General features: G+C 40.3%; 1 protein-coding gene, 1 long non-coding RNA gene and 1 pseudogene across 7 annotated transcripts; 2 read left to right on the top strand and 1 right to left on the bottom strand.

The window, feature by feature from the left end:
* Positions 1-34,598: 34,598 nt before the first annotated feature.
* Positions 34,599-37,106, top strand: LOC129508186 (uncharacterized). The gene is made up of 2 exons (XR_008664149.1): positions 34,599-34,807; positions 36,721-37,106. It is a non-coding gene; the product is annotated as an uncharacterized LOC129508186 (long non-coding RNA).
* A 5,118-nt stretch (positions 37,107-42,224) lies between these two features.
* On the top strand, positions 42,225-105,196 carry RNF182 (ring finger protein 182). 6 transcript variants are annotated; one of them, XM_055321836.1, is made up of 3 exons: positions 42,225-42,309; positions 43,107-43,273; positions 103,704-105,196. In XM_055321836.1, exon 3 carries the CDS (start codon positions 103,912-103,914, stop codon positions 104,653-104,655), a length of 744 nt encoding a protein of 247 aa, XP_055177811.1. In that variant the 5' UTR covers positions 42,225-42,309; positions 43,107-43,273; positions 103,704-103,911; the 3' UTR covers positions 104,656-105,196. The 6 variants fall into 6 exon arrangements, with proteins under 6 accessions (XP_055177811.1, XP_055177810.1, XP_055177812.1 ...); XM_055321835.1 differs by having other exon boundaries at positions 42,225-42,349; XM_055321837.1 differs by lacking the exon at positions 42,225-42,309 and adding an exon at positions 42,462-42,845 and having other exon boundaries at positions 43,107-43,182.
* Positions 86,250-86,838, bottom strand: LOC129507880 (rRNA-processing protein FCF1 homolog; annotated as a pseudogene).
* Positions 105,197-144,179: the final 38,983 nt, after the last annotated feature.

Here is a 144,179-nt window from a genome sequence, read left to right as displayed (position 1 = left end):
GGCTAGCTAATGGCTAGAGATAGCAAAGAAGCCCCCTGTAAGCTCCCCTTTGATATACAAGACAACCAATCCCACACTCTGACCATCTCTTTCATCAAATTCTCAAAAACCAAGTCAATATTCCCCTGCCCTAAATCACCCCAGGGCTGGAGATGAGACACCTGGGTACCACTCCTAAAAGCTAGAGCCTGCTGAAATTATTCAAACTATCCAGTCCCAAATGTCCTCAGCATATGTACCCAGTGAAAACCCCAGTAAGGGCCTGAAGCACTGCTCTTTCTTCTCATCCCTCTTTGGTCACCTGTCTGTCCCTATGTGACATGCCTGTTCTTTCTAGGTCTCTATGTGTATAAATTTCTTTCTTCACCACAATAATTTCTAGGCATGCCTTACCATATCTGATTGAAACAAATGAGAGTAGATTTCAATGCACCCTGTCAGGGTTTCACTATATTTATTTTAATTAATTATTTAATTAATTTATTTATTCATGAGAGACACACAGAGAGAGGAAGAGATATAGGCAGAGGGAGGAGGAGGCTCCCTCTGTTGGGAGCCTGATGCAGGACTTAATCCCAGGACCCCAGGATCATGCCCTGAGCCAAAGGCAAATGCTCAACCAATGAGCCACCCAGGTGCACCCCAATGTCAGGGGGCAGGCAGTGAGGCTCCCTCCTAGCTGCAGGAATCTCAGGGAAGGATGGTCATCATAGAGATGATGTCAGCTCTAATTATGCTCTTCCCTCCTGAGGCAAGCCTCTTCAGAATCCAAGTCCACACCCACTCTCCGAGGGTTCAGAACCTCCACAAACCAGGCGTTCCTTCTGACGAGAAACTAACTTTTTCCTGGAACTGTCTTTCTAATTGGCTCCCAAGGGGAATAGTGGGCTCTGACTTCATGGAAGTGTAGGGGTGTGATGGAGGAGAGGGGCATGAAGCAGCTCCCAGAAGAGTTTCTCAAAAGAGGCTATGACAAGGTCTTTAGGCAAGGTAGGGCCAGCCTCATTAGGCAGAGGAGGATGGTTGGCTTCTTTTGGAAAGGGAGACTCAGAATTTTTGAAGGTTTAAATATTCAGAATTTGAAACATTCAGAATCCAAATGTTCAACATCCATATTTTAAATTTGTTTTGTTTTTGTTTTGGTAAATCTGATTTTTGGGGGAGGGCCTTTTTTTTTTTTTTGGTCAGATCTGATTATTATTTTTATCTTGAATTTTAAGTAATAAAGAACTCATAAGGGGAAAACAGCAACTCTGTCATTTTCTTGGTCTGTGCCCTGAAGTTTATTCACAGACAGGTGTTTTAGTTTGCTAAAGCTTTTCTAACAAAATACTACAGGCTAAGTAGCTTAAGTAACCGTGGTCTCACTGTCTGGAGGCTAATAGGATCAAGATGTCAATAGGGTTGATTCCTTCTTTTTTAAAAAATTTTTTTAAAAGATTTTATTTATTTATTCATGAGAGACACACAGAAAGAGGCAGAGACATAGGCAGAGGGAGAAGCAGGCTCCCCACGGGGATCCTGATGTAGGATTCAATCCCAGGACCTCAGGATCAGGAACTGAGCCAAAGGCAGATGCTAAACCACCAAACCACTCAGGTGTTCCTGAAAAATATTGCTTTTGATTAATTTTACATGAAGCCATAATTATATTGGTAATAACTTTATGTTGCAATATTTTTTTAAAATATTACTCTATATTCCTTATATTGGACTTTCCACCTGTTTTTTTGGAGTAAAAGATATATATGTCATCATTACTATCTTGAGTATGGTTTAGGGAATTATGGACAGTATTAACTATAATATACATTTCTGCACTGCTAGCTTGTCAAAAGAGGATTTACAATTGTTCCTTGTTTATTTAAAAACTACATTTTATGCCCCATTTCAGTGCAGAAGTTGTTGCTTCCTTAATAGGTATTTTAAAATTTATTTCTCATTTTAAAAACATGATTATATGATCTATATCTACCTATATCTACCTATATCTCTAGGGAACATAAAGTCTATTAAGTATCAGTTACAATTTCTAAAAAAGATTTGTTTATTTAAGAAAGAGACAGAGACAGAGATAGTGAGAGTGGGAAGGAGAAGCAGACTCCCCAATGAGCAGGGAGCCTGTGAAGGGCTCCATCCCAGGATCCTGGGATCATGACCTAAGCTGAAGGCAGACGCTTAACTGACTGAGCCACCCAGGTGCCCATCAGTTACAATTTCTGAGGTAAAATCATTGCTATTGCATTAATGCTTAGTAAGATTTTTCCATTAATACTGTAAATAATAAAAGAATTTTTTTGAGAATTGGTGTTAATCCAAACCGAGACAACTCCAAATTCATAGATTTTTTTATAATGATTTTAAAGCAATTATAGGTGTAACAGGACCACTGATTTGTTCAGCATTTAATTAATTTATTTTTTTAATATTTTATGTATTTGAGACAGAGTGAGAGAGACCAAGCACGAGTTGGGAGGGGGGCAAAGGAAGAGGGAGAAGTAGACTCCTCACAGAGTAGGAAGCCACACGAGGGGCTTGATCTCAGGACCTCAGGATCAAGACCTGAACCAGAGGCAGACACTTAACTGACTGAGCCACTCAGGTGCCCCCAGCATTTAATTTTTTAAAAATATTTTATTTATTTGAGAGACAGAGGGCAGAAATGGGGGAGACTCAGAGGGAGAAGCAGAGTCCCTGCTGAGTGGGGAGCCCAATACAGGGCTCAATCCTAGGACCCTGAGTTCATGACCTGAGCTGAAGTTAGATGTTTAACTGGCTGAGTCACCCACAAAACCCTTAATTTTTTAAATAGAGAGGAAAATCTCAGAATTGCTCAGAATTTGAGGCAAGTCTCAAAAATCGACAACGTAGGAAAAAATATATATTTTTTGAAAATGCCAAAATAATTAGATACTTCTGATACTTGCCTACGGCCTTGTTAGCAAAGAAATTGAGATTCTAGACCAGCTAGTGTGTGCTGTCATTCTCGTATGTCTGCTTCTATGCCTGAATATACTCCATTTATTTTATTTATTCTACCAGAGTCCTACCTATGACATTTTGAAAGCTTCAGATCGTTAAAGTCAGCAGTATCTGAAATTAATGTAATTCCAACAAGTCAAACCATCCTCCATAGCAACAAAATCAAGAATAGTTCCTTACTATCAGTTAATTTTCTTCTTCTTCAAAAAAAATGGAACTTTTGCAATTTGGATATATTTTACACACTAAACTTAGTTGAACTATTTGGAAATATTTTGAGTTGTATAAGCAATACAAGGAAAATATAGAGTTTCTTTAATCGATCTAGTTAGTAATTTTCCTAATTGGCTTTAGGATTTAATATCAGTTTTGCATCTTAATACTATGTCATTAATCCAAACCTGTTTAATGTGCACTTATATTCCATAAAAAGCCTTGTGTTCAATAAACAATTTTCCTTTTTTTAAAAAATTATTTTTATTTTTTATTATATTTTTTATTGGAGTTCAATTTGCCAACATATAGCATCTCACCCAATAAACAATATTCCACATTAAAACTTTGAAGTCTCGGGGCAACTGGATGGCTCAGTGGTTGAGCCTCTTCCTTCTCCCTCTGCTTATGTCTCTACCTCTCTCTCTATGTCTCTCATGAATAATTAAATAAAATCTTTTAAAAAATGACTTTGAAGACTTATTGGTTAAATAAAATTATGGCAACATTAACTTATTTCAACATTGATTATTTCAGTGAGGTAAGCAATATAGAGATATTTTTTTTTTTGGTATAGAGATTTTTAACACAAGTTTGAGATTTCCTACTTTAGTTCTACCCTTTTGAATTTATGTTCTCTATAGCCAAAAAGAATATATTTATATACTGTAGTAATCGAAACTTTCCAAAAATGATGTGATGCTGGCCTCATTACTTTGTGATGAGGCATTATACTGTGGACGGACCTTCGGATTAATATATATTGTTCTAATTCATTATTTTTCATTATGATGTATTTTATTATTCCATATTTATAGCCAATCAATTTTTGGACAAGTTTAGAATGAGTTTAATGAGTTTTCAGAGATTTTTCTCCAAAAATTGTATTTTAGGGATCCCTGGGTGGTGCAGCGGTTTGGCGCCTGCCTTTGGCCCAGGGCGCGATCCTGGAGACCCGGGATCGAATCCCACGTCGGGCTCCCGGTGCATGGAGCCTGCTTCTCTCTCTGCCTGTGTCTCTGCCTCTCTCTCTTTCTCTGTGTGACTATCATAAATAAATAAATAATTTAAAAAAATTGTATTTTACTAATCATGACATATTTCCCTAGTTACATACACCTCCCCTTTTATTGGTTTAGAGTAGTTTTTAATTTTTCTTTGTGTTATTCGGAAAATATGCCATTTATCCATTCATCCATTTGTCCATTCTTTCAACAACTAAGTATTGATCAGTCAGAAAGTGTTCTAGGCCTTAATGATTCATCATTGAACAGAATAGATAACGCGCCTGTCTTCATTGATCTTACATTTAATTGAGAGAGAGGCAATAGACAAATAAATATGAAAGGCGATGACTGATGTTGTGCAGACTAATAACGAAGAACAAAAGGAACAGTCAATGCCAGGAGGTGTAGAGGAGGTTTCCTGTTTTATATAAAGCAATCAAAGAAGGCCACATGGAAAGGTAATTTTTTTACAACATATTATTTATTTATTTGAGAGAGAGAGAGAGAGAGTACGCATGCACGAGTGGGGGGAAGGGCAGAGAGAGGAGAAGTAGATTCCCTGCTGAGCAGGGAGCCCAACACAGAACTGGATCCCAGGACCTTGGGATCAGGACTTGAGCTGAACGTGGACATTTAACTGAGCCATCCACGCACCCCCGGATGAGGTAACTTTTAAGCAAGTCAGTGTTGAAAAGAATCTAGCAAATATCTGAAGAGAATTTCAAAGTTGTAAGAGCAGCAAGTGCAAAGGCCCCGAAGTAGGAGTGTGTTTGGTTTATGTGAGGAACAATAAGGAGGCCAGTGTGAATGGAATAGAGTAAGGGAGAGAGTTAGCAGAAGATGAGATTTAGAGAGGCCTTTGTGGGATCTTAATCCCACATCTGAGTGAGAGGGGACATCTCTGGATGGCTTTGAGCAGAATGCCATGATCTGACTCACCTTTATTTATTTATTTTAAAAAGATTTTATTTATTTATTAATGAGAGACACAGAGAGTGAGAGGCAGAGACACAGACAGAGGGAGAAGCAGGCTCCATGCAGGGAGCCCAAAGTGGGACTTGATCTCTGAACTCCAGGATCATGCCCTGAGCCAAAGGCAGGCGCTCAACTGCAGAGCCACCCAGGCATCCCCTGACTCACCTTTAAAAGTAGCTTCTTGGGATGCCTGGGTGGCTTAGTGGTTGAGCACCTGCCTTTGGCCCAGGGCGTGATCCCGGGATCCAGGATCCAGTCCCACGTCGGGCTCCCTGCATGGAGCCTGCTTCTCCCTCTGCCAGTGTCTCTGCCTCTCTGCCTCTCTGTGTCTCTCATGAATAAATAAATAAAATCTTAAGAAAAAATAAAAGTAGCTTCTTATCTGGTGTGTGGTAGACTGAAGGGAGAAGCAGGGAGACCAGCTTGAGGCTGCGTCTGAAGTTAGACAAACCAGGATGGAGTTACTTTTTATCGAGGCAGGGCTGATGGTGAGAGGAGCAGGTTTGGAGGAGGGTAGGGGTAGCAGCCTGTTTCTGGATATGCTGGGTTGGTGATGAATTCAGTGGGGATGCTGAGTAACCAGGTGGATGGAATTCTGGTTTTCAAGGGAAAGTCCTGGACTGTTGGCCTCTGTCTATTACAGCTGTGAACTGTAGGGGGAGGGAGTGAATGCAGACAGAGAGTAGAAGAGGTTCAAGGGGCACCCGGATGACTCAGTGGTTGAGCGTCTGCCTTTGGCTTAGGTCGTGATCCCAGGGTCGAGTCCTGCATCGGGCTCCCCACAGGAAGCCTGCTTCTCCCTCTGCCTGTGTCTTTGCCTCTCTCATGAATGAATACATGAACAATCAGAAGAAGAAGAAGAAGAAGAAGAAGAAGAAGAAGAAGAAGAAGAAGGAGAAGAAGAAGAAGAAGAAGAAGAATTTTGAGGTCTGAGCTCTGAAACACTCCAGTGAGCAAAGGACACCGAGAAGGAGCAGCCCCTGAGCACACAGAGAGCCCAGCGGGAGTGACACACACAGTGCCAAGGAGGGAGAGGTCAGCTGGGTCAAATGATTCTGGCCCATCGGCCAGGATGAAGACTGAGCACAATATTGACTTCAGCGGCATGAATGTCACTAGTGGGATTGACAAGGACTCTTCCTGGCAGAGTGGCAGACGAAAGCTAGATTGGCGCAGGTTTCAGCAGAACGGGAGAAGAGAAATTGGAGACAGCAATTATAGTAACACTTTCTGAGTCTTACTCTAAAGAGCATGGAGAAATGAGATGGAAGCTGAAGGGTAAGTGAGATCAAGAGAGGCTTAAAAAAAATTTTTTTTTTTTTAATGTGAATAGGGACACCTGGGTGGCTCAGCGGTTGAGGATCTGCCTTTGGCTCAGAGTGTGATCTTGGAGTCCTGGGATCAAGTCCCACATCAGGCTCCTCGCATGGAGCCTGCTTCTCCCTCTGCCTATGTCTCTGCCTCTCTCTCTCTCTCTCTCTGTGTGTGTGTCTGTATTTCTCATGAATAAATAAATAAAATCTTAAAAGATAAAAATTAAAATTAAAAAATGTGAATAATCACAGTAGGTTTGAATGTTCTAGCATGTTGCAGGTGCAGGAGTGAGATGGGAGAAATGATGGACCGATGCTCTCAAGGGAGGGCTGGGATCTCACTCTCACTTTCAAATGTGACTATGTTTTGTCCTGATAAAAATGTCATTTTTGGCAGTGGCTCATCAGAGGAGACCTCTGTGAAACAGCCGTTGCGGGCATCAGACAGTCTGTATTGAATGAAGCATCTCTTCTAGTGAACTTGAGGAATTTTGGAGTTTGCGGGAAGAAGAAGGAAGAAAGAGCACCAGCCCTATCCCCAGATGGAGGGTGTGACTTTGGGCAGAATCACCGGGCTGGCGGTAAGAAAAGGCACCATCTGTCCTGGCAGTTCAGCTCTGGCCTTTCCCCAAGAAAGTGGCATTGGTACCATGGTCCCCTGTGCAGCCAGAAAAGATAATTAGACTTTAAAACTCCTTTCTAAAACAAAAACAAAAGCAAAAAAAACTCCTTTCTGGGGGTGCCTGGGTGGCTCAGTCGGTGACTCCGGGGTCCTGGGATCAAGCCCCACTTCGGGCTCCCTGCTTCCCCCTCTCCCTCTGTCTGCCACTCTACCTACTTGTGTTCTCTTTTTCTCTCCGTCAAATAAATAAAGTCTAAAAAAAACAAAACAAAACAAAACTCCTTTCTGCTTTCTCCAAGGCGATGACTTTGATTCTATACAAAAAAATGAACATTCTAAAAACTGAAATCAGGGTGAAGAAAGATATGATGAGTTTTCGCTTGAGCATAAGGGTTAAAAGTCCGAATTCTAGAGCCAGGCTGCCTGAGTTTGAGGCCTGTTTCTATCACTTACTAACCTTAGGTAGGTTGCCCTAATCCTTCTGTGTCTTGGTTTTCCCATCTGCAAACTGGGGAAGACAACAGTTCATATCTCAGGCTGTACAAACCAAATGAAATTGTGTAGGTAAAGCATGTAAAGTGAACAGTAAGCATACAGTAAATGCTATTACTGTCGTTGTTGTTTATAAAACGGGCTCTTTTTTGTAATGTTTGACATGTTTTATAATGGGGAATAAATGAAGGATCGTTGGACTTGGATTCAGAATCAGTGGGTTTTGATCCCAGTTTACCACGATTCCTTCGGGAGGCCCTGCACAAGATGCTGAACCTTTCTGAGACTGAGCTTCTTCACCTATACAATGGGATAAGATGACATCTAAGTGCTTTTATTTTATTTTTTTTAGATTTTATTTATTAATTTGAGAGTGCACCAGCAGAGAGAGGGGCAGAGGGAGAGGAAGAAGCAGACTCCCTGCCGAATGGGGCTGGATCCCAGGACCCTGGGATCATGACCTGAGTTCTAGGATGACCATTAACGGATTGAACCACTGAGGTGCCCCTTCAGTGCTCTTTCAATACAAATATTATTTGTCTCTTTTTATGACTTTTGCTAAAGTAGCTTAGAGCTACCTTGAAATTGTATGGCCTCTTTTTTCAGATCACAGTGATACTGCCCTGCAGAAAATAACTTGGGCTGCATGGCTTAAAACACAGACAGAACAAACAATTTGGATGCAATTATTGAGGTGTGTGGGTAAGGGAATGAGAAAGACTCAGAGACAGGTGAGGCTCAGGGTTGGTTGACAGATTTTGCTTACAATTTTACTAAGTAATGAAAATCATGTTTTTGGGAAATGTTTTGACCCAATTGACAAATGGCCAAACATTTTCCCCTCACTATGTTACAATGGCCTGTTCTGATCCACAGTGTATGCACCTACCATCTAGCACGGTGAATAAGAACTGGAATGTAAGTGGATTTGGATAAGGTAAGATTTATGTTAATGGGTATTCTAAAAAGGCAAAGATATGAGGAGGGGCAAATTTGGGTGATGGATGTTCTTGCCCTAGTACTATGAAAGGGTCAATTGATATTTTGATATTCCCATTTAAAAAAATGTATTTTTAAAATTTTATTTTAAGTAGGCTCCATCCCCAATGTGGGGGTTGCATTCACAACCTTGAGATTAGAGTTGCATGTTCTACTGACTGAGCCAGCCAGGTGCCTCTTGATAAAACCACTTTGACGATGACAATTTGTGACATGCTAATATTCCATTATAGGTATATATCACATTTTGCTAATCAATTCTGTTGCTGGACAATTGGTTTTCTTTCATCTTGGTTATAGTGAATAACACTGCTATGAACATGGGCACACAACTGTCTCTTTGAGACCCTGCTTTCAGTTCTTTTGGGTATATACCTAGAAGTAGAATTGCTGGATCATCTTGTAATTCCTTTTTAAATTTTTTTAATTTATTTTTATTCTTTATTTTTTATATATATTTTTATTTTTTATTTTATTTTATTTTATTTTTTACCATTTTTTAATTTTTTGAGGAGCTGCCATATTGTTTTCCATTGTGGTTGTGCCATTTTGCATTCCCACCAACAATGTACGTGAGTTCCACTTTCTCCACATCCTTACCAACACTGGTTCTTTCCCGTGTTTTTGGAGTAGCCATCCTAATAGGTGTGAAGCATCCCTTCCCTTTTCACTGGCACAAAGATGTGAGGATTCCAATAACCTGGGATCTGTTGCCTGGGAGAGCTTCTGGGTAAAAGAAGCCAGTGGCTCTTGGCAGTGGTTAAAGAAACAGAGCACAAAATAGATGGAGCTTGAAAATGCGTCACCATGCAGAAGTAAACTGGCATCGAGGCCATTTTCTTGCTTTAAGAAACTCAATTAAGATAAAGGGGAAAAAAACCCTATTCAGCTATGGTGTTGTGATGGGTGTGAAGAGAAGTTGATACCTTTGTTTTGCTCCAGAAGTTCAGCAAGAAGTAAAAAGTAGTTTTATTTTGGTGAAATGCTTCCTGAAACAAATCCACCTCTAGCTCTCATTAATGCTTATCAGGGAGACTTGGACAGTGAAGGAAAAATGTGCAGTGGGCTGGTGTAGTCCAAGGTGAGGTTTTTGGGGCCCAGCCAGCTCCAGCACCTCGGCTTCTGCTTTCATTTTCTCCCCTTCACTTCCCCTGACGATGATACCAGGGACTTTAAGTCTCCTGTCTATACTTGTAGCTCACTCTCTTTGCACCAGAGGAGTTATCCTGATGTCAGAGAAGGGTTTGGCTCCCCCTCCCCAACTCCCACATTTGGTTTTACCGGAGCTGGATCACTGGAAATGAGTTTATGGATCCCATCTGAAGTGGCTGAGAAGGAGCTTCACACTAATATTTGTGAATGAGGGCGCTTAGATATGGGCCACACGGGCAGGCGAGGTGTTTAGTGCGACAACAGCCTAAGGGGGTGGACCTTGAGAGAACCCAAGGAGCAGGCAGCCATCTGTGGGCCAAGGAGAGAGGCCTCAAAGGAACCAAACCTGCTGACACCTTGATCTGGGACTTTCAGCCTCCAGAACAGTGGGGACATGCGTTGTTGGCGTGTATGTCTCCTGGGTCTGTGCGCTGCGCTGGGAAGCCAGAGCCCGCCTCTAGAGAGACTTTGTCCTAATGGGACAAAGTCGAGAAAAGGAGGAAAACTGGTTTGTCTTCTTTCTCCTGTGTGTGTGTGTGTGTGTGTGTGTGTGTGTGTGTGTGTGAGAGAGAGAGAGAGAGAGAGAGAGAGAGAGAGAGAGAGAGAAAGAGACGGGGGCAGCCTGGGTGGCCCAGTGGTTTAGCTCCTGCCTTCAGCCCAGGGCCTAATCCTGGAGTCCCAGGATCCGAGTCCCACGTCGGGCTCCCTGCATGGAGCCTGCTTCTCCCTCTGCCTGTGTCTCTGCCTCTCTCTGTCTCTCATGAATAAATAAATCTTTAAAAAAAAATTAAAAAGAGAGAGAGAGAGACGGGTGGGGGAGAGAGAAAAGAAGGAAGGGATGGAGGAGAGAGGAAGAGGTGGGGGAGAGAGCAGGGGCCTTTTCTTTTGGAGACAGAGTCGATTGACGGGGTGGTGACAATTCCCTCCCCTGCCCTTCCAGTGAAGAGGGGAGCGGTCGCCTGTCTCCCCATCTCCTGCAAGCGTTCCTGATCGCCCCCCTTCGGGCTCCGGGGCCCGAGGGAGGCTCTGTGCCCAGCTGCCTGGGCGGGAAGCCCGGCCCCGGGGTGTGGAGGGACTTGGACACCGGCCGCGGAGCTCGAGGGCCGGGCGGACCGAGGACTGTGGCGGAGAAGCGGCCACCCCACAGCCGGGGGGGGGGGGATTCCCGCACGGCGCGTGGAGCAGGAGCTCTGTGGGACCGCGGTGCTGGGGTCCCCGCACCGTCCTGTGGGGCCCACCGCTTGTCGTCGGCGGAGCACCTGCCCCCGGGCACCTGCAGGCCACCCAGGGCTCCCAGGACCAGGCCAGCAGAGCTCCCCCGGGCGGGGACCTGCAGGGATGGGGACCATGGGGCCGGGTGAGGACCGGCGCAGGTGCCGCACAGGTGCAGCGCAGGTGCATGGCAGGTGCAGCACAGGCGGGGCCGGAGAGACCAAGCAGGCCCCTGAGGCCCAAGTGGCACCTGTTCAGGGCTGGCTGGAAAACGATTTATTGGAATCCCCTGAAGAGTCCAAAACACTGTCAGCGACCTTTCCGTTGTCTTTCCCTCCCGCCCCCAGGGCACCGAGGGGGACAGCCGGTGGGCTCCTCCAAGCGAAGTCATCATCAGTTACCGAGGAGAATAAAACCGCCTCCACCTTGGTGCAGTGAGCTGAGAGCGCCGGATCCCGAGTTCCTCGAAGAGCTGCTTCCAGGCCCGCGGTTGGACAGTACCTATTGTGTGGCGGCATCCAGAGGCTGGACCCCAGGACTAACAACAGGAGAGCGACTGTAGCTACACGGACACCAGGAAAACTAGACCTTAAGGTAGAAAGAATTACTAGGTGTAATGAAGATCTCTCTGTCATGACACAACGTTGGATTTACCAGAAAGAAATAACAATGCTTGTGGGCATCTAGTTTCCTTTAGGACACAAAGGAAGCAACCGTTAGGACAAGTAGACACACTCACCTTCATGATGAGATATGTTCACATACACTTTTCACTTTTTTTTTTTAAGATTTTATTTATTTATGAGAGAGAGAGAGAGGCAGAGACACAGGTAGAGAGAGAAGCAGGCCCCATGCAGGGAGCCCGACATGGGACTTGATCCCGGGTCTCCAGGATCAGGCCCTGCGCTGAGGGCGGTGCTAAACCACTGAGCCACCAGGGCTGCCCTCACTCTTTTCACTTCTTGAAGACCAAAAGATATTTAAACAATAAGGACATGAAAAAAAAAAAAACAAAAACAATAAGGACATGGAAGATTAAAAAACAATACTACTAACAACCTTATGATATGTTATAAACTCCTGCATCCACAAACTGGAGGATACATATTTTTTATAAGAACACATGTATAGAAATTGACTATGAATGGATTATAAAGGTCATCTTGACAATTTTCAGAGATCACGTTTTCTGAGTATTGTGAAATTAAGTTAGAAATCAACTAGAAAGGGGCACCTGGGTGGTTCAGTGGTTGAGCATCTACCTTTGGCTCAGGTTGCGATCCTGGGGTCCTGGGATGGAGTCCTGCATCAGGCTCCCCATGCAGGAGCCTGCTTCTCCCTCTGCCTCTGTCTCAGCCTATCTCTCTGTGTCTCTCATGAATAAATACATGAAATCTTTTTAAAAAATGAAGAAGCAATAAAATAATATATTAACCAAGTTGAAAAGTGTTTCATTGAAAAGACAAAATTTTGGGCACCTGTGTGGCTCAGTTAAGTGCTTGACTCTTGATTTTGACTTCAGTCATGATCTTGGGTGGTGAGTTGGGTTCCATGCTCAGGTCTGAGTCTGCTTGAGATTCTCTCTCACACTCCTTCTGCTACTCCTCCTCCCCTCCTCTCTCTCTCTTTAAAATAAATAAATAGGGCACTTGGATGGCTCAGTTGGTTAAGTATCTGCCTTCAACTCAGGTTGTGATCCCAGGGTTCTGGGATTAAGCCCCACATCAGGATCCCTGCTCAGTGGGGAGCCTATTTTTCCCTCTCCCACTCTCCCTGCTTGTGCTCCCTCTCTCTCTCTGTCAAATAAATAAATAAATAAAATCTTTGAAAAAAAGAAAAGACAAATTTCTGGGAATGGTAACTTTAAGAAGTCTGCAATTAGTCATATAGTAATATAATCACAAAACATCAAAGACAACACAAAATTCTTAAAGCAGAGGGGAAACCCAGATTATACAACAAAGAGTCCGTTTAGACTGGTAGAGGAGGCACTAAGAGCAAAACAGAAACTAGAAGAGAAGGAAACTATATAAAGTACTGAAGGAAAATAATTACTAACCTAGAAGTAAATATTCAGCAAAACTGTTGTTTAATAGGAAGGCTGAAATATAGACAATTCTGATAAACACTAGGAGTTTATCAACAACAGATCCTCACTAAAGGAATTTCTATTTTAAAAAAAAATAGAAGAGAGCAGGTGTAGAAGGAGAGGGAGAAGCAGGCTCTTCACTGAGAGGGGAGCCCACTGTGGGCTCCTTCCCAGGAACCCTGAGATCATGACCTGAGCCGAAGGCAGACATTTACCTGATTGAGCCACCCAGGTGCCCCACTAAAGGAATTTCTAAAAGACATACCTCAAGAAGATGGAAAAACACCTTAGAAGAAAGACCTGAGATGCTTATCTGTATCCTTTCTTCTAACTTAGTTATCATCCTTAACCACCATCTGACAAATTGTATATTTTTCATGTTCATTTGGTTTTTGTCTCCCTCCTGCTCCAAAGGAATATAAGCTCAAGAATGGTAGAGAGTCCCAGGCAGTAATACATAGAGTCCCTTGATAATATTTCTGGGGGTGACAGTGTTATTTACATCATAAAAAGGATTTTAACTTCAAAGAAGAAATTATAGTGATAAAAATACATTGTTTTAAAAGCTTTTCTTATTATCCAAAGTTACTATAGGATCAGCTCCCTAATGGGCAGACCCTGTTGGATTCCCAGGGCAATTCCTGTCCTGGCACACTGCTCCTTTAACCACAGCCCCAGAAGGACCCCCCCCTCCCCCCCCCCCCGGGACAAATAGCCCTGCCATATACTCTCTGTCTTTGGTTTGGCTTGTTGTGCGAGAGACTTTTAAAGACAAAGGTTCAGGACCTTTGCAAGTTGGAGATGAAAATTGAGATGATGCATTCTGATTGGGTCACTAATTTTTCCTCCTTCCCTTACTATAGTTTATATTGTAACAGGTGTTTCCTTAGCTTCCTACTTGCATAATCATGGTAGGTACAGAAAATACTGATAAACAATGATTTTGAGGCTCTGAGCAGTCCAGCTACTTCTTCTGGCTAACAACCCCTTGAAAGTCCTCCTTCTGGATAAGTGTGTATGTGAGAGTACATGTGTGTATGTATGAGCATGTCTGTATGAGTGTGTATGTATAAGCATGTGTGTATGTGCATGGAAGGTGTGTGTGAGAGTGGGTGTGTGTGCATGGGAGGTGTCTGTGTGCACCTATGGGGTGTTTGTATGAGTTTGTGTGGAGGGTGTGTGTGTGTGTGTGTGTGTGTGTGTGTGGTGTGCGTGTGGGGAGAGACTTTGGGATGCCTTATGATGCCTCTCCTTCCCATCCCCTCCTGGCCCCAGATTGTCTCTGCTCTGCCCCCCTCTGTAGCCAGGGCTGCCAAGTGTCACACAACACTGCTCTGGAGGGTCTGCTTGCCGATCAGAGGCAGGAAGCACTGTGTTTCCCTAACTCTGGGTTGCCCACCTTCTGCCTCCTCCTCCTTCTGTCGTTCCCTTTAGTTTTTGCCTCTTGAGAAAGATGTTCTGTGCCATTGCTACTGGTCTCTTCCTATTTTGGAGTTTGATATAATCACATCTTTCCAAAAACACATCTAATCCACAGAATAATGTACAAGTAGTCTCCTTAACACAATAGTTATACTTCCATTTTACGGATTATATTTTCATGACTGACATAAATATTTCCCTCTTTTGTGACTTCAAACTTAAGCTAATTAAAACAAGAAGAAGCTTATACTTGGTGATGGAAACACTTTTCTCCCCCAGAACATTTCTTTTTGGCTTTTATAACTCCCCCTTTGGACATTTCATTTTTCTCCCTATCATTATGGAATAGAGTATGTTCAGCTTTTGGAAATAATACTTACTGATTTTATAATTTTGCTAGCTCTTTTCTCTTCTTAATTGCTCTTTGAATCTTCTCCAAAATGTTAACATTTATCTCCAATTAAATGGTGCCAAAAGCATGGCCGTATTTCTTCCCCTAGCTTGGAGCTCCGCTAACTTGCTTCATTACTGCGTCCTCATCTCACTCTGAATCCAGCCACTCTGTGCTTTCCTCCTTTCTCTCTGGGGAGGGTGCCCCCCTCACCTGGTTTCTCAAATGACTCTTCCTTTGACTTCACCACTGGCTGCCAGTCAATCACAAAGCCTTCTTGATTTCTACTCTGGTATGGCTCAGATTGGGAGGGCTTGCTATGTCCTCACAGCAGTTTCCCTCTGAGAAGCTACCATGCTTTCTCACCTGATTTCCCAAAAGTGCCCAGAGATTGGTCTCACTTCCTCATACTACCCCTAATCGATGCTCATCTGCAGCCCATCTTCCATCAAATCCACTCTATAGCCCGGCAGTTCTCTGCAAAACCAATTTTATTTCATCCTTTCACTTTAGATCTTGCAAATGCCTCCCCATCACTCTTTGTATAAGGTCAAAACTCCTTGGATGGTCCAGTCACGCTACTCCTCAGCTTCCTCTCTTACCCATGTGTCCCTTCCCACCCTTCTGTTGCATTATACGTCATCAATTCTCACTTCCTGGCCTTTATTCCTGGATTATTCCATCCCCCACTCAGCCTAAAATCTCTTCTTCCAAAGCCCTTTTGACCACCCAGGTCTAATTAAGCACCCCCCCAGCTGCACTTCCATGATCATGTTCATCCTATATCATTGCACCTACCACGTTATTATACTTATCTTTTGGTCTATATCCTTCAAGAGGGCAGGAACTGGGTGGCATGCTTCTCATTGTATTGCTAGTGTATAGCATTGTGCCTGACAGAGACAATGTGATTAATAGTATGATTATTATTACTATTTTCGGTGAATGAATGAAATAAGTTGCTAGTGATACAATTGATCTTAGCCAAAAGGCCGAAAAGTGATAGTTGCTGGTGATATAAAGGAATTATGATGATGGAATTTCAGGCAGAATGATTCTGTTTGATAGAAAGAAGCCTGGCTCTCTGTATTAGTTAGCTCAGGCTGCCATAACAAAATACCATAGACTGGTGTCTCAAACTACAGAATTTTGTTTTTTCACAGTTCTGAAAGCTCAAAGTCCAAGATCAAGGTGTTAGAAGGTTTGGTTTCTTGTGAGGTATCTCTTCTGGGCTTGCAGATGACTGCCTGCCTTCTCACTGTATCCTCAGATGGCCTTTCTTCTGTGTGTATATCTCTGATATCTCTCCCTCTTCTGATAAGGACACCAGTCTTACTGGATTAAGATCCACTCATATGACTTCATTTAACAGTAATTACCTCTTTAAAGCTCCTAGCTCCAATTTCAGTCAGAATCTAAGGTACTGAGGGTTAGGACTTTAACATGTGGACGTGGGGAGTGGGGAGCACAGGTTAGTCTATAACACTGTCTTGCCTCAATTTGGGCAATCTGAAGGGTAACCCAAACTCCAGAGCTCCTCGAAGGGTGGGCTGAGGCCTCTTTCACAATTGCATTGCATTGCAAAGCAGCTTCTCCCTCCCTTCATTGCCTGTCTTCCCCATCTGTATCCCCTGAGAGCATCTGCAAATGAACCTACTTCATGCCCCTCTGCTTGAGAGTCTGTTTCCGGAGAGCCTTCCTCAGACCCTCAAATTACAGGGCATGTACCTATTTATTTCATCTGCATGTACTGCAAATTCATGCCTCTGCTTTGGCATTGATCAAACTAAGTGTGATGGCAGAGTTCATCCTCCGATGATAAGCACCGCTGATAAAGAAAGAGGTGGTAATATTACCAACATGAAGAATAATATTTGTATAATTTTTAGTAGTTGAAAACCTGCAGAACAAAGAGTATCAGACAAAGTTTCAACCATGGTCAACCACGGTGACCTATTTTATAAACCCATTTTCTATTTCTTTAGGTTCATTTTGGAGTTATGACATTGCTAACAACATGTGGGAGCCATTTTAACTTTTGAGCTTCCTTTCCAACATGTTGACTCTTTGACTATAGACCATTTACCCAATGAAAACACAAATACTTACCATTGTGCATGTATGGTTCTGTTGGTATGTTTTTATATCTCAGATTTTGAAATCTCAGGTTATTTGGTAACGCTTTCACGAAAAGAGGGATTATGTCTGACTAGCACTTGCATTGTAGATGATAAAATAGCTCAGAGTACCTAGGAAGTGATTTAATGGATTCAAAACCCACATTTTTGCCTCTCTTTGAGGATTTTCCTGAAAAATATTCCTGGGATAATGTAGCAATCAGTAAGTTTGAAAACATTAAAATTCTTACTATGTTCCCAGGGGGTCTATGGATCCAGTGTTTGTTTGGGTAGTCATGGAAGCCCCTAGCATCTCTAGCACCTGCCCTCCTGCTTTCTTTCCAGGTGATTATTTGGTTTTTGGAGGGCTGTTAGCTATCTTGTGACGAAGTGTTAGCTATTCACAGCTGGTCCTATATGCATTGTGCCAGGAATTTGTGTAGCCCTGTAGACATTTAAATTATGAATTCAGTTTTGGATTGACAAACCATGCTAAATAGGACTTTGGCCAAACTATACTTATGGAAGTAAAAACTGCGAAACGTAGGAATTGCTAAAGTAGTCTGAATCATATAATCACCTAGCATCTAAATAATAGAGCTGTCCTTCTCCCAGTGAAAAATAGCTTAGGACCAGCTGGTTTCATTGGTGAATTCTACCAAACATTTAAGGAAAAATTAACCTCAATCCTTCTCAAACTTCCAAAATATGGAAGAGGAGGAAATACTCTCAAAGTCATTTTATGGGGCCAGCATTATGCTGATAACAAAGCCAGATAAGGATACTATAGGAAACAAAAACTAGAGGCCATATATCCCTGAAGAATATAGATTCTCAACAAAGTCCAACTAGCAAACTAACTCTAGTAGTAAAGGATCATGTACCATTATCAAGTGGGACTCATCCCTACAATTCAAGGATGGCTTAAAATATGCAAATCAATATATAAGATTCATTAAATTAAGAGTACAAATGATACACAACATATAATTATCTCAATAGCTATAGAAAAAGCCTTTGACAAAATTCAATATTCTTTCACAAATAAAAAACTCAACAGATTGGGTGTAGAAGTAATATACCTCAACATAATAAAGTTCACATATGACAAGCTCATAGCTAACATTATGCTCAATGATGAAAGGTTGAGAACTCTTACTCAAAGAATAGGACAAGGATGCCCACTCTTACCTCCTACTCAACATAGTCCTGGAAAGTCCTAGCCAGGGCAATCAGCAAGAAAAAATAAAAGTTATCCAAATCAGGAAGGAAGAAGTAAAATTGTCTCTGTTTGAAGATGACGTGATTTTATATATAGAATATCCAAAAGATTCCAACAAAAGACTGTGGTCTCTGTTTTTCTGACTGCCACAGTCTAGCCTTTGAGGCCAGCCGAGTGGCAGCATCCAAATGCTGGCTTCGCTTAGGTTACGTGAATTCTTAAATATTTTTTGTTTGTTTTTGAGAGCTTGGGGATCTCTCCACTGAACTATTCTCTGATACTGGAGAGTTAGCTCCAGTTGATTGACTGTACCCCTGTTTAGCTCCTGCCACTACCTGAACACTCAGGCTTTTGCTGTTGGGGTTCTTTGCTTTAGTGGATCATGATAGAAAATGGCGCACAGATGACTTCCTTGCAGAAAAGGGCATTCCTGTGTTCTTGTGCCAAATCGGGGGAGACAGGCTGGCCCTCAGCTGCTCTTTCTGCTTTACCTTCTCACTCTTGTCATTATTATAGTTATTTTAACAATATGCAATTAGAGCTTTATTTAGAATACTCAAGAATTGGAAATGGATCAAATTTCAATGATAAGGAAAAGGTTAAATGAAATGCAATTAAATTTTAGAGTGAAATACTTTACAATCATTAAATACAAGAGTCATATTTTTAAGGAATAGTTATGTGCATGGGAAGATGTTAACAATATAATAATAAAAGGAAAAAATAGTTAACAGTTTATAGTAAATCCCAATTTTACTTAATACACACATGTGCCTGCATATACAAACACACCAACAGTCACACTAAAAAATCCTATAAGAAAAAAAATCCTATAGGAAAAATAAGACAACGTTAATAATGGTTTCACCTGGTGGGATTTAAGTGATGTAATATAATTTATTACAGCTTCTTATTTGTTTTTCTTTCCTTCAATTTTCTGTAATCAATATATATACTTTTATAAACAAGGGAAAGAATTTTTTAAAAAGATTTTATTTATTTATTTGACAGAGAGAGAGCACAAACAGGGGTGCAGCAGAGGGAGAGGGAGAAGCTGAGCAGGGAGCCCGACACGGTGCTTGATCCCATTACTGATCTGAACTGAAAGAAGGTGCCCAACCAACTGAGCCACCTGGGGGCCCCTAAGCAAGGGAAAAATTTTTAATCCTGTCTGAGTTTTTAGCAATTTTATCATGAGGTGGATAATTTTCTGCCACTTATAATAAGGGCCATGATCTAAGAGACTTTCCCATTGGAGATAGTGAGAAATCAGTGTGCCAATAAAAAAGGATGAGGATGAGCAAAGAATTGTCTTCCTATGCATTTTATCAAATGCTAAAAGGAGGGATCTGTGGTTAAGATCGGGCACTGCTCTGTTATTTATACCTGTGATATATACTAGTGATTAAATTAACTATAGTAAACTGAATACAGTTCTCACTCTATAGTGTACAGTTATTCTCACTGAATAACTGTCTTAAAAAGGTTTGGTGTTAAAAAATCTTTCTGTGGTCACTATGGGTTCCAGTTATTATTTTTCTTTAAGATTTTATTTATTTATTTATTTGAGAGAGAGAGAGTGTATGTGGGAGCACAAGTGGTGGGCAGAGGCAGGGGGAGAGAGAGAAGCAGGCTTCCCACTGAGCAGGGAGCCTGATGTGGGACTTGATCCCAGGACCCCGGGATCATGACCTGAGCTGAAGGCAGACGCTTAACTGACCTAGCCACCCAAGCACCCCTCCAGTTATTTTTTTAACCAATGAATTTGTTCTCTATGCAGATGTTGGGCTCTCCAGTGAGATAGTCTTTCCTACCCTTTCTAGAAGGCACCGTCAATCCCAGTGAGAGAGTCTCTTGTGGAACCTCCCACTTTGCTTCAGGGCGATGGCGAAGAAGAAAGCTTTTTTCCCCTGACACTACTTTCACCAGTACTCTAAAGATTCCTTCTCCCTGTCCTCTTGGGGTGTAGTGGAGAGTGGCGGGGGCCAGTTCTGCATCCTTAGTAGACTAGAAAGACATCTAATTGTTGGCAGGTCTCTTAGAAAGTGGAGGTCTTCTGGGTGTTATACTGTATGTTGGCAAACTGAATTTAAATTTTTTAAAAAAGTGAAAGTCTTAACTCTTGCCTGTCCTACCTTTGGATCCTGATTGTCAATGTAGGGTCAACAGGGAAAAGACCTGAACACACTGTTGCACTCTTAGTCACTATCCTTCATAGACTATTTTCCTCTCCTCACATCATATTTTACCAGAGTCACTATTACCAGAGTCACTATTAAAATATATTGCTTCCCAGAGCAACTTTCTTCTCACTAAGCTTTTGTAGTTCTCTGAGTCAGATGCTCTTCAGTGTTGTGAAGCAAGCCACCAAAAGAAATTGTAGGTAGGTAATGCACATGAAGGGTCTGGCACAGTGCCTGGCTTGTTGACCATCTAAAAACCCTGATCATGAATCTCTTTATATTTTGAAGACAAAAGGATTGAAGTACAGTTCATGCCTATTGAACTCCTTTTATCAGTTTACAGAGATTCAGAATTATTCCTTTTGATAATGACAGCTCCCTTTTAGGGGGCACGTGTTAGGCATAGTTTTGGCCACAAGTAAAATAACACTGATGAATAGTTGCTCAAGCTATGATGCATCTAATTATCTTACTTCACAAGAAGTTTGGAGGGCAAGCATTTCCAAATTTGGTGAAGCAGCTCAACGGTGCCTTTAAGGACACTTTAAGAAGACTTCCTAATAGGGATGCCTGGGTGGCTCAGTGGTTGAGCATCTGCATTCAGCTCAAGTCATGATCCTGGGGTCCTTGGATCAAGTCCCACATTGGGCTCTCTGTGAGGAGCCTGCTTCTCCCTCTGCTTATGTCTCTGCTTCTTTCTCTGTGTCGCTCTTGAATAAATAAATAAATAATCTTTTTTAAAAAAAAGACTTCTTACTATCATTCTGCTCTGCCTTCCCTATCATGTTGCTTTTTCTTGCTAAGCTGCGCTGCTTGCCAGGTAATACAACAGGTCCAGATGTGGTGACTGCATCTGAAGGCAGGAAACAAGTGGAAGAATGGGGAGGGCATTCTTAGGAGTGGTCAGTTATCAGGTTTATAATCCCTGCTCCCCCAGGGAGATCTCTCTTACAAACATTTGGCCAAAACTGGCTTGTTAAGCCACACTGGCTTCAAGGTAGATTGGCAAAGCAAATTTCTGAGGTTTTAATTCCCTATCATTTGAAATACATAAGGGACCAATAAGCAGGGGGTGAGTTTGAACTAGGCAACCAGTAGCATCTGTTACAGTGGGGATTTGGGCAGAAGAAAGAAAAAAGTAATTTGACCTTTCCATTTTTCCAATTACGTGTTGTGATTCAATTACATGGTTGGAGAAACCAGACTTTCTTTTAAACTGTAGTTTAGGTGATACTTTTGGGACTGGAGTGCTTATATTGATTTTATTTTAGGCATATGTCATAAGCAAATCATACATACCTTCCCTGATAACAAAAATTGCTGACAGCAATACGTCATTTGTTTGCTTCCTGGTGTCTAATTATATTCATAAAACTCAACTTCCAGGCAGGGTGCAAACTAGGAAATCAACTCACCTCATGATTATCGTGTCTGACCTCCTGTCCCATTCTCCTAAACTGTTCAAATTTGAACAACAGCTTGAGAAAAGGTTGGGGGGAGGGGCACTGAGTTTAGGCTTCCTCTAAGAATGTTAAAATCCACTTAGGTGTGGCTACATTCATTGGAGCTGCACATTTTAGGAGAAGTGGTTCCCTCTTCACATTGCATTTGTATAGGAATTGGAAATAATTGAATAGATCAAGAATTCCAAATAGATAAAGAGGCCCAAAGAGATAAGAGAATGCCTATGACATGATGCAAGGACAAGACTGTACATAGGAGAATATTTAAGTCAAGTTATCATATTTTTCATGCTCACTCTGTGCCAGTACTATGTACCCTTATTGCAAGATGGGAAAAAAAGGAAGTCCAGAGTTCTCTGGAAAAGCTCACTATCTTAGAGATCTTATCAATTTCAGGAGGCATTAGAAATGCTGCAGTAGAAATGCCTTGGACTCTGGAGCCTGATAAAACAGGGACCTAGGACAGGCCTCTGCTCCCTCCCCGAACCCAGCCTATCTCTGAAGGTGCCAGAGAAATGAAAGCAGTATGTGAATCTGAGAAACAAAGAGCAGGAAACCCCTAGGGAGAGAAAGAGGTTGTGAGAGCTGCTGGGGAAGAAATGGAATAGGGGCAGAGGACAAAAGTTTGGGACAAATTGAGCACACCTTCCCCGTGGATCCCCCCCAACCCCTATCTGTTGGCCTTGGAAAATCACAGCCTAGGGATCCCTGGGTGGCGCAGCGGTTTGGCGCCTGCCTGTGGCTCAGGGCGCGATCCTGGAGACCCGGGATCGAATCTCATATCGGGCTCCCGGTGCATGGAGCCTGCTTCTCTCTCTGCCTCTCTCTCTCTCTCTGTGACTATCATAAATAAATAAATTTAAAAAAAATTAAAAAAAAAATCACAGCCTGCCTCTTTGTGTGGATAAACATCAGCTTCTGTCCTGTGCTGCAGACATGGGGCAGAGACAATGTCAGGGAGGCAGTGGAGCCAGCCTACCTGTCCACTACTGAGGATCCTTCCTTTCTTTCCCTCCAGACCTTGAATAGTAGGTGAGTACACTCAGGAAAACACCTTGAAGAACAATGCCTGGGGCAGAGAATTAAAAGCATACTTGAGGGACAAGATCATGGTGAGAGAGGGTAGTTGCCTGTGAGTGAGAAACAAAGCTTTGAGTTAGCCACTGAACTCTCCAGGAATACTTGTTAACTGCAGTATATCCTATCCTGTCTTGACTATTGCATTACTATAGGAATTGGAAATAATTGAATAGATCAAGAGTTCCAAATAGATAAAGATCCTCAAAGAGATAAGAGAATGCCTGTGACATGATGTAAGGACAAGACAGTACATAGAAGGATATACTGATTATAGATTAAAATATGGTTGCAATATCAAACTCAAGAGATAGGGTACAGAGCAGAAAGCATGTAGTTGAGCCATTAATTAGTGAACTGAAATATCAGGTCCACAAACACTCCCAGGAGGCAAATTAGTGAAGAGAGGAAATGAAAGGGAAACCTAAAATAAAACGAGAAGGGAAAATACTGATAACTGATGATAATGAACTTGTAAAAATATAGAAAGAGGAAAAATGTGAAGTGAATGTATGAGTGGTGTCAAGAGATCTGGGTCAGCCTCCTGCTAACTGGCAGTGTACCTTGGACAAATAATTCATCCCTCTGAAACCTCACTTCTCAGCCCTACAAAATCTTAGTGGGATTCACACACCCCGGACTGAACCCCAGCTTAGTCATGACCTTGGGCAACTCTCTCAGCCCCTTTGTATGTTCGTTTCTTTGTATGTCAAACAAGGTAACAATAGCTATCTAATAGGCACATAGCCTATTAGCCTATTTCTAGTCCCTTTATTTTAGGAAAATTCTAAGACTAAAATTTAGATTCTAGCTCAACATAGTAATTCACAATGTCTAAATTGTGATGTCTGAATTGTGATGAACCCAACTCTTCTGATGTTGGCCTATGGATCTCTGTGATAACCCCTGGGCGCTTAGCCATTAGAAAAATAGGGCTCCTTTTGTGGGAACTCCATTTTTCATAAATTGTTTGATTTCTCACTTAGCCTAATGAAATAGTCTAATTTTACAGCTATTGAGTGGAGAATTTGGTGGTGCACTCCAAAGCACTGGGAAAGTTAGGGGCAGCCGTAGGATTAGAAATCATTTTTTAGAAAAAATGAACCCAACGGTAGAGTGAAAGAAAAATGTGAATAAATTTGTATGGCATGCCAGTAAGAAGAATGTTGCTACTTACTATATCCCATCAATAGGAGTGATTGCATTATTTTCCATTACAAATGTAGTAAGTAGTTACTTAGAAAATTGGAAAACATGGAAAGGTATAAGGAAGGAAAGTAATCAAGGGGACCACCATCTAAACAATGTTATTCTTAGCTCTGGAAAAATTTCTTTTTGTTATAGTTTCCATTCAGAGATCCTACTGCACGCATTTGAATAGACACTTCTGTGTCTTGCCATTTACTCTTCACATTATGATCATTATCATTACCGTCACCCTTAACGTGGGCATTTCATAGTGTTTCATAGTCTTCTTAATCTTCTTATTAAATGGCTGCATAACAGTTTATTGGGAGTGGCCGTTTATTTAACTATTCCTCTGTCAAGCACTTGGGCTTTTCTAGTTTTATGCTGTCACAATAGAATTATGAATAAAGGCTCTCTATGTTAACCATCAGTGGACTGAAGAATATAAACAATGCAGTGTTCATAGCACACAGTAACTGTTTGAAAGGAGCATATTCCATTTTCGTGTAAACTCATTTGAAATTTTCAATTTATTAGTGCGAAATGTATTTATTACACCTCATATTTAAAAGGAGATAGAAGTCTTTTTCAATTAAGGAAGCAATATGTGATGATTTTGAATAAGGTTGAAAATGAAATTGCCCCCTCATGTTGTTTCCTAGAGAAATTACTGTCTTTATTTTGTATACACTTCCAGATTTTTTGATATGCACATACTGACATTTATTGCTGTAACTACCAACATTAGAAACATGCATAGTGTTTTGCATCTTGCTTTTTTTTTCCCACTTATTTATAGATGTTAAATATCTTGTCACTGGCACATGTAGGCCTCCTTCTTTCTTTTTAATAGCTGCACGGTATGAACACAGCACAATTTCTTTGTGTCATCTCCTTTGATAGACATTTGGGTTGGTTTCAAGTCTTCTCCTCTTACAAATACTGCTGCAGTGAGCGCTCTTGTATATATGGTTTATTTTTAATGAGCATTTACTGCTGTGAAAATGGGACTTTGAAAATAATTGCTGGCAAGATCATTCTCTCAGTGCACTGAGACATGCAATATTTAAACATCATTTAAATTTAAAGGTTTGGATTGAGTCATTTCCATTAAAACCAGGTTAAAATCACAATGATCTTTTTTCTCTTATATAGGAATGAATCCTCTTGCTCCAGATGGGACATAAAGCTCCTTAAATTGAAATTCATTGCACGGGGGCTCTGATGGCCCTTAACAGATGGAAGAACAATCTCATTTGGATGGTTATGTAATTCAGTGATGATCATGGAACCCTTCAGATAGTCTCAGACAGAAGGTGGACAGTAAGGAAGGCAGGTGAAGAAGCTGTGGATTCATTATATTTGCTGCTTTGTGTGTATTTATTTGCTGGTGTCAAGAAGACTGGAATCCGAGATCTGAGCACACGGTCTGGTCTGATGACATACATACCCTGGGATCTCAGAAATCAAGCATTTGGATACCAGTTGGAATTCCAAAAGTCTCTTGTTAAATAACCTTGGGAGGATCATTCCATCTCTCTGAAGGCCTCATTTTCACAACTGTGCCGTATAAAGCCTCTAATGGGAAAGTATAATAATAATGTTCATTCTTAGATATTTATTGAGCCCTGTGTCCTGAGAACTGTTCCAAGTGCCAAAGATACAGCTGTAAACAAAATAGATGAGAACTGATTCCACCCCCCACCCCCACCACCAAAGGTGAAGTTGTTACCCTTTCTCAGCTGGAAGTAATCACCTGCTGTACTCCGACATAGTTGACATATCCCACCAAAATTTAGCTTTTCTGCATTACATCTTAGTAATGCAGGCTACACCATGGCCAACTTATTAGTCACATTAAGTGACCTATCTGAACTTATTCATTCAACAAGCTACTGTTTCTCCTGCCTTATATTATGCCTGCATGGCTGAAGTTAACACTCAGTTTTTAACACACACTAAAATCCATCCATCTTTCTTTCCTTTTACCTATGATGATACCTGGAATAAGTATCTAGAAAATACATTTTTGTTGACTAAATACTCACAAATATTTATTGTTAAAACTTCAGGCACTAGGAATAGCTTCAGAATATACAAGGACAATATACAATATATAATACCACTGCTGCTTTCAAAGACCTCACATCTACTTAGGAGAGAAGACTATCAACCAGGAATATGATGAATGCTTTAAGAATTGTGTGCACAGTTTGTCTGCCTCTATCTCTCCAAATGAAGTTGCCATTTCCTATTTTCCTGTTCTATTCACCTACCTCGGGTTTTCTAATTTGCCTAAAATTAGCAGACCAGATAAGTCAAAACAAGTTTTTTTTTTTTCTTCTGTTTTTTTTGGTGAATCAGAGATAACAGTTTCCATCTTTTTCAAGGATGTGTTTGGAGGCAGAACTGGTAAATGTTTTATACCTAATTGCAAAGCTGGTATAAATATTTCAGGACACATTGAGTTTTTCTCATTAAAACTGGTTCTCCTGTCTCCGTATGCAGAAGTTTCTAGCTGTGGAGAGAAAGTACTATTTTAAAATAATGGCAAAGATTCTAATTCCATGGTAACCATGACAAATAGACCTCTGTTATAATAGGTTTTGATGGGCTTATTTTTAGTTAGAACAAAGACAATTTTGGTTATTAAAAAATACCCTAACCTAACTTGATCTCTGTTTTTTAACTTGCTCCTACTTAAAGGCTATGGTGGGCCAGACAAATCAAGAAATGATTAGTTTTTCAAGCCAATAGCATTATCTGTGAATCACTCGTCTCAGGCAGATTTGAAGGTATTTGTTGTAGGGTTGCTAGAAATCCTAAATCTTTTTTTCTCATATTTCCACATTTAGGAAAATCAGTGCAAAAGCAAATGACGCTCTTTGGTACTCTCCATAGAGTTACATTTGAACGTGCACTAATGGATAGGAGAAATTTTCATTTTCCCTTTGGTCACTTTTCATGTCTTACCCATAGATGGCAGCAAGTGATCACTCTGCTAACCCACCTGGCCCAGCCAGTCCGGGTCAGCCTGTGTTGTAAAACCATGGTAAAAGGGAGGAAAGTGGAAGACAGCATACCACATCGAGGATGCTTCGTTTAGTTGTCTGAGATATGGCTCTTCTCTTCAGAGCTGGAGAACTTTGCTCTCTTTAGACTCTTCTTCTGAGGCTTGAAAGAACCCTAGCAACATAGAAGGAGCAGTCAAGGCCGGGCAGGGAGGGCAAGTGGCCTGGGGCTTCCTGGATAGCTCAGTGTCTTCTGTGGTCTCATTCAACTCAACTCATTCAACTCAAGGGTTGTAAAATGGAAGTTCTTCTGGAAATTCAGTCTTGTCCCTTTGGTCTCTATGGGTCTGCAGTCTCTGTCTCTCTCTTATTTACCAATCTCCCAGCAAATTGTATTTTGGGGTGCCCCCCCGGCCCATCCTGATGTATACCAGCAACCCCACGAGGCTGGAGAGTCAACCTGCAGGTGATTTTCGACAGAATAATTTAAAATATGCATAAACTGATTGACGGGTATACATATACTTTTCCTTTTATTTTGTATTTATTATGTGTCTAGCACAAATGCCTATATACATCTCATTTAATACTCACAAGTACTCCATAAATTAGAGATTATGAATCTCATTTGACCAGTGAGGAAATTAAGTTGTTCACATTTATAAATTCAGTTTAAACTGCTTTGGCTTGTGTAAGGAGGCTCCTTCTTGAGAAGTGGTAAGACTTTGACCTTCTTAGTCAATATGTATAGATTACTTCCGTGTGTATTATGAAAGATATAAATGTTCCATACTTTTTAATCGTTGGGCTCACACACAGGAAAAAGATGTCAAGGGAGCAGAATTTATAATTATGGTAATTGGAGCCTTTGGAAGACACTGAAATAAGAATTTTTCATAGAAATAAAAGAGGCCTGGGTGGAAAAATAGAAGCTAAACAGGAGCCTGGTGAACTTAGGAGGTACTATCCTATTTTTCTAGTTTTCCTTGATTGGTATAACATTAAGAACATGGCCAGTACCCTCATCTTGCAAGGGCCAAGTTGTATGAAGAGGATCTTTTCAAACTCTCATGGGAACCTAGGATTTATATCTGCTCTCAAGGTATTTCTGGTGGTATAAGGTCTCCTGAGGCATCGACACAAGGTATTTTATAAGAATCCATAGCTTACAAATAGGTGCTAAGCACATGCAAAGATGTTTAACATCATTAGATACTAGGAAGATACAAATCAAACCCACAATGAGATACTACTTTATACCCATAAGGATGGCTTGAATCAAAAAGTCAGAAAATCACAAACATTGGTGAGGATATGTAGAAATTCCCTACTACCTGGGAATGAAAAATATGCAGCTGCTTTGGAAAACAGTTTGGTGGTTCCTTGAATAATTAAACATAGAGTCACCATAGATCCTAGCAGTCCTACTCCTAGATTTATCCTCAAGGGAAATGCCAATGTTTGTTCACATAACAACTTGTATATGGATGTTTATAGCAGCATTGTTCATAATAGCTCTAATGTGGAAACAACCCAAATGTCCATCAACTGATGAACAGATATACTCATACCATGAGTGATATTCAGCAATAATAAGGAGTGAAGTACTGATACATGTCACAACATAGGTACCTCTTGAAAACACTATGCCAAGTGAGAGAAACTAGTCACGAATAAACCACTTATTTTATGATTCCATTTATTGAGATGTCTATAACAGACAAATCTATAGACACAGAAAGTAGATTAGGGGTTGCCTAGGGCTGGAGGTGGAATGAGGGAGGTTGGGAGGCTGATAGCTAAAGAATATGGGGTTTCTTTTGGAGGTCATAAGAATGTTCTAAAACTGATTCTAGTAAAGGTTGCACAACTCTGTAAATATATGGAATTATATGTTTGAAATGGGTGAATTATATCTCAACAAAGCTGTTAAAGAAAAGAATCCAAGGGCACCTGGGTGGCTCAGTGGGTTAAGCATCTGCCTTTGGCTCAGGTCATGATTACAGGGTTCTGCCATAGAGCTTCGGAGTTAGGTTCCCTGCTCAGTGGGGAACCTGTTTCTCCCTCTCCATCTGCCCCTCTCCCTTACTTATGCCTGGCTCATGCTCTTTCTCTCTCTCTCAAATGAATAAATACAAAATCGTTAAAAAAAAAAAAAAAAGGAATCCATAATCTGCTACAGTTAGTTTTGTAGAATTTATTTGCCAGGTACTTTTCTAAGCACTTTGCATATGTTAATTCTTGTCATCTTCACCACAATCTCATGAAGTAGGTATTTTAATCTTTTCTATTTTACAGTTAGGGGGATTTAACTGTAGACATACAGGGGATGAAGGATCTTGGCCAAGGTCGCCCAGCTTGTGAGAGGCTGCATTAGAATCTCTTGGGTAGAACTAGGAGGGTCCCAAATCTACTCTGAGTCATAGGAATTCTGCTTCTGAGAGAGAAATCTGTGTGTGTGATCACCTAGCTAATCTTTTCCTCATTTTATATAGAGGAAAAAAAGGCACGCTTACAGGGAACTGGCACAGAAGCTCTGTCTACTGCTCCCTATCTGGGACTCTCCATTGCATCATATCAACCAGGTGCAGCAGGGTTAGCAAGGACACTATCCAAGCCATCGCCGTACACGGGAAGACAGTTTTTTCTAACCTTTATTATTTTTGAATCTGGAAGGAGAGGTAGGTCAGAACGCAGAGTTGGTGGAAGAATGTTACAGAGAAGAAAATGAAGGCGCAGGCAATGAAATTGGTTGGGGATTTGGGAATTTGTGAGAAGTAAAGTGAAATAATATGCAACCGTGCCCACGAAATAGGGCCTATTTCATTTTTCATTATGTATTACAAGAAGATTTCAAGGGGACTAAATTTGCAGAAAGCTTTTGCCTGAAGTTAGAATGATTCTCATATGAGAAACGATTAGGTACTCCATATTCCATTCCTGCTTCACTGTCACATCTAGAGAGGCAGTGGGTGGACGGTGGCAGGCAGTGGGGAATAAGGAGAAACCAGAAGGAAACTGCCATTCTATTAAAGTGACTTAAAGTCATTGAGTATCAAAGAAAGCCTTTGGTAGTAGTGGATGATCAAATTGCCCATCATCGCTCCTCCTCAGAGCCATCTCGCAGGCATCATCCCCTTGTTTACCTAAGTCAGCCTTCTGGAACAGACTTCCGACAGCTTCTGCGCTCCTCCTGTCTCTTTACGATGTTGGCAGCCACTTTGGCCCACGGTCTTCAGAGTTTTCCTTGAGCCTGGCACTTCAGTCATCCTTTGGAAATTGCTCAATTGCTCTGTTCATTCCCGCTGCTGTCTCTTGAATGGCTCCAAGTAGAGCCCTGCTTCAAAGAGCACTCTGATATTTGTAGTCTTGCACTGGATTGGTAATCTTGCAGGTTCCCCTCAGGGGAATTCATATGTCTGTGGGCAAGTGTAGATGGCAATGACATTCACAAGGACATTGACAGCAAACGTGTGAATGCCAGACGCAAGGGGAAGAGCAACCCCTGAAAAAGTAGATAGAGTGAATTTGGGGTGAGAAAGAACAACAATACAAAGGAGGAATGCAAGAGAAGTGTCCTTGTGAAGCAGTGATAAAAGGTGAATGACAGCTGTCCTCTGGCTAGCAGGAAGTGACAAAGGTTGGTGACTCAGTTTGAGTGACAGCTCTGGGTTATGGACAGATTGGTAGGAATTTCCCCAGAAGGCAGGATAAGCCTCTAGGCCCAGCCACTATACATAAGCCACTATTCACTTAGCGATCCACACGAAAAGAATGAATAGTGAGAGCCTTTCAGCTTAATGGAAGTAAACATAAGATAAACACTTTCAGTAACAGTATGTGAAAATATTCAGGACCATAAAACAATAAATCAGGCAGACTGTCTTGCTTTTTATTTTTTTTGACTGTCTAGCTTTTATAGATTCAGCTCTTCTTCATCATCCTTTTCATGATGATGATGGAAATAATAGCAATAACAGTTATTACCATTATTTGATTGTGTTTGGGTGGGTCTCTGTGGAAAGTCCTTCATTCACTCCAATCAGTACTGATTTCCTGCCTATAAAGCACCTTATGCATATTGAACCAGTCGGAGAGTACGACGCAGCCCTTGGCAGGTGCAGTAGGTTGCCGGCCCAAGAACCTGCTCGCTGGTCTCATCTAGCCATGTGCCCGCCTCCGGGGCATGACGTCATTGGCCTACACCAAGCATGGCTTTAGAACTTCTCTCCAGCTGTGATTGGCCTGGGCATGAACCTATGACCACTAAGACTCAAGCTGTTGAGAAATTCTGGCAAAGGTGTTCTTCCCTGATCAAAGGGAGCATGAGAAAGTCCTTCTGCGCCATCCCGCTTCTTCCTGTTTGGAGGCACTTGAGTGGAGATGTGAAGTTTGCAGCCACGATGACCATTCTGTGACTATAAGAGCTGCCGCTGCCAGCTTCCTAGGAGAGGAGAGCAGAGAGATGACAAGAGCTCATCCTTTGTTGGTGTTATGAGGCTTCTCTTCTTGCGGAATTGTCTTCCTCTAGATGTCTTGTTTTATGAAATAAACACCTGTTATCTGAACTACTTTTACTTGGTTATTTCCTTCCTTGCCATGGAAAGCATCCTACCATATACGAGGTGCTATGGTCTGAATGTGTCCCCCTAACATTCATATGTTGGAGCCTCATCCCCAGGATGACGGTATTAGGAGGCGGGGCCTTTGGGAGGTGCTGAGGTCATGACAGTGGAACCTTCATGAATGGGATTGATGCTCTTATGAAAGAGACCAAGGAGAGATCCCTTCCCCATCTGCCATCTGAGGCTGTAGCAAAAAGACCACTGTCTGTGCACTAGCAAGTGAGCCCTCACCAAGATGCATTTGCCAACCCCTCCACCGTGGACTTCCTAGCCTCTAGAACTGTGAGGAAGGGATGTTTGTTGTTGGAACCACCCAGTATAAGGTCTTTTTGTTATAGCAGCCCAAATGGATGAAGACACAGGTATTAGAATAATTTAACGGTCTGCTGCCACAAATGTGAAAACAGTCAAGACAACCATCTGGGGTATATGCCATTATTTTGTACCCGTGTCCCCTGAGGCTGAGCTATCTTTCTGCTCCCTGGCATTTCAATCACTTTAATCATCCGATTCTGTGCGCGCACATCCCAGTTTTACAAATAAAGTCCCTGAAGAGAAAACAAAACCAAATTAAAAGTTTGCTTAAACAAATTGATCCTATAAAGTCCTTTCGGAGTAAAAGCTGATGGAACAAATGTGTTTCTAGCGCTAGGGTGTTCAGGGCTGTTAAACAGGGCAAAAGTCCAAGAAAGGAAGAAAACCTCCAACAAAAGAAGCCCATGTGAGTAATTAGGGACACAGGAAAGGAAGCTCAGATTGCAACTCCAAAGCTGTGCTTTTGTGCCAGTAAGAGCGCTGTCAGAGCAACGGGATGAGTTAATTTCCAGGCCACATTTTACAAACTGGCACCTCTTCAGGTTGCCTTCACCCAAAACCCAGAACAATCAAGCACCACCTCCCGTACAGGGCAGAATGACAAAACAAACTCTTCACTGGCATTTGATGGCTAAGCACAATGCCACGGCAATGACCCAAATGCAAGTTCTACCTGGGATGAAATGCTTAACTAGTTAATTCAACAAACTCCCAGTGGAGGGCACGATACCATGTCCGGAGGAAAGATGCCGTGCTGCAGATGGCATGGGATTCAAAGATAAGACACCCAGCTTATGTGGCTTGGGAGTTTTTATTTCTGACACATGCAAATACCACTCTAGCACAAAATGTAAGGTAGTAAGTTTTACAGGAGAGATATTAGGTCATGTGCTATGGGAGGTACCAGGTGGGAGAGATTCTATCCCACCAAGAGGGTGGGAGATTGGGGTGCCTGGGTGGCTCAGTCAGTTAATCATCCAATTCTAGGTTTTGCCTCAGGTCACGATCTCAGGGTCCTGGGATCGATTCCCATGTTGGGCTCTCTGCTCGGAGGGGAGTCTGCTTGAAGATTCTCTCCCTCTGACCCTCCCCTCACTCCTGTGCTCTCCCTCTCTCTCAAATAAATAAATAAATAAATAAATCTTAAAAAGAAAAAAAAAAGGGGGTAGGAGATTGCTTCATGGAGATGGGGGCTGGCATTTCACGTGAACTTTGAAAGGTGGGTAATATTTGAACCTGAGCAGAGTCAGAGAAAAGGGCAATCCAAGCAGAATAAACCTGCCATTCCAGAAAAGAAGCTCTATTTTAGTTTAGCTGTGGCAATGAAGGCAATGTAGCAGGCATTACCATGAGAAAAATAAGTTAGTGCCAGCTTACGGAGAGCAAAAGACTTGGAAAGGCTGTTATTCTATAGGCAATGGGGAGTTACGGAGTGTTGAAGAAGCTCAAGCCAGCAACAATGGGAGAATGAGTAAAGGTTGGGGAGCCTGGGGTCACATGACCCGTTAAGAAGCTATCATGACATTTCACATACAATATAGTAAAGCCCTTACTAGGGTTATGGAAATGAAAGTGAGGAGGAGGGGGGGCAGTTTGAAACTTAAGTATTTTAAAAATTGAGTTGATAGAATGTGGCAAATGGCCAGTACAAACGGCAGAGGAAAAAGTTCACCCAAGCTTTCCCCTATAAAGTGAGTTTCTGAAAGGACCGAGTACCCTGCCAGCGCACAGGTTTTGTTTTTATTAAAGTCAAACTGTTCTCATGAATGTCTTTCCTGTTAGATGAGTTAACCGAAGCCCCCTGTGATTCCACAGTCTCCAGCAGCCTACACAACAGGCCGCCTTGGAGGATTCCTGGCTCCCTGCCTCTCTCAGGCAAGCTGTCATTGATGAGGCTAACAATCGCGCTGGTCTTGGCGACACTAGATATCCATCCATGGGAACCTGGCCTGGGACCAGCCGGCCTCTCAACTTCCAATACACTTCATTATTAATCCTGGTCAGCTGTAAGGTCCTTTGAAGGCAATCTCATAGAGGACATAAGAGAGCATTTAAAGAAGGGTGTGTGTGTGTGTTTGTGGTCACCTAGGGGATGAAGTCTCAGCTTCTCGGCTGGAAGGACAAGGGATCTCTAGGACTGTTAATAATATTGAGTTAATACTGCGGGGGGTGGGCAGGAAAATCCAGGAGGGGACAGAGTTAGGCTCTGTGAGGTCCTATTCACCAGGAAAGTATTTTTCCAGAGCTTATAGATTTTACTATCCTGGGTTTTAATTTTACTAAAGAGAATGACTTTTCCTTACACAATTCCATCCAATCTGCTCTTTGCTACTACTGTCCCAATATCATTTCCTGCCACGAGCCCATAAACACCCTGAATTCTGGCCACACCGAATCAAGGTCTCCGAACTTGATATGCTAGCTCAGCACCTTAGAGCCTCGCATCTGTTGTTACCTCTACCTGGAATGACCTCCCTTCCTTTGTTGCTTTGTGAGCCAGTAGGAAAATTGCCTCCTTGGTGGCCTGAAGCATGATCTGTGGATTGCCACAGAGTGCTTACCACCTGTGCTGCCACCGACACCTTCACCCTTCTCTGCCCGCTTCAGACTGCTCTTCCCGATGGCTAGGCTGCCCCCTGCGTTATCTCTAGGTCTCTGGCCCAGCCCAGAGATTGTACATGGAAGGGAGGCAGCACAAAAGAATAAAATCTTTGAATCGGCTGATGTTCATCAACAGGTAGTACATTAATATCTTAGTGGGTTCTTTTTCTCTTGACATATCTGTTCCAATTTTTTTAAATCTGTGGCTTTTCTCCTTATTAGAGGTTGACATATCTGGCTCATTCCCCAGCCTTCCTCCAGCCCCTCTGCTGATTTAGATTTCTGCGTGTGTCCTGGTATAGCCCCTTTGTTGGTGAGGAAAAGAAGCCAGTCGAAGAAGATGAAGGAAAAGAAAAGGTTATTATAAGGAGCTGGCTAGGAAACAAACTATGGCCGGCTCCCTGTCAACCAGAACTTGGAACTAGGAAGCCATCTGCTGAGAAACCCTTTACCAGGTGTTTACTGGGTTCCCACCATCAGGTGGAAGGCAAGTCCTGCAGTCTGGGAGCTTGCATTCTAGAGAGTGGGGTGGTGGCCAGTACATAACGTTAACCGGTAACAATTTAGAAGACGGCGTTTGGAAAGCAATAAAAGAGGGCCATGTGATAATGAGAAAGTCGGTGCTGTTTTAGATTGGGTGGTCGGGAAAGTTCTCTTTGGGTGACATTGAGTGAGTAGCTGAAAGACACAAGGGAGGTAGATCCGCGGGAAGAGCATTCCAAGTTAGGGAAGAGCAGGGCTGGGGACTCAGATGGGAATGTACTTGTTTTCATCTTGGTCATGGCAAATCCATTCTCCCTAAACTAGAATCATCTTCCAAAAACTGCTGATTGCTAATTGCTCATTTGTGGTGGCAGTGCCTGTGTGAGGCTTTGGGGTGGGTTTTTCAGACTCTCTCCTTGTTGGGCAATTTGATACACCTCTGGGAAATCTGAAGTATGCCCAGTTGGAGGATTTGGTTTTGTGAATGGTCTGGAGGCAGGAGCATTGAGACCCACACCTGTGGCCCAATGATTTGGGAGTCAGCACCAGCTTTGCTCTTCGTGTGGTCTTGATCTTGTGCCCAGTTCTAATAACTGTGCTCTTCCTCTCCCCAGCCTCCCTACATCTATCCTCATTTCCTCAGCCAAGCACTTAGCTGCACTGCCATTATTATGACTATGATCGTGTTGACTAGAGCTGTTGTTCTGCCCCCTAGAAGAGGAGCTGCATCTGCCTCTGTTGAAATCTTCCCTGTGCTCTGCCTCAGGTTGCCTGACTTTGCCAATGAAAACGCAGGGTGTCTAGTTAAATTTGGATTTCAGAAATGCACAAAGAACACATTTTAGTATCCGTATGTCCCAAATATTGCTCATCTGTATTTTATCTGGCAACTCTAACCTGCTCTTTGCCTAGAGTCCTCTCTAACCCGCTAAAGAGCTTGTTCAAGATCTCTCTGCCACATCTGGCTACAGTTAACAAGCCTGCATCTGGTTATTTTCGGTGATCTCTGCCAATTTAGCAAAGCAAGGTATGCTCTCAAAGTGATGGTGAGGCGTCCGTGGAAATGGCGCCACGTGTCCTTCCTTTGACATGTTGCGTAGCTCAGCCACAAGGAGTCTGTCTGGTCATAACACCCTTGGCTTGCCTTTGATGGGGTCAAATTCCTCATTTATAATGTTCAAAAGATCTAGTCACAAAGAGGGCCTTTAAAATAATTTTACTATTAGAATGATGTGTACGATGCATAGTTTCCCTTTGATACCTCTTCTAGGCTCTCGCTCCAATGGTATTATGGCATTAGAGTCACAGAGAACCTTTGATCAATGAGCTTTACTAAATGATCTAATTCAAACTTATGAAATCCATTACTGGGGACAAGGGCAGGCTTCAATACCCTCATTTTATAGATGAGGAAACTAGAAACAAATCATTTCCATTTTGCTAAGAGCTAATTTGCAGCTGTGTCAGGGATCAATAAGTAAATGAACTATGAATTCAAAACAGATAATATTGGATCTGATTGATATGCTGACACATTTTTTTTTTTTTTTTTGGCACCGAAACAAGACAAGCTGAGTGTGGAGAAGGTCTGATGCCAGAGACTCCTGAAAAGACATGTGAGCCTCTACTTCAGGACTCAAGAAAAGGAAGCAACATCTGTACACCATCTCCATGAATACAGAATTTTTGAACAAAGCTGGGAGTTCACTTATTTCAAACAAAATTTATTTAAACCAGATCAAAAAGGACAGCAAAAGTTTAATGTGATTTGATCAATATCAAGTTATACTTTTGGCAGAGATATTATGTTGGATCTCTCCATAGGGAGCTCTTGGCAAAGAACTGTGATGTATTCGTGTCTCTAATTTTGTTTACCTGCCATTTTCCCCATTGGCAAATAATCTGTATATATTTTTCAATGAACTTGCACAATAAACGCGAGGGGATAATAACTGATGTCTAAGACAGTGCTTCTCAATCCCATCTCCTTTTGGCTGTGTTCTTTGGAATTCTTAGCGGATGTTTCTTTAATTAGCAACAACTTTCTCATGCTGGTATTATGTCCGTGAGCCCAGTGGTTGAATATATCGCCACTACCAACATTGACAATATTTTTCACAATACCTGGTTAAGTAGCAATGAATTTCAAAATTCATCTTATCTCTGTGGAATGAATTGCAGGGAGAAGTTAGTCTCCTTCAGTTCTATAAGCAGTTATGGAAGTGTTTGGCACTGATAAGAAGGCTGGATGTCTTTTTATTTCTTTACTTTCTGAAGCCATTAGGGTAGTCTAAAATCTTTGGCAACCAACACGTACAAGGGCCTCATTTCAAGTTAGGTGAAATGCTTGCGATTTGGCTGCATCTTTTATTTCTCTAAGAGATTCACTATGATGGAGGAATTGACAATGTAAATTGGGCATCTCCTGGAGCCTTTGAAACAAATATGACTTAATGGCTCCTGTATGGCCACAGGTGTTTTTTTAATTCAAGGCACCAATACACCTTCTTTGAGCAAGGATATTCATACTGCTCAGGAGCAGTGTATAAAGGAGTGCAAATATGTCAATATTTGCCTTTTAGAGCAGATTTGTCTGCTGTCCTGGTGGGGCTATTGGAAGAAAGGAATTTGTGAGTTCTGGATTTTTCAGCTTCTATAGACTTGACAGGGTGTTTGTTTTTCTTTCTTTCTTTCTTTTTTTAACTCTCTGAATGGTTAGAGCCAATCAAATTTTAAAACTATTCAAGAAGAAGACTAATTTTAAGGCATAGACAACAGAAGCATTTTTTTCTACGTGTTTTGAATGCATTCATATCACCTCATTAAACAATGTCAGAACAGGCCCAGAAGGCAGGGGCTGAAGAGTAGTGGCTTAATGAGGTTGTAATGAGGACACATTGAAATTTGCTTTTTCTCTCTGCCTATTCCAAAACCCATGGCTTAATGTAATAAAACATGTTTGAGCTCAAGCTCTCAAATAATTTAAAGATATTTCTTAGTGTGTGGTTAAAGAGTCTAGTCATTCTCCTACTAAACACCTACATGACCTTGTACCCAGTGTGTAATGAATATTACTCTTATTATGACTTATAACTGAGAAAGAAGGACTTGGGAAGACAGATTCCAAATTATTAGAACAGGAATATTGTTATACAAATGTTTCATGAGTGATATCTTATTTATTTTACACATCAGGAATTTGATGATCATAAACAGAATATAAACCACTTGAGGATATTTGTTATATTTTGTTAAACCTGGAATTTTTAATATTTATTAAAATGATCATGGAATGCTGATCTGGTCATTGAAACTTCTTACTTATTTTGCTAACTTAAAATAGATTAAAATATCTCTTTGATTTTGATAGTAATTTTATAACCAGTTCTGGGTTGAGGAGAATTAAATTTTGATGGCTCAGCCACAGTTCCAATCAGCTTATTTAAAGGAAGATGAAAGATTTGTTATAAATATAGACTAACCTGAATTGAAGGTTAATAGAATAGGTATAACAGAGCTATAGCATCAGAAAACAGCGTAGAGGCAAAGTATAAGGAAAAAAACTAAAATTTACTCAGCATTTATATGATCAGGCATTATAATTAAAGTCTTTCATGCACTTATTTATTGCATTCTTATAACAACTCAGTGAGGTAAGTACCATTATTACCTCCATGTTACAGATATGGAAACCGAAGACTGGATGTATCAAACTGCTTGCTCATGTCACGTAGCTGATAAGCAGCAGAGCTAGGATTCAGGCCCGGGTCATCTAGCTTTACTGTCTGCGGTAAAGTTTTTATAAAATATAAACAAATGAGCTAATGTCAGTATATAACTTTTTTTTTCTAATAAGTTGACATTATATAACATAAAATGTTATATTACGGCATATCTATGGGTTGGGAAGCACTAGTGAGGTAATTATGTTTTGTTTTAACTGAAAATTAAGAAGAACAGTTAACTTTGGCCTTTTTTTTTTTTTTAAGATTTTATCTATTTATTTATGAGAGACACAGAGAGAGAGGCAGAGACATAGGCAGAGGGAGAAGCAGGCTTACTGCGGGGAGCCTGATGCGGGACTCAAACCCAGGGCCCTGGGATCATGACCTGAGCCAAAGGCAGGTGCTCAACCACTGAGCCACTCAGGTGCCCCAACTTTGGACTTTTTGATGCTATTTTAGCAGAAACACTCATTCTAAAACAGAACTAGCCAATATGCCACATACTTAATCTTTAACCTTCTAGGAACCATGTTATAGTGAAAAGAAACAAATGTAATAATTTGAATAATAGATTTTATTTAAACCAACATATTAAAACCATTATAATACATACTATAAATACTCTTAATGAGATATTTTGGGGTTATTGTTCCAACTCTGTGAAATCTGGTGTGTATTTTGTGCCTACTGAATATGTCAACTTGGACTCGCCCCATTTTAAGCGCTCAACAGCCTCATGTGGCTTCTAGTGGCCCCTGAATTGGATCATGCAGCTCTGGAAAATCTTTTTAGGAAAGTAAGTTTATCATTTAACAGATTTCAGAAAGGCTGAGAATTAGAAAGGCTAGTCAGGCATCCACAGAAACGTTTTTCAGCTTGAGTACCTTCATTTCTTACTTAACTACATTGGATTAATGGCTGCCACAGAACCTGTTCAAATGATATATATCTGCTGGCAGGTAAGGTGACAAATTTTAGAAGGATGGTTTCCTGACAATTTTGTCATTTTGTCTAAAAGCTAGAATAGAGCAGACCTTAAGATAAAACTAAATCTCCTTGAGGAAAGTGAATGTCTGTCTGTAAGAATAACTCATAGAATAAGGCATAACCAGGTCACTAAGGAATTCACACATTGGAGGCCCAATATGGGCTTTTTCAAGCTTTTGGCATCTGAGGGCAGGGCTGGCCAACTTAGTAGGCCTTCACTGTTCTGTATTCTGTTCCCAGCCAAGCAGTAATGTATCCGTCAACAAGCATTTAGCAGGGCTCTTTTTTTAAATCTTCATTGAAAAATTGCTAATACCTGTTCATCAAGAAAAAAAAGAATAAAAACCAAACAGACCAAATAATTCTGAGCTGTATGTAGTAACAAGTAAGAGTTACTTCAGTTCTTACCCCAGTTTCAGGGCTAACCACTGTTAATAATTAGGTATGTATTCTTCTAGATCTTTATCCATATGACCAAGTTTATGTGTCTACCTATTTATCTATCTAGAAAATCTCTTGTGCAGAAATGGATCACCCCATATACATTGTTTTGCAGCCCCTCTTTCTAAAATAAGAAACCAGTATCTTTCTATGTATCATATATATATATATATATATATATATTTAAAGATTTTGTTTATTTATTCATGAGACACACACACATACACACACAGAGCCAGAGACAGAGGCAGAGGGAGAAGCAGGCTCCTTGCGGGGACCTTGATGTGGGACTCGATCCCAGGACCCTGAGATCACGACCTGAGCCAAAGGCAGTTGCTCAACTACTGAGCCACCCAGGCGCCCCTATATTTTATTATTTGTAATGGCTGTGTAGTATTATATGGTATAAATGTGCCAAAGTTATTTAGCAATGTGACTATTGATGGATATCAATAGCTGTTTCAAATTTCTATTACAAAACTGCTGCATGGCACATCCCTGTCCATCTGTAATTACACACTTGTGTATTTGTGCACAACAGCTTTCCAAGAATTGAGATCACAAGGTGAAAGGTATGTACATCTTAAATTTTTTTTTCTTAAGGAATTTATTTTTCAGTGAGAGAGAGAGAGGGAGAGGAGGGCTGTGGGGTGGGGAGGGACAAGCCGACTCCACATTGAGCTCAGAGCCTGTCTTGGGGCTTGATCTTACGACCCTGAGATCATGACCCTAAGATCACAACCTGAGTGGAAACCAAGAGTCCCACGTGCAACCGACTGAGCCACCCTGGCACCCCTGTGCATTAAATTTTGACAAATACTGCCAAACTGCTTAACAGTCTGTCGGGAAGACCTTGTCTCTTGACTTCATCTGGAAGTACCAATGTTCCTGTTACAGGAAACTGGCCAGCCTTCCTGAGGAGCAAGCTGTTTCTATTCTCCATCATAAAATGGATGTTATATTTTCCTTGATTAATATGTAGGGCTTCTGTTGGTAATAACAGTGTTCTGCTTTATGGCTTACAGGTAGCGAACCCAGAAAATGTCAGTTCCCGGGGCTTTTTTTTTTTTTTTTTTTTAAGTTATTGACATTCCTTTGGTGATTCACAAATGCCAGAAAATAAATGCCATGCTCCCCAGGGTCTACACGAAGACACTGTGGGTTCTGGATTCTGTAGCTCATCTTTCAAGAAGACCTAGGATGGGGTGATGACTCACTCACCCCACGGTAGCTGTCCTGTAGCTCTGTCCTTTAGAGGCAGCTTGACGGTGGGTCTGCTAGTATTTTTCCTCCCTCTCCAAGAATTTCCTTAAGAAGGGACGCCTAGCCGTGTGCCAAGGTCAGCCTCACCACTCTCTTCTGGGAAGGGCCGTGCACGGTCTGTAGCGCCTGGCAGGCTGCTGGCACAGAGTAGGCTCGCTCACGGGAGATGCAGAGCAGCGGCAGCCGCGGGGATTCACAGCGCAGCCTGAAAGTTGAGTTTTACCTTGTAGGGCTACAAGTGCATCCTGTTGTTTATCATATAAACACAAAGCCCCCCTCCTCCACCCCCCCACCCAGTCTCTCCTACTGGTGCCCCTCGTGGGACCGTGGGGCCGGGGCGTGGTTTGGCCGGAGGGAAAGCAGACCCAGGTGGAGCGACGACGCTGGGGAGAGGAGGAGGAGGAGGAGGAGGAGCAGGAGGAGGGGAGGAGGAGGAGGGCCAGGAGGAAGAGGAGGAGGGCCAGGAGGAGGAGGGGGAGGGGGAGCAGGAGGAGGAGGAGGAGGAGGAGGAGGGGAGGAGGAGGAGGAGGAGGAGCAGGAGGAGGAGGGGAGGAGGAGGAGGGCCAGGAGAAGGAGGAGGAGGAGGAGGAGGGGGAGGGCCCGAAGGAGGAGGAGGTATGGTGTCCCTTGGCAGTCCCTTGGCAGCCCCTTGGTGCGCGCTGCGGCAGTGGCAACGGGAGCATGGGGTACCAGTTGCTCAACACTTTATCAGTTTGCACCGCTCTTTCTTCTCTCTCCGGTGAATTTCCATTTTGAGGGAACAGCTCCGTAGAGGAAAGGTGTGGTGGGGTGGGGGTGGGGTGGGGGGTGCTGGAAGGTCCAGGGCGGGAAATCCAGGGCGGGGCGGGGGGTGCCTGCCGGGGTGGAAATAAGAACTGGCTCCGGCTCGCGGCCCGGCCGCTACCCCCTGCTGGGGCGAGCCCGACGCGCGGGTGCGGAGCCGGCGAGGGGGCGTGTGTGCGGCCGCTCCTCCGGGGGGGGGGCTGGTCCCCTCGGAGCCCCGGACTGCCGTGGCCGCCCCGCGCGCCCGCGCCCCTGCGCACCGGAGAGTGGGGGTCCCCGCCCCGCCCCCCGCCCGCCGGGCCCCCTGCGGTTGCCATGGTGACGCAGGGCCGGCGGCTCCGCGCAGTGGAAACAAAGCGGCCCGCCCGCTCCCGGGCCGCGCTCCTCCTCCGCGGCGCCTCCCTCCTCCCTCGCTCCCTCCCTCGCTCCGTCCCTCCGGGTCCCGCCGCCGCCGCCGCCGCCGCCGCCGCCGCCGCCGCCGCCCCGGGCCAGGTAAGGCGAGCGCGCCTGCGGCCGGGGAGGGCTGGGGGCCGCGCCCCCGACGCCCCGGGGCCTCCCCCGCGCCTCCCGCGCCTCCCGCTCCCCGACGGCCGCCGAGCATCCCGGGCGCTGCGCGGGATTGCGCCCCCGGGGACCGCGGCGTTTGCTGCCCTTGGGACGCGCCTGCCTCCCAGCCGGTCCTGTTTGAGGACGGGGCGGGGTGGGGAGGCTCGCAGGGGCAAGAAGCCACACATTTCTTTTTCTTTTTTGCAGTTTCTGGAAAGTGAGCCCAGACTTCGGGTGCCCCCGAAGTTCATTTGGATTTCGAGCACAGCCGCCTTTGTGGAAGGTGCGGTTACACCTGTAAGGGGACGGGGAGGGGAGCCCGCGTTTCCCCTCCAAGCAGCGACCCGAGTCGGTGCAGCAGCAGGACCGTGGGGGTAGGTGCTCGGCGCGGGCGTCCTTGCTGCCGCTTCTGGGAGGTGTGTTCGTGCGTGAAGGGGCTGCAGCGCGCCCGGCGTTGTCTGTGTGAGGACGTGGTCCGGAGCCCCCCTGGAGGCAGGTAGCCCGGCGGTGTTTGCACCTGCGTTCGGAGGGCAGGGAGAGGGTTAAGATGCTGTTGCCAAGGGCGTGTGGGCCCGGGGGGCGGGGGGGGGGGGGATGTGCCCAAGTTAGGGTCCATCGCTGCTGTTCTCAACGGGCCCCACGCCTTGCTGATCCTTTCGTGATACTTAGTTTGCTGCAGACACAAAGAATGAATTAAAGATAACGATTGTCGAGACTGTCTGGTGGCTACTTAGATATACCATCTTGGGTGTGATAATGTGAAAGACGGCAGTATTCACTTTCAGAAGCAGAGGTTTAGCAATCCGGAAGGAAGTAGTACATCAGTGTCACTTACTTTAATTGGGGAGAGAGGTCGGCTGGCAACTGGAAAATGATTCCACTGATTGTATTCACAATTTAGCAAAATAATACACAAGTTGGAATAGGTCAGCCAGACAACATTACATGGAATGCAAGAAATGATGCTTGCTAAAAGGTAGTTCGTGGGAAAAAAAAACAACAACAAACAAACCAATGGCATGGATCATTTTGAATTGGAGTTAAGTTGATTAGAATTATGGCTATTAAAGCTACTTAAGGTGCCAGGCATGAAGTGATTATCTAATATACCTCTTCTCTCTCTCTCTCTTTTTTTTTTTTTTTTTTTTTTACCTCTTCTCTCTTTTGGGATTTCAACACCTGTTAGCCGGCTGATTACTAGGTTTCTAAGTCAGTTTGTATTTGCCGGCAATTTTAAGTAATGCTACTTCGTGAGAAGATTGTACTGAGAACTAAAGGATTAAGTTGCAACAACATTTTGCGGATTATTTCACAATTGGGTTTGTTTCTAAACTGATTTTACCTGTACAGCCATTCACAGATGCTCTGTTAAATACTCTTTGATGGTGGTAATGAATGGTACATTGATTAAAATGAAGTAGATCTGCTTTGAGAAGGTAACCAGGAGAGAAAATAAATATTTTCTCATTTAAGCATGAAAGACAATCAGAATATTGAAGCCTAGGCATAGAATGTAGTTTCATGTCTTGTAGTAGAAATAATTATTTTTGGGCTCGGAGGTATCAAGAATACAGCTTTATTCAAATATTTGTTAGCAAATCCAGTATTAGGTGCAAGGACTCTGGACCTGCTCTTCAGCCAGATGGAACCCTCCCTATGGGTTCTAGCCCAAACATTTACATTGTGGAATTTGTATTTCTGAAGAGTGGAGTTGTCCAGTGTTAATTCAGCACAATAAGGACTCAGGTGTTGCCTTTGCTAAAGGCACAAGGTTCAATAGAGTGTGGCATTTTTAAAGCTGTCTCTTTTTCTGCCAAGAAATAAAGTCAGTAAACATCAGGAATACACAGTCATGGACTGCAGGCATCGGTTTGTAGTGATTTATTTACACAAGCTCTCAAGCATGAAATGGAGCTTTTATCAGTGCAGTAAAGAACAATCATTTGGCATGTTCATATATGTTGCTGGCTTTTGGAGGTATGTGCATACCAGGATAATAAAAGAAAAAAAAATAACTCATTTCCTCAGTATCTTAGGAAGTGCAAAGGAAGAGTGTGCTTTATGGCCTTGATTTGGATTAGCCACCTGGTGGAAGTAGAGACCAGCACGGCACATCCTCAGCTGTAAAAAATCCTAAATTGTCACTCTCGATTTTTCACAGTAGTGTGAGTCTTCTGCAATTCTAGGCTTAAAACTCTTAATTTTATAAGGGAACACTGGTCCTAGTTTTGGGGATAAGTTGTAAAAAAATGGTCTGATAATTGTAATCACAGCCATTATTGTCCCTGGAAAATTCTGCAACTTCACTTAATCAAGCCGGTCCACGATTGTGAAACAAGCCACGAAAGGTTCTCGGTTAAGTTAGGATTAACATTTATATTTGTGCCATTGAAAGTCGGTTGTTTTGTAACCATCTGAGCCTGCCTGGCAGCATAAGGCCACTGAAGCCTTTACTGGCGGTTTCTGGGTCAGCGTTCTCTTGCAGTTTCTAGTTGCCCTGTGCTAACATGCTGCCTGGTTGGTAATTTGGCATCAAGTACCATGTGTTGTGGCATTTATAGAAGTACATTTGTGAAGGATGATAGTTTTTTTTTCCTTTTAATGATTTCTCCATTTTCAAAACATGTAGGCTCAAACCTGTGGCTAGGGAGAGAGTAATATGGCCCCTGAGACCTGGAGGAAAAATGGCATAAATAGAAGGTTAAGTGACCTGCTGTGCAGGGTGGGTGGCTGTTGATCATAATGATGGCGCTGACACAAGACATAGGGGACAGCATGGCACTGGTCACAGGAAGTGGTTTTCTTGTGACATGGATTATTAATAGTGACTGATGGAGATTGAGAAATGTTTGGGCATATGTTTCATTTTTTGTGCTCCCAGTGAATATGAAGATGTCTTCACCATTTTATAAATCACAAGTGGTTGGGGAAAATATATACATTTATACTGTCTGGCACTTGATGGGAGTGTTATAAATACAATTCAAAGTTAATGATTGATTTCCTTACCTGTCAGTTATTGGTAACGATTCAGTTTTGGATATCAGGCAACAAATGTGTATCAGGTGTTTCCTTCTGTATATTCTGAATTGCTTGATCAAAGTCTCATCTGAGATCTTAGGGTGAGGAATTACTTGTTTCCAACTATCATGATTATTTCTCTCATCTATAAATCGTTATATGTGAAATCCAGGTATTCTCCATTGGCCTGGTTTTTAGCCTTCTCTTTTCTTATGGGGAAAGTTAATTCCTTAATCTTCTTAAATAATTTTATATCTCCAGGGCTTTAAAAAAATATGATTTGGGGGATCCCTGGGTGGCGCAGCGGTTTAGCGCCTGCCTTTGGCTCAGGGCACGATCCTGGAGACCCGGGATCGAATCCCACGTCGGGCTCCCGGTGCATGGAGCCTGCTTCTCCCTCTGCCTATGTCTCTGCCTCTCTGTGTGTGACTATCACAAATAAATAAAAATTAAAAAAAATATGATTTGGTTAATTTGTTATTCAACCAGAAGAATATCTGAAACTTTGTTTATAGTGGTGTGCATTAAAAAAAATAGCGCATGTTATAATCTCACATTTTGGACGTTTACAGAGTTGTAAGGTGATTAGGAAAATTTCGGATCCTGTAGGGTGATGAATTGTACAAGTGTCTTACATTAGATCTCCTGCTTCTCTACCTTGTAATAAGTTGAAGTGAAAACCAAAGAACCATGAGGTGGAGTCTTCAGGGAGTTAAAAGATGTTAAAAAGGGAGTTTAGTACATGCTGAAAGGCTGTAGGGCTAGATGGTCCCAAGGATAGGAAGGAAAAAGACTCTGATGACCTTAATAAGGTCTTAATCACTTTATGGTCCAAACTCCGGAAGCAGTCACCAGAGGGCTGTTTCCATGCTTTTCAGAGGGCCGGTCCTGGTCACTTACCCCCACCTTTTCTCCTGACTAACCTAAAAGTGACTCCCTTGAAGTGTGGCTAAGCGCACTCTGAATATTATAAACCACAAATTAAGGTATGAGCGCAAAGGTTTGCTGCCTGGGTGTATTATGTAATCTAATTGGTCAGGGTAGACCAGTTAGATAATCAAGACAGTAATGGAACTAATATATTGGTTGTATTTACATGAAAAACTGTGTTTCTAAGGATCAGTCCTCCTTCCCTTTCTTTTATTTTTCATGAGAGACACACAGAGAGAGGCAGAGACATAGGCAGAGGGAGAAGCAGGCTCCCCACGGGGAGCCCGATGTGGGACTCAACCCCAGGCCCCCGGGATCACGACCTGAGCCAAAGGCAGGTGCTCTACCACTGAGCCACCCAGGTGCCCCGAACCTTCTTCCCTTTCTTATAACCATAGTCATTGAATGGAGATGTAGCATTTTACACAATTTCATCGCCCTGTGACATGTCAGGCATAATTACATTGAAGAACAGATGCTTACTCAAACTCTTGAATTGTAAATCTACAATAAAAGGTTTGTGTGTGTTCTTCTCTGGCATTTCCTCTTGTTACATATGGTTTCTTCAGACCTTGTGTAGTATGATTGCAGTTTTATCTTTTTTTTTTTTTTTTGTCAATCAATCAAACCCTCTCTAGTGCTTCGTACGAGCCAGTTTTGTTCTATGCATGGCACAACTAGTAGCTTATTTAAACCTCCCGAGAACCGTATGGGGTGGGTACTTTGGTGAGCTCCAATTGAAGATGGAGAAAACTGATGTGATCGTTCTCTGTTGTATTGACCTAAAGGTCTACAAAACATACCAGGATCCTAGTGTTTTTTATGTGAAGGAATACAGGAAGCTTTGCTTTTTTTCATGTCACTGATGTGTATGTGTGTATGTTTGTTGGAAGTGTGGAAATAATGGCACTTATTGTTAATGGCATGTGGGCTTTTTTTTCTCATTTTAATGATAAGAAACAAAGCCCAAAATCATAAAACAAGCATTTCTTCATAGCATATTGTGACATGCACCAGTGTTCTTTTCTGTATATAGAGACTAGGGAGCGCCTGACTGGCTCAGTTGGTAGGGCATGTGATTCTTGATCTCTAAGTTGTGAGTTCTGGCCCCATATTGGGTGGAGAGATGACTTAAAAATAAATCTTTAAAAAAAAAAAAACAAGAACTAGAACAGATTGATTTACAAAAAAAGCTACTTTCTGAAGATATTTGTTCTTTCACTTATTATTTGTATTCAATATTAAAAAGAATACATATTTTTGATGGTGTTAGCTTGCTATATACATGTAAATATGTCTTTTGAATGTTTGTCTATTTTGCATTGCCTTTTGTGGGCTATCCTTAATCTGGGCTCACCTGTCCTTAGCTAACTTCTTGCCCTAAGGGCTAAATGATACTCCTTTTTTTTTTTTTTTTTTTTTTTTTACTCTCTTCTAAGAGAATTTTGTGTATGCTTTTAAAAAAAACAATTTGGCATGTTGTGTTGAAAAAAACATATCTGTTTTCTTGTGCTAGACTGTAAGCTTCTGAATAACAAGAGTTAAGTCTTAACTCATTTCTAAAAATAAGGTAGGTACAAGTCTGCTTTTTTTTTTTTTTTTTAAGATTTTATTTATTCATGAGAGACACGGAGAGAGAGAGAAACAGAGACACAGGCAGAGGAAGAAGCAGGCTCCATGCAAGGAGCCTGATGTGGGACTCGATTCTGGATCTGGAGATCATGCCCTGAGCCAAAGGCAGATGCTCAACCACTGAGCCATCCAGACGTCCCACAAGTATGCTTTTCTTAATTGAATACTTAAAAGATTTTTTATGTGATATAAAATTACTACAGTTTATTCTAATTCCAAAGTCAGTAGTGAGGGCTTTTAAAAAATCAATTTTAGGGCCTTAGAAAACTGATTCAAGTTTAATGTATCATTAGGGCACTATAAAATTAATCTAAGCTTTTAGTTATTTAAAATACAACATTAAAAATCATATACCACAATTCTGTTTCAACTAATATGGATTTCTGATATTCCTGTCTCAAAGGTTATATATAAAAAGCATAAAAAATAGTAGCTTGTTGTATGAGGACTGGGTGTTGTATGTCAAGTGTTCAATCACTAAATTGTACTCCTGGAACTAATATTATACTGTATGTTAACTCACTAGAATTTAAAAACTTAAAAGATAGTATCTAGCTTAATTTTATACTAGCAATTATGATAAGCTTTTGATTATTCTAGTCAAGGAGCAGAAAAATGGATCTCTGAAAATCATTTACATTTGTTCTTACAATAATTTCAGTGTTTTACCTCCTTTTCTCCTCCACTACTCCGTGTAAAATGATTGAGTGATTAAGCATTTTAACTTGAGTGGTCTTTTTTTTTTTTTTAAAGGTTTTATTTATTTATTTGAGAGTGAGAGAGAGAGAGAGCGAGCATAAGCAGGTGGAAGGGCAGAGTGAGAAGCAGATTCCCCACTGAGCAGGGAGCCTGATGGAGGGCACTTGGTACCAGGACCCTGGGATCATGACCTGAGCTAAAGGCAGACACTTAACTGACTGAGCCACCTAGGTGCCCATCAGTGGTCTTTTCTTCTCTCTCTCTCTCTCTTTTTAAGATTTATTTATTTATTTGACAGAGAGAGAGAGAGAGAGAGTGCATGTGAGCAACCGCGTGAGCATAAGCAGGGGGAGCAGAGGGAAAGAGAGAAGCAGACTCCTTACTGAGTGGGGACCTGATGTGGGACTCGATCCCGGGACCCCAGTGATCATGACCTGAGTTTAAGGCAGATGCTTAACTGACTGAGCCACCCAGGCACCCCCTCAGTGATCTTTTCTTATTTAAGCTACATGAAAAGATTAAGAGACAAGTGTCCATAAAAGCAAGTAATGAAGCAGAGTTCTGTAGGTTCTTTTAATAAATATTGTAATAGCTACCAGTTATTGAGCACTTACTTGGTGCCGGGTAATCTATAATAATCTATAAAGTATACTATACAAGCAATCTCTCTTGATTTTCAGAGTAACTCTTGTTTCCTCACTCTTGTTTCCTAGCAGCCATAAGATGCTAATAAATAGCTTATCTAGGTTGCATAGAGGTGGTAAATTTAAATATATGATTTGTGTGACTAAATCACAAGCTGAAGTTGACCAGGATTGCTTTGCTAATTATGGGCAAAGACTGTTTCCTGCTGCCATAAAGATGCTTTTTGCTGATGTGTGCTTTGGGAAGAGAGGCCATTGAGGACTGCCAGGTGGGGCAGGTTCAGAATGGTGGGCGTGGTCCATTAGAGGAAGGGGGAGTTCTCAGGAGAAAACCAGAAAAATATATCCTTGCTTATGCTTACTGCTGCAGACACCAGGTGGGGTTTTGGGGTAGAAGGAGAGGTGAATACTTTCTCTCAATCTAAATTAATTTTTAGAGTTTAAAACAAAATTAAGTGGAGTTATATTCTATTTCCTGAATTTATTTTGTTTTATTATATGAAATGAAAAAGAACTCTGTACTCATCCTATACCTCAGGGTGGACTCCTCCGAGGGTCAGAGCAACATGTTCTCCATCACATAGGGAGAGGTCCTTGTCTTAGGACGCTGGAGGTCTGGATGAAGTTAGATGCCTTGTTCTTTGAGCATACCAAGCCCGGTCTGGTTGCCAAACCTTAGCACAAATGTCCGTTTTGCTGGGACTGATTGTTCTCCAAATAGTAGTGTGACTAACCCTATTGTTTCTTTCAGGTCTGTATGCTGATGTTATCAGAGTGGCCTTCCCTAAGCACTCTATACAAAATTGTGATCTTTCTGTTTCTAGGACTTTCTCCCCCCTTATCTGTTCTTTTCTACATTACTATTACCACCTGGCACATCATGTAAACAAAAAAGTATATATGTTTGTCTTACTCTTCCATTGTGTAAAATTCCATAAAGACAGTGGCTCTTTTTTTTTTAATTAAAAAAAATTTTTTACTTTTTAATTTTTTGCTATGGAAGTTTTAACCTTGAGAATATGTCTGGAACATAGTAAATGCTCAATAAACACTTCTTGAATGAATAAAATAATCTTATTCATTCAAGTTTCTGGTAGAGGGGACCAGTCTTAGGAAAACCCTAGAATATTATAGGAAAGTTTTAGATTTTCATAGTCAAGCCTCTGTCTGCTTAATGTGGTCAAGTGGTTGTCTTGTAGCTTATTAAGTGATCCCAGAGAAAAGCACAGAAAATGTCGTCCTCTATTCTAGTGAACAGATCAGAATTACTGACTTGGTGAAACTTGAGACCTCTGTAATCACTGAGACATCAACACTTCCATGGCAGAAACTTTTTCAAATGGGTAGAGAGCTGTTAATAATACCTTTCTATTTTAATTGTTTTGTTGAAGTCTTACAAAAAATGTACCATGTAGTCCCCTTCTCTTCTCAAAGACTTTGTAAAAATGAATATAAACTATTTGGAGATAATTTTTGAGCCCTTGCTAATGTTAATACGAATTAGAATTTCTTATTGCAATTGTAGGGTGAAGAAATAAAAAGGAAAACATGAGAAGTCCCCTGCTCTATAAGCCTGAATTAACAGTTTGCTTGTAGATATTCAAATACTAATGATAATGGTAAGCATCCCAACAGCTGGAGGCTGCAAAATCAAGTCAGTCTAACCGTTTTCTGATTTATGTATTTTTTTTTAAACTAATTGTATTTTGGGGGAGAGGGGTTGCCAAGTGGTGCTTTAGCAAAGATTTTCATGGTCTCTTAATCAGTGACAAGTTGACAGGACTATAGAAACTACAAAACACTTCCACATTCCCTGGGATTTAAACAATTCTGCTATTTGTTGTATCTGATGCATCTTTGTCACTTATGAACGTTTTCTTTTTGAGCTTGTATCCATGTCTCTGAGAAAGAAGATAGACGTATCGAAGATCATTAAGTCAGCTCTTAGGAGCTAAAAAATGTGCGGTCTGAGTTACTAGTTCATGGTGCCTCCATTGCAGGGACATAAAGAACCTGGACTTCTAGTAGTCAGATCTGTGCTGGATCCTGGCTTTGCATTTAGTATCTTACAACTGGTACCAGTGTATTGGTGGGAAGTACTTAGATTTAACTCTACCTCTGAAGAGAGGGTCGAGATGGAATAATTTGGAGAATTTGGGGAACAAATACATTTGTTGGAATAAGGTAGGAAGTTCTTCCTACTGATCAATGGTGGTGGTATGAAATTAAATTTAAGGAGCCAGATAATCAGCTCTTTCTGTTAAAACTCCTGTACGCCTAGTTCTGAAGCTGTGAATCTTGTAGTTAGCCCATGAGCTTTTGGTTGTAGAAGAGAATGTATTCATTGGAGAAATGGCACAGGTGCCAGGAGCTCTACCAGGAGCTGGGGGGATCTGAACTGGGCAGGGGGTGTGGTGGGTTGAGGTAAGAGGACACGTGATGGACGGACGGATGCACATAAGGTACACCACATGGATGATGGATAAAAAGCACTTAATAAAGGTAGCCTGATGCTCTTTGGCATCTCTTCCCTCCATCACATGACCTCCCATCTTTCTGCCTTTTCCCCTTAAGAGATGAAGACTAATTACTTGAAGATCACTTTAAATCATTTCTTTAAAAAAAATAATTCTGGCATTTTACCTTTTTCTTTTCTCAAGGTCTCTATAGTTGTGTTCCAATATAAAGTTGTGAATCCAATATGTAATTATAAAACTACATTGTGAGTCTACTTAAAAAAATTTAATAGTATAACATATTAAGATGTCAGACAAATGATAGTGGCAGTAATATCTTAATAAAATAAGGATTTCTTATTAAACTAAATCTACAAGTAAATTTTCATCAGTTGATGTGCATTATAAGACATTTTTCATGTAGTAGATTTTTTTTAAGACAGCAATTTAGTGAAATCAGGACAGAGAAATAAGAACAGATATGATTAAATTGTGGGATTTAGGTTAACTATGTTATAGTAGCTCCTTTTCTAAAATTATTACTAATTGGATACATTTTTATCTTGTTTTTTATACCTTATTTGATTTTATTATTATGGAATAATTCTTCAGTAATTCTTTTTTTTTAAATTTGGCTTTTGTTTTTGCTCTAACTTGGTGGGCATATTAATTTCATTGTGTAATATTTGCCTTTGTATTCTTTATACAGCTAATAGTTCTAACATCTTCCTTATCTTTTTGTACTCTGAACTTATCTCATGAGGCTTCTCTCTCTTTTTTTTTTAAAGATTTAATTTTTAAGCAATCTCTACACCCAGTGTGGGGCTCAAACTAACAACCCAGAGACCAAGTTGCATGCTCCACTGACTAAGCCAGCTAGGTGCCTCATAGGGCTTCTTTTAATCCTCATTTGTGCAGTGCTTTCTTCTGCCCCTGGGCCTTTGCATTGGCTACTCCTTCTGTGTGGATGTTTTTTCCTTCTGTCTTCACTTAGTAACTCCTGCTCATTTGTCAGATCTCAATTCAGTTGTTACTTGCTTAGTGAAAATTTCCATTACATTCTTGACCAGATCGGACACTTGTACTCATTCAACAAATATTTATTGAGTGGCCACAGTGGGCCAGCAGAGCTCTAAGCTCTGGGAAAATTAACAGACAAGGTTCCCTTCTGCTCATGCACGTGTGGGTGCACACACACACACACAAACAGAAATCCAAATAAAAAAGAAAAATAGCAGGGACAAATACAACACAGATAAGTAAGGCAAGTGAGTGGATGCTACCTTAGATTCGGAGGCAAGATAACATTTAAGCTGTGATTTGAGTGACAAGGGGAGCCTTTATCAGGAGCAGAGCAATTTCAGGCAGAAGGAACAAGTGCAAAGGCCCTGAGGCAGAGAGAAGGCAGGAGAATGGTATGAGATGATGTCACAGAGGGAAGGAGTGGCCAGATTGCTCAAGGTTTTATAATTCGTGGCAAGGACTGGGTTTTCTTCTTTGTGCCATGGGAAGCAGTTGTAGAGCTTTTTGAGGAGGTGGCGATTGGGGAAATGGGAATACTTTGGTTTACATTTGAGAAATATTCTTGTACATAGATGTTGGGTCATGAGTGAGCAAGAATGGTGGCAGGAAGAATTATTAGGAACCTATTGCAGTAGCCCAGGGTGAAATGTGGTGTACTAATTACAGTTGTAATTTTACATTTATTTATGTGCTCATTCGGTTGATACTGCCCTCTGTGAACTGTAAGCAACATGAGGGAAGAGGCAATTTCTTTTCCCCTCCTTAAAGTTGTATTCTCAGTGTTTATTCGAGAGACTGGCAGCGTATGGGCACTCAGTTGACATGGTACTTGAGTAGCTAGCTAAGGTTTATGAGAAACAATGAATAAGATGTAGTCCATATATGTTGGTGTAACTGTCCATTCAGTGTTTTTCTGATATTATGCCCAGAAGATCGAAGAATGCATCACGGCCTAGGAAATTATTACAGTTAACAGGAAAAAGATGTGTGAAGTCATTAATAGCAAGGGCTTTATTCAGATATTCAGATTAGAATTGCTAGTCCTTCCTCTTACTCTGATAGTGGAAATGCGACAAGCTACATATTAGTGGGTGGAAGGTATTTTCACAAGGAATCTGGGAACGTTTGGTAGTCAAAAATGATGCCATGTTAGTTATAACCATATGTTGTCACTGAAACCTTTGAGATTGTTATGATCTCTAAACCATGGTAATTTATGAGTAGAAAAGTTACTCTGTGTATTTACATCTGAGTATACATAAAAGATGTCTGAGAGCATTTAATTAGAAAAAATCAGACCTATAACCGTGATTTATTTAAGACCGACCTCACTTACTCTAATGGGGCATTCGAAATGAACCATGATACTGATTTATGTAGTGTTGGTATGGAACTAGCAACATAACGGATTAAATGTTTTCTCTCCTCCTGTGTTTATGGACAATGATGGAAGAGTCTGAAACCTTTAAACAATTTTATTCAGACAGTGTGACACATAATTAGGAAGAGCTTAAAGCATTTTAGAGGTCTAATTTATATCTGGCCTGAGATTCAATTATTCTTTGTTCTGCAGTAAATTTAAATGGTTTGATTATTAACCTCTAGGTCATGGTCGATTGGTCTATAGATGATAGGTTTTTCTGCCAGACTAAATCAGCTTAAAAAAGGAGAAAATTTAGACAGCCCATGTAAAACTCTTGTGTTGTAGAAAGGACAAATTTCTTAGGTAAATGCATCAAGGATTCTGTTGACTTTACTACTTACGTTTTTCTGTAGGCACTTAATGAATATCCAGCATGTATAAGGCCAGGCACTTAAGACCCCGAAGCGAACACCTTGCTGATAGGGTAATGACCAGTCGTTCCACTAGACTGTGATGTGAAGGGCGTGTGATGCCCATGGAAGCACATAGGGGAGGCATCTGAACAAGATTTGGGAATAATTATTATCAATGCTGAATGAAGGATGGCCCCAGCAAGGCCAGATTCGGAAGACCTTAATCTCTTTCCAGAGGGGAGTGAATCATCAGATTTGAGTTCTAGAAAATCTCTCTGGGGGCTGCCTGTAAACTTTTATTTTATTTTTTTAAGATTTTAAAATTTATTTATTCATGAGAGACAGAGAGGCAGAGACATAGGCAGAGGGACAAGCAGCCTCCTCACAGGCAGCCCAATGCAGGACTTGATTCCGGAACCCCAGGATCATGCCCTGAGCCAAAGACAGATGCTCAACTGCTGAGCCACCCAGGTGTCCCAACTATATAGACTTTTTCAAAATCACAGCATTCTTTATCTGTATTGTGTAAAGATACAAGGCAGCATCATTTTTACTTATTTATTTATTTGTTTGTTTATTTGGTTGGTTGGTTGGTCGGTGAGTCAGTCAGTAAGTAGGCAAGTAGGGTTCATGTTGGAAGCCCAGTGTGAGACTTGAACTCACCACCCTGAGAGTGATACCTGAGGTGATAACAGGCATTGGATGCTTAACCTACTGAGCCACCAGGCACCCCAGGATGATTTTTATTTTTATTTATTATTTTTTTTTAAAAAAAATTTTAAAAAGATTTTATTTATTTATTCATGAGAGACAGAGAGAGAGAGAGGCAGAGACACAAGCAGAGGGAGAAGCAGGCTCCATGCAGGGAGCCGGATGTGGGACTGGATCCCGGGTCTCCAGGATTACACCCCGGGCTGAAGGCGGCGCTAAACCGCTAGGCCACTGGGGCTGCCCCATTTTTATTTTTAATTAAACTTTGTCATTGAAGATTAATGTGCATCCAGAAAAGTGCACAAGTTGCAGGATGGTAGCTCTTTGCATTTTCTGAAAGTAATCCACCTTTGTAACCACTGCTCACATTAAAACATAAAATGTTATCATTATCCTAGAATCCATTTGTTTCATGCTTTCAGCTGTTACTCTCACCCACAAGGTGATCACTAGTCTGAATTCTATCACTGTTGATCAGTTTTACCTATTTTAAAACTTGTGAATCTGTTTCTGGAGACATTCTGTATTCTGTCCTATTGGGCTACTTGTCTAATAAAGTACCTTAATTTTTTTTTAAGATTTTATTTATTTGAGAGAGAGGCAGAGATAGAGCATAAGCAGGGAGGAGAAGGAGAAGCAGGCTCCCCATTGAGCAGGGAGCCCGACTCCAGACTTGATCCCAGGACCCTGGGATCATGACCTGAGCCAAAGGCAGACTGAGCCACCCAGGTTCCCCTAAAATATCTTAAATTATTGTAGTCCTGATACCAGATAATGTAAGTCTTTCGATTTTCTTTCTCAATTTCGTTTTGGCCTTTTCTTGGTGTTTAGCATTTACATATAATTTCTAGAATCACCTGATCAATATTCACAAAAACACTGGCTGAGATTTTGATTGGAATTGCATTTGAATCTGTAGATCAATTTGAGAGAGTTGACATTTTGACAGTGTTGGGTCTTCTAATCCGTGAACACAGTATAGCTCTCTGTATGATTAGGTTGTCTTTAATTCCTCAAAGTTTTCAAGTAGTGTTTTCAAGTTCTCTCTGTACCATTCTTGCACATCTTTCATCAGGATTCTTTTTGTTGTTGTTGCAAATGATGTCTTTAAAGTTTTACCTCTTAATTTCATGTTGCCTGTGTTTGCAAAATACAGTAGATCTTGGTGTATTGACCCAGATTCCAAGGATTTTGCTACATTGACTTGTTAGTCTTAATAGTTTCTCTATAGAATCATCCATCCTCACTTAGGAATTTACTCAGCACTTAACTTCCTTCACCATACAGGACTCTAAGAATACTTTAACTCTGTAAAAGCCCCTACTCTACTGTTACTGTCATTTCTTTTAATCTCACACATAAGTACACCACACAATACATTGTTTTGGGCAGTTGATATCTATTTGTGTTTACTATTTCTTTTTTTTTTCACTTACATACAACATGCAGTGCTCATCATAACAAGTGTCCTCCTTAATGCCCATCACCCTATCTAGTCCATCCCCCTACCTATCTCCCTCCATCAACTCAGTTTGTTCTCTGTTAAGAGTTTCTTATGGTTTGTTTCCTGTGTTTTTCTTTTCCCCCTTCCCATATGTTCCTCTGTTTTCCTTAAATTCCACACACAAGTGAGATCATATGATATTTGTCTTTCTCTGACTGACTTATTTCACTTAGTATTATATACCTCTAGCTCGATCCACGTCATTGTAAATGGCAAAGTTACATTCTTTTTGATGGCTGAGTAATATTCCTACATATTTTCCTATATATATTTATATATATACACAGTATTCCTATATATATTTAAATATATATACACACACACCCCCACATCTTCTTTATCCATTCATCAATTGGTGGACATTTGGACTCTTTCCATAGTTTGGCTATTGTTGATAATGCTGCTACAAATATTAGGGTGCATGTGCCCCTTTGAATTAGTATTTTTGTATCCTTTAGGTAAATACCCGATAGTGCAATTGCTGGATCATAGGGTAGTTCTATCTTTACATTTTGAGGAACTTCCATACTGTTTTCCAGAGTGGTGCACCAGTTTGCATTGCCACCACCCATGTAAGAGGCAACTTTCTCCTTATCCTTGCCAACACCTTTTGTTTATGTTGTTAATTTTAGCTATCATGACAGGTCTAAGATGGTATCTCATCCTGGTTTTGATTTGCATTTCCTAGTGATGAGTGATGTTGAGCATGTTTCATGTGTCTGTTAGCCATATCAATATCTTTTTTTGGAAAGAGTGTCTTCATGTCTTCCGCCCATTTCTTAACTAGGTTATTTGTTTTTTGGGTGTTAAGTTTGATAAATTCTTTGCAGGTAGTGAATACTAACCCTTTATCTGATATGTCATTTGCAAGTATCTTCTTCCATTCTGTAGGCTCCCTTTTAGCTTTGTTGAGTGTTTTCTTTGCTGTGGGGTAACCACTATTCTATAACTGCCTTTTCTATGCATTTAATATAAATTGAATCATACAAATATAGTCTTTGTATCTTATTTCACTTAGCATTTGAAACGTACAAGTCTTGTCTATATTGTAATATGCATTGATTGGTATTTTATTCCTTCTTATTGCTGAGTAGATTTATATTGTATGGATATACTTTGGTCTGTTTATCCATTCATCAGTTAATGAAAACTTGGGTTGTTTCCAGTTATTGGCTACTTTGAATAAAGCTATGACAATTCATGTAAGTCTTTGTGAAAACCTATGCTTTAATTTCTTTTGGGTAAAAGAGGTAGTGTGGAATTCCTGGGTCACATGGTATGTGTGTATGTTTAACTTTTTAGGAAACTACTGAACTGTTTTCCAAAGAGTCTCTAACATTTTATATTCCCACCAGCAGTGTATGATGGCTTCAGTTTCTTCATATCATTGTCAATAGTTATTGATTACGGTCATTATAGTGGATGTGTTGAGTTTAATTTGTGATTTAATTTGCTTCTTCCTAATGATTAATGATGTTGAGCACCTTTTTATGGGCTTATTAGCCACTTGTAAGTTTTGTTTGGTAAAATGTCTATTCAGTTCTCTTGCCCATTTTAAAAAATGGGTTGTCTTCTTATTGATTTGTAAGAGTATTTTGTATATTCTAGATACAGGCCTTTTATCAGATCTGTGATTTGCAAATATTTCCCCCAACTCTATGACTAGTGTTGTCATTTTCTTTATGATGCATTCTTTTGAAGTACAAAAAGCATTTTAATTTTGATGAAGTTCAGTTTAGTAGCATTGCCCTGTATGGCATGCTTTTGTTTGTACCAACGAAATTTTGCCTAATCTGAGGTTTACTAGGTTTTTATGAGATACAGTGGTTTTCTCTATTTTCTTCCAGAAGATTTGCAATCTTATTACAGTTAGGTTTATGATCCTTTTTTGTTTAAAACGATTTTATTTATTTATTCACGAGAGACACAGAAAGAGGCAGAGACACAGGCAGAGGGAGAAGCAGGCTCCATGCAGGGAGCCCGATGTGGGACCTGATCCCGGGACTCTGGGATCAAAACCTGAGCCAAAGACAGAGGCTCAACCACTGAGCCACCCAGGCATCCCTATGATCCATTTTGAATTAATTCTTTGCATTTGGTGTGAGGTAAAGGTCTGTTTATCTGTCTTTTTTTGCACGTAGATGTCAAATCTTTTACCAGCACCGTTTTCTGAAAAGACTATAATTGCCCCATTGAATTAGCATCCTTGTCAAAGGTCAACTGATAGTAGACGGAAGGGTTTCTTTCTGAGCTTTTAATTCTGTGCTGTCTATCATCCGTCCTCACCCTGTATCATGCTGTGGAGTTACATCAAATTTTAAAGTAAAATAAGTCATCTTCCAACTTCGTTTTTCTTTTTTAACAAAATTGTTTTGCTTATTGGAAGTCCTCTGCACTCCCACATACATTTTAAGTTTGCCAATTTCAACAACACTATTGTTGTTAGAGATTGTTTTTGAATCTATAGCTCAATTTGGGGTGAAATTCCATCTTAACAACAGTGAGTCTTTCAATTCGTGAATATGGAATGTCTCCATTTACTTAGATCTTTAATTTTTTTTGGTACTTTTGTGTGGTTTTCAGTGTGTATGTCTTGCACTCCTTTTGTTAATATTCTTCCTAAGTGTTTTATTCCTTTTAATGCTCTTATGAATGAAGTTGTTTTGTTTATTTCATTTTTGGATTGTTTGTTGCTAGTATGTAGCATATTAGCTGGTTTATAGTTGATAGGAAGAAATATAATTGACTCTTGTGTTTGTTCTTGTGTGTTGCAGTCTTGCCAAATTCATTTATTAGTTCCAGGAATTGTTTCTACATATAGGACCATATAATCAGCAAATTAAAAAGTTCTGTTTTTTTCCTTTCAAATCAGAATGCCTTTCTTTCCTCTTTTTTTTTACTTTCCCTTCTTTTTTCTTCCTTCCTTCTCTATTTCTTTCTCCTTATTACAGTGCCCAGAACTTCTACTACAATATTGTAGCAAAAGGGGACAATCTTGCCTCTTTAGTGGCAAAAACAGACATCCTTGCTTTGTTCTTGAACTTAGGGGTGAAAGCATTCAGTCTTTCAACATTATGTATGGTGTTAACTGTAGTTTTTTTAATAGATGCCCTTTTGTTAGAGGAAGACCTTTTCTATACTTAGAGTTTTTAAAAAATATAAATGAACATTTGATTTTTATTAAATAATTTTCTGCATGTAGTGAGATAATCATGTTTTCCCCCTTTATTAATATTATTAATTTCCTTCTTATTAATATTGTGTTTACAAATATAGTTCACTACGTTATTGGATTTTGAATTTTATTATTTACTTATTTATTTAAAGATTTTAGTAATTTGAGAGAGAGCATGTGCACAAGCAGGGAGAGGGAGAAGCAGGCTCCCCACTGAGTAGGAAGCCCAACACGGAACCTCCATCCCAGGACCCTGGGATCATGACTTGAGCCAAAAGCAGCTGTTCAACTGACTGAGCCACTCAGGCACCCCAGATTTTGAATTTTAAGTGAACTTTGCTTTCAAGATTAAATTTCATTTGTCTTAGCTGTATTTTCCTGTATTGTTGAATTTAGCCTGCTAGTACTTTTTAAGAGGATTTTTGTGTCTGTATTAACAAGGTATATTGAACTATAGTTTTCTTGTGATATCCTTATTTGGCCTTGGAATCAAGGCAATACTGGCCTCACAGAGTTAGAAAGTATTTTCTTCTTTATTTTCTGAATGAGTTTGTGAAGAATAGACTTTGTTTTGTTTTTAAATTTTTGATAGAGTTCACCAGTGAAGGCATTTGGGCTTGGGCTTTTCTTTGTGGGAGGATTTTAATTTACCAATTCAATTTTTTTTCCTTGTATAGGTCAATGAATATGTAGTTGTTTGTAATATTCCGTCTAAGCCTTTTAATTTCTGTAGTGTCAGTAGTAATTTCCTCTATTTATTTTGATAATTTGGTAATTTATGTCTTCTGTTTTGCTAGAAATAGTTTGACTATCTTAGTTGGTTTATCAATTTCGTTTATTTCTTCTTTACAACCAACATTTAGTTTCAATGGTTTTCACTATTATTTTGTTTTCTGGTTCATTAATTTTCTTTCTAATCTTTATTATTTCTTTCCTTCCATTTGCTTTAGGCAGTTTATTTTTATCAAGTTTCTTGAAGTGGAAGCTTAGGTTAATAAGACCTTTCTTCTTATGTGATTTGGCATTTGTAGCTATAAGTCTAAAGCTTTCAGTACATCCCATCCAGTTTGGTATGTTGTGCTTTCATTTTCATTTCGCTCAACATAATTTATTTATATCTATTTTTAAAAGATTTTATTTATTTATTTATTTATTTATTTATTTATTTATTTGACAGAGCATGAGAGGGGTTAGAGGGAGAGGGAGAAGCAGACTCCCTGCTGAGCAAGGGAGCCTGACATGGGGCTCAATCCCAGGACCCTGACATCATGACCTGAGCCAAAGACAGATGCTTAATCGACTGAGCCACACAGATGCCCCTCAAAATATTATTATAGTTCTCTTTTCATTTTTTGATCTAGGTGTATTATTTAATTTCCAAATATTTGGGATTTTTCCTTATTTATTTTTGTCGTGGATCTCAAAGTTCCATTGTGATACATTTATTTTGTTGATTATAATTTTTAATTTCTTGAGACTTGTTTTTTCCTAGCATGTGTTTTATCCTGGAGAATGTTCCATGTGTGCTTGAAAAGAATGTATTCTGTAGTCATTGAATAGAGTTTTCTACTAATATCAGTTAAGTTAGTTGATAGTTTTATTTATGTGTTGGCTATCATTGTTGATTTTAGGACCAGATGTTCTATCAATTAGTGATGGTGTGTTTTTGAAATCTCCAATTGTTATTGTTGAATTGTCTGTTTTTCCTGTAATGATGGTCAGATTGCGCTTTCTAAGTTTTGGGGTTCTATTATTAGTTATATATAAATTATAATTGTTACGTCTTCCTGATGTATTAATAGGTTTATTATTATGAAATGTGTCTCTTTGACTCTAGCAATATTTCTTGCATTAATGTTTGTGTTATTTGATATTATATCCATTTTAGCCTACTTATGTTTGCTGTTAACATGATATATCTTTCTCTACTTTGACTTCCAGTCTATCTGTATGTTAGGTGTGTTTCTTGTAGATAGCACCTAATTCAGTTGTGCTTTTCCATTTAGTCAGTCTCTACTTTTTGATTGAGATATTTAGTCCATTTATATTTAATGTAATTGTTAATTTAAAAAAATATATGTATTCATGAGAGACGCAAAGAGAGAGGCAGACACACAGGCAGAGGAAGAAGCAGGCTCCCCATGGGGAGCCCGATGCGAGACTCAGTCCTGGGACTCCAGGATCAGGACCTGAGGCAAAGGGAGACACTCAACACTCAGCCACCCAGGTATCCCTTTAATGTAATTATTAATATGGTTTTATGCCTGCCATTCTGCTGTTGGTGTTTGATGTATCTCCTATTTCATATCCCTTTCTCTTTGACTTCCTTTTGCATTAACTACTTTTTAGTCAGCTGTTTTTTCTGTGGACTATTAAATTATGCTTGCTTTTTTTTTTCTGTTGTTATTTTAGTGAGATTGCAAAATTTATCTTAATTTATAGCAGTATACTTCAGATTAATAGTAACTTAATTCCAGTAAAATATAGAAACTTTGTTCCTATGGTTCTCCTTTTCCTCTCCCCTCCTTAGGGTTCTTATTGCCATAAGTGTTATGTCTACATATATTAAGAACTAAACAACTGTACCTCTAAATATTTCAAACATAGAAATGTTATAATTATTACTTTATCAATTTTATGTATTTTAAAGAAGATGAGAGAAAAAATGAGAAAAAGATTTTAAAAGATATATTTCAGAGAGAGAGAGCAAGAAAGAGTGCATGAGTGTAGGGGGAGGGGCAGAGGGAGAGAGAGCCTTAACCAGACTCTCTGCTGAGCATGGAGCTAGATGCAGGGCTCAGTCTCACAATCCTGAGATCATGACCTGAGCTGAAACCAAGAGTCAGATGCTTAACCAACTGTACCACCTGGGTGCCTGAGAAAAATATATGTATGATACATTTGTATTTACCTACATGCTTAGAATTTGGAACACTTTTCATTTTTTCTTGCCATTTCAAGCCCACATCTGATGTCATTCTCTTCCAGCTTGAAGGATTTCCTTTAGTATTTCTTATAAGACAGGTCTCTGCTAGGAACAAATTCTTTTAATCTTTTTCTGGGAATATGTTCATTTTCATTTAAAAAGATATACAGGTTTTATTTATTTCCTTAAGTAATCTCTGCACTCAAACTCATGACCCCAAGATCAAGAGAAGCATGTTCCTCTGACAGAGCCACCTAAGTGTCCCTTTCATCTTCATTTTTTGTTTTGTTCAGTTGGTTGAGAGTTTTTTTCTTTTCAAGACTTTGAATATGTCATCTACTGACTTCTGGCCTCTATTATCTCTTTTGAGAAGTTAATTGTTAATCTCATTGTTCCTTTGTATATGATGAATGTTTTTTCTCTTGTTGCTTTCAAGATTTTATCATTCTATTGGTCTTCAGCAGTTTGAGATGTGTCCTCGTGTGGATTTGTGTACTTATCTTTGTTAGAATTCACTGAGCTTTTAGATTTGTGGGCTAGTGTTTTACATCAAATTTGGAAAATATTTGGGCCAGTATAGCTTCCAATATTTTTTTCTGTTCTTTACCATTTGATTCCCCCATTATACATATATTGATATATTTATGTTCTCCCACATGTCTCTAAGGCTCTATTTGTTGTTGAATATTTTTCTCCGTTCTTCAGGTTGGATATTATCCCTTTATCTTAATATTACTGATTTAGTTTTTACCACCTCAAATGTACTATTGAGTCACTCTGCTGAATTTTTCATTTCAGTTACTCTAATTCTGAACTCCTAGTTTCTATTTAATTCTTTTGAAATAATCTCTCTCTCTTTTTAAACAATATTTTATTTATTTATTTGACAGAGAGATTCAGAGAGAGAGAGAGCACAAACAGGGGGAGCAGGAGAGGGAGAAGCAGGCTTCCTGATGAACAGGGATCCTGATGTGGGACTTCATCCCAGGATGCTTAACCAACTGAGCCACTCTTGCTCTCCTAAAATAATATCTCTTTTTTGATAACCTCTATTTGTTTACCACTGTTGTCAGACTTTTCTTTAATTCTTTGAGCTTTTAAGAAAAAGTTGTTTAAATATAATCATAATAGCAGCATGAGGTCTCTGCTATATGTAACACTTGGAGTCACTCAGAGATAGTTTTTATTGATTGCTTTTTTTTCTTTAATTTTTAAAAAAATTTTTTTGTTTTATTTATTTATGATAGGCACACAGTGAGAGAGAGAGAGGCAGAGACACAGGCAGAGGGAGAAGCAGGCTCCATACACCGGGAGCCCGACGTGGGATTCGATCCCGGGTCTCCAGGATCGCGCCCTGGGCCAAAGGCAGGCGCTAAACCGCTGCGCCACCCAGGGATCCCTGCTTTTTTTTTTTTCTGACTATAGGTCACACTCTCTTATTTCTTTGCATATCTTAACTTTTTTTGTTGAATTTCAGATATTTTGAAAAACATATTATAGCAGTTGTGGTGAAGGTGGTGGTGATGGTGGTTGTTTTATTTTGTTTGTGATTAGAAATGTAACTGGCCTAAATTGTGAAATCTGTCTCCCCATAACATGCAGCTGATGTCTCTGTTCAGTTCTTTTTCTCATCTTTTATTATTTATTTATGCATTCATTTATTTTTAAAGATTTTATTTGAGAGAAGAGAGTAAGTAAGCAAGAGAGCACAAAAAGAGGTTGGGGAAGAGGCAAAGGGAGAGGGAGAAGCAGATTCCCCATTGAGTACAGAGCCTGACTCAGGGCTTGATCCCAGGACCCTGAGATCATGACCTGAGCTGAAGGCAGATGCTCAACTGACTAAGCCACCCAGGTGCCCCTCATCTTTTATTTTTTTTTAAACCTGGCTTCCTAGGGGTCTTTCCTGTGTCAGCATAGCTGAAGTTACAGCTAAAGATTAGTCAGAGGTTATGGTCAAATATCTCAAGTCAGCATAGCTTCCACTCTCTACAGATAAATCTGGATGTGGGTTGGGGAGTCCATTCAAAGTTCAGATTGCTTTCAAGTTTGCCTTAGTTTCTATTTTCACTGGGCACTCTGTGCATGTATTCAGGCTCTTTTGTCATTAATATGTTTGTGTGTTAAGCTCTAGTCTCTACTATGGGTGTGCTCAGCCTCTGGTCAACTGAGGCCATGTGGAGAGTTTTTCAAATCTTCTTTGGCTGTCTTAACTTCTTGAATACCATATCTGGCTCATCTGTCAGTTTATGACTGGCTCCAATCAGAATTGTTATCTTAAGCTATGAAGCTGTTGTCTCCCTGCTACCTTGTGACTAAAATGACCACTTCATTTTTTAAAAAAAGATTTTATTTTTTTTTATTCATGACAGACACACAGAGAGAGAGCGAGGCAGAGAGAGAAACAGGCTCCATGCAGGGAGCCTGACATGGGACTCGATCCCGGGTCTCCAGGATCATACCCCGGGCTGAAGGTGACACCAAACCGCTGGGCCATCGGGGCTGCCCCCACTTCATTTTTTAAAAAATATTTTATTTATTTATTTACTTGCGAGAAAGAGAGAGAGTGGGTGAGAGAGCAGGAAGTGGGTGGGGGAAGGTAGAGGGAGAAGCAGACTCCCAACTGAGCAGGGAGCCTGATGTGGGACTCAATCCTGGGACTCCAGGATCATAACCTGAGCAGAAGGCAGATGCTTAATCCACTGACCCACCCAGGTGCCCCTGAGATGACCACTTTAAACAGCACTTTCATATCAAGTGAACCTCCTTGACAGTAGCAGTGAAGCTGTTTCCCATAGATGGGTATGCCCTGGTTGAACTACCATGCTGAAGAAGGATATGGGGTGAGGAGAGCAGCCCCAGCCAAGAATACTACAGTATGTATGGGAATTTCACCTAAAGTCACTTGTTTTCATGGATGAATGCTTCTCAGTTTGTTGTATGCTGGAATTTCTGAAGTGTTGAAACTATCATTTTTGACAGTTTTGAGCAGTTTTGTAGTTGCCTTGTGGGGAGAGGCTTTATCAGCCTCCTCACTCCATCATGCTGAAGTGAGTCTGTTCTAGTTATTGTATCTTTGAGATTTATAATCTTTATTTGATTCTTTCTTTTTCCCGTTTAAAAGAGATTACAATTCTCTAGTGAAATTCTTCACTTATCATCTGTTTTCTTGAACATATTAATCATAGTTCTGTTAATGTCCATATCTGATACCTTCAGTATTTGAATTACCACTTTCTCTCATTCCCTCTGAGCCCAGTTTTCAGAAAGTGAGACAGTGTATCTGAAAAGATTGTGGAAGCCTTGGATGTTGTTATTTTTCTTCTGGAAGACAGGGTAGGGGTAGCCTATTTTTATTTAGTCAGAGTTTGAAAAAAATCTCATTGGGTTTTGTTCCCTTTGAGAGATATCTTCTTCTTGGTTTTCCTTTATTCCTAGCATTTTAGAGATCCCAGCTACAAGCCTGAGGTGTTTACTGGGGCATTCCTCTTTCGTGACCCTGAGCTCTACTTCTTTTTTCCTGTGCCCTACAAATCTGCCAGAAACTCTGCTGGTATTTTAACTTCATGTGTGCCACTTTCTCTTTGGTTTTCTGGCTTCTCATATTATATGTTTTTTGGAAACTTGAAGGGAAATGTTGTATAGAATATTGGTCTTGGTTCTTTGCACTTCCCCTTTTTGGGGGATCTTGGCTCCTCCAGTCCCACCTGCTTTGGTAAACCTGAACTTTTATTTCTGAGCATAACTCAGTAAGCCAGAATTTTTGAGGTGTTGCTTTCTTTCTGGCCTCCTGGCCCCCCGAGTGTGCAAAGAAATTGGCAAATGCCTTGATCAAAAATGGCAGAGAATGTCAGCTCAGTTCATTTCTCTTCCCTCCAGGGTCTTTATCAAGCCCTGGTTGCTTTGGTTGCTGTCGGAAAACTTGAACTTTTTTTGCTTTTGTGAATTTTGCTTAGCTTTTCTTCATGGAGGGTTGGTCTGATATAAATGACTTCCTTCTTTATGAAAGTGGATCTCCAAAAGCATTCTTTAGCATCATTACTTTATTTAACCTAAGTTGACAAAAACATGATCATTGCAATTGTTTTTCTCTAGATGAGGGTCTTTTCTTAGAATCATCCAAGGCTGTCTCTTCAAGATACTAAGACCAGGCAGAAAAATTTTAAAAATTATCTTGCAAAATTTGAGCTAGGGAACCTCTATTCAATATTGATCAATAGCTAAGAGACTAGACTTTTTTTGCATAAAAGGATAAACTGACTTGCAGTGTTATTATAATATTGGTCTTTGGAATACTTTCTCTTGAACTGGTTAATTTCTTCCTTATTTCTTAGAGTAAAATCAAATATATAAGGCAATTTTATAAAAATTTGATGATGGCTTTTAGTGTTGATCTTTATTTGTAATTTATGGAATATTAAGACCAACGTTATTTGAATTTATTGTTAGAAAAACACAAACATCTAGCTTAACTCATTGTCAAATTATTATTTTTTAGTTTTTTAGTGAAATGACATAGAATGCTTAATTTGTAATGCTGGTTTCTTTGGGATTCAATACTTTACATTATCAAAGTAAAAATCAATCTTGATAATAGCTTTCAAAAATTATTAGATAAGGGATCCCTGGGTGGCGCAGCGGTTTGGCGCCTGCCTTTGGCCCAGGGCGCGATCCTGGAGACCCGGGATCGAATCCCACATCGGGCTCCCGGTGCATGGAGCCTGCTTCTCCCTCTGCCTGTGTCTCTGCTCTCTCTCTCTCTCTCTCTCTCTCTCTCTCTGTGACTATCATAAATAAATAAAAAATAAAAAAAATTAAAAAAAAAACAAAAATTATTAGATAAGATTCATTAATTGTGTCAAATATACCACTCTGGTGGGGGATGTTGATAATGTGGGGTCTATGTATATGGGAAATCTCTGTACCCTCCTCTCAATTTCACTCTGAACCTTAAATTGCTCTAAAAACAAAGTTTTCAGAAAACTTACTAGATCCACAGAAATTACATTTACGTACTCTGATATACCAGTGTTACTCTGATATATGCTGGATAAGCTTTAATTATTAACTCTAAATTAATAACCTAAATATGTTAGGTGCTGTTTTTCCTTATACTCCTGTAGTAAATACCCAATATAATGATGAACTATAATGATCTTAAGGATGTATTTTTGGTAGCCATTGATTTTGAATTAATAGAAGCTCAAAAGTTGAGGTGATAACATTTTAAAATAAATTTTGTTGTTTTTGTTGTTCAAGATGTTAAGTTTATGGATGTGTATAGTACACTGGAGACTAAAAAAGAGATAAATCAGTGACTTTCCAGAATATATGAAAATCTTGTTCTCTTTTTTCTGAAATTCTTAGAGTTATTCTAACTTTCCTTCAAAAAACAAGTTCATGCCTCTTTGATGGAGACACAGAAGCAGAACGTTCTGTAGGAACTAAATTATGAGATAAATGAATATGAAGGTGGCAGTAGAAGTGTGCACTGCTTCTCCCACTGCCCGGAAACTGCTATATTTGGCATATATTTCTGTCCCAGCTGGTCAGTTGTGAGCTCTCTGAGAAAGGTGACAGCCTTGTGCTCATTGTTGGATATACGGTACATGAGAAGTATTCCATAAACACTGGCTAAGTAAACCCCATCAAAGAAAAATTTTGTACCAGACACCTGTTAAAAATGGCAAGGACAGCCTTTAGTACTGCTGCAGTAGGAGAGAGAGACTTCCGTGTGAACTGAGCTCGACACCACTGAAACAAAAGGGGAGAGGTCTTTTCCATCTTGGGGTGCACAAAAGGAAAGGTACCAAAAAGTCTTTAAGAGAGGTTGTATGGTTAGGCAATCTGGCAGTTATCTGGAGGAGAAACAGATTTCTCCCATCTTTAGGACAGGAAGTAGTTTTGCAAATTTGAGCAAGGCACCCAACCCAGTTAGGCTCTTACCCTCCTGTAGAAACCAGGGGAACAGGAGAGCTATCTCCCCAGATGTTTGCCTTTCAAAGAGGTGGCTTCCAGGTCCTTAAGGAGATGTTTCAGATGGTAGAAGATTAACAACCCAACGGGGCAGTACAGGGATTTACAATTGCAAGCTTTTTAAGGTAAGTGCTCTAAGAGAAGGGAGCCTATCCTTAGTGGCCTGTCATTAGCCTTAGGATTAGAACAAACAGTAAATTCATCTGCAGCAGTGAGCTTTCTTGGATAGATGATTGGGAGACCTGAGTTCCTCCTACTAGGAACATGGCTTTGGGCTGATAGAAACTATGCTCGTGATTGTGGAAGTCTCTTAGGGTAGGGAATGAAATAATTTGTGCTGAAAGTTACAGTTTTCATAGACCAAGGTTGAAGCCTGATTGAGGAGAAGGTTCAGAGGAGCCTGGACATAGCTTGGTGAAAAAGAGAGTCTTTGTCAATAACACAGAGAACGAGGGTATTTTATGTATGGAAATGTAAAGTGAAACCAAAAAAAAAGAGGTAGAAATCAGGAATATCTAGAATTTAATGTCCAGGACTAGCTAGGGGAGAAGGAACTAATGTTTGTTTAGCCAGGCACATGACATCTGTTATTTTTACTTTATCCTTCTAATAACCCTGTGAGGTCGATACTATCTTCATATTGAATCATGAGTCACAGACTCAGATGTTTTAAGTAACATGATCAAGGTCATCTAAGTTCATGATTGCTGGAGTTGGTATTCAGACCCAGAGTCCTTTGACTTCAAGTTGCCAACACATTGTCATATATGCTTACCAACGTGTATTTTAGTGTTCTTATATAGCAACTTGCTTTTCTTAGGAATAACTTACATTAGTAACAGTTAGCACTGATAAACTGTTTACTGTCTGTACCAAATCCTAAGAAGAAAATTTAGCAAGTCTTGATAAACATTGAGTGAGAAAGTAAGAGTGTTACTAGTCCTTTGCTTTTGGAGGATATAAATACTCTCAGTTGTCATTGGAATTACTGCTAACACCCCAATACACATGGAAAAGCTGCTCCTGATCACAGATCTCAGTAGTGCTGAAACAGGAAGGTCTGTAGCCATCAAGCCCAGAATCTTAATTTCTCCCATGAAAAAGCTATGACCCAGAAAGGTTAGGTGATCTCCCCAAGTGACTGACTCAAGATCCCAGAGCTTGCTCGTTAGGGAAAGCTGGGATTGGCTGAACCGAAAATTACTGTGGCCCAATTTGGGGATTTACCCTAAGATGTCATCATCACAGAATGTCTTTATCCAGTGTCAAACTGCCACAGTGTCGCTACTGCATTCTCTTAGAAAATAACCAAAAGAGGTGAAATTGCCTGTAGGTGGAGGTGACAGTGACTCAGCAGTGTCCCCGCAGCCCCATCAGGTGATTCAGCAGAGCTCTCTGTGTCAGACACTCCTGCCTGAATCTGCTAAGTCTCTTTCCAGTGACCCGCCCCACCTCCGATACACTTTCAGCAAAAATAAACAGCGATATGACAACAAAACAGCTAACACAGATCTAAAAAACCAAACTTTTAAACTTTTTTTTTTGCCTAAATATGTCCATTACAATGTTTTAAAAATTTCAAAGATTGAAGTAATACCACTCCTCTTCCTTGTGTCCAAACATTAATTTATGCTGTTTGGGGTATTAAACAGTAAGTTGGGTTTTTTTTTTTTTCCTCCCGTGTTGTTTAACCTCTATCATTGCTGTGGGTGAATTTTCATTTTAACAGTTTTCCCTCTGCTATTTTTGGGCTAAAATAACCCACTAAAAGATTGTAGTAAGAACACTAAACAGGACTTATACCTCCCTTACAAATTTTTTAGTGTACAATGCCATTTTGTTGGCTAAAGGTTCAGTGTTGTTCAGCCGATCTCCGAAGCTCACTCGTCTTGCTTTCTAGCATATGCCTGTTGATTAGTAAGTCTTCATTTCCCTCTCCCTGCTATTCCACTCTGATTCTATGAATTTGTGTACTTTAGACATTCATTTAAGTGGAATCCTGCAGCACTTGCCTTTCTGTGATTAGTTTATTTCACTTAAAATAATGTGGTTTACTTTACTCAGTATAATGTCCCGAAGATTCATCTATGTTGTTGAAAATGATAGAATTTCCTTTTTTTGGGGTGGCTGAGTAGTATTCCTCTCTCTCTCTGTCTCTGTCTCTCTCTGCCACTTCTTTATCCATTCATCTGTCAATAGACATTTAGGCTGTTTCCACATCTTGGCTACTGTGAGTGGTATTGCAGTGAACATAGGGTGCTCATATCTCTTCAAGATCTCGATTTCAATTCTGGATGAATTCCCAGAAATAGGATTGCTGGATAATATGGTAGTTCTGTTTTTTTTTTTTTTTTTTTAAGATTTATTTATTTATTTTAGAGAGAGAGAGAGCGCGCACACGCAGGAGCAGGAGGGGCAGAGGAAAAGGGAGAGAGAATCCCAAGTAGACTGCAGTGAGTGTGGAGCCCCAAGCAGGGCTCGATTTCACAACCCTGAGATCATGACCTGAGCTGAAACCAAGAGTCAGACACTTAACTGATGATGCCACCCAGGTAGTTCTAATTTTAATTTTCTGAGGAGCCTGCATGTTTTTCATTATGGCTACACCATTTTGTATTCCTACCCACAGTGTGCAGGGATTCCAATTTCTTCACATCCTTATTGCCATTTGCCTATTGATATTTTCTGATTTTTGATACTAGTTAACATGACAGGTGTGAAATGGTATCTCATTATGCTTTTGATTTGCCTTTTTCCTTGATGAGCAAAACTGAACACTTTTTCATATACCTGTTGGCTGTTTGTATGTCTTCTTTGGGAATGTGCTTATCTAAATCCTTAGCCTATATTTTAGTCAGCTGATAAGTTTTTTGCTATTGAGTAGTAGGAGTTCCTAATACATTTTGAGTATTAACTCCTCATCAGACACATGGTTTACCAACATTGTCTCCCATATTGCAGGTTGTCTTTCACTCTGTTAATTGTTTCCTCTGCTTTGCGGAAGCTTCTCAGTTTGATTTGGTCCCACTTTTCCTCTGCCTTTTTGGTGTCCCTTTTATTCTGGTGAGGGGATCCCTGGACGTGGAAACCTTGGGGGACTCTTGATGCCATTGAGTCACACAGTGGGCAGGTGAGTTACTAGTGAAGATGTGAAGAGAGAGGTTAGCACTGCACTGAGTGTGAGTGTGTGTGGTTGTTAATGACCAGTGAGCATGACAGAATTAGGACAGCAGAGAGCAGAGATGGGAGTGTGGGCTTATGAGAGTCCATCCCTACAGATGTAAGGGGCTTATGGGAGACAGGACGTTGGTGGAATCCAGTCTTTCACTTTCATGGAGTAATGGAATAGGCAATGGGAAACCCTGGGTTATAAGATGGGGTGTCAGGACCACTCAGAGAAAGGCAAACTAGTCCTTAGAAGAGGAAAGTAGAAAATCAGGATGGACTACCACCACAAGATAACATTAAGGGGTAGGAATGAGGAATGCAGAAACGTGTAGCTCTACCTCCTTTGCATTGTTCCCTTCACATATTTTGGGTCCTTCTCTTACAGCATTTATCCTCAGTTGTATAATAGCTGAGTTACTCATTGGGCTCCATCTCTACATTGTAGATCACTGGAAGGGAAGGTCATTGCCAGCGCCTAGCATAGGGACCATGTGTAGTAAGTATTCGATAAATATTTGGTGTGAACGGATAGACATGGGAGGGGATGGAGAGGGGAGGAAACAAAATATCCATGAACATATATGTTGGAAGTAAAGACAGAAAGCTTTCTTAGTTGTATTAATTCTTATCTTTTTATTATGAAAAAGTTTAAACATATTCAAAAGTAGAAAAAATGGCAGAATTAATCCCTTTTTACTAATTACTCAGCCTTAACAATGATCAACATATGGCCAATCTTGCTTCATTTATCTCTCCCCCTCCCCACTGGATTGTTCTACACAAAGCCCAGATGTCATATTATTTCATCTGTGGATACATTCAGTATGTGTCTTTAAAACAGTAAAGAGACTGGGCTGTTTAAAAAGTCCAATCACAACACTATTAACACACCAGGAAATAGCACAGTAATTCCTTACTGCTATCAAATTTTGGATTAGTACTCAGATTTTCTATTGTCTTGTAAATTTGTTGTCCAGTTGGTCATGATAGAATCAGAATCCAAATAAGGACTATACATGATTTCGTTGATAAATCTCTTAGGACTTTTTAAAAAGTTTTTATTTAAATTCTAGTTAGTTAACATATAATGTAATATTGGTCTCAGGTGTACGATATAGTGATTCAGCAGTTCCATACAACACCATGCCCTCCTTAATCCCCATCACGACCAGTGCCCTCCTTAATCCCCATCACCCGTTTCCCCCATCCCCATCCGCCTCCCCTCTGGTGACCATCAGTTTGTTCTCTATAGTTAAGAATCTGTTTCTTGGTTTGCCTCTCTCTTTTTTTCCCCTTCGCTTGTTTGTTTTGCTTCTTAAATTTATATACAAGTGAAATCATATAGTATTTGTCTTTCTCTGATGGACTTATTTTACTTAGCATTATGCTCTCTAGCTCCATCCATGTCATTGCAAATGGCAAGATTTCATTCTTTTCCATGGCTGATTAATATTCCATTGTATTTATACACCACATCCCCTTTATCCATTCATAAGTTGATGGACACTTGGACTGTTTCCAGAGTTTGGCTATTGCAGATAATGCTGCTGTAAACCTCAGGGTGTGTGTAGCCCTTTGAATTAGTATTTTTGTGTTCTTTGGTAAATTTCCTAACTAGTACAGTTGCAGGATACTAGGGTAGTTTTATTTTTAACTTTTGGAGGAACTTCCGTACTGTTTTCCAGAATGGCTGCACCAGTTTGCATTCCCACCACCAGTGCAAGAGGGTTCCCCTTTGTCCACAGCCTTACCAACACCTGCTGTTTCTTGCATTGTTGATTTTAGTCATTCTGACAGTCATGAGGTGATATTTCATTGTGGTTCTTTTTTTTTTTTTTAAGATTTTATCTATTTATTCATGAGAGACATAGAGAAAGAGAGGCAGACACACAGGCAGAGGGAGAAGCAGGCTCCATACAGGGAGCCCGATGTGGGACTCGATCCCAGGACCCCAGGATCACACCCTGAGCTGAAGGCAAGTGCTTAACTACTGAGCCACCCAGGTGTCCCTTCATTGTGGTTCTGATTGCATTTCCCCGATGATGAGTGATGTTGAACATCTTTTCATGAGTCTGTTGGTCACGTATATGTCTCCTTTGGAAAAATATCCATTCATTCTTCTCATTTTTTAGTTGGATTACTTGTTTTTTGGGGTGTTGAATTTTATTAAGTTCTTTATATGTTTTGGATACTGACATATCCATATGTCATTTGGTAGTATCTTCTCCCATTCCATAGGTTGCCTTGTCATTTTGTTGATTGTTTCCTTTGCTGTGCAGAAGCTTTTTATCTTGAAGTCCTAGTAGTTAATTTTCGCTTTTCTTTCCCTTCCCTCAGGACACATATCTAGAAATTTGTTACAGCTAATGTCAAAGAGGTTACTGCCTATGTTTTCCGTTAGGATTTTTATGGTTCCGTGTCTCACAGTTAGGGTCTTTAATCCATTTTGAATTTATTTTTGGTATGCTGTAAGAAAATGTTCCAGTTTCATTCTTTTGCATGTTGCTGTCCAGTTTTCCCAACACCGATTTTTGAAGAGACCGTCTTTTTTTCCATTGGATAGTCTTTCTGGCTTTTTAAGAGATTGATTAACCATATAGTTGTGGGTTCAAATCTCTCAGGGCATGTTTTTTTAAAATTAAAAAAAAATTTTTAAGGGTATTATTTATTTGAGAGAAAGAGAGAGAGGGAGGGAGAGAGAGAAAACACAGCAGGGGGTGGGGATAGAGGGGGAAGCAGACCCCCTGTTTAGCAGGACTCAGTCCCAGAACCTTGGGTGTCATGACCTGAGCTGAAGGTAGATGCTTGACCTACTGAGCCACCCAGGTGCCCTCCCTTAGGACTTTTTAATCTATAGGTTCACCTTTTACTTTTCCTTACAGTTTATTTATTGAAGAAACCAGATCCTTGGCCTGTAGAATTTCTCACAGTGTGAATTTTTACTAATTGTTTCCCCATGGTGTCATTTAATTTGTTTTTCTATTTGCTATATTTCCTGTAAACTGGTAATTAGAGACAGAGGCTTGATCATATTTTTAATTTTTTGGCAGGACTTCAGAGGTGGGGTATGTGCTTTCTAATGCATGGCATCAGGGGCACATAATACCTTGTCCCCCACCTTTGTGAGGTGAAGTTTGAACAGTGAGCACAGCTGTTGTCAGCCTGATGCCTGCATTATAAACATTGTCATCTGCTTCTTGCCTAATGGTTTTAGCAACCGTTGATAATTATTGTCAAGATCACGGATTAGCAGACTTTCTCCGTAAGGGGCTGGGTAGTGCATGTTTTCAGCTTTTGCAGACCATGTGGTCTCTGTCATCGTGGTGGGCCAGCAGCTTTGGGGAATACATAAGTGATGGGCATGGTTGTGTTCCTGTAAAACTGTATTTGCCATCGTAGATTTGGCTCACTAGCCTTTGTTTGCCAACTCCTGACCTACACCGGTTGTTTCATTCGGGGTTGCAAAATAATATAGTAATTCTATCATTCTTTGTTTATTAATTGAAGTGCTTCTGTAGTGAAGAATTTTACTTCATCCATTATTGATTTACTCTAAGGAACTATTTGTAGAGGAAAGGCAGGATAAATGCTCGAGTCTTTCCCTTTGTTTATTATCTACTTTCAGAATAAGGAGTTGGTTTCTTAGCATCCTCCAAAGGTAATCAGTTTGGTTTAAAGAATCATCATGAAATTATGGATATTAAACGTATTTGATATTTCAGTCTTCCTAGACATAGGCCATGTGGCTGTTAGTGTCACACTGCAGCCATGTGAAACTTCAGAGGCACCGTTAGCTCCATAGCAGAATGTCTGTTGTAGTTTTTTTCTTTTTAATTGAGGTATAATTAACATACAGTAAGTAGTATGTTAGTTTCAGGTGTACAACATAGTGATTTGACATTTGTGTACATTGCAAAAATGGTTACTATGATGAGTCCTCTTACCACCTGTCACCTTACAAAGTTAATACAGTGTTATTGACTGTATTCCCAGGATGCACATTACATCCCCATGACTTGTTGATTTTATAACTGAAGGTTTGTACTGCTTAATCCCCTTTAGCCATTTCATCCCCATCCTCAACAGCTTTCCCCTCAGGCAGCCACGTATCTCTGTATCTCTGAGTCTGAGTTTTGTTTTATTTATTTTATAGAGTTCAACATAAGTGAAATCATGTGGCATTTGTCTTATTTCACTAGTGTAGTTGTGTACCTCGAGGTACATCCATGTTGTCACAATTCATTCTTTTTTATGGCTCAGTAGTATTCCTGTGTGTGTGTGTGTGTGTGTGTGTGTGAGTGACATCTTTATTCATTCATCCACAGATAGGCACAGAGATTGTTTCCACATCTTGGCTATTGTATATAATGCTACAGGGAACATAGGGCTGGATGTATCTTTTTGAATTAGTGTTTTCATTTTTTTCAGATAGATGCAAGTAGATAGTGGAATTGCTGGATCATATGGTAGCTCTGTTTTTAATTTTTTGAAGAGCCTCCATACTGTTTTCCATAGTGGCTGCACCAATTTACATCCCCACCAACAGTGAACAAGGATTACATTTTCTCTACATCCTCACCAACAATTGGTATTTCTTGTCTTTATGATACTTGCCATTTTGTCTGGTGTGAGGTGGTATCTCATTGCATTTCCATGATTGGTGATATTGTGCATCTTTTCATGTGCTTGTTATCCATCTGTGTCTTTTTTTGGAAAAATGTGTATCCAGATCTTCTGCCCATTTTTAAATTGGATTCTTTGGGCTTTTTTGTTTTGTTTTTGTAATTGGGTCATATGAGTTTTTTTAATGTACTTTGGATATTTACCCCTTATTAGATACATGATTTGCAAATATCTTCCCTCATTCAGTAGGTGGTCCTTTCTTTCATCTTATTGTTGGTTTCCTTCACTATCAGAGCTTTTTAGTTTGATATAGTCTTATGTTTGCTTGCCTTTTTCTCTTCTTTTGTAAAAGATTTTATTTATTTATTTATTTATTTATTTATTTATTTATTTATTTATTTATTTATTTAACAGAGAGAGCACAAGCAGGGGGAATGGCAGGCAGTGGGAGAGGGAGAAGCAGGGTCCCCTGCCAAGCAGGGAGCCCGATGTGGGGCTCAGTCCCAGGACCCTGGGATCATGACCTGAGCCAAAGGCAGATGTCCAACTGACTGAGCCGCCCAGGTGCCCTGCTTGCCTTTGGAGTCAGATGTTCCAAAAAAACATCATAAGGGAACCTCCATCTTCCAGTAATTCACCAAAATGACCAACACAAAGGGAAAGAGGTGATGTACCCGCTGTATGTTCTCTAGGCCTTTTAGAAAACATGGAGTTGTTCCTTTGGCCACATACATGCGAATCTATAAGAAAGGTGATATTGTGGACATCAAGGGAATGGGCACTGTTCAAAAAGGAAATGTCCCACAAATGTTACCATGGCAAAACTGGAAGAGTCTACAATGTTACTCAGCATGCTGTTGGCATTGTTGTAAACAAACAAGTTAAGGGCAAGATTCTTGCCAAGAGAATTAATGTCCACATTGAGCATATTAAACACTCAAAGAGCTGAGATAGCTTACTGAAGTGTGTGAAGGAAAATGATCAGAAAAAGAGGAAGCCAAAGAGAAAGGTACTTGTGTCCAACTGAAGCGCCAGCCTGCCCCACCCAGAGAAGCACACTTTGTGAGAACCAATGGAAAGGAGCCTGAACTGCTGGAACCCATTCCCTATGAATTCATGGCATGATAACTGTAAATAAAATAAAAGACCTCAGGATTGTAAAAGTGTTTCTCTTAAAAAACAAATAAACAAAAAAACATCATAAGACCAATGTCAAGGAGCTTGCTGCCTAGGTTTTATTCTAGGAATTTTAGGGTTTCAGGTTTTTCCTTCAAGTCTTCAGTCCATTTTGAGTTGATTTTTTTTTTTGTGTGTGTGTGTGTGTGTGTATATCATTATTTTGCATGTAGCTGTCTGGTTTTCCCAACATCATTTATTGGAGACTGTCCTTTATATATTTGTATATTCTTGTCTTTGTCATAAATTAATTGTCCATATAAGCATATTTTATTTATGGGCTCTTAATTCTTTTTGATGTGATTGTAAATGGGATTTTTAAATTTCTTTTCCTGATAGCTTATTATTAGTGCATACAAACAATACAACACATATTTGTATAACAATTTTGTATCTTGGAAGTTTACTGAATTCATTTATCCGAATGGTTTTTTTTGATGGAGTCTGTAGAGTTTTCTTTTTTTTTTTTTTCTAATTTTTTTTTAATTTATTTACGATAGTCATAGAGAGAGAGAGAGAGAGGCAGAGACACAGGCAGAGGGAGAAGCAGGCTCCATGCACCGGGAGCCCGACGTGGGATTCGATCCCGGGTCTCCAGGATCGTGCCCTGGGCCAAAGGCAGGCGCCAAACCACTGCGCCACCCAGGGATCCCTAGAGTTTTCTATATATAGTATGTCATCTACAAATAGTAACAGTTTTACTCCTTTCTTTACAATTTTCATGCCTTTAATTTCTTTTCTTGCCTAATTGGTGTGGCTAGGATTTCTAACACCATGGTGAATAACAGTGGGGATAGTGGGTATGTTTGTCTTGTTCATAATCTTAGAGGAAAAGCCTTCAGGTTTTCACTGTTGAATGTGATATTAGCTCTGATTTTGTCATATATGGCCTTAGGTATATTCCTTCTATGCCCGCTTTGTTGAGAATTTTTATGGTAAATTGATGTTCAGTTTTGTCAAGTGCTTTTTCTATCTATTGAGATGATTATGTGATATTTATCTTTAATTTTGTTAATGCGGTATATCACATTAATTGATTTGCAGATGTTGAACTATCCTGGCATTGCTGGAGTAAATCCCACTTGAGTATGGTGTATGGTCCTATTAATGTATTGTTGAGTTCAGTTTGCTAGTATTTTGTTGAGGATTTTTGCACGTATGTTCATTAGGGATATTGGACTATAATTTTGTGTGTGTTGTGTTTGTGTGCATGTGTGGTGTCCTTGTGTGGTTTTGGTATGCTGACTTCATAAAGTGAGTTTGGAAAGTTTCTCTCCTCATAATTTTTTTGGGAGAGTTTGAGACAGATAGGTATTAAATCTTTGAGTATTTGGTGGAATTCACTAGGGAAGCCATCTGGCCTTGGACTTTTATCTTTGGAGTTTTTTGATTACTGATTCAATCTCCTTACGAGTAATCTGTCTATTCAGATTTTCTATTTCTTTATGAGTTAGTCTTGGAAGATTGTAAAATCTAGGGATTTATCTATTTCTTCTAGATTGTTCAATTTGCTGGTATGTAATTGTTCACAGATCTCTTGTGATCCTTTGTATTTCTGTGGTATCAGTTGTAACATCTTTTTCATTTCTCATTTTATTTATTTGAACCCTCTTTTTGGTGAGTGTAGCTAAAGGCTTGTTAATTTTGTTAATCTTTTCAAAGAATCAGCTCCTAGCTTCATTGATCTTTTTTATTTCTTTGTCTTAATTTATTTCTGTTCTGATCTTTATTTCTTTATATTTTTTTCTTCTTTTTACTAACTTTGGGCTTTATTTCTTCTTTTTAAAGGTATTTTTTAAGTGTAAAAGTAAATTGTTTGAGATTTCTGTTATTTCTTGAGGTGGGCCGTATTGCTATGAACTTACCCTCTGATAACCACTTTTGCTGCATCTCATCTATTTTGGTGTATTGTATTTCTTTTATGTTAGTCTCTAGATATTTTTTATTTCTTCTTTGATTTCTTCTATGACCTAGTAGTTGTTCTATGACCAGTTGTTTAATCTCTACATATTTATAGTTTTTCCAGTTTTCTTCTTGTAATTGATTTCTAGGTTCATACCATTGTGATCAGAAATGATACTTGATATGATTTCAGTCTTCTTGAATTTATTGAGACTTGTTATGTGGTCAACCATGTGATCTATCCCAGAGAATATTCCATGTACAGTTGAGAAGAATATGTATTCTTCTGCTTTTGGATGAATGTACTGTATATATCTATTAAGTCCATCTGGCCTAATGTCATTTAAAACCATGTTTCCTTATTGATTTTATGTCTGGATGATCTATCCACTGATGTGAGTTCATATGGTGTTTAAATTTCCTAATGTTACTGTATTACCTTTTAATATTTGCTTTATAAAAAATATATGCTTTATATATTTTATATATTTTTGTGCTCCTAAGTTGGGTGCATATATATTTATAAATTTTATGTCTTCTTGCTGGATTGACTCCTTTATCATAATGTAGTGCCCTTCTTTGTCTTTTATTATAGTCTTTGTTTTAAAGTTTATTTTGTCTTTATGAGTGTGTATGTATACCAGGTTTCATTTCATTTCCCTTTGCATGGGGTATTATTTTTTTTTTTTATGCCATCACTTTCAGTCTGTGTCCTTACTTCTGAAGTGAGTCTCTTGTAGGCAGAATATAGATGGATCTAGTTTTATTACTCATTTAACCATTCCATGTTTTTTGGTTGGAGAATTTAATCTGTTTTCATTTAAAATAATACTTCCATTTTGTTAACTGTTTTCAGGCTGTTTTGTAGTTTCTCTCCGTTCTTCTTCCCATGTGGTTTGATGACTTCCTTTAGTTTTATGTTTCATTTTCTTTCCCATTTTTTCTTTTGTGTATTTATTATAAGTTTTTGCTTTGTGGTTTATAAGAAAGTTCACTTATAACTTCCTATGTATATAACAGTCTGTTTTGAGTTGATAACAACTGAAATTTGAACACATTCTCAAACTCTATATTTTACTCCCTGCACCATGTTTGGTGCTGTTGAAGTCATTTTTTACACCTTAACTAATTATTGTAGTTTTAGTTAATTATACTACTTTTGTCTTAGCTTGTATGGTAGCTTTATAAGGGGTTAATATGCTACCTTTATTATATATTTACTTTTTGCGGTGAGACTTTTACCTTTGTGTGTTCCCTTGTTATCAGTGTCATTTCTTTTCAGCATGAAGAAATCCCTTTGATATTTCTTGTAAGGCTGAGTTAGTAGTGATGAACTCCTCTAGTTCTTGCTTGTCTGGAAAATTCTTCATCTCTCCTTCAGATTTGAATGAGAGCCTTGCTGTGTAGTGTTTTCTTGGTTGGAAATGTATTCATTTCAGCACTTTGAATATGTCATGCCACCCTCTTCTGGCCTGCATAGTTTCTATGGAGAAATCTGATAGCCTTATGGGGTTTTCTTTGTACATAACAACTTTTTTTTTTCTTTTGAGGCTTTTAAGATACTCTCTTTAACTTCTGACATTTTAATTCTCATGTGTCTTGGTATGGCTGTCTTTGGATTCGACTTATTTGGAACTTTTTGGGCTTCTTGGATCTGGAGGTCTGTTTCCTTCCCTAGGTCAGGGAAATTTTCAGTCATTATTTCTTGAAATAAGTGCTCCTTTTTCAGTTCTTTTTTTCTGGGACCCCAATATGTGACTTATTCCACCTGTTGTTGCAGATACCTCTTAAGTTATCTTAATTTTTTTTTTTAAAAAAGATTTTACTTATTTATTCATGAGAGACACAGAGAAAGAGGCAGAGACTTAGGCAGAGGGAGAAGCAGGCTCTCTGCCTAAAGCCTGATGCAGGACTTGATCCCAGGTGCCCAGGATCATACCCTGGGCTGAAAGCAGACATTCAACCACTGAGCCACCCAAGTGTCCCAAGTTATCTTCATTTTTAGAAATTCTTTTTTTTTTTTTTTGATGCTCTATCTGAATGAGTTCCATTGCTTTATTCTCCAGCTTATGGATACATCTTTCTGCTTCATCCAGACTGCTGTTGAACCCCTCTAGTGTATTTCTCCATTCAGTCACTGTATTCTTCATCTCTATGACCTCTGTTTGGTACTTTTTTTGTTTTCTGTCTTCTTGTTGAAGTTCTTATTGTGTTCATCCATTCTCCTCCCAAGTTCAGTGAGCATCTTTTTTTTTTTTTTTTTTTTTTAAATTTTTTTTTCTTTATTTATGATAGTCACAGGGAGAGAGAGAGAGAGAGGGGCAGAGACACAGGCAGAGGGAGAAGCAGGCTCCATGCACCGGGAGCCCGACGTGGGATTCAATCCCGGGTCTCCAGGATCGCGCCCTGGGCCAAAGGCAGGCGCCAAACCGCTGCGCCACCCAGGGATCCCAGTGAGCATCTTTCTAACCATCATTTTGAATTATCAGATAAAATTCTTGTCTTTGTATCATTAAGGGCTTTTTCTGAGGTTTTGTCTTGTTCCTTAGTTTGGAACATGTTTTTCTATTTCTTTATTTTGCTTGACTCTCTGTGTTTGTTTCTGTGTGTTAGGTGGAACATCTACCTCTCTCAGTCTTGAAGGTGTGGCCTTCTGTAGGTGTGATCCTTCTTGTTCAAACCTGCCTTAGCTCCTGGTTGTCTTTCAAGCCTTTGTGACTGTCAAAACTTCCTAATGGGCCTCATTGCTTCAGATGTGCCAAGACCTGTCAGTGATCCAAGGGGAAGAATCTTGTTTAACACCTAGTTACAGGCTGTTTGGAAGCCAGACCCTCAGGCAGCAGCTCTTAAAGTAAGCAAGTATATATAGTCTTGTGGGGCTATAATCAAGGCTGTAGCAAGGCCAAAGGGTTGTGCAAAGGGTGGTGTCTCCCTGCTATGTTCCCTGGGTGTGCTTAGTTGCTAGATGTGTGGCCTAGCCTGCCCTTCAGGCTGAAACTACAGGCTAAGTAAATAGGCCTTTTTTTTTTTTTTTTTTAAACCTCAGGAAGATTAGGGTTGTGTTTCCCTCTGTTGTCTGTGTAGTGGTGTCCTAGAGATGGTGGCCTGCCAAGAGCTATTTCTCTGATCATTACATCCCTGTGGAGCTCTGGAACACCAGCCTTCTTGGTCACCAGGACCAGGTGCCCAGATGTCTCCTGTGTGGATTGCCCATGACTTCTGGCATGAGCAAGACAGCTGGAGAGTGTACTTGGTGGGCCATGCTCGCTTCAGAAAGGCAGTGGGAAAATATCTTGTCTGCGTGTGCCCACAGGCTTTGGCAATGCAGCGAGAGCCTTGTCTGTGCATGTGTGTGCCTCACTTGTAGTGATTATCAAATAAAGCAATGGTCTCTCTCTGCAGCTGTAAAATCCATGATGCTACAGTTTTACAGTTTTATTAGGTAAGGAAAACATTTAATGTTTCTTAAACTCAAAAATTAGATTCTTTCTTGTTATTGTACATATTTTTATCTGGGTTAATATACTTGTATATGTATTTATTTTTTAGCATGGCTGGGTCACTGTTGAGCCAAATTGACATTTGAAAGTTCAAAATGCAACTTTATTTCATTAGCCTACAATGTGAAACTTGATTTAATGCCATATGTTTTTTCATTAGTGCCAAGTAGGGAAAAATGGGCATATTTGAAGAGCTCAAATTTTGGTACATTCCAAAAAGCTCTCTCCTGATTTATCATCTATATTTCACTTAGCTCAACTGGTTCTGATAATTTCCTTCCTCAGTTCTTTTCTTGGTTACTTTAGCTCTTCAAATTCATTGTCTGTATTTTCTCTCTGCTACAGCCAAAATTTTACCCAGGCCCATTGTAGTCTGTCTTCTGGGACATTTATGGTTATGTGTGATCTCCTCTTCTTGTTTGTCCCATCAGTCTGCTGGCTACTTTGACACTCCCCTTTACCCTTTCTTTCCTTGGATTTATGGATAACCTTTGTTTCCTTCTCACCTTTTGATTCTTTTTTTTTCTCTTCTCTTTTCCCAGCATGTTAACAATGTTCCCAGGTCTTTTTTATGTATCCTAAGCATTTTTCTCTCTCTAAGTTGTTCTAACTTCCCTGGGAAGCTCATGATTTGCCAGTCTTATTTTCAGGATTTCAGTTACTCCTCATATGCAGATGACTTGTATAACTCTGTCTCATTCTGAGCTCTGATGTTTCTATTTCCATATTTATTGTGGAATATCAGATGTTTCAACTTTGACTTTTTCTAGCAAATAAAATCCAAGGGAGAGAGGTACCTTTTAAATGTATTCATGCCATCATGGAGCCCACCTGGGTGCTGGCTAATCCATGAAAGATTTTGAAGATGAGCTTATTATATTTTTATTTAATTTAAATTTTAGTTAGTTTTTTTTTTTTAACATACAGTCCAGTATTGGTTTTTGGAGTAGAATTAAGTAGATTCATCATTTACATACAATACCCAGTGCTTATCACAACAGGTGACCTCCTTAATGCCTATCACCCACCTAGCCCATCCCTCACTCACCTCCATCCATCAAGCCTCCGTTTGTTCTCTGTAACTAAGAATCTTTTATGATTTGTTTCCCTCTCTCCTTTTCCCCCTTTCCTGTATGTTCCTGTTTTCTTTCTTAAATTCTACATGTGAATGAGATCATACAGTATTTGTCTTTCTCTGACTGACTTATTTCACTTAGCATTATACACTCTAGCTCCATCTACACTACTGCAAATGGCAAGATTTCTTTCTTTTTGATGGCTGAGTAATATTCCATTGTGTTGGCCGTGTGTGTGTGTGTGTGTGTGTTTGTTTGTTTGTGTCCATCCACTCATGATTTGATGGACATTTAGGCTCTTTCCATAGTTTGGCTATTGTTGATAATGCTGCTACAAATATTAGGGTCCATGTGCCCCTTTGAATTAGTATTTTTGTATCCTTTGGGTAAATACCTAGTAGTGCAGTTGCTGGATCATGGGGGGGTTCTATTTTCACATTTTGAGGAACCTCCATGCTGTTCTCCAGAGTGACTGTACCAGTTTGCATTTCCACCACAGGTATAAGAGGGTTCCCTTTCTTGGGGGCCTTTCTCCGTATCCTTGCCAACACCTGTTGTTAATTTTGGCCATCCTGATAAGTGTGAAGTGTTATCTTATCACGGTTTTGATTTGTATTTCCCTAATGAGTGATGTTGAGCATCTTTTCATGCATCTATTAGCTATCCGGATGCCTTTTTCGGAAAAGTGTCTATTCCTGTCTTCTGTGCATTTCTTAACTGGATTGTTTGTTTGTTTGTTATTTATTTATTTATTTATTTATTTATTTATTTATTTATTTATGATAGTCACAGAGAGAGGGGGGGGCAGAGACACAGGCAGAGGGAGAAGCAGGCTCCATGCACCGGGAGCCCGATATGGGATTCGATCCCGGGTCTCCAGGATCGCGCCCTGAGCCCAAGGCAGGCGCCAAACCGCTGCGCCACCCAGGGATCCCCATCTTAACTGGATTATTTGTTTTTTGGGTGTTGAATTTGATAAGCTCTTTATGTTATTTATTTTAATTTAATTTTATTTGTGAGCAATCATTTGATTCATAAAAAGATTAAAATTTTTTATTTTATTTCTAATTTTTATTTTTTTAAGATTTTACTTATTTTTTGATGAGAGGCACACAGAGAGAGGCAGAGACATAGGCAGAGGGAGAAGTAGGCTCCCTCTGGGGAGCCTGTTGCAGGACTCAATCCTAGGACCCCAGGATCATGACCTGAGCCGAAGGCAGACACTCAACCACTGAACCACCCAGGCACCCTGAAACAAATTATAAGATGATGTGAAATATCAATTTCAAAACAACATCAGAAAGTGAGTGTATTTAACCATACTCAGCTCATAACAGAGCAGATGAGTAAGTGGAATAATAATTCATTCTATAACTCATACAGCTATATGATCTGGCAGTAGAAAAAGTTGGTAAAGGAAGGCAGAGAAACTCTATTAAGAATTAGAACAGGGGGCTCCATGATCCTCTGGCATCCACTCAGTGTTGTACCTGTGGTTAGAAATATTCATGGTGGGAACTCCAGGGATCTTCACATCCTTCATTTAGGGTCCCTGTTAAGCTGTGGCTACAGTGTAACACTTGTGCTGAGTTATTCTCTATACTAAGCACTCATCTGCTTTCTTTGTGTGTGCATGGTCATCATTCAAATCTTGGATCCTTGGCGATCCTTAGAGACATTCGATATTTCTGCCCCAATTGCTCAGTTTCAGCCATCACAAACCAGTTATATAGGGGACACACTTGGTATACAGACAGTCCATCTTTGTCCTAAGTTGAGTTTGGCTTTCATGGAAAAGTTGATAAAGTTAGTATCAACCAGGATGTGGAAGGGCGGGTCCAGCTGTGTGTTATATTGGAAAAAGAAGCAGGAAGGATGTTGGGAGACTTCTCTTTCCTTGAGTGCACTGGGATCTTTCTTATCTTTATCTTTAGAGGTTTTAATCTATTCTTCTTTTTAAGCCTCTCCTCTCTGAGATTAAGCCTTCACTTCATGATTACATACATCCTTGCTTTCTTTTGCTTCTGCACTTCACACTGCATTCCTTTTGTTAATAGTTATCTGTTTTAATCTTCCAGTACATCCTGTCTGTGTTGGCCCAGGCTCTGCTGGCTGTCCTTTGCCTTAGACGCATCTATGACTTCTGTATTTAACATATCTTGTCCCACTGCATGTTTCCCTCCTTTTCATGAAGATTTTCCAGACTAATTCTGACCATCTAAAGAGACCATCAGCTGAGCTACATTTTTCTCTCAACCATAAAATTAAGAGGAATTTTTTTTCATAACTTAAAAGCTTCTGTAAGCCAGTTATTTTCTGAGCTGATAAGAAAGAAAGCAGTGCTCTTCTGGCTTTGCTTTTTAAGGACGTGAGTGTTTAATGGGTCTGTCGCACAACACAATCATCCTTAACCTTAATATGTAATAAATATAAAACTATCTTCCTTAACAATGTGCTTCTTTTCCTGTACAAATATCACTTTTATCTCATCAGAAAAACATTGTAGGTTTTCACTTTATCCTAATCTTCACCATGGAGTATATGTCAATCAGTAATGCTACATTATGTAGCTGTTTTGCAGAGTGACACATTCATTAAGATTGAATCTGAAAGGCCTTTTGAGAAAAGCCTTTTAGGGCAAATAAATGCAATAAAGTCTAACTATAGTTCTGTTTCTCCTTGCCAATCTTGGATTAAGACATATAGTAAATGTGGTAGGATTTGGAAAGTGATTCTTTTCCCTTTATAAATCTTTTTGCTCATTATTAACTGAAGCATTTCATGAATTAGATTGTTCTCATTTTGCTGAGTCAGAGCACAGTTGGACTTTGGTAACTGTAAATATATTCCCTTTCAGGAGGTGTTGTAAATATTTTTATTAATGCTGGAGAAGAGATGATATATTCTTTAGAATTATGGGAAGTGAACAAAACACTTTGGGGAGAGATGAAAAGGAAAAATATTTTTGTCACTTTGTTTTTATTTTAGAGTAATAGTACAAAAATAATTTTGTGCTAAAAATAATATTTTTAGCTTTTCTTATGTCTATAATAATTTTGAGAAAGCTGTATTTAGATATAGTAGTGATGACTGTTTTGCTTAGTATATACGGGTGTGTTTAGAGAAAATTAAAGACAACATATACCTTTTCAGGTTGATGTCTGGACATTTACAGAGAAACAATCCCAGAGGAATTGTGTCCTACAGATTTTATGAATCCATGTCTTTGATGAGCCCACACCTGAAACTGGTAGACAAATATGTATGAAAACTGATTTTCAGTGGTAAAGATAAAGAGATTCATTCATTTGTTCAACATATATTAAGGCTTCCTAGTTGCTATGATTTATGAATATTTTGACATACATATTTTATTTTATAGTTATAGATTTTTGAGAAGTTCAGCTGATCAGATTCTATATTTCTATATGGAAATTTTGGGGTATTAGATTTAAAATTTAAAAATCTAGATAAAAAATGTATAGCATTTAAGAATATCAAGACAAAGTGCTGACTGCACCACACTTAGCCAGGTACGGTGTACTATCATAAATTGATGGAGAGAGGAGGAATCTTGGAGACAATTTAATATATTTATCTATTAGGCAGGTAGTTACTCTGTGCTGGCTTCTGATAGGTGCTTGTGCTACAGTGGTAAACAATGTGTCAAAGGCTCTTCTATTCTTAGAAATTACATTCTAGTAGTGGAGGTTGAGAGCTGACAAATTAATTAGTCAAATTGGGCTTGTGGAAGACTGTCAAAGATAGAAAATGATGTTATAATAGAAAATAAATGGAAAGGAATTTTTAAAATGAGATAATTAGGAAGGTGCCCCTTGGAGACTATCCTGAAGTTGAGCTCTGTGAGAGAGAATGAGTGTGGCAAGGACATTCCCCATCCTAAGCAGGAAAGAGCTTACAGTGTTCATAGAACTTAACAAAGGTGCATGTGATAGAAGGCATTGTGGACTGGGGTTCAAGGAGGGACTGTATTCTAAACTCCATACTGCCTTGCTATATGGCGTTTGGATTTCAATCTGTACTTAAAACTATCGAGCAGGCAATAGATATAATCTAATTTATATTTTAAGAAGTTCACTTTTGGCTATTGCAAAGAAAACAGTTGGTAGTAGGGAACACTTGGAAGCAGGAAGATTACTTAGGAGGCAGTTTTATAGTGGACAAGGATGAAGATCAGATGAAGGTAGATTAGAGGCATACTTTGGAAGCAGAATTGACTTGGTAATGGATTGGGTGTGAAGATAAGACAGTGTGGAATCAAAGATAGCTCTCAGCTGAAGTCACTGTAGCCTGAAAAATTGGGAAAATGGTGGTATTGTTTGTAATGATGGGGAAACTGTTGAGTGAGAATTAGAGGTGAAGACTAAGACTGGTCTTAGACTTACAATAAGTTTGAAATATTTTTTTTAATAAATTAATTTTTATTGGTGTTCGATTTACCAACATACAGAACAACACCCAGTGCTCATCCCGTCAAGTGTCCCCTTAAGTGCCCGTCACCCATTCACCCCCACCCCCCGCCCTCCTCCCCTTCCACCACCCCTAGTTCATTTCCCAGAGTTAGGAGTCTTTATGTTCTGTCTCCCTTTCTGATATTTCCCACACATTTCTTCTCCCTTCCCTTATATTCCCTTTCACTATTATAAGTTTGAAATATTTTTAAAGATTTATTTATTTATTTTAGAAAGAGAGAAAGAGTGTAAAAGTGGGGGGAAGGGTGGGAAGGGCAGAGGAAAAATTATAAAGCCAAGCAGATTCCCTGCTGAGCATGGAGCCCCATGTGGGGCTCAATCTCACAAGTGAGGTCAGGACTGACGCTGAAATCAAGAGTTGGATGCTTAACTGACTGAGCCTCCCAGCAGTCCCAAATTTGAAATATTTATAAGAATACAAATAGTGCTTTTCAATAGACAGTCTGGAACTCAGAAGAAAGGTATGAGCTGTAAATACAAAACTGGGGGAGGTGTCAGTTGGTATTTAAAGCTGTTGGAGTAGATGAGACAATCCAAGGGAAAGATTGCAAACAGAGAAGGAACAGTGTGGCTCAAGGCCAAGTACTAGGGTGCTCCAGCATTTAGAGATTTGATAGAAGGGGAGCTGGGAGAGAACATTGAGAAAGAGTGGTCAGGAAGAGAGCTGGAACAGTGTTACAGCGCTGAAGCAACGAGAAGAGAGGGTTTCAGGAGAAAGGGGGGGTTGGTCTCTGGGTAGAAAGCTATTGAGAGGTGAAACAAGATGAGGGCAGAAAAGGATCCACTTACCTTTATAATCAGCTTCTGCTTTCAGGGGATCCCTGGGTGGCTCAGTGGTTTAGCACCTGCCTTCAGCCCAGGGCATGATCCTGGAGTCCCGGGATCGAGTCCCACGTCAGGCTCCTTGCATGGAGCCTGCTTCTCCCTCTGCCTGTGTCTCTGCCTCTCTCTCTCTCTCTCTCTTTCTCTCTCTCTCTCTCTCTCTCTGTCTCTCATGAATAAATAAAAATCTTAAAAAAAAAAAAGAAATCTTGCCTTATTTGTCTTTGTATCCCTAGCATCTACCATCTAGCCCGACACAAAATAGGCATTACTTGTTGAAAATACTTGTTCAAAGATTAAATGAAAGAGATAGAGTCAAAAGAGAGCTACTTCATGGAGTCTATCTCAAATTAAATCCAACTGTTGCTCTTGTGAGTGAGTTTCCATAGCAATCGATACAACTTTTCTATTAATTACTAATATACTGATAGAAATATATTGGAAGTCTTTGACTTTCAGAATGGTTTCAAGAGTATAACTGCATAATTTTTTATCTGTAGATATATTCTGTGTTCTAAAAGAAAAGTGGCTATGTTAGTTTGGAAGAAGAGAATATTTGTGTGTATGTGTGTATAATATTAGTTTCATTTGGTGAAATTGGCAGCACAATAATTAAGCTACTTCCACCTAAGTTTGAAATTACAGAAATGATACAAAACCACCTATTTCAATTTTTTTAGACATTTTATTCTTTCTTGATATGATTAGAGAATTTTATAAAGCCTTGGTCAAGGGAAATTATGGAGGAAGGCATTAATAGCGAAGAGATTGGTTATAATGGGAAAGGATTCAGTCACTTTTAAGAATGTAATTTTCAGCCTGTATTCCTAATAACTCTTGATCTTAAATCATACATTTGCTACTTCTAAGTATAGAGGAAGGTACAACGCAAACAATTTGAATTTATAAGATTTATTCATTATTTGTTAATACCCCGTATAGATAGGATAAATAAGAAAAACATAATGAAATTTCTCTTTCAACTCATCAGGTAGTAGAGGTTACTATGTTATTGCAAAATTGGTAGGTTATACTTGACTTGCAATGCGTTCTATCTATAGATAGAAAACCTGGGTAGCTTTTGGTACTGTGTTCAATGTGGAATCTTAGATGTACTACCAATTGAGAATGCTGAAGTACTTTAAAAATATCAATGGATATGTTACTTCTACATTCCAAATAGCATCCATATAGTGCTTGTTTATGCAAATATTTATGCCTGTATGATTTCATTGAATCCTTATGACAACCTTGTGAGGCAGTGTTCTTGGTCTCTTAGCTCAAGATCACATAACCAGTCACTTTATAGAGCCGGCCCACAAATCTAGGTCTCCTGATTCCAGATCCCTGTGTTTCCATTTTGGACTGCCTGAAAGTGACGGTCATGCTCCTAGCATGCATAGGGTGAGGAGTACCTATCTTTTCCTCCTGTTGTTGGACATTCATTGTAGCATCGTAAGATTGTTAGCATCAAAGGATGCATCATTAATGTCTCCATGTGTATAAATGGCGGCTTCTCATCCAAAATTAATGGCCTGGAATTCTAGATCATTAATTTGGTTTATTCTAATAGATTATGATTCCCTATCAAATTAATTTGCTCGGTCTTGGAGAAGGGGTAAAATAAGAGTTTTGATCTTTGAGTCTTTGAATCTTTCTGGAATTCTCAGTATGCTGCCAAACAACCATTAAAGGTTATTGATGTTGCAGCTTAAATTCATTTAAAGTCAGCTGTCAATCCTTTGAAAATGAGTGCTTGCCATCTGTTGAGCCTATTCTTTTAGGACTTTCTAAGTTATAGCCTTCTATTATAATAAGAAAGATTGTTTTTAAAGAAAAGCCATAATGGCAAAAACCTGAACTCTTGAGACTATTGTGCTATAGAAGAAAGTTCAAATATTGCTAATGTTTCCCAAGGGAGAACTATAACTGGGGCTGAGACCAGCATAATATTGGTGATTAGTAATTATTGATGGTAATGAGACTTTCTCATACTTTAACTGGAAGCCAAATTACAAATATCTAGATGAAAAAACTGGACTTTCTTGAGGGTAAGATGCCACATGTATGGTTTCAGCATAATTTGAGATTCAAGTACTACAGACGCTAAGATTTGGTTTTTGTGAATGAGAGACTTGTCATTAGAGAGATGGCAAGTGTGTATCATATATCAGTAGCTAAGTTTAAAAACCAATGTTCTTGGGGTACCTGAGTGACTCAGTCGGTTAAGTATCCAACTCTTGACTCGCAGAGTCCTGGGATCAAGCCACATATCAGTCGTGTACTCAGCGAGGAGTCTGTTTGTCTCCCTCTCTGCTCTCTGTCAAACAAATAAATAAATCTTAAATAAATCTCCAAAACCAATGTTCTGCCTTGATCATTCACAAAGAAGTATGATGCTCTAGTGCCCAAATCTCTCCTATATGTTGGGGGATAGAATTATTAAACAATGTAGGCTGTCATAAAAAGCAGTGCTCATTAAATGACAACGTTTCAGTGTTTGAAGAGTGACAGTCCATTTGCAAAAATAAAAAAAAAAAGAAAGAAATTAAAGACAGAAGCAAATTGTTAGCACCAGTTCTAAAAACAGAAACCATGGATCATGGAAATAATGGTCCTTTAGTCTATATCTTCTTTTGTTGTTGTTGTTGTTAGAGAGCCCTTTAAAATATCTTGACTCATCATGTAGAAAGCAATGTTAATAATGTTTATTTTCCAGGGTGGGAGGAGGATCCAGGAAATGGGAGTTGAAACTTGGCAGGTGTTGCTGTTTCATAAGGGGAAAAAATATAACCTGTCCTATTGGTGCCAAATTAAAATGGTTGATGGACTCTGGGAGCATGATTCAGGTTAAATGAAACCTGTGTGAGAAACAATTTGGAAGAACCTGACCTCCCCCTGAGATATAGAAAATTAACTCATACAGACAGCAGAGTGATATATAGGACAGAGCCTCGGATGGGTAAAAAATAGTATCACAGTAAAGCTTGTTTTTTGAGTTCCCTTTGTCCTGACTTATGGCATCTTGTGTAAATGCCCATAGAAGGTAAGCTTTTTTTCCATCTATTAAGTGGGAATATATAATTGCCCTTCACCGTTATGAAGGTTATGTAATATTTCTAAAAATTTTTGAGCTTCTTAGATTCTATTAACAGAAGCTATGATAATAAAAATTATGAGTTTATATATAGAAAAAAATATGTGAACTGTTTTATGACCAAGGATTTTTTTAACACAAACAAGAATTGCAAGAACTGTAGGGTTAGGCAGCTTCAGAGTAAGTAAATAAGTCCAAGTCTTCTAGGTAGGAATGATCGCCATGATAAATGAAGAAAATAATTTCTTTGGACAGAGATTAGTTTTGGATTAGGTCAGAAAGGGCTAGTTTAGCATGGTATGTTGGTTATCTATTGTAAAGCAAACTACTTCAAAACATGGTGGCTAATATAACAGCCATTTTACTTGCTCAGGATTCAGTATATTCTACTGGGTTAAGTAGGGATGATTCTTTGGCTGATTTGTCTTGGTATCATTCATTCAAATGGCTATAATCACTGGTAGTTCAACAGAGACTGGTTGTTCTTTTTTTTTTTTTTAAGATTTTATTTATTTATTCATGAGAAACACACAGAGAGGCAGAGACAGAGGCAGAGGGAGAAGCAGGCTCCCTGCGGGAAGCCCGATGCAGGACTCAATACCAGGACCCCAGGATGATGACCTGAGCTGAAGGCAGACGCTCAACCCCTGAGCTACCCAGGTATCCCCAAGAGACTGGTTATTCTGTGATGGTCTCATTCACATGAGTGATGTTGATATTGGTGCTGGCTTTTGTCTGGGTTTGTTGTCTTCAGGGAGACTAACCTGGGCTTCTTCACATAGCCATGCCACGGTTCCAAGGGGACAACCTTATTTTGTTAGTCAAAGCAAGTCACAAGGCCAACTTAGATCTCAGGGGTGGGGAAGCAGATTCTTCTACCTGTTGATGGGATGAAGGAAAAGTCCCACTGCAAAGGGCTGTGGAGAATTATTATAGTCCTATTTGTGTGCAAACAATCTACTACACATGATGCAGGAAGGGCAAAGGATAGTTAGGTAAAATGGTTTACTAATAAATTTAAAATTTAAATAGAGTTATATCATGAAAAACTGGGTAAGAAGACCCAAAATAGCCTAAGACCCAAATAGTGAAGACCACGAACCGTCTAAGTTTCTAAAAGTATATATGAATTTTTTTTAAATAGAAAAATATTAAAAAATAGAAAAATATGAAGAATTCTTATCTAGTGGATTTTTGGTAAAACTGATATGTGCTAGCTAGTACAACTCTCTGATATAAAAAGTAGAACTTGACAGGTCTTATTTAGGCAAGATAGCCAAGAAAAAAAGTAAAATGATTCTGGTACTCTTGGGTGTCCAGTTCATGTGTTCCTAGGGGTATAGAAGAAAGAAAACAAAAGAATATGCAGAAAGGAGAATTTTTTTAAAAAGTGAATTTCAAAAATAGTTATGAACTTAGAGATAAATATCAGTTTGATAGTATCTTTACATAATAGTCACCAAACATGATGAGGACCGCCATCTTCCTCCCCCTAGTTAAGCTTTTGTCACAAATTCCCACATTTCCCATCTGGATAAGTATTTGAAAAAGAAATCCGGGAATTACAGTTGGTGAGGATTCTGGGGAGATAGCAAGGTAAAATGGCTCACTCTCGTGCTATTTTCCATTCTACTCTGCCTCTCCTGACCCAGACCATTCCTGGAGCCAGCCCGAGCACTCAGTACAGGTGAAGCCCTGAACTGTGTGGAAGTTAAGGGTGAAAGACAACAGGTGGGGGGTTTCTTCTTGGACTGGGCTGGGCTGGTAATAAAGGCAGGCATCGATGGGTCATAGGAGAGGATCAGAATGCATGGGATACTATATAGAGCTTGATCTACAGGGGTTGAGGGACTCCTGGGGAGAAGATTGAAAATGTCACTCACCCCATTGTATGTGTGTGACTGTGTGTGTGTGTGTGTGTGTGTGTGTGTGTGTGCGCGCGCGCGCGCGCTCACGTTTCCCATAAGAGACCAAGGAGAAAATGAACACTTGAGCTGAGTCTTCCCTGTTTGGGAGGCTGGGAGAGTGTAAGGAGACTGGAGCATAAAATCCTTTCATCAGGTGCCTTGGCAGGGCCCTGGATGCCACATGCATCCTCCAACAGTCAGACCTGAGCCCCAGTGATGTGACAAAGAGAAATAATGTCATCACAGCCAAAGAGAGGATAGTCCATGAGAACAGATAGGACACAGGATTAATGCAATACAGCAGTAGCTGGAGACAGATGACAACCTGACAAAAAATAGTTAAGAGCACACAGGGGGATTTAAATGCAAGATAAAATGACTTCCTAGAGATGAAATGCATGATTTTCCAATCAAGTGTTTTCAGTAAAATGAATTAAAGGAGGTGATGATCATTCCTGAGACTTGATTAGTAGCCTGGTCAGTCAAGTGGAAGAATCTAAAAGCACAGAGCCAGAAATGTAAAGGGATGGAAATCAAGAGAAAAGGGAGCTAGGAAACATAACATGTGAGTAACAGGAAAGCCAAAAAGAGAAAAGGAATTGATGGAGGAAAGGCAATAATTAGATAAATATCAGAAACAAATTTTCTGAGCTTAAAAGTCAGGACTTGAGTCTACAAATTTAAATGGCTCATCAAGCTCCAGCCAAGATTTATGAAAAAAGACATCCCAGTAGATACTGGGAAAGTGCTTTACTCCTAAGAATAAAACGCAAAATCTTAGAAGCTTCCAGGCAGAGAGAACAGGTTATCTACCATTAAGAAGTATCAGACCAGCCCCAGATTTTTCATGAATGACACAGGTAGAGTAACTTCTGTAGACCATGGAGACAAAAAAATCAGTAGCCTGAAAGCCACATACATACTCAAGCTGCTACCTCCCTGTCAGGGTATAAGAAATTTGCTGCTCTGTTAGAATCAGAGATGCCATCCCCCATTTTCTACCTCTTTCTTGATACTCAAGAAAGAGTATCAAACAAAAAGCACCTAAACAAAAACTTCATCATAAACACCACAAGGTGAGGGGAGATGATAGCAGAGGGAATTTTTCTAAATTAATCAGTTAACTCAAGTGGGAAGGAAAGAATAAGTTAAAATGTAACAGTCTTAACATTAAATAAAAATGAACCGATTTTTTTTCCCCATGAAACATTTAATACTAGACTGAGTTAATAAGCAAAACCCAGTTATCTGGTGTTTATAAAAAACACTTGAAACAGTGATAGAAGATAAATGCAAAAAGATGGACAAAGATCCCAGGCAAAGGCAGAGTCAGAAGAATTAGTAATATGAGGAGGACAGGTACTATTTAAGTTAAAGGCATAAATAGGTTAAGGAAAGGCATTATATAATACTTTTAAAAGGCGTAGTTAATGAGGGAGGTAAACAAACTTGTATATACAGAATAACATAGCCACTAAATCTGTAAAGCAAAAGTATTAGAAATGCAAATATAGTTATGATGAGATACTTTAATAAACATCTCTTGCTTGTCTCAACCTGTGTTAATCTTCTATAGAACCCTAAGATGTAGAAATTGAATAAATAAAAAAAATTGGATTCAATGGATATGTGACTCCTTACATTCCTTCAATACAGAATGTTTGTTTTCTGGATCACTTACAAAACTTGATCATATATTTGACTACAAAGGAGACCTTCGCAAATTGAAAGGAGAAGGGATTTTTATAGATCCTGTTCTCTGATCATAACCCAGTAATATTAGAAATAAATAACAGAAGATAGCAAAAAGAACCTTTACTATTTGGAAACTTAAAAACATCTTTACAACCTTAGCATCAAAGGTAAAAACAAAAGTCAATCTGCAAGATATCTAGAAATCAATCAAAGGAGCACAATTTATTGCAAAAGCCATGGAATACAGTGAAAGCTGTAGCTAGTGGAAATTTTACAGCCTTTAGATGTTTTCATTATTTAAGAATAAAGACAAAGTGTACTCTTATTATGAAGTGAGAAAAAGAGAATGACAAAACTAACATAAATTAGAAGGAATAATAAAGATAAAAGCCAAAGTTAATAATAATGTAAAGGACAAATACATACAATAGTTCTTTGAAACAACAAAATAGATACAAAGATTTATGTATTTGATTAAGAAATAATAAAAAAAAATATGAGACCAGAAATGAGAGCAAACATGTAATCAGAGAGGCAGGAATGAATCAAAACAGACAACAGAGATAACTGTATTCAACGCTATGGCAACGAACTTGAAAAACCAGAAGAAATGGGTTATTTCCTTGCCAAAGATAAATGTCCAAATTTGGAAGAAAATAAAATTAGGATTGTATCTAATACTGTATGTAAAACTGAAAACAAGTTAAAAATAAAGCAAGACAAACTTTATAAGAAAATAACCGCACACATAATATTAGGAACAGTATTAATTCAGATCGGCAATCTAGAGGCTACAAGAGAAAGGATAAGCCTATGACTGTCCAAAGAGTAAGACATTCTGCTTTTCAAAAGATACTAAGCAAAGCCAGTACATGCTAAAATTTGAGGGAGTGTGTGCAATACGGAGGACAGAGTTTGATATGTCTCGTAACAATGAACGTTTACAAATTGACCAGAAAAGCCCAGCAATCCAATAGAAAAATAAGCAAAAAAGAAGAAGGTGGAGTTCAGAGAGGAGCAGATGCAGAAGGCCGACACATAAAAGGTAGTCAAACCCAAATCATGGTCTGACATTCCTCAGATGGGCAAATATATAGTCCGCTAACATCTATTGCTGTTGGGGGAAAAAAGTCCTCCTGTCAAAGTCCGTGTTACACTCCTGTTGGAGAGCACTCTGGCAGCATATGTCAGGGGTAGTATCTGACTCAGGAGTTCCACTCCTTGTCTCCTACAGAAATAAAAACACCCATATGTTTTATGGGTGTGTATCTCAAGGTTGTGTCGTGCCTTAATGTTTGTTTTGGGAGGAATGGGGGTAAATGAGTGTTTGCTAGGAGAGGAATGGTTGGCTGTCTTACAGTATATCCAAATGGTGAAATATGTATTTATTAAATTGAATTTAAGGCTCTTACTAGTTGAATTGAGAGCTTTTCTTGAGCCATTATTGGATGGGAAAAGCAAGATGCAGAAAAGTGGGTATTACATAGGAGTCAGAACACAAGGGAAAAATTGTGCTTATATCTGTGTAATTATATGTAAGTGGAGAAATATGTGTACATGGAAATATATAGGGAAGAAACATACCAAGTAGTTAATATGTGTTACTGGGGGGAAAAGGGCAGCACTGAGGCTGGTTATGGGGTGGTGAAGAGGGGAAATTAACAAAATAAAAAAGAACACACACATGCTAGTAATAAACAATGATATTTATGATGTTTGCATATTTATTAAATTTAAACATGTGCATGTACATACACATATAAATGAATTTTATAAGTAAGTTTATTCGATCTTATTATTTACAATTTCTGTATAACTAAGGAGGCACCTAGATCTGAAAACATAAATTCTCAAATCAAATACAGCATGGTAATTGTGTTCAGGGCTCTTTGGGCTGTAAGTAAGAAGCAGAAATCCAACGAAAAAATTAGCATAAGTGAAAAAAGGAATTTATTGGCTCATGGGAGCCATCATTTAGGTCAGTGGAGCTGTCATCAGGTGTCTGTCTTTTGCCTCTGTCTGTATCTCTGCTTTCTGCTTTCCTGTGTTTCTCTTTTTATTTTTAGCTTTATTCTCTTGTGTTCTCCCTCTTGAGGGCAAGACAGTTCCTTGAAACATCTATTTTCTGGTCATTGCTCCCTCCCTTGGCCCCTGCTGTGTTCCTTCTCCCCTGGCTTCACCTAAAAAAGTCCTAGGGAAGAGCACTGACTCTGGTCTGGGTACCTTGCCCACCCTGGCTATTCCCTGTGAGCAGGGCAATGGTGGAGTAGTGCGATAGGCCAGACCTGGGTCACAAATCACACCTTTGGAGAGAAGGGAGGTACTGCGGGTGACAGTGCAAGCACGATCACAGGACTTGAGTGAGTGGGGAGCGCTTCCCCAGAGAAGTGGTGGCAGAAGGCAGACCAATTCAGTCTAAAGGAGGAAAGAAAGATCCTAGGTGGACAGAAACAACAGATGTCCAATGATGGGCTTTGCTTCAAATATAGGACCAAGTTTGCATCTTTAATATCAAAAGAATTAAGCAGTAGAGCAAGTGGCTTTGAATCAAACAGTAAGTCCCATGCAGGGAAAGTAAACATTTGTCCAATATCATCAAGATTTATAATAGGTGATTATGCATGTAGCCTTCCCCCGGATGATTTACAGAAGGACTGATGTCTATTAAGATTAATAAGGAGGGATCCCTGGGTGGCGCAGCGGTTTAGCGCCTGCCTTTGGCCTGGGGCGCGATCCTGGAGGCCCGGGATCGAATCCCATGTCGGGCTCCCGGTGCATGGAGCCTGCTTCTCCATCTGCCTATGTCTCTGCCTCTCTCTCTCTCTCTCTCTCTCTGTGTATGACTATCATAAATAAATAAAAATTTTATAAAAGATTAATAAGGAATATCTACTTCATATATGAGAATATGTATTTTTCTAAGAAAAGAAACCCTTTTGTATTTTTCCTCAGCTTTACTGAAACATTATTGACTCACAACATTGTGTAAGTTGAAGGTGGACAACATTATATGATACCCATATATATTGCAAAATGTTTACCACAGTAACATTAGTAAGCACATCCGTCCTCTCAGGTAATCACATGCATTTATTTTTGAGGCAATTTGAATGTGCCAGATTCTTTCCCCTGTGCCTGCTGAGACGGTTGCTCTCATCAACGAATGCACCAGATGCGCTCATCTTAGAGATTTTATCCATCTTAATATTGACTTACAGTAGTGCTTGGATATTTAGGTGATAAATAATTGACATTTCTATTTTGTGAAAAAAATAAATGCAATTACAGACCGTAGAGGAAAAGATGATAAGCTGATCCAAAATACCTATTGACAGAAAAATCTGTGCTATAAAAAATGCCTAAAATATTTAGCCAGAGATGTCTTTTCCTTTCCCTCCCCTCCCCTTCTCTCTTCAACCCTTGCTTTCCCTTCTCTTTTTGTTTTTAACTGTGATAGATAACACTTTTAAAATTTTTTACTGTGATAGGTAACACAGAAAACCATATTGCCCAGTGGTGTATCACACACCAAACACTCCTGAGTACCATCCAGGTCAGGAAGCAGAGCGCTGTCAGCCCTTCAGTCCATCAGCCCCAGCCCATCAGCATGTGTCTTCCCCAGACTGCTTGTTCCACCCCATCAAAGGCAGCAGCGATCCCAGCTTATATGTGAATAACTCCCTAGCTTTTCATCATAGTTTCACCACCTAAACTTGTATCCACACACCTTAGTTTTGCCTGTTTTTTGAATTTTCCAGAAATGGAATCATAGAGTATGTGCTCTTTTGGGTCTTGCTTCCTTACTCTGCATCAGAATCATTGTCCACCGCTTTTGTCCAGAGCAAAGGCAGGATGGGAACGCCTAGCTTTCAGAGGACCAAATAACTCTGACTTGTGGCAACCCTATGAAGTTACAGATTTTAGGTTATTAATCAAGTCCTTTGAGAGGGACCTTTGAGTGACAATGAGACAGATGAAGTATTTATTTTTTAAGAACTCGAGCAGTTGGTACCCCGCCTTCCCAAGAGGAACAATCACCATGCTGCTTTATGACATTTCTAGGAAGAAACACTTGTGCTGGCTGCATTTCCAGGGATGCACCAGAGCTCAAGGCTGTCAGCCAGTCCTGCCCCGAAGTGCCTTTCTCAGTGGCAGGACTTGAAGTATTTCAAGCTAGTGGAGCTGGTTTGTTAGAGTTAGTCTTAGAATTAAAGTAGGTACCTTTTTTTTTTTTTTTTAAGACTTATTTACTTATTTTAGAGAGAGAGAAAGAGAGCATGGAGGGGGGCATGAAGAGAGCGTGGAGGGGAAAGGGCATGGAGAGGGAGAGAGAATTTCCAGCAGACTGCCTGCTGGGCCTGTAGCCTGACTCAGAGCTCCATCCCATGACCCCGAGATCATAACCTGAGCAGAAATAGACTCAGATGCTTAACTAACTGAGCCACCCAGACACCCCAAAGTAGGTGTCTTTTTGATTGGATATGTGAACATCCAGTATTTTCTTTGCATGTTATGTGAAGTTTTATGAATATGGACCTTATTATAATGTGTTATACATTATCTTAACATATTCAAAGGTCTGAAAGTGTGTTTCTGAGAAAAAGGAAAGCTTTGTTTCAAGTAATAGCTCAATATTGTCAAACAAGTGATTTTTTGTTCGAAGAACTATAAACTAGAAATTGTGGCTGGCCCAGTGTAGAATATTCCCACTCCTCTTCTGATGGCTGGAAATAGGGTACAGAAAGTACTAATATGATGAGCTGATCATCAAATGTTGGATTTTCACATACACATAAGCCATTTGTTGGTGTTTTTAGATGCATATTCTAGCTTTCTATGCCTTCAGATATAATTTTGCTTCTTTATCTTCACTGAATATTTTACTCTCTCTTTTCTGGGTGTCTTTATGTCTGTCTGTTTACATACCATCTCTTCCTTTTCCAAACACCTTCATATACACCAGTCCTCTCGATGGCAGTAGAGGGAATCACTGCTGTCAATTCTGCTCTTCCTGTCAGTTTCAGTACACCTGAAGACATTAAGACTGAGTGGGAGGGTAGCTGCAAAGAGTACAGAACATGTTCCATTTAGATGGGTCTTTTTGGTCTGCGTGTGGCAGCCAGGAGGCCTGATGAGTGGGAGCTGTCCAAGAAGTGGACCTGCAATAACCTGCCCAGGGCCAGAGCCCGTTGTCTAAGGGTGGCAAGGACTGGGAATGGTGACTCCCCTCCTGGATAGATGTTCATCCACCAGGAGAATAAGAAGCCAGCTTTGTAGAATTGTGGGCAAGATACAGTTACATTTTGTGACCATATGGGCACATGTTTCATGAACAGGTTCAGGAGTAAAGAAAACATTAAAGGCACATGGAAGGGAAAGGCATAGAAGAGTTGGTGTCTGTGTCTGTATGTGAGTAAGAGTGAATATACAGAAATCGGCTTATGATAGCAGTTCTGAAATACATAACATTCAAATACAATAAACTTTTTTTAAAAAAAATCCTATCTATGTGTTTTTGTTGACAAGAGAGATTCTATTTATTGATTGACCTCCTTTTCCCATCAAGAATGTCTTGCAATTGATACCTATTATGCATTCTTATATTACATGAAGTCAATTAAAAAATTAGCTGAAGTGACAAAAAGGAAGGTATTATGTATTCACAGCCAACTACTCATAATTTCAAATATATTCAAGTTGAGCCACCCACCACCTCTTTCCTGTTAAGCAGGATGACCCATAGCAAAGTTAATTCCAGCATAGCTGTTCTCTACCTCTTAGAACTGTTGTGGCAGCCTTCCACTACAGTGTGTGGGGGTGTGCTCAGAAATTCAAATACAGGGACACCTGAGTGGCTCAGTGGTTGAGCATCTACCTTCAGCTCAGGGCATGATCCTGGGGTCCTGGGATCGAGTCCCACAACGGGCTCCCTACAGGAAGCCTGCTTCTCCCTCTGCCTGTGTCTCTGCTTCTCTCTCTGTATCTCTCATGAATAGATACAATCTTAAAAAAAAAAAAAAAAGAAACTCAAATACATGTTGACATTTCCCCAAGCAAAACATCATTTAAGACAAATCTATTACTAAAAAAGTCACCTATGTCAAAGCCATATACAGATGTAATGAAGATATCCCATACTGCTGCCCCCTTCATTGGTGCTAATAATTGGGAACTGACCATACACATGGAATCAACCCTGACCTTTTTGGCTAAAGCCAGTGACAAGCACCTGAGGGCCAGCAGGATGTCCTGTGGGCTGTATTATGCTTTCTGTTCACTATAGAAAGAGTTTACATGACGTGAAGTTGGCGAGTAGGTGATAGCCACCTGCACACAATTCTTCATGCTTGGGAATGTTACTATGCACGTGTTGTGTGTGTTTACTTCTCTTCATTGAGAGACTTGCTGTCAGGTGTCATTGGCTTCATTCTTCCTTGAGGGAATTTATCCTTGAGATTTTCCTTCTTTTGTGTGTCCCTAGGCACTAGTAAGGGTATTTAGATAACTGGCATTTACACTGTTGATAATCTGAATTAATCAGCCTATATTGAGTAGAATTTGATTACAAATTTATCTACTTCATATACGTGTCCCGTTCTGTTTTCAAAGAGGCCAGAACTTGCTACAGGTTTCCGAGAGAAAAATCTCCTTATCTCTTCATACTCCTTGATGGTGTGTGAGAATGTGTTTACACCAATAGGAGTCTTCATTCCTCCTGTACTATCATATGTATGGCCTGAGAAAGCTAAGCACTTTCCTGTTTTGGGGCTCTAACCTTGAAACCTATTGCTTCTACCCACTGAAGCTCAGAACATTCCATGAAGCACTCTTCAGTGAACTGTTCACTATATTAGAATCTCTTTTTTCCTTTGCAGACCTCTCATGTGGCCTTTGTAAATGTGTGTTTGCGACAGAGTGAATGTAGAAGCTGAAAATGCCTGGAAGATTCCTGGTTTCTGTTGCTACATGCCCTGCCTTTTTGCATCATCGCCTGATTCGGATGAGGTGATGTTCAGAGGGACGCCTTAATCGACCCGTTGTCAGCGAGTGGCCTCTGGCTGGAGGTAGTACGCACGGTTCAAGATGGCCAGTCAGCCGCCAGAAGACACATCAGAGGCTCAGGTCTCTGACGAGCTTGAGTGTAAGATCTGTTATAATCGGTACAACCTGAAGCAGAGGAAACCCAAAGTGCTGGAGTGTTGTCATCGGGTTTGTGCCAAATGCCTCTACAAGATCATAGACTTTGGGGACTCCCCACAAGGCGTCATCGTCTGTCCTTTCTGCAGGTTCGAGACATGCCTGCCAGATGATGAAGTCAGCAGCCTGCCGGACGACAACAACATCCTGGTAAACTTGACTTGTGGAGGCAGAGGCAAGAAGTGCCTGCCAGAGAACCCTACTGAGCTGCTGCTGACTCCCAAGAGGCTGGCATCTCTCGTAAGTCCTTCACATGCTTCCTCCAACTGCCTGGTCATAACCATCATGGAGGTGCAGCGAGAGAGCTCCCCATCTCTGAGCTCCACTCCTGTGGTAGAATTTTACAGGCCCGCAAGCTTCGACTCTGTTACCACTGTGTCACACAACTGGACTGTGTGGAACTGCACATCCCTGCTCTTTCAGACGTCTATCCGCGTGTTGGTTTGGCTGCTAGGTTTGCTCTACTTCAGCTCCTTACCTTTAGGCATCTACTTACTGGTGTCTAAGAAGGTCACCCTCGGGGTTGTCTTTGTCAGCCTCGTCCCTTCGAGCCTTGTTATTCTCATGGTGTATGGTTTTTGCCAGTGTGTTTGTCATGAATTTCTAGACTGTATGGCACCTTCTTCTTAATCGATATGCAGACTAAGAAATTTGACACACATTGCCATCTTTAAAGTTAGGTAATTTATCGTTTATTTATTTTATATTCTCTCTGATTAGTGTCTGTGATGTTAACAAGCCACTGGCCAAATGTTTGTGGTCTGTTTTCTATAAAAATTTTGACTCAGTTGGTTTTCCTGTGTGCTGGGCATCAAAAATGTTCATTTCTACTTAGGTGTTCGAGACGCAAAAATGTTTAAGGTAAGCCTTCATAAAGATCTTTTTGTGAGTCTTCCCACAGAAAGGGTGGGATTTCACTCAGCCCTGCTAGACAGGCACCAGAGGTGCAGTGTGTTAGGCAGTAGTTGGGGTCTTTGTGGAACGCCAGGGATGAACTAACTCCTCTCTTAATCCTCGGGAATCTCTGATGGATGGTGGACACGAGAGGAAAACTGTTCCAAGACACATCCACTTGAAAGGTGTGACTTCCCCCACCCCATGCCCCCTCCTATATCCCCCTCCAACACCCCTCCCGCATCCCCCTCCTACACAATTCTTCTTTACACTCCTCCCATATCCTCCTCCCACCCCTCCCGCATCCCCCTTCCCCACCCCCTCACAGCCCTCCCACACCCCTCCATTGTTATATTTCCTGGAGTCCTCTTCATGTGTTCTCAAGTTAATGCCACTGTCTGTGGTCTGCTGCTCCAGTGAGGTGCTTCTTCCCTCTGCATATACTCCTTCACCAAGAGGAAACTGCCTCCTGCCCTTGTGTGGTTTCCATTAAATACCCATTTTGCCACATTACTAGAGAGTGGAATTTGCATGGAAGCAAACGTCATGATAGAATATGGCCACCTGTCTTTGAAACCATCTCCTCCATATTTATTTTCCTCTCTCCTCCATCTTCTCTGAAATTCTCACAGAGCAGTTACTGTTCACAGAAATAAATCTTGAGTCTTGCCCTGAAACGTTTCAACTGAGTTTTGTTAACCACATTGTTCAACGAGCCCCACGGCTTACCCTGAATGCAGTTCCACTTCAGTTAGTTGTTGGAAGCACACGAGGATTCTTTCCCCCATTGTATTTCAGATTCTATGATGGACTTGTTTAACTTAATCCTATAACAGTTTGGGGTGAATTGTGGCCGTGGAAACCCAGAAACAATTATTGGGATGTTCTGGCTCGCCATTTGAAGTATTTTTGCTGTACTGTACTAAGTTGGACCAAAACACAATGGTTTGGGCTTATGTGCAAAACAGGGTTGCAGTAAGCCAGAGAGAGAGATGGGCAAGAGACACACAGCGCCAATGCCTGCTGGAGAGGACCCCCCAGGGCAGTAAAATGCAGGTGCAGAGAGCAACGTGATGTGTTGCTGTGCCTCTTGCGTTAAAGTCCATTTTAGAATGGATTCATGTTCTTACATAATTTATTTCAAATAAAAGCATACACTATGTGACTTGAGTTAATGAACTTCTTTTCGTGATGTAGGAGAAGTTGAATGTATATATTTATGAGAAGAAATTGTTTAGCAGATTTTAGGTTTGAGGGAATAGAATGTTCACAGAAACTGGGCCAAAAAAAAAAAAAAAGGCGTTTCAGTTTCTAAGACCCATTACTGACGATTAACATTAAAATATTTATTACTCTTAGGAAAGGGCAATACTAAGATGACTTCCACTTGTTTGTGATGAAACATTTGTTGTGTGACATGGTTGCAGTGGACCAGTTGGATTTCCTTATTCAGGAAGAATTGACACTTATTTTTAGATTAGTAGTTTGATTTTAATCGCATAACTCCTGACTTTGAGAATATATACACCCATGGTGAGTATGATGAGAAAGCATATGTGGGGTGTGGTCCAATGAATTTAAGCCCCAAGTTATAGATAAAGACATTTATAATTTCATAAAATCTAGGTTAGATAGCATTGTGAATGCAGTTTCCAAAAATCCATTGTACTTAGAGTAAACAAAATGTTTAGGAGGTGTTTTGTGATTTGGATTTATATATTTATAAGGTTTTTACAAAATGTTCATTTTGTCTGACATGTAACATCAAATAAATGGGTGAGTTATATGATGAGGTTTCTAGAAAGCTCTGGGTGTGGGTACTGTGCATTTTGCTTATTTGTATAATGTCTGCAGTGCTAAATTTGTGTTTATTTGTAAATTGTGATATTTTTTTTTAGTTGCCAGTAAATTAATTTGTTTTTAAAGAGTTTTAAATGTAAGACAACAAAAAAACTCTTAATGCTGTTGAATGAAAACAGGACAATGCTTCATTCACTATTTTATTCACTGTGATAATATTTTGTCCATTAAATTGTTATTGTTTCGACACCAGAAGTTTGATTTCTCTGACTCATTGGTTGAGGTTCAGTTATTTCTTTGTTCTGTTAATATTAGCTAATTGCAAACCTGAGCTTTCAGAAACACCAATGAAGTACCTCTTTCACATGGATGAAGATTTCAGAACTTTCTGATCTAACCTGTGCCACCTCTGAAAGGCTTTACACTTAAAAAAACAAAACAGGGGAGGGAATTTGGGAAGATGAAACAAAACCATTGTCTTTATCTTGATAAATACATTTTTTTTTTGGTGTAAATTTGTTTGATTTATTTTCTAGAATCTGCCTAGCCATTCAGCAAAACAGTGTCCATCTTAGTTGGGGAATCACCTTCTGTGATCTGGGCAAATTTTTATAATTACCTGATCTTTAAATATGACCGTTGTTAGGCAAAGCAGAAATCACTTGGAAATATGTACTGGTTACATATTGATTATAATTAGTGAATTGGTACACAAAGTAATCAAGAGTAATGGTTTTCATTCACTTCTGAAATCTTCACATAAATGAGCAAAGAATCTGGTTAAGGAAAGGCATTACCTGCACTAGTCATAACTTACAGGAGTCATGCTTCCCCGTCGAGAGACCCACAAGTGATGAGCATGTGCCTGGTTGTAGACAGACACCCAGGCTTAGAAGAAATGCTCTAATATGTCATGCAGGTAGACACAGATGCCAAAGGAATCCTGTATTGACAGAGAAACTGATACCACAGTATAAGAGCCACCTCTGTGAGTTCTGGAGTTCAGGTGTGAAAAAGAGTTAACCTGAGTGTAATGAGGGCCAACTACAGTTCTCTGTGTTTCTACTTTTTTTTGAGGCTTGTTCTTTTTTTCACTCTTCTTGGCAAAAAGCAGATACTTGCCTTAATTCCTTAGAAACACCACAGAAAACCACATATTATTCCAGAGCTTTCCTTAAAACCAGTAGGAGGCTTGGTGACAGGTAAGATCTCTTAAAAAGTTGCAGCATTGGCTCTTGAAGCTTGAGTTGGATGTATTTTTCCACATCTCTGCCCATTAGATGTTTACTTCTCGGCCTCAAATGATTTATGAAGTCTCACTCTTCTGTAGGGAACTAGATGCTTAGTATTGGGTCTACCCTGACAGGTTTACGTTTGTGTGAAAGAGATTTTTTTTTTTAAAGAAATAGATGGATAGTCGGATGTTAAATTTGTAAATTCCAAGTGAGTGCGGAGGCAATACAGACTCAACTCAGTTGCTTATGTTATGTAGATTTTTGGTATAATCCAAATCTCAAGTACACTCAGTATACAGATATTTATGGTTTTTGACATGAAGGTGCTTTAAATTTAGGAATAAAAAAAATCAGAAATTATGCCCTGCACATTGTGTATACGAAGTAGAGCTATGTGGTAATGTATTTTTAGAAGTGGTCGAAACTTGATTTAACGAAAACCTTCAATTACTTGGAACAATCACTCTACAAGCATCTTTTTTCTATAAGCATTTTTAATTGGGCAGGAGTTTATTAGATTTGCACCACATTAACATTTTCCCTTCAAACTGAGATTGTGGGCATTTTATAAGAGGAGAACATGCTCTGACTTAGTAGGTCATTTCAGATCTTGGTTTTCCCATGAAATTCAGTGCTTTAGGTAAGAAAGCTTTTTTTTTTTTTTTCTTGTTATTGTTTTTCTTTTTCCCACCAGCATTCAGATCCATTTACCTCAGATCACCAGTCTAGCCAGAAGACATACATTTGAGAGTCTTTGGTGTTCTAGCAGCAAACAGAAGCCAAGGAAGTAGAGAAATGAAGAGCAGGAGAGAGGAGAGGGTCAAGGTTGAGCTCTGTGAAGTTCTAACTTTGAATGATCAGTAGAGGAGCCAGCAAAGGGACTGCATTGGTATAGCCAGAGCCCCAGGAAAGAGAACAACAAACATTGGAGGATGTGTGCTCACAAAAGCCAAGAGGAAGCAGGTGGAATTAGGATGATTAGATGAATACAAGTGGAAGCAGATGAAGATTACTTTATTGAAAAAAAGGCTTATCAAGCTTTTCTCGTGAAGAAATAGTTCAGAGAATTGTGTAATTGTCACTGGTACGCTCACCACTTAGAGTTAGCACTTAACCTTTTGTCATATTTGTTTTTTCTCTCCCCCCTCTCCTAATTTGACTAAAATATCATTATTATATCTAAGACAATTGAAAAAACTTTCTAATTATTTAATATGCAGTCTCAATAAATTTTTCTATTCCCAAATATCTTTTATAGCTTGAAGCACAAAACACAAGGCAGGTGCTAATCAAGATTCATGTGTTGCATTTGGTTATTATGTATTTTGTTCTCTTTTATTCTGGAACAGTTCCCCTGCTCTGTTTTCCCTGTGACATTGACTGCTTGAAGAAAGGAGGCCTGTTATCTTGAACAATATCTCACATTCTGGATGTTTTTTTTCCTCATGGTGGTGAGGAAATAGAATTTCTTCTTCTATCACTTGTATTTCCTGTAAACTGGAAGTTAGAGGATTTTTTTTTTTGAAGATTTTATTTATTCATGAGAAACAGTGAGACAGAGACATAGGCAGAGGGGGAAGCAGGCTCCCCACTGGTAGCCGGATATAGGACTTGATCCCAGGACTCCAGGATCATGACCTGAGCTGAAGCAGACTCTCAACCACTGAACCACCCAAGTATCCCAAAATTAGACGATTTTGATTGCATTCAGATTTGGGGCAAGAACTTTTCTAAATGGTGCTGTATACTTGGTATTGCATCACATGGGGGGCATGATTGAAAGTCCAGTCCGCTCCACAATACGAAGTGCTGTTTCATCACTCAATTAAGGTGGTGACACCCAGGCATCTCATTTCCCCAGTCATCTGTGGGGGATATTTGGGCACCATGCAAATATCATCTTCCTTGATAATTTCTACCTGATGGTCCTTAGCATCCAGTGATGATCCTTGCTTGAATTGGTTATTTCATTTCCCAAAGATTTGGAATGTGTTATTCCGTGAGGACTAACTTCTCTTTCCCTAGAGGATTTCAAGAGAGGGTGGTCCAGTTACGTGTTGGCAGGAATGCTGTGTAGGACATAGACTCATAGGAGCCTATACCTGTCTAAAGCTTCAGTGAATCTTAGGGTTGTAATGCATCATTAGAGTCATTCAGTTATTGAATGAATAAACTGAAATGGATAACAATCTTTAATCAGTCTTGAGATACTTTCATTTAAAAATTTTTGAAGATTTTGTGTACTTGAGAAAAAGAGCATGAGCAAGGGGAGGAGTAGAGTGGGAGGGTGAGGGAGGGAGAAAGAGTCTCAAGCAGACTCCTCTCTGAGTGCAGAGCCCAAAGTTGGGGTTGGCTCTCACAACCCTGAGATCATGAACTGAGCCAAGACGAAGATTTGGATGCTTAACCAACTGAGCCACCCAGGTGCCCCTCTCCTGAGATACTTTCTATAATGTCGGAGAAAAAAGAAACCCAAATCTTCTGTGAAGTAACATTTTGTGAAAGTTGTAAATAATGTACTTGATGAGCCTCAAACCTTTGAAATACCACTTGGATATTTATCCACCAGAAACACATTATGACTCTCTGGCTTAAGTTACTTAATCAACTCTGGTTATCTCTAGTCATGTTGGGACTATTTATCATTTCCCTCAAGCCTCCAAATTCCTTTGCCTCAGTCTTTGTCAGATCTTCTTGAACACTTCACTTCAGATAGCTCTATTCTCTTGTTTTTCTAGCAGTTAGTGCACTCCTCAGTTTATCTTCAGAGTCCTCAAATTTCACCAGAATAACCACTTGTTTATTATCTGACCATTTTCTCCCTTCTTAAAATCCTTTCCAGGCAGTGGATTCTTCCATAAAGCTCACCGTATTTTCCTAATTGTGATAATAATCTAGAACTTTTCTGTATGCACCCTCCCATTTTTAGATTTTCCAGTCCCTTGAGTAGCAAGTGGGATGTGTGCAGAGCTTCTTTATTATGTCAGCTCACATAATAAATTCTGTAGTCTTTAGGTATATTTGTAAAGTTTTTAATAAGCATTATTCTTAAAATGTATGCTGCGTGATTCTAAACTTAACATCTCCCCTTAATCCTTGCCAATACAATTCCAATTTGGTTGAGCCAGTCATAAATTACCCTGGCTAATAAATGTGTACTGGACTATACAGTAAGGTAATTCTGAGAGCTGGCTTCATCTCAAATTCCTTCTCTATAGTTTAGAATAAATTAAGCTTTTTATTGTTCCATATCTATAGATAAGAAAACTTCTCTCCAACATGGAATTTTAATTGGATTAAGAGGACACTTTAGCTATGAAATGTTATCTTTATGCTAAATTAACATCTCGAGTCAACAAATGAACATCTGTTTTTGTTACGTCCTGAGCCAAAACCTCCTGCACTCGTCCTTCTTTCTTATTTTCTTTGATTTCTTTAATGCCACTATGGAAGAACCTAGTGCTCCTCATTGTCCCCCTCCTTCACACCTCCTCATGTGCGCATGTGCATGTGGACACACACACTACACATCCCAAGTCTTCACATTTTATGAAACAGATTTGAAAGGAGTACCACATTAGTCTTTTGCCTGTTGGTAATTATCCATTTAGGAACCATTTCGAAATATTTTTGTGACCTCTAACAAACTACGTATCTGACTACTAGAATAATGGATTCAGCTGCTTGTCTTGGGGGTAATTGTTTCCTCCTTTATAGCGTTCACCATTACTAAGCGACTGAGAACATCCCAAGCTACACGATGGACAGGTTGTTGACACTGCTTCCATTTGGTGTGGTTTTTTTCAAGATGTTCCAGCTAGAATGATGTATTTCTATGGTTAAATTTGTTGTTATTACAAGTTTTATCTTCGGTTAGAGCTTTTAATATTATAGAACTATTTCCAGCCTATAATTTGAGAAACTCTAACCACCAGTTGAAAAGGAGCAAAATATACTGTAATTTTGTGGGTTTTTCTGGTGTTGGAGTGGAGGGTAGAGTGAAATGGCACCAGAAGGCCAAAAATACTAACTTCTGTTCTTGGAGCCAAGGAGGAGGACCACACTGCCATTACTTAGTCCTCTTCCTTACCTATACCTTTCTGTTCCAAGTGGGAACTTGAACTTTGTCAGTTTTTTTGATCAAACACTTAGATTCATTATTTAACCCATAGCACTGACTATCTATTATGCATAGAATACAAATATTCCTTGACTCTTTGACAGAGTCCATGCATGTCATGCTTCAGTGAAAAAAATATAAAGACAATCACGGTATCTGGAAAGAGTATCATATTAAAGCAGGTCATTCCAAAATACATGACATGGAACATGTCCAAGTAGATGGCTCAAGAAGAGAGGGCTTCATGGCTGAGTGTGTTTCAGTAACTGTGCAAACTCTGGCTTCCTCTCAAAGATCCTCACTGAAGGCCTGTAAGATAGTTAAAGAAACCTATTTAGTGGTTTAGTCCAATGTTTTCTCTAACTTAAGAAACCATCAAACTTTTTCTCAAGCATCTATTAATATTTCATGGAATTAGTGTTCTGTGGGGGCACATTTTATGAAATTTTCACTAGAGAATTGATAAAACAGTCATATGGAATCTGACTGCAGATGTAAATCACTGAACCAGTGTGTGAATTAAAAAGACAGTCGAGAAGAAAGTCACAATTTGGCAGTACATCCAAGTAGAATGCCAAAATGCAAAGGAGGAAAGGGACAGGCTTCCAGTAGCAGAGACAGTAAAATGTTGATAATACCACTTGTTTCCAAATTAAGCAATTTATATTCTTATCAGAGTTTTATGGGATGACACATTGAAACTATGGCTCTATGCCCTGTGTCAGCATCAGTCTTTACATTACACTGGGAAAATATCTAAATATGTGCAGAAGGAGGTCTCCAGCAGAATTATGAACCACTGGCTATTTTTTGAGTCTATGAAACTTCCACAGTTAATTCTCAAAGAATGGAACCCAATGTTCCAAATTTTGAAAGACATGTACCAGATTTAAATTTTTGATCATTGAATGTTAGGGCTGGGAAGATTTTAGACATCATAGTCCAAATGCCTTATTTTACAGACAGTAAAGCCTACACCCTGAGGAGCGATTGAAGGAGTCACATGACAAGTGCTGGAGCCAAGTTCCAAGCAAGATGTTTGAGATCCGAGTTTGCTTTTTTTTTTTTTTATAGATTTTTTTTTTAAGATTTATTTATTTATTCATGATAGAGAGAAGCAGAGACACAAGCAGAGGGAGAAGCAGGCTCCATGCCGGGAGCCCGACATGGGACTCAATCCCGGGACTCCAGGATTGCACCCTGGGCCAAAAACAGGCACCAAACCGCTGAACCACCCAGGGATCCCCCCGAATTTGCTTTTTACCCTCCACTTTCCAATAGTCAATACTGGTCAACTTATTTTTTCCATATGGACAACAAAATATGTAGCTAGACAGAGATTATTTTGTTCCTAGAAGTTATATCTCGCTGCAAAAATTTGTAATGAAGATATGAGATGATCATCAGAATCACTCAGCATCCTTCTTTGTTCTGGAGAAGAAAGATCAAACCAGTGGAGTGAGTATGGCCAACTTATCCATAAAACAAATACTGAGAGCTTTATCACACAGAAGCAGGTAGCTGTAATTCTTAGGAAAAGGAAGAGGGTATTAAGGTAAGAGGTCCATACCTCTTTATGTGTGATAAATCATCAGGATCTGCAAGCCCTCACATTGATCTTTTCTTTCCTTATTCTTTAGGAAAAAATATTTTTCTGTTAAGGAAAAAAAATGACATGTATTCAAGCATGGTAAAGCAAGGGAAGCCACGAGGTGGGTGAAGGACCCACTGAAAGGGGTCTTGCAGTGGGGGGAAGACATTGGACTCAACCCTGGCTACACGAGGACAAGAAGGGATTTATATCCAAGGAGTAGGATGGTGGTCAGATGATAGAAAATTACTAAGAGGAGACTTCAGGGGTAAGGGGGATTCTTATTGGGCCCACTCAAAATAATTCTTGCTGAAGGTAGACCAGAGTAATAAGATATTAAGGCTGGTCAGACACCAAGGGTAGGTTATTTCTCTTGCTCAAAATGGATTCTACAAAGACTCCATTCCTCTCATTGGGATGAGAGGAAATCCCAAGTGAGGCAGAGTTGAGCAGATGGCTCAGAGGAGCCTGATTAAAGATAGGCCATGGGGATCCCTGGGTGGCGCAGCGGTTTGGCGCCTGCCTTTGGCCCAGGGCGCGATCCTGGAGACCCAGGATCGAATCCCACATTGGGCTCCCGGTGCATGGAGCCTGCTTCTCCCTCTGCCTGTGTCTCTGCGTCTCTCTCTCTCTCTCTGTGACTATCATAAATAAATAAAAAAAAAAAATTAAAAAAAAAAATAAAGATAGGCCATGGAGGGGTGCCTGGGTGGCTCAGTCAGTTAGGTGTCTGCCTTCATGCAGCTCAGGTCATGATCCCAGGGTCCTGGGATGGAGCCCCGCATCAGGCTCTCTGCTCAGTGGGAAGCCTGCTTCTCCCTCTTCCTCTGCTCCTTTCCTGCTTATGCACTCTCTCTCTCAAATAAAATCTGAAGAAAAAAAAAAAGGCCATGGAGACAGTCTTTGTAAATATGCACCACCCACATTTCCACCCTTACCTGGAAGTTCCAATAGTTTTTGAGGCATGCTGTAGAGGGATGCTCTATAGTCTGACATCCTCAATATCTGGACTCATTCTCACATCCAGGGAGATGCTCTTCTGGTGCCCCGGTCCTGCAGTGTCTGGGCCTCAACTCCCATGATTGGTTCTCTTCCCCCTGCCCCATCCCCAATGTCCTCACTACCCATCATCCTGTAGCTCACATCAAATTGTGCACAATTGGCTTTTACCACTATAACTGTAATGAAACTGTTTTCTCGAAGGGACTGATAACTTTTTTAAAAAGTAACATTTTTATTGAAGGTAAACATGTTCATGCTATCAAAAGCTAAATGTATAAGGTCATATAATGAGAAACAGGTGCCCCTGACCTATCTGTCCTGGTCCTCAATGTGCAATCTCTAAAATCTTTCTTAAATCTTTACTTGCATATTTCTGAAAATTGTGCTTACATAATAATCCCTTATTTTTTTCAATTTTACTCATTATTTTCTGTTGTGGAAAGTGAGGATTTCCATTTTTATTGTCTGCCTTCCACCACACACTAAACACACACACACACACACACACACACACACACACACTCTTTCACTCTTTACATCTCAGTGTAGTTCTATCACAAGTCTTGGTAAAATAAATATTCAGTGCTTAGATTGTGGATGACTGTAGTATTATAGCTGAAGTTCTAGTATTGTGAATACATTTTTTAAACAGCTTTTCTTGCAGTATAAATGATAGACAAAAAAACCCTGGGACATATTTAATGTATGCAATTTGATGAGGTTGGAGATGTGGCTATACCTGTGAAAACCATCCCCACACTCCAGGTAATCAGCATGTCAGTCACCTCCATACTTGAATGGAGGTGAATCTATTCATAACAATACTGAATTGTTAGCTTTGGGCCCCATGTCTAGCACTTATTCATCCTGTATAACTGGAACTTTATGCCCATTGAACACCAACTCCCTGTTTCCTCCACCTCTCAGACCCTGTCAACCACCACCATTTTCTTTCTTATTTTAATTTTCTTATTTCAATTTTCCTTGAGTTAGTTGCTTCATTTAAAAATTTACGTCAATTTCTCTGAACTTACAACTGAATCATCCGGAGAGTCTCTGACTCAGGAAAGACCTTTCCTTCCCATCAAACATGGCGGGTAACCTGCCAATTTGCCCTCCTGGAGCCCTTCATTGTTTCCATGCAATCTGGATGGGTTGTTTTCTGCCCAGCTGGCCTACAGGGACTTTCTTTCATCCAGGGAATTCTCTCTTTCTGTATTTCATGCCATCTTTTCTTGGTTTATTTATTTTGGGGGGTTGGGGGAGCACATTCTCCAGCAGCTTGCAGGAGGGAAAAAAAGAGGCTTAAGAGGTAAAAATCTCAAGACCTTGTGTGTTTGAAAATATCTTTATTCTAGCCACAGGCTTAATTCACAACTTGTTTGGAAATCATTTTTCTCTCAAAATAAAGTAAGATAAAAACAGAAAGAGAGAGGCAAACCACAAGAGACTCTATAGTTAAGAGAACAAACTCTATAGTTAAGAGGGTTGCTGGAGGGGAGGTGAATGGAGGATGGACTAGCTGGGGGATGGGCATGAAGGACAACACCTGTTGGGATGAGCACTGGGTGTTGTATATAAGTGATTAATCATTGAATTCTACTCCTGAAACCAATACTACACTATATGTTAACTAACTTGAATTTAAATTAAAAAAAGAAAGAAAGAAACAACCCATTCTCCCTCATTGCTTCTGTTCCTTGCAATCCCCAGTTTGCTGTGGAGAAGTTCTATAGCATTCTAATCTTTGAGTCTTTGTGATCTTTATTTCTGTTGTGGAAACTGTTAGGATCTTCTTTTAGTTCACGTTGTTCTGAAATTTCACAGTGAACGACTATTACACAGCTTCTTTCCGTATATTATGCTGGGTGTTCAGTAGGCCCTTTCCATATGGAAATTCATTTCTTTGGTTCTAGAAATGCTCTTGAATGGTTTTTAATATAATACCCTCCCCTGCATTTTCTGTCTTCTGGTTTCTAGAACTCCTGTGGAATCTTGGCAGATCTTCTGATTTTCTTATTCTTTCTCTCCTGTTTCTCATCTCTTTCCCTTTTTGATCCGGTTTCTGAGAATTGTCCTCAATTTTATCTATAAACTTATCTGCTTAATTTTATAGTACCTGCCATCATTTTAAATTTCGTAGAGTGCTTTCTTGTTCTCTGAATTTTTTTTTTAAATAATATTCTCACTTCATGAGCACAGGATCTTCTCTTACCTTAGTGAGAATCTTAATTCTAGAGTTTTTATGTATTCCTTTACTCCCTGCATTGTCTTTTCTTTCAAGTTGATTTCGTCAGTTTATTCTGGGCTCTGTCTTTCATGGAGAACCACCTCTCAACTATCTGATCCTTGTCTGTCTTTTCGGTTTAGTGGAGGAGCTCCATAAGGCAGTTGGAAATGTTTGCATGGCTGGGCTTTTGTCAACTGACAGGCCTCTGGGGAAGGTCCTCTTGTTTTACTGGTTGACATTCAGTTGTTACTCCCTGAGGGTCTTTTACGTTAATGAGTTTTCTCCTCAGAGAACCATCCTGGCTGCCGGTGATTTGGAAGCTAAGCTAGGGGAGGAGGGTGTCAGACTCCCTTTTCAATATAGAACCTGTCATTTAATACTTCTGTTTTCAGTAGGACTCCCCACTGCTGCCCTCAGTGGGGAGGCCTCAGGACAGGCCGTCTCTGATGCAATCCTTCGAAAAAGTGAGCTTCTTCTGGCTTTTAGTGGGCCACAGGAAGAGACCAGAGGATCCAGGAGGGTAATTTCCTCTTTGCCAATGCTCAACCATGCTGTACCCCGATCCTAGAGGTAGCTGGTACCTCTAATTCTTGAGCCATTCCAAGCTTCTGTTAAACTTGCTTCTTTCTGACATTCATTCTTCTCCCTGTTGCCTCTGCCACTTGGTCCTATTGCAGGATTAAGGGCAACTTCCGATAAAATTGTATGCTCATTGTGATGAAGTTTTGGAATATAGGTGAGGTCTAGAGACTACGACCAAGAAAGAATTCTTGAGATGTCTTTGGTGCAAAATGGTGGTTTATTAAAGCCCAGGGACAGGACCCGTGGGCAGGAAGAGCTGCTGCCCCCGGGGCTGTGATGGGTGGCTGATTATATCCTGAGTTGGGAGGGGTTTGAGGATAGCGCACTCTATAAGGAATTTTGGAAGCAAGGTTTCAGGGACCTTGAGGCGGATGGCTATTGTTGGGAAAAGGTCACTTATTACCATCTAATAAAACCTGAGTCATGAGACCCTTCAAATGTATATTGGTGGGCCATGTGCTTGGAGGATGATTGTCAGCATGTATCTTGGGGGTTTAGAGATAAAGGAAATTTCTAAAGGAATTTTTATATGCTAAAGTAGACTTACAGGATCCTGGGGGATGAGCTAAGATTGCCTTCTGCCCTTAGCAGAGTATGAACATTGAGGCTGTTGAATCCAGAGAGGAATGTCCCTCTGCCTGTTTCAAGGACTTGTCAATGTGCTGCCCCAAGCTAGTGCTTTGTCCTCAGCTAGCCCTGTGTCCCCCCCCCAACTGTATTTATTAGCTGGGGTGATTCCAAATGAGCTCCCATGGGTTCTAGAAACTTTAGAACTTTCTCTTACAATGTGGTCGAAGTGTATACACAACACCATAAGGGTTAAAACAGTTCAAAAACACACGCAGTGCCATGGAGTGATTCCACCTGAAGCTTGTGTGGGTTCACTTGGAGTTCAGAATCACAAAAAGACACACACATCTTCGCTAGCAATCTCACCAAAGAGAAAGATTCTTTATCAGTGGGTGTTGCTGTCTCTATATTAGAACACGGAAAATGTGCAGGACAGCCTGGCAGGGTTTTTTTTAAGCCTACTCTTTCTTGTATTTAATAAAGAGAAGGAAAAATGATTGCTGGTTTAGGAATTATTTTTAATAAAATTTGAATAGCTCTGAGCAGAAATCATTTTCTTTTTTAACTTCAGTCTAATAAACATGCTACAGCCCTAAGCCCTAAGGGTATAAAATAACTCTCTGGCAGAAATGAGACATAACACTTGCCATGATTAATGACCTCATAATCTGAAAATCTCAGATCATCAAAGCCAGTATTTTTCTTTTAAAAGGCTCACCGTGGCCAAGTTATTCGTCAAAATCTATTTTGCATGATGCTGACATTGTTCTAATATAAAATCCAGACATAATTAAGCATTTGTCAGGCATCATTTGTTTTCAATCATGCAGGTAAATGTGAGACTGGAGTCTGTTGTCTGTAAAAGTATCTGACATTGATGCTGACCCCAGCCAATTCTTGCTTCACATTGGGTTGTAGAATTATAACGTGCTCTGTGTTATAGAGTACTAAAAGTGAAGTGATGCACTCTGTTGAGCCATAAAATTGTTTCCTGCACTTTTTAAGTTACTTTGTGCTTGTGAATTAAGGCCCCTGTGGAATCTGGGGCCCCGTTACCTCCTCCTGTAGCATACATTTCTGGAAACCCTACAATGACAGTCATGTCTGGGATTTACTGAACACACACCACATGCCACACTCTGGGTGAACTGCCTTCAGCACATTATTTCAGCCAGTTGTCACAGCAACTCCATTATCCCCATCTAGCAGCTAACTGCAGGCAGCTACTATGTGAAAAATAAAAGTTCTCTCTTTCCAAACTCAGGTCTACTCTCTAGAAGTATTCCCTTTTAAGTATAAGGTAAGCACTACCTTACATAGTGCTTGATTGCCTTCTCTGAGAGGGCAGGTAGTTAACTCACATTGTTTCATTTAATCTCTCTCCAGTTTTCTTGGTTATGCTTTTTGTGATATTTCTGTTGATTGTGTTAATACTTTAAATTGTGCACTTCAACTCCCAACCTTATTTCTCTATGACTGGCTGACTTCCGGTTCTTAGACCCTAGCTTTTTGTTGATTTGGGATGGAGACTCTGAGAGAGGCCTATTGCTGTGCTTCCAAACAGCATTAAGTGAAGAAAATCAAGAGTCGCACACTCTACTGCCTAAGCCATGCAAGCTTCCCTCCTCCTTACCGTTTTCTTAACATTTTTTTCCTCCAGCTTACTTTATTGTAAGAATACAGTGTAAAAATATGTGTTGTAGCACCTGGGTAGGTCAGTCAGTTAAGGGTATGACTTTTGGATTTCGGCTCATGTCATGATTTCAGGGTGGTGAGTTCAAGCCCCAAGTCAGTCTGCACTCAGCAGGGAATCTGCTTGAGATTCTCTTTCCCTCTCCCTCTCCCTCTGCCCCTCCACCAGCTCATGCTCTCTCTCTCTTAAATAAAGAGGTAAATAAAATCTTCAAAATATGTGTTAATTGGCTGTTTATATTATTGGTAGGACTTCTGGACACTAGTAGGCTGTTAGTAGTTAAGTTTTGGGGGAGTCAAAAGCTATATACAGATTTTAGTTTGTGGAGGGGATTGGTGTGTGTGGGTCATTTGTAGTGTTAAGGAGACCTTGAGAGTTCTAAAAGTTTTAGCTATTTTGTACAATGTCCTTCAACTGGGATTTGTCTGACCTTTTCCTCATGATTAGACTTGGGGTTACGGGCATTTGTGTGGAAGACCATGGAGAGACATGTATATCAATATCAGAATTGTTAATCCATATCCCCATGGGATACAACTTTATCAATTAACCACGTACCTTGCTTTTACACAGTACCTTTTGCTTTATTCTTTCCTTTTCTAAAATATTTATTTATTTATTTATTTATTTATTTATTTATTTATTTATTTATTTAAGAGAGAGAGAGAGATAATCAGAGAGAGAGAGAATGAGTGAGCAAAGCAGGGAGAGGGGCAGAGAGAGAGGAGGGAAATCCTCAAGCAGAGGGAGTCTGACGTGGGGTTCTGTCTAAGAATTTAGACTCTAAGATCATGACCTGAACAGAAATCAAGAGTCGGCAGCTTAACCAACTAAACCACCCAGGTGCCCCCTTTTGCTTTATTCTTACTGATTCTGTTTCCTAAGTGTCTTACGTCACCACCTTTCTCTCCACCACCTCCTTCAGGGAGGCTGTTTCAGGTATTTATAATACAATAATATCACAGTTGCCCTTGAATAATACAGACTTGAACTGCACAGGTTTGAACTGCTTTGTATATTTTGTATACATGCCCTTTATCAGACAAGTGTTTTGCAAATATTTTCTCCCAGATCATGGGTTGTCTCTTTATTTTCTTAACAGTGTCTTTTTTAGAGGAGTTTTTAACTTTAACAAAGTACAGTTTATCAGTGACTTCTTTCATGGATTGTGGTGTCATATCTAAAAATTCACCACCAAATCCATGATCACCCATATTTTTCTTCTTTGTTTTCTTCAAGAAATGTTATAATTTAGTGTTTTACATTAAGGCCTGTGATCCATTTTGAGTTAACTTTTGTGAACAGTTTAAGGTCTCTAGGTAGGATCTTTTTTTTGTTTTTTTGTTTTTTTGTAGATGGTCATCTAATTATTCCAGAACTATTTTTTGAGACTTTCTCTATTGAATTGCCTTTGCTCCTTTGTCAAAGATGAGTTGACTATATTTATGGTTCTCCAATTCTGGGAGAAGGCATTCAGTCTTTCAACATTAAGTATGGAGAGTTTTGTAGATGTTCCCCATCAACTTGAGGTAATTCTTCTTTTTCCTACTTTTTTTTAAAATTTTTTTTTAATTTTTATTTTATTTATGATAGTCACACAGAGAGAGAGAGAGAGGCAGAGACACAGGCAGAGGGAGAAGCAGGCTCCATGCACCGGGAGCCCGACGTGGGATTCGATCCTGGATCTCCAGGATCGCGCCCTGGGCCAAAGGCAGGCGCCAAACCACTGCGCCACCCAGGGATCCCTTCTTTTTCCTACTTTGCTGAGTTTTTGTCATGAATGGGTATTGGATTTTGTCAAATGCATTTTCAAAATCAATTGATATGATATGTTTTTTCTTCTTTAGCTTTTTGATGTGGTGGATTACATTAATTGATTTTTCAAGGTTGTTGAACCAACCTTGTATATTTGCAATAAATGCCACTTGGTTGTGGTATATAATTTTTATACATCATTGGATGTGGTTTACTAATATTTTGTTGAGGATTTTTGTATCTATGTTGATGAGAGATATTGGTCTATAGTTTTTCTTTCTTGTAATGCCTTTCATCTGGATTGGGTATTAGAACAATGCCAACCTCATAGAAATAAGGGAATAAAAATGCCTTCTGCTTATATTTTCTGGAAGGGGTTGTGGATATTTGGTATAATTTCTTTTTAAAATGTTTGGTAAAATATCCAGAAAACCATATAAGCCTGGTGCTTTCTGTTGTTTGGAAGGTTATTCATTATTAATTAAATTTATTTAACAGATAGTTATTCAAATATCTCTTTCTCTGCATGTGAATTTTGGCAGTTCTGTTGAAAGCTGGACATCTTGTATTGCATATTGGGAACTGAGGTAAATAGGCCATCAGTGTGAAAACATATTAATCTGGCTAAAATTAATACTTAAAATAAATATATACTTTTATGTATTTATGTATAACATCTGCAAAATGCAAACTTTCCAGAATTATTAGTAAAGGGTTTCCTTTAGTCAAAGCCCTCCATATTTTGGCTTCAATCTAACTTTTCGATTTTTTTTTTCTAATAATAATGATGTTATCATTTATAGAGTACCTGCTATTTATGTATTTAACACAGTAACACTTACTACAAGGTATACTTAAGTATGTCCATTTTACAGATGCAAAGTGGGAGAACTTGGTATGGTCACATAGATCTTCAATGACCAAACCAGGATTGGATCGCAGATCTATCTTGTTCTAAATTTCATGCTTTTTCTCACTCGATTTCAGTGTTTATTGCTTTTATCAAGCCCTCTAGTTTACCTAGTCAAATTCATCCATTCATCATCCCCAAACATGCTAATAACTCTTGCTGTTCTTGGAATTCCTGAGCCACCTGTATCAGTAATGGAATAGCCAACTAAAGTATTTTAAATAATAAAGGCATAGTTATTTCACATAACAGAAAATTTGGAGGTGAGCAGTCCCAGGGTTGACAGAATAGCTCTGCAACATCACCAGTGACCCAGACTTGATCATCCTTGTATTCTACTACCTTCATTGTCTTGGTGATGCCCTCTATAATGTTCACTAGAAGGCTGATTCAGCTTTCAGACTCATATCTTTGTAGGACAGGGATACAAGCAAATAAGAAAGTGGGGCAAACAGCAAAACAGTATTTCCAAGAATTTGAGTGAAACTGTACCCTAAACCCATCCCTAGATCCATCAACTGCAAGGACAGCAGGATTACCATAAGACATGACTTATTTTTCAGAATGGGCATATTTCTGTACAAACACAATCAGAGATCTAAAAGCAATGAGGAACAGGTGAATGACATTGGAGCCAACCTGTGTGTTGCCAGACCATCCATCCTTTAATGTCCAGTTCAAGCACTGTTCCCTGCCCTGATGATCTCCTTACTACACCACACAGCTTGAACTCTCTTTCACATGGAATTCTTTTCTCTGTCTCTCTCTTTTTTTTAAAGATTTTATTTATTTATTTATTTATTTATTTATTTATTTATTTATGAGAGAGAGAGAGAGAGAGAGAGAGAGAGAGAGGCAGAGACACAGGCAGAGGGAGAACCAGGCTCCATGCAGGGAGCCCGATGTGGGACTCAATCCCGGGTCTCCAGGACCATGCCCTAGGCTGAAGGCGGCGCTAAACCGCTGAGCCATCGGGGCTGCCCTCACCTGGAATTCTTATAGGTATTATCTCTCCAGGTGATTAAATTGTTTACCATCTTGTATTATAAATTATCTTTTTAAAAAAGATTTATTTATTTGAGATAGAGAGCACAAACAGGAAGTACAGAGAAAAAGGGAAAGAGAATTTCAATTTCAGCAACCCCCACCCCACTCCTGTAGGGCTCAATCCCATGACACTCAGATCACAACCTGAGCTGAAACCAAGAGTTGGACGTTCAACTGACTGTGCCACCCAGATGCCCCATGAATTATCTTTTTAAGTCTTTATTCTTCAAAAATATTTTACAAGCGTCTTGTGAATAGAGAGTACGTCTTATCCACTGCTTTATCTTCAGCACGTCTAGTATTTGGTAGGCACACTAAACCTTTACTTGAGGCACAGAATGTGGTCTGTTCAGCAAAACCACCTGATAGCCTACATGAATGTAGTTCCTTCTTGCTTGGATATGTAGACTCTGCATTTCTCTCTCCTGACATACATAAAAGAAAGGATTTGAGAAAATAAGTAGTTTTGAAAATGGTGATCATATAATGTTGTTTTTGTAATCCATGATATGCAGAACAAGTAACAATAGACCTTGAGAATAGAGTCCTATCTTCTGAAGTCAAGAGAAGATTCATCCATGAGCAAGGTAGTTTAAAAGATTGTGGCTTTGTAATATGGCATCTTTCCCTCTATTTTAAAATACATTTTTAAAAAAGATTTTGTTTATTTATTCATGAGAGACATGGAAAGAGAGGCAGAGACACAGGCAGAGGGAGAAGCAGGCTCCATGCAGGGAGCCTGATGTGGGATTCAATCCTGGGACTCCAGAATCATGCCCTGAGCTGAAGGCAGACGCTCAACCACTAAGCCACCCAGATGTCCCTGCAAAATACTTTAAAAAAAAGAAGAAAGAAAAAAAACATTTCCATTCATCACTTTGATGATGTTATCTGACACATTGAGATAATGATATCAGTTAAAAAGAAATATTGAGAGTCCAGCATACCAAGTTGTTGGCTGAAGGGCTATATTTTGGGTATAAACATGCAATTGTGGCTTTTCAAAATTCCAAGCATGCTTGGGAGAAAGCAGCAGGATTTTAGGCTGTTTCACAGGGTAGTCAGTGGGATGGAGTAGGAGGAGAGGGAAGACTAGGGCACAGGGCGGAGGATGGTGTTAAGACGCTCAGCCCACTCCCGGGATCTGAGCAATCTGCTTGGTGTTCATTTGTAAAATCATCCAGGACAGTAACTAATTTTCACTGCCATAAAATGCATCACAATTTTATTTGTTAATCTTAAGGAGAAAAACTACTTATTACTGCCATAAATCGGGTACTGTGCTCGGTAATTTATTCACATCATTCATTTTTAATTCTTTTTTTTTCATTTTTAATTCTTCTAACAATCCCCCAAATAAGTATTATTATCCACATTGTTGTGATGGAGAAGTTGATAGTGAAATTACCCAGGATTACAGAGCAGTAATCCCCACCTTCAGCAACCACACCCTGACCAGTCAGCAGCCAGCAACATAGAGGCAAGACCCTCCACCAGCAGAAAGGTTGCACCTCACTGAAAGCTCAGATGATGGTTAACATTTTTTAGTGTTGTGCCCAAGACTGCGAATCCGAGAAACCACCAAGGAGCCGACACCGATGCAAGCACACGAGGGTTTATTAGCAAGCTCGAGCTTGGGTCCAAGTATACCCGACACAGCGGAGCAGGGACTTGGACCCCGAAGTGGGTTACAGCTGGGTTTTTTATGGGCTGGTCTAGGGGATTTTCAGAAGGGGTGGAGGAATTTCTCAAGTTCTGTTTACATTCTGATATGGGGTTTTCAAGGGCATTGAGCTCTGTTCTCATTCTAATATAGGACTTTCTGCCACGGGTGTGGGCTCTGTTGTCTTTCTGATGTGGGATTCCCTGCTGAGGACATTCTGCAATTTTTCCTGTAAAGTTCAGCTCTTATTCACAGGGGCCTAAGATGGCTGTACTTGTGCTAGTGCTAAACTTGAGGTGGAATGGCCTTATTTTTTCTCGGCCTCCACATTTAGCATACTGTTATTGAACACTTAATAGTCTACAGTAGAGTGTAAACAACTTTAATATGCACTGGGAAAGCAAATGAGTCATTTGAATCACTTTATTGTGAAATTCGTTTTATTGGTGGTGGGGGTGGTGATCTGGAACCAAATCTGCAATATCTCCAAGGTATGCCTGTGATCAAAACCTCTGGGGTGGGGACCCAGGGACCCCAGAGATTCCCATGTGTAGCATGTGTAGAGGCTGGCTTATTCAAAAGAGGTACAGAAATGTTAGAATTAGGGTTTATTAATTTTAAGTATATTAACATGAGTGTGGGGTGGTGAATAAAACAGTGCTCTGAGGTTTATCTTGTCATTTGCTCATAGGAGTTCTTGGGAAGCATGAAAAAGAAATATTCCGTAGGGGCAGAAATAGAGAACAGCATGATGATCATCTGTGACTCCCTTCCAGCTCAGTCCAATCTCAACCCAATCTAAAGTTGTGTTATATTAATTTCAATTTTTCCTAATAATTAAAGTGATACATATGCATTAGAAACCAACGTTCCTGACCCCACTACCCTCTCTCTCTGTTTTTCGTTCTTACGCACACTTATACACTCTTACCACGTGCTGCTTGTGTATGTATTTATTAAAGTGTACATATTTTCACACTTTGTATAAATGGCACACATACCACACAACATTTTGCAACTGTTTTTTGTTGTTTTAAGTTGTGCTTTGGAGATTTATCCACTTAGAAGCAAGTGACTGTACATTTCCCTCTATGTATCACAAATTACTCATCTATTCTGCTGGTGGTAGATATTTGAATGTTTATAATTTCTTGCCATTAAAAACAAGCTTGCAAAGCATGTTTCCCTGTGCAAAAGTGCCAGGATTCCTAAGAAATGCACTGAGGAGAATGATTATTCTTGCATTGAAAGTTATGCATGTTCCCAACTTCAGGAGATTTGTCCAAATTGCTCTTCAGTGCCATTTTTCCTTACATCCTTGACAATCCTAGGTATTAGCAAAATTTTAATTTTTGCTAAACCTACTGTGTGAAATGGTTTAAATTGCGTCACTGTGCATTTCTTCAATGAGTAAATGATTTCAGCAGTTTTCTTGTGTTTCTAGTCTTTTCATATTTGCCAGTTTTTTCTGTTGACTCGTTTGTCTTTTCTTTATTGATCTTCAGGGTGTTTTTATGTATGTTCCACACTTACCTTTCAGCAGTTATACACACTGCAAGTATCCTTTTCAGTCTGTGGCTCATCTATTCAATGTGGTGTTTATTGGCGAACAGAGGACTTTAAATTGGATGCAGTCAAATATATTGATCTTTTCCTTTATGGTTTATAATTTTAAAAAACTTTTACAAAGTCCTCCTGTATTCTGAGGTCATTCATACAGATATTTGCCTCTATCCTTTTCTAAAAATTTTAAAATTTCCACATCCGGGTTTTTAATCACTGTTAGTTTTTTTTTAAAAGACATTTATTTATTTATTTGAGAGAGAGACTGTGACTAGAGGGGGAAGACCAGAGGGGGAGAGAGAGAAGGAGAGAATCTCAAGCAGACTCCCTGCTGGATGTGGAGCCTGATGTAGGACTCAAACCCACGACCCTGAGATTATGACCTGAGTCATAATCAAGAGTCAATCAGTTAACTGGCTGAGCCACTCAGGTGCCCCTAATCACTAGGAGTTTAATTTAAGGTTTATTTTTGTATTAGGAGAGGCTAGGTTATGCTAAAGAAACAACCCCAAATTCCAGAGGTTTAATCTCAAATTTATGCCTCATTTACACTTTTGTCCACTATGAGTTGCCAGGGTCTCTGCTCATCGTAACCCCTCAGGGACCCAGACTGATGGAGACTTATCTAGACAGGGGCCTCCAAGATCCCTGCAGCCATAAATGTGGCCAGTCTCACACTGATGCTGAGGGCCATGCTTGAAGGTGACACATGTGTTTTCTGACCACATTTCTGTAGCCAAAGCATGTCACATGACCATGTCTAACCTCAAAGGAGGCAGGAAAGTGCAACCTCCCCCTGAGTCCAGAAGGAGAAAAAAAACTGCAGTACTGGAGAGATGAAATTAATTTTTTCCTGGACCAGGCAATTATCTCAACACCATTTTTCAAAGAGTCCGTGATTTCCAATTGATCGGTAATGCCACGTTGGTCACATCACAAGCTCTCACACTGCTGTGTGTTTCTTGCTGGCTTTCTCTTGGGCATCACTGTTCTACTCGTTCAGTTCTGCTGTGATACTCCCTTGGCCACACAGTTTTAATCACGACAGCTCTACACAGCTATGAATCTGATATCTTTGCAGTGAAAGACCCCTAAACCTTGGTTGTCACCTTTCCAGTTGTCTCAGCCAGTCCCGATCCTCTGCTTTTCTTATGAATTTCCAAACCACTTTGTCCAATTTGGCAAAATCCCTCCCAAGATTTTGCCTCGTGTTCCACAGGAAGCAAACACAGGTGCCAAAATATGGACTTGGGTCTCTCTGATCCCCTTATGAAAAACAAATAGAGGGATCCCTGGGTGGCACAGCGGTTTGGCGCCTGCCTTTGGCCCAGGGCGCGATCTTGGAGACCCGGGATCGAATCCCACATCGGGCTCCCGGTGCATGGAGCCTGCTTCTCCCTCTGCCTGTGTCTCTGCCTGTCTCTCTCTCTCTCTCTCTGTATGTCTATCATAAATAAATAAAAATTTAAAAAATTGTTAAAAAAAAAACAAATAGAAATGTTAGCCTATGAACTGACATTCACTTCACTTCAGCAAGTGAAGACAGGGTAATTGTCTTGCTTCCTCCCCCAGCTCCATCAGGCCATTGGGTCTTATTTTTGTAGCTTCCCGGCTCCTAGCAGGGGACTTGCCCAGAGTTTGCTGAATTATACTGAATGTGAGTGTGTGAGACAAGAGGTCTAGGCACACCCGTGGGCAGGGGCTTGGAACATCCTTAATAGGCCTGAAGGGTGAAAATACAGACTCTGCTTCCCACTAGGAGATGGCTTGATCTCATCACTGGGTATTGGCGGGAGGCCACGTTACAGAGTAGGGACAGGCTTTCTCATCAGCACCCAGAGCCAGGCATTCTGGAAATTAAATCTGCTTGCCATGACTTCTTAAAGCATTGATCTCTGATTGTGAGTCATTTAGCCTCCAGGTACCGACTCTTAGCTCCTAAGAGTTAATCAGCCCTAGGGCTCCAGTTGTTTCTCCCCGGAGGCTGATGGTCCATGTGTATTCAACAAATGCTGTTGTTGAATGGTCTGAAGGGGAGATGGCAGGAAGTTAGCTCTCAGTCCTTTTCGGGAAATGCGGCTGGTTGGAAATAAAGAATGTCAGGGAACGCATCAAAGATGATTCTCACGTCCCCTCCACTACTCCAGTGGGATTTTCGCATTGCCAGTGTTACTCGATGACTCACAGCTCTGTTTTCTTCCCTGTTCTTTTGTAGCCGGAAAGGAAGATGCTGTGCTCTGGCTCATGCATTGTGCCTCTTATGACTCAGTTGGCCAGTCTGTTAGCATTGATTTGTTCTTTGCGGGCACTGTGTCGGGCAGCAGGCTCTGTGAGCCACAGCAGAGTGTCAAGTGTGCTCTTGCCTCTTTGGTCTGCATCCAAGCACCTAGTACTTTCATGGCCTCTGAGCAAACGACAGTGCCTGGCCCTAGGCTAAGCTGGAGATGCATGCATACTTTTCTATGTATCATCACCCTTTTATTGAATGTTAAATCGAACTTTGTGTGAGAAAGAGAAATGGCAACATTTAATGTCAGCTGGTTTTGCTAATAATTACATTGCAAAGACATGGTACCCCACACAATGAAATAATTGGAACTACTCAAGAATTCAGTGTGTTGCCCCAAGAACAGTGGCCTCTGCGTCCCTCCTGGTGTCCCATGGAGGTGGGCTGATGGGTGCATCTACCCGTGTGGGGAGGGAGATCTGCATTAAATAGGATGCTGGCTGGAGTCACTTCCAGGATTCCTTCTGGATTCTGTATTTTTAAAGATTTTATTTGTTTATTTGAGAGAGAGACAGACAGACAGACTGATCACAAGCAGGGGAGAAGGACAGAGGCAGAGGCAGACTCCCCACCAAGCAGGAAGCCTGATGTGGGGCTCCATTCCAGACCCTGAGATCACGACCTGAGCTCAAGGCAGACACAACCATCTGAGCCACGCAGGCACCCCCATATCCTGTATTCCTGGGGCTTCCATGACAAAGCACCGCAGACTGAGTGGCTTCGACGACAGTGCTGGAAGCCTGCAGTCAAGGTGTCAGTAGGGCCACACTCCCTCTGGGGTGGCAGGGGAGTGTGCGTCCCAGGCTCTCTCCCAGCTTCTAACGTGTCTCGGCTTGTGGCCATGCAACTCCGATCTGCACATGGTGGCCCCCTGTGTGTCCATATCTGGGCCCAAATTTTGCCTTTTCATCAAGACACCAGTCACACTGGTCAGGACTCTCTACTCCAGTATAACGTTGGCTTACCTAATTACATCTGCAACAACCCTCTTTCCAAGTACAGTCGCATCCTGAGGTATGGGAGCTAGGACACCAACACAAATTTGGGGGAGTGCGATTCAACCCACAACAACTTCCAACTCTGTGATTCAATCAGATCTCAGGAAATATAAAAGTCTCTTTAAACTTCATAGCCATTTGCACTATTAGCTATTGCTTATCTAACCCTGCTATTCCCCATGTCTGGGCTTAGAGGGAGCACATGTTTGTGTTATCCCTGAATTTCAGAAATCCTTCAACTTTCCTGTGTTTCTTTTTCTTTTTCTAAATATTTTATTTATTTATTCATGAGAGACACAGAGAGAGGCAGAGACACAGGCAGAGGGAGAGGCAGGCTCCTTGCAGGGAGCCCGATGTGGGACTCGATCCCAAGATCAGGGGATCACGACCTGAGTCAAAGGCAGACACGCTCGACCACTGAGCCACCCAGGTGCCCCTTTCCTGCGTTTCTTTAGCTCCACGGAGGAATAACCACCTACCGACTGTGCTTACCTCTAACTAGAGATTCTTGGACTTGATTGTACTTAATAGAAATATAATCTGGCCTTTAGATCAGCAGTAAATTTGATTTTCTCAATAATCCCTCCACTGTCTCTTTGGCTCTGCATTTGCCAGCCTGACAACATTCTGGCACATTTTCCAATCTGAAGGGAGGATTGTTCCCCATCCGCGTCAGCTGCTTGTCCTTTGAACCTTCCGTGTTTGTGTGTGTGTGTGTGTATAGATGGTCCTCTGCCATCCACATTATTCTCAGGATTTTAAAACAAACTCGCACGAAACTCAGCAACCCCAGAGCATCACTTTACTTAATCAGAACCTAATGAAACTTTGCAACAAAAGCATTTAAAATGTGATGAATGAATCTATCACAGGAGGATGAAGGCAAAATGACTAATTAGGAAGATGTCGCGCCCACAGGGTTTTTCTGGCAATAGAGGGAATAGTCTTCTTATAATGTTAAAAGGAAATAAGCAAGAAATAAATTTATGTGTTCAGTACAGTTTCCACTGTGGAGGGAAAAATCAGAAAAAGAGCTGGAGTGGATTAAGGCAACATGTTCACTGTAGTTATTGACAGATCATCGAGTGAGGCAATTTTAATTTTTTTCTTTAAACCTGCCAGTGCTTCCCAAATGTCTTTCAGAGAGCCTGTGTTTCTTTCATCCTGTATCTTTCTTTTGTTAATTGAGGCACAACGATACGAGCTCCTGTTCCTCCAAGGCTGTGCTGGGGTCATGTAACCAATTGGACTGGGTTCTCTGCCAGTTGAAGATGCTCATTCGGTATTAGTTGGATTAACTATGAAGATAGATGCTTTGGGGTGTGGAGTTTTGTATGAGAAATGGCGTAGAGGGGCCGTTTTCCCCTCATTTCTTATCCCAGACACTTCCAATGCAGATCCATAGTCATCATGAAGTTGTGCTTAGGGATCCAATGAAAATGCGAGTTCAGGTTGGAGCCTGGGAATGATCCTGTAAGCTGCTAGTGACGGAGGCCAGTTATGCAGGTTGTTGTCTTCTAGGTCATCCTGATAAAAGAAACTTGTGGATTTTGTTGCTGGAAATCAATGCGCTGGGAGAAGAAGAATGGCCGGATCTGAGGAATAAGCCTAGGTGCCTGGCTTGCCAGGTCTCTTAATTTATGTAGAGCCGTGTGACATCCAAAGCCTAGATCAGAATACATATTCTCATTTCAAATTCCAGGGTGAAAGCACAAGCCAGTGCACTTCCTCAACCCACCGCAAATCTCCATAGCAACGGGAAATGCCAAGCCTCCCCAGTATGAATGGTGAGGAGCCATTGACAGCTGTAAGAGACACTACCCAGCTGCTGAGACTTTTCTCAGAAAAACCTGCTGTTCTTGTCCCAGTGACTAACTCCATGGTAAAGTGCTCTGAGCATGAGTAAAATGGAAAAAATCCTCTTCTTAAGATTCGAACAGAGGGCTCCAGGCTACTTTCAAGGTGAGGGTGGGTGACCAGCCAGCCCAGAGCTCTCCAGCAGGTAAGGCGTCAGGGCAGCACTAAGAGCATCACTCGGGTGTTTCCATCAATGGTCATGGGCGCGCAGCCATGGTTCCTGCTCTACCTGACGCTCCCTTCTACGCAGCACAAAAATAAGGACCATAGACATGGACTTCCCTAAATTTGAGGGTGCACTTGGAGTAGAAAGTTGGTGTCTTCTTTTTGCTCCAATCAGGGTTGATCTGTAGAATTTCAAGGCTCTTTTAACTCATCACAGGAATGGCTTTCGGTCCCAGGTAAGAGGTATATCCCACTGTGACTCCACGGGAGACAAATGAACGCCCAGAGCAGAGGAAGTAATTTGCACCTTAGAATGGGAATTCCTTATAAACCAGGTTCTGGATTTCGGTGAGATTTTACACCACAATACCTATTTTCTTCTTCAGACAGAAAAAGATCTGTTTCTATCTTCAAACTGACCTGAAAATTGAAGATGAGTAGAAATCTACTACCTGCGCATGGCTTTTAGATGAGGCACCTCCTGTGCCATCTTCCCCTTTGGGAGGCATCCTCCCTTGTAGGCAGCCCCACTGGTCACCCCATTGGACTTCTCCCGCCACCAAGTGGCCATCAGCTTCACACCCAGATCGTCCTTTTGTGCTCTTGAAGGTGAAGATGTCACGCTCCCTGCAACAACTGAGCTAAAGACACACCCTGATAACAGTTTGTCAACACTTGTCTTGTTCGTCTGTTGGTTTTATTTCGATATAAAAAGATTTACTGATTTGGTCTCTGGGATTCTTGTATGTCATTTTCTGTGTGCATGAGCCAGGCCTGGTGAGAAAAACAGGGGAGGCAGGTACCTTGGGAGGGAGACTCATTCCCATCTTGTCTTACACCCTCATTTGCATGTTCCCAAATGTTCCCATTATACAAATTTCATTTTCAGGACTCTCCCTCCCTGCATCCCCGATGAACAGTTTTCCAGAAATTTTCCAAAATTTCTACCTTTGGAAATTTTTTTTTTTCACCAAATGCTCTGCTGGTGGCTGGGCAGCCGGCAGAGGCCTTTCCAGAGTGGCTGTCTGATGTCACTGAAGACAGCGCCCTGCCACCATGGTTCCTGCTGTTACATGTGAACCTCACTAAGTGGTTTTTTCTTTTTTTTTTCTTTTTTTTTTTTCACCTTTTTCTTTCTGCCTTCTCTTTTAAAAACTGACAATGTTCTCCAACTCGCCTGAGATTTAATTTGAACTTCATGATCCTTTACATGTTTTGACATTTGAGAAATCAAAACGTCAGTGAGATTATCTCCTAGCAGAGTCTGAGCCGATATTACACAGACTTTACCAAAACAGCGATTAGCTCTGCCTGTCTGTGTTCTGCCAAAGGGGGGTTGAGAGGACGGATTCAGCGCTGAGTCCCTCAACCTGGGGGTAGGATGGAGGAGGAATCAGAGCTGTGGTCCTGTCTGGCCCTGCCACATGCTACTGCTGTGCCCAGAGGAGGCCATTTGCCTTCTGCCTCTCTCTCTCCATCTGTAATCACAAAGTGCATTTATTTTTTAAGCCCATGTTTGGTCCATGCCCATTTTTTTATGTAACAGCAAGTCCTCTTTTTTGTTGTTGTTTATTTCATTTCATTTCATTTCATTTCATTTCATTTCATTTCATTAACAAATGCCCTCCTTAATCCCCGTCATCTATTCCCCCCCACACACCCCCTTCCCTCTGGCGACCATCAGTTTGTTCTCTAGAGTTAAGAATCTGTTTCTTGGTTTGCTTCTCTCTCTCTTTTTTCTCCTTTACTCATTTGTTTTGTTTCTTAAATCCCACATATGAGTGAAACCATATGGTATGTGTCTTTCTCTGATTTATTTCACTTAGCATAATATTCTTTAGCTCCACCTATGTTGTTGCAAATGGCAAGATTTCTTTCTTTTTATGGCTGAGTAATTTATATATTATATAAATATATGTATAAATATACATATAAATACATATATATATACACCACAGCTTCTTTATCCGTTATCTATTCATCTATCAGTGGACACTTAGGCTGCTTCCATATATATATTTTTTTAAAGATTTTATTTATTTATTCATGAGAGAAACAGAGAGAGGCAGAGACATATGCAGAGGGAGAAGCAGGCTCCATGCAGGGAGCCGGACATGGGACTTGATCCCAGGTCTCCAGGACCACGCCCTGGGCCGAAGGAGGCGCCAAACCGCTGAGCCACCTGGGCTGCCCTGCTTTCATATCTTAGCAACTGTAGATGCTGCTGCTAAAAATATTGGGGTGCACTTATCCCTTTGAATTAGTATTTTTGGGGTAAATATCCAGTAGTGTGATTAATGGATTGTAGAGGAGTGCTATCTTTAACTTTTTGAGGAACCTCCCTACTGTTATCCACAATGACACCATCAATTTGCATTCCCACCTACAGTGCATGAGGGTTCCTTTTTCTCCACATCCTTACCAACACTTGTTGTTGTTGCTCAACTTGTTGTTGATTATAGCCATTCTGACAGGTGTGTGGTAATATCTCATTATCGTTTTGATTTGAATTTCCCTGATGATGAGTGATGTGGAGCATCTTTTCATGTGTCTTTGGCCATCTGGAGTTCTTTGTAGAAATGTCTTCGTTTGTTTTTTGGGTGTTGAGCTGTATCAGTTCTTTATATGTTTTGGATACTAACACTTTATGTCGTTTGCAAATATCTTCTCCCATTCAGTAAATTGCCTTTTGGTTTCGTGTTTCCTTCTCTGCACAGAAGCTTTTTATTTTGGTGTAGTCCCAATAGTTTATCTTTGCTTTTACTTCTCTTGCCTCAGGAGATATATCTAGAAAAATGTTGTTATGGCTGATGTCCAAGACATTACTGCCTGGGCTCTCTTCTAGGATTTCTATGGTTTCATGTCTTTAATTTACCATTTAGGTCTTTAATGTATTTTGAGCTTATTTTTGGGTGTGATGTAAGAAAGTGGTCCAGTTTCATTCATCTGCATGTTGCTATCCACTTTTCTCAGTACCATTTTTGGAGGAAACTGTATTTTTCCCATTGTATAGCCAGTCCTCCTTTGTTGAAGATTAATTGACCATATAATTGTGGGTTTATTTGTGGGTTTTCTCTTCTATTCCATTGATCTTTGTGTCTGCTTTTATGCCAGTACCACACTGTTTTAATTACCACCACTTCATAATATAACTTGAACTCTGGGATTGTGATACCTCCAGTTTTGTTTTTCTTTTTCAAGATTGCTTTGGGTATTGTGGGTCTTTTGTGGTTCTGTACAAATTTTAGGATTTTTCTATTTCTGTGAAAAATTCTCGTTTTTTTTTTCATAGAGATTGCATTAAATCTGTACATTGTTTTGAGTAGTATGGATATTTTAACAATATTTGCTCTTCTGACCTATGAGCATGGAATGTTTTCCTCTTTCTTTGCATTGTCTTGAATTTCTTTCATCAATGTTTTAAAGTTTTCAGAGTACAAGACTTTCATCTCTTTGGTTAAGTTTATTCCTACATATTTTATTGTTTTTGGTATAATTATAAATGAGATCGTTTTCCTAATTTTACCTTCTGCTGCTTCATTATTAGTACATGGGAATGCAACCGATTTCTGCACATTGATTTTGTATCCTGCAACTTTATTGAATTAATTCATCAGTTCTAGTAGTCTTTTGGAGGACTCTTTACGTTTTCCACATAGAGTATCATATCACCTGCAGATAGGGAGTGTTTTACTTCTTCCTTACCAATTTAGATGCCCTTTATTTCTTTTTCTTGTTCGATTGCTATGGTTAGGACTTCCAGTACTATGTTGAATAATAGTGATGAGAGTGGAGATCCTTGTCTTCTTTCTCACCTTAGGAGAAAAGCTCTCAGGTTTTCACTACTGCGTATGATGTTGGCTGTGGGTTTTTCATATAAGGTCTTTATTATGTTGAGATATGTTCCCTCTAGACCTGTTTTGTTGAGGGTTTTTACCATGAATAGATGTTGTACTTTGTCAAATGCTTTTCTGCATCTATTGAAATGATCATATGGTTTTTATCCTTTCTCTTATTGATGTGACATATCATATTGATTGTTTTGTAAATATTGAACCACCCTTGCATCCAAGGGATAAATCCCACTTGATTGTGGTGTATGGTTTTTAAAAATATACTGTTGGATTCAGTTTGCTAATTTTTTTTTTAGTTTGCTAATATTTTGTTGAGGATTTTTCATCTATATTCATGAGAAGTATTAGCCTATGGTTCTCTTTTTTTATGGTGTCTTTATCTGTTATTGGTATCAGGGTGATACTGGCCACATAGAATGAATTTGGAAGTTTTCCTTCCTCTTGTATTTTTTGAAATAGTTTAAGAAGAATGGGTATTAACTCTTCAAATATTTGATAGTATTCACCTGTGAAGCCATGTGGTCCTGTACTTGTTTTTTTTTTTTTTAAAGATTTTATTTATTTATTCATGATAGACAGAGAGAGGCAGAGATATAGGCAGAGGGAGAAACAGGCTCCTTGCCGGGAGCCCAATGTGGGACTCGATCCCAGAACCCTGGGATCATGCCCTGAGCCAAAGGTAGATGCTCGATCACTGAGCTACCCAAGTGTCCCTGTTTTTTTGTTTGTTTGTTTGTTTGTTTGTTTGGATTACTGATTCAATTTCATCACTGATCAGCAAGTCCTTTCTTGCACTCTGAAGCATCTTTCTGAGATAAAGTCAATGTCTAGAGAGTCAATAAAGAACGTTAGGGGCATTGACAACTTTCTCAGCCTTGATTCAGAGGCCCTTGATTTCCAATCATCATCAGAAAACATTTTGAGGTGCTTGTCTGCAGCAGGCTCTGGGCTACCTGTCACCTCATTTCTCCTACACAGCGTGCCATTAGGCTTTGGGAAAGTCTTTTCTGGGTTTCTCTTTCTCCATTTGTAAAATGGGCACATTGATTTCTACCTGCCTTATCACATAAAGCTGTTAGTAGGTTACTTGGAATGTGTTAAAATGCTCTGAGCCTCTTTGAAAAATTTTTGTTTTCTCTTTTCCTCTTTTACAAACTCTTGTGGGCTTCATAAAAAAACAAACTTCCTCAGACATTTTTATTCAATACTATTGAGCTCTTTGAAGCAGCCTTTAGCCTCAGCATGCAAAGATGCTTCTGGTTGCATGGAATATACCACATTGCAAATTTGAGAAATAAATGCTGGAGTCAAGTTTAGTGTTGCTTTTAAAGATTTATTTATTTATTTGAGAGAGAGAGAACAAGCAGGGGGAGATGGAGAGAGAGAGGGGAAGCAGACTCCCTGCTGAGTATGAAGCCCCACTCTGGGCTCAATCCCAGAAACCTAAGATCATGACCTGAGCTGAAATCAAGAACTGGAGGCTTAACCAACTGAGCCACACAGGAGCCCCTGTTGTTGCTTTTAAGGAGAGAAAAGTCTCTCACTAGCCTGCTACAAATGACACATACGTCTACATCACTGAGCGTGATCAAGGGCCTCTGAATCAAGGCTTAGAAAGTCGTCAATGCCCCTAACATTCTTTATTGATTCTCTAGACATTGACTTTATCTTAGAGAGATGCTTCAGAGTGCAAGAAAGGACTTGCTGACCAGCAATGAAATTGAATCAGTAATCAAAAAAAAAAAAAAAAGTTGCTTCAGTGAAGTCCCTGTTAAGACCATTACCTTTCCATAACATGGCACCTTTCTCTAAGTCATGCAGGAGACAGCAGTGACCAATGTGGAGCATGACAGCCTCAGGTCCTTTCCTGCTTCTGCTGTTGGGGCTCTCCTCATTCCGATAGGTGGCCTCTGGGAGACACAGCCCCAAGCTCTCAGTATACCCAGTGTCCCCCCACCTCCCACCCAAAGGCACAGCCCCAGGTGGCTCCCACTTCTTCCTTTCTGTCACCCCCACCCCTACCCCTGTGCTGCCTCTGTTGCTCAGGTGTCATTTGCTATATTTCCAAAGTTCTTACTACACCTGTCTCTGTTAAGCCTGTGAGCACATTTGAGGCATGTGGGAAACTCAGAGACATGAGTCTGCTCAAATGTAAGCACTGCTGCTACCCTCTGACCAATGAAGTCTGTCTGTGAATGCCCTCTAGAAAATGAGGCTTTCTGGAATGAGATTTAGAGGTGTCCCCTGATGGAAGACAGAAAAAGCATGTTATGAGCATGTGTGCTACTCTGGTACACTCTTCCCTCTTCCCTCGAAGCCCTTTGCTGCATTTTTGTATCCTGCTGCTCATCATGGTTAACATTCCCCCCTCCTTCCGAGGGTTCCCTCCTTTGCATCATGCAACAGCTACAGCTAATGGCAGGAATCAGCACTTCCTGTACTGCAGATCGATCCACAGTAAGGTAACAGTTATCACAAGAGGATCACTTAGTTATGATAACCTGTGCAAGGCATCAGTATCCACATGCTTAAGGCTGCTGCACAGCATTTAGAAGCCCAGAGAAATCAGCGTCTACAGATGTGGAAGTGAATAGATAGAATGTGCTAGGTGTGTGTGTGTGTGTGTGTGTGTGTGTGATGTTTTCTTCAGTTTTCCCAAAGAATAGTGAATTCACTAATAAATCTATTATACAAGCAATTTGTATTAATACATACCTGTTGTTACAAATTAGCAATAGCAATAGTTTACCTGTGTCTAGACCTTTACAGGTTACAAAGTATCCCAGCACTCCTGCAAACAATTAAGTGCGCAGGAATTGGTTCAGGATTTGGTTAGGTAGTGATTTTTACCAATGATCTGGTGTTATTCACTCAGGCTCATACTCACAAAGTGCTCGAGGTCTTTATCTCTGTGGATTCTGTTGCTCCAGCTCTCCCAGAAGAAAATTGGACTAGCTTTCAACGTTATGAAATCACTGAACCTGCATTTCTGATAATGCTGGAGTCAGTTCTGAATTAAACTCAGTTGGTGTCTCTCTCTTCTGCTCCTGTGCTGTCCAGCCACAGGCAGGACCTTACTGTCTGATCTTTCACTTGCTTATTTGTTTGGGCCCCGAGTATGCAGCCTGGTTTCCAGGTAGAGATGAGGCACCCCTCCCTGCAGGTGTTCAAAGACAGGTATGCATCTACTAGGTGATTATGGGGACAGAGGAAAGCATCCTAGGGAACTATTGTATAGCTTGGCTGGTTGCTCATCAACCTGTTTTCTTTTCTTCCTACATATCAACCAAACTACCTTTCCCTTCCTCCCTTGTGGATTTATTTTTATTTTGTTAAGTTATTGAGATTTCTGGGGTTATTTGTTTTAGCAGCTCACAGTTATCTTACCTAATACGGTAGCTTTTAAGGCTCCATCCAGTCCTGAGATTCTTGGATTCTAAATCTTGAGACACACACATAACACTTGGTTATGATTACTTGTCACTTTCTCACCACTTATAACTGATCTTCTTCTGGTTTTCCACAGGATTCTCTTCTTCTGGTTTTCCACAGGATTTCCATTACTTTTGATTTTTCTAGGGCTTTGGATGCACTCATGGACAAGGAAATGGCTAATGTCAGTTTAGCCAATCCAGCTACCCGACTCCAAAGCAAGCTCGCTTCCTGGGCACGTGTTCAGTCTCCTGTTGTTTGCCACACGGGTCAGGGGTAGGCTAAGTATATGAGGGAAAGCTTGGCATGGAAGCAAGGGTGAGACAGCCCCAGGATGTGGCGATAACAGATGGCGTTTGCCCTGAAGTGGAGATGGGGCAGGGATGATGGAATCAATGGGATCATGGTGCCTGTTGAGGGAGTTACCTGCAGGAGATGGCCAGGCTCTGATTGCCCCAGCAATACCCCCCAAGCTGAGTCCTGGTTCCCTACATATTGACTCACTGCAGAAGCCAAGTAAGCAAGTGTTAAATGACTCTAACATTGCCTCTGGCGTTTCCAAGTGGGTCCCTAGTACATTGTACAATCGTTAACTAATTAATAGAAGCGGAGGGTTCAGAATTTGGAGAAGGACTTAATGAAATTTGTTTTTAATGGTAGCTAATTATTGATAAGCCAAGGGAATCAGATCTAATTAGCATGACCCTCTGCCTGAGAAATTGGGTGTCGGGTTTTAGAACAAGTTGGACTAGGGCTATCTTTCAAAAGAAAAATCATTTTAAAGTGCAGTTCTTAAATTCTTAAAAAAAAGCTTTATTTATTTATTTGAGAGAAAGAGAGCGTGTGCATGTGAGCAAGCAGGGACTGGGGCAGAGGGAGACAGAGAGGGAGACTCCTCCAGCAGGCTCCCCTGCCGAGGCAGAGCTGACTTAGGGCTCGATCCAGGGACCCTGAGCTGAAATTAAGAGTCAGACACTTAACCTACTGAGCCACCCAGGTGCCCCTTAAAGGGCATTTTAATGAAAATTTCTGATTTTGTTTTGAAACCTTTAAAGAATTATCAGCAACGGCAGCAGATTTAGAATCTGAATGAAGGTTAGAATTCTGGCTTAAGAGATTGAAACTTTTGACCAATACCCTGATTCTTCTATTTAATGTATGGGATAGAATTCGATGAATGAGTCTGTTCAGGCCTCATCTGGGGTAGTGTGTGTGTGTGTGTGTGTGTGTGTGAGAGAGAGAGAGAGAGAGAGAGAGAGAGAGAGAGAGAGAGAAGATTCCATCAAAGACTTAGATATAATCATTTTTAATCACATAATATTTGTCGGTTACACTTGACCCAGTCAATGTGTGATCATATTCTAATACACACATGTGCAGAGAGAAGTGCTTTACTTAAAAGTCTGCATTGTTTGGATATATTTATTCACCTGAAGCTTTTTAATAAAGTGCTTCTAATGTAGAATTCAATTATTTTAGTAAGCACAGAAGGTGAGGCAGTTACTCACTGTGCCATAAAGTATTTGAGGCTTCCTCCCCCCTTCTTACTCTTTGATGTTGCATAAGCTATTCACAAATATCAGTTGCTGTTGACATCCAAACCAACAAATATATTTAGCACAACACACCAGAGGCTGGAGAGTAAAGCTTTTAATTAACCTGCAGGGAATTTTCTAAGATCATAGGTTTAAAAAAAAAAAACCTTAGAAGTGAGAAGTCCCCCGAGAAAGGTAATACATGCATTTTCTCCTGACTTTTGGATGTCACCGTAGGGCAGGGGACTTCTGACCCACTGATGTAAGGCAGCAGATTGCCATAAAAAAAAAAAAAAATTACTCACATCCTTTGACTAACTCCATACAGTGACCCTGCCCTGCTAAAAAGAACAGTATAACATCCAAAAAATGTTAGTATGATTAGTTTGAAATTTCAGAAACCCTCAAGCCCCAACATTGTGAGAAGTGGTGTTCGGTCCAATCCTCCTTTTTTTGACACTTTCTCTTTGCTCAGGGAAGCCTCCTCCCCTGCCCCAGGACTGGGTGCCCTCCTGCCACTCCCTCTCTTTCCAGGGTGTGACCAGGGAGCCCTGTCCTTGCTGGTGGCTCATCCCCCTTCCTCTCCTTACCGGGGCCAAGCTTACCTGTTGGGTCCCCATCCTTTCTCTCTGCTTTCCAACATAATGAGCATTTGTCAGTTCCTGACGGCTACTGGGTGTGTTGCATTTCCTCCCTAAGACCACACTCAATGCAGTGGGCATTAGTATTCCTACTGTATAGGAGAGGAACTGAGTGAGTGAGGCCAGTGACTGGCCAGAGCAGAGCATGCATGGGAGAGGCCAGTCCTTCCCTTCCTCTTTCTTAAGGAAGGTTTCCTGGAAATAATGTGGACACCCTCCTCCCAATCCTTAGTGGCTTTGACCTTGTCTGCCACCAGCCCCTTCTTCCTTTGGACTGTCTGTTCCCACAGGCAGTCAGCTCAGCTCTGCACCAATCCTCTGTGCCCTTCACCACTGCTCCAGTGCATTCTCCAAGCTCTTGGGAGACTCAGAGGTCCCCACACCTCACAGTGCTGATGCCCAGGCTCCATCTACAGGGCCCAGTGTGTATCTGGGTGTCCCCAGAGGCTGGCAGGTGGGTGGGCTGCTGGGGAGTCTGATGGAGATCCCAGAGACTGTGCTTCTTATGCTCCTCTCCACCTTCCCCTTCTCTTCCCTCCACTTGTGCTCTGTCTCCTTCACTTTCTGAGATGTTCAGGTAGACAGGAATGAAGCAGCGCTAGTATCTGCAGCTCCCCCGCACCTGCTCTCAGGCCCCCTCCCCTGGCATGCCGTCTAGACTCCTCTGCCTGCCTGTGTTAGATGGGAAACAAACTACACAGTAGGTTGAATGTGGGAAGTTTAAATATAGAGATGTATTAACTGCAACAGGGAAGTAAGTTACACAGACGTAAAGAAAACCCTACAGAACACCCTAAGGCTAATGGAGAATTCCTGTGGAAAGACAAGCCCGGAAGGGGCCCCTCTCCTAGGCTACTGGGTTTCTAATAGTGTTGGAGAGAGTGTGATCACAGCCTCATGGGTGGGAGGCTGCTCTCTGCTTGTCCACCGTTGCCCAGGTGGGCCAAAGTTGGCAGGAGAGGTCACAGAGGGCAGTGGGATGTCAGAAGCCTGGTCTCCAAGAGGCCAGTGCAAGGACCAGGGTGTTCAGACTCTATCTACATCAGGAGGGCCGTGGCCAGGTGGTCACCGTGGGCAAACAAAGGGCTGGGTCTGGGTGCTAAGCTCTGGGTGTAGGGCTGGGGCCAGACACTGGGAGCCAGGCAGCCCCGGCAGGGTGAGGAGGAGACAGCAAAACCCCACAGTGGAACCAGGAAGAGAAGCTCCTTCCTCCTGCTGGACCCAGAGCTGTGTGCTGACAAAGCTTGATACTGCATTTGCTGCAAAGGAGAAGCCACTTACAGCTCCTTGATCACAGAGCAGGTGCAGAAGCACGGATCTGAGGCTCAGAGCAACAGATCGACGGCCGACCCTGACCTTGGCTGCTCTCCCTGTCTGGCTCACACAGCTTTAGGAATCCTGTTCCCCAGCAAACACCCTCTGGCTCTTCAGTTTGGCTGCTCCATCATCTTTCTCCAGGTGTTGATCTTTCTGGCCTAAGGAGAGTGTCCTCCCGTCTCTCTTCTTGATCAGATTCGACCCATTCCGTAGGCCTGGTGCGAGGCCCGTGAACCGCCTCCTAACTCTTCCTCTGCTCTGGTTCCACCACGTCTGGTTCTTGTCACTTCGCCTCCCTAATAAAACTGCACGTTCCTTGAGACAAGGACAGTATCTCTCTGGCCCCATTTTCCCTGGTGCCTTGGATAATGCCTGGTCCTCAGAGACCCCCGATTGATATTCTGATGTGATTGAGTAAGGACCTGGAAGTTCCAGCGCTGGGGAGCCAGTTGGGGAATGTTTGGAAGCTTCTGGAAAAGGAATTCAGTGGCTGCTCCTTTCTCTACTCACACCCAAGACCCAGTCTGAGAGCTTATAAGAGACTGGGAGCCTCCTTCACAGGGAGCACTACTTATTTCCTTTCTGGTGTTAGGAAGTAGAGTCATTGCAACCCACCCATTAACAGCATGTAACCTCCTGCCATAATTCTGTGTACCAAGTGAAGGAGGAGGAATAATGTCAGGTATAATGAAAATGATTTTGCCTACTTTGACCTGAGTCTGGTCAGCAAAGGCTATCTTACTCTCTTTATCCTTTTTATAAAATGGAGTCGCTTTCATAATAGGGACCGATTTCTCAAGATGAAATACTAGAGATCATAAAGAAGTGGAGAAAGAGAATGACCTGAGTGCTTTATATGGGACATTTTATTGGATCAGTGCTATTTTGTCTTATTGCTTCGTGCTTTCCCAAATGGCCGGTAAGTGAATCTTGAATCGCTGTGATCTCAGCCTCAATAGCCAGGACTAGGTTATATTAAAAGCTTTGGTCTGTGCAATGAGTCACTTGTTGTTTATGGAGCAAGGCTCCTCAACCCTCTCTGCTGGCATTCCTAAACAGTCCTTTAGAACTAATCACTTTCCTTTAATATCCAGGCTCGATCTTCCCTGACTACCTCCTCCTACCATTAGACTGAGCTGATTTTCTTCTTTTGTATTTTCTTAGCATTAAAAAAAAAAGGGTAGGTGTGTATAAATATCTCATATCACTCTGTATTGTAATTCTTAGTTAATTCCTTGTCATTCTGGAATGTGCCATCTTTAACTGTGTATCCCCAGGATATAAATCAGTGGCTTACATATAGTAAAGGTTCAATAAGTATTATTGGAATGAACGGGTGGTTGAATGATGACCCAGTCATGCTTCCTTTGGTGGCAAACATCAATAACCCAATTTGACCTCTTTTTTGGACAT

This window comes from Nyctereutes procyonoides, unplaced genomic scaffold, assembly GCF_905146905.1.
Source record: "Nyctereutes procyonoides isolate TBG_1078 unplaced genomic scaffold, NYPRO_anot_genome, whole genome shotgun sequence".
Taxonomy (NCBI): Eukaryota; Metazoa; Chordata; class Mammalia; order Carnivora; family Canidae; genus Nyctereutes; species Nyctereutes procyonoides.
The sequence above is the reverse complement of the archived record's forward strand: the minus strand, read 5'-3'. Positions and strand labels throughout refer to the sequence as shown.

Coding starts and splice junctions, on each gene's coding strand:
- RNF182 (XM_055321836.1), top strand. CDS start 103,912: ATGGCCAGTCAGCCGCCAGAAGACACATCAGAGGCTCAGGTCTCTGAC.